The sequence below is a fragment of the Rousettus aegyptiacus genome, unplaced genomic scaffold, assembly GCF_014176215.1.
Source record: "Rousettus aegyptiacus isolate mRouAeg1 unplaced genomic scaffold, mRouAeg1.p scaffold_m13_p_4, whole genome shotgun sequence".
NCBI classification, from domain to species: domain Eukaryota; kingdom Metazoa; phylum Chordata; class Mammalia; order Chiroptera; family Pteropodidae; genus Rousettus; species Rousettus aegyptiacus.
In genome coordinates, this window is record NW_023416307.1 from 92,373,680 (window position 1) to 92,508,337 (window position 134,658).

At 35.0% G+C, this 134,658-nt stretch overlaps 1 protein-coding gene across 4 annotated transcripts; it reads right to left on the reverse strand.

The window, feature by feature from the left end:
• Positions 1-32,411: 32,411 nt before the first annotated feature.
• On the reverse strand, positions 32,412-97,103 carry GK5 (glycerol kinase 5). Of its 4 annotated transcripts, XM_036219141.1 has the most exons (17): positions 96,509-96,809; positions 86,428-86,521; positions 84,207-84,282; positions 82,099-82,228; positions 69,301-69,394; positions 66,293-66,424; positions 61,624-61,699; positions 61,004-61,065; positions 60,847-60,920; positions 60,578-60,638; positions 59,187-59,313; positions 57,888-57,992; positions 48,367-48,461; positions 43,576-43,679; positions 42,795-42,854; positions 35,646-35,779; positions 32,412-32,836 (listed from the first exon to the last, which is right to left on the reverse strand). In XM_036219141.1, the coding sequence occupies exons 4-17, from the start codon at positions 82,125-82,127 to the stop codon at positions 32,688-32,690; spliced, it is 1,302 nt and encodes a 433-aa protein (XP_036075034.1). In that variant the 5' UTR covers positions 82,128-82,228; positions 84,207-84,282; positions 86,428-86,521; positions 96,509-96,809; the 3' UTR covers positions 32,412-32,687. The 4 variants fall into 4 exon arrangements, with proteins under 4 accessions (XP_036075034.1, XP_015985063.1, XP_015985065.1 ...); XM_016129577.2 differs by lacking the exons at positions 82,099-82,228; positions 96,509-96,809 and adding an exon at positions 96,850-97,103; XM_016129579.2 differs by lacking the exons at positions 82,099-82,228; positions 96,509-96,809 and adding an exon at positions 96,850-96,941 and having other exon boundaries at positions 86,428-86,517.
• Positions 97,104-134,658: the final 37,555 nt, after the last annotated feature.

A 134,658-nucleotide genomic window follows, 5' to 3' on the forward strand; every position in this document is an offset into this window, starting at 1 on the left:
GGTTTCCTTCTTCCATTACATTTCTCTTCTGGCAACTGGAGTGAGCGCATTGACCTTGGCAGTCTTCACTAGTTCACGGACCATTTGTTGATAGTATGTATCATATGATTATGCATGTGTGAGTATTGTAGAATCACACAATGTGAATCTTTCCATGATTAGAATATTAAAGGGAATCTTAACTGTGTTACCTTTCTCCTGACAGTGCCCAAGTTACAGTATTATGAATGATAGTCACCATGTTATACATTAGCTTCTCAGGTTTTAGTCATCTTACAGCCAAAAATTTATAACCTTTTACCATATTTTGCCTATTTCTCTCACTCTCCAACTTCTGGTAACCACCATTCCACTGTTTCCAGAAGTTTGTCTATTATAGGTTTTACATATAGGTGATGTCATGCAGTATTTGTCTTTTCCAGTCTAGCTTATCTCATGTAGCTTAATTCCCTCAAGATTCATACATGTTGTTGAAAATGCAAGATTTTCTTCTTTTCTATGGCTGAATAATATTTCATTGTGTATGGAATACATACTACACACATACTACATACATACATACATACATACATACATACATACATCTTTTTTATTCATTTGTCTGTTGATGGACACTTAGGTTGTTTCCATATCTTGCCTGTCATAAATAATGCTGCAATGAACATGAGAGTGCAGATATCTCTTAGAGATCCTGTCTTCATTTTCTTTGGGTATATACCCAAAAGCGGATTTGCTATATCATATGGTAGTTGGTAACTTTTCAAAATGAATGCTCAGATTTCTATTAATATTTTTTAGTCCATGTATGTTTATTTTTCTCTAACCTTCCCAAATAGTCTGTCATTCCTCTTTCACAATGTGACCTCTATAATTATGACCTATTTCAGAATTTTATTCTATGTTACTTTTCCCTGTGATTTATGTCATTATATTTAGAATTTTAAGTCACTCTGTTAGCATATTGTTTTCTACAATATATAAAATGAGATATTGGTGCATGGTACATTGGATAAGCTATGTACCATCTCAGCATCCACCACTCCTAAAAGCCTTTTTTGAGGAAGTTCTTCCTAGTTTATCCTGCTATGGGAAAGAATTTATATTCAATCACCCAGATGTCCAGTGGTGTGCAATTCAGGCGGTGAGTATAGTGATGCATACACGTAAAAGAAAACTAAGAGAATTTATTTTTACGCTGTTTTTATAAAATGTTCATATCTCCTGAATGTTGTCTAATAAAAAAATAAAATAGGTACAGAAAGAGCTATCTACTTTTCTTTATAACACTTCCATACAAATTTAAAACATATATGTGAGTTGCGTTTCTTACTGATACAGTTGTATGTGATCTGCAATGTTTGGAGACATCTGGATGATTAGTACCATAATTTCCATTGTTTCTCCTGGCACTCTGTGGGAGCAATATAAATAGGTGCTTATGAATGCATCAAATTATGTCACTGTTTGGTTAATACTTTGAGAAAGGAGATTACTTTTCTGCTTATAATGAGGAAGGTCTTCCCTAGATAAAGTAGATTTTTCTAATGGTTTTGAAGCAATAATCTATATAAACCATGATATTTTGAATGTATAATAAATTCTGGCATCTGCACACATCTGTCTTTAATACTTATCTTTGCAGGAACGCAGTGCCCTAAATAACACTGAAAACAATGTAATCTGCCCTTGATTTACAGATGATTAAAACATTCTACTTGACCAGTTTATAATATTTGTTAGGTTCAATTTTTAAAAATTAAATTAACTGAATTAAAGCAAAGTCTGTATTTCATAGAAATAACATGAAAAAAGTCAATTTTAGAATTTTTACTTAAAATGATCTCATTATTTTAAATGTTTTTGTTTAAATGTTATATATCTATTTAATGTTATTTTTATAACTTTCTATATATTTTGTAATTTACATGAAATAGATGTACAGAATAGCTATACATTATTTCTAATTACACAGAGGGCATAGAATACCTTCAGGACTGTGTCCTGATATGTGTGGCTCATAAAGCTTGGAGATAGTTGGATCTTTGATTAATATTTTTATGTGTTTCTCCTGAACATATCAATAGCGCAATTCCAAATATGTTGACTGTGTAAATGGAGAAAATTGTGTCTCTTTATTTGAGTAATACTTTGAGAAGGGATTAGCTTTTTCAGTCCTACTGTGGAATTTTCATTTAGAACCGCCTTTCAGATTGAGGGTGGACACCTGTTTTCAAACAATACCTTAAAAAGAAATGACCCAAAATCTATGTTAATCGTGGTTAAATTTACTACCATGATTCTGCATGCTTAAGAATGGAGAAAAATGATTGATAGTAGTCTCCGTTCCCTTAGACTAGGTTTTATTGGTTTTATTTTACTAAAAATAGGTAAAATGTGTAATTGTCTTGGGGGAGTTAGAAAAAAGACCTAGAATTCTATCAGAGTCTTGTGGATAGACAATGTTAAAAGAGTTAACTCTTGTACTCATTTGTCCACTCTTTTAGGACAGCACTGTATAATTCTTAAGAGAACTGCATTAACTCTCCCAAGTTATATGTATATGGACCCATATTGTAATAAAATTTATAGCTGACATTTCTATAGACACCATTATTTTCCAAGCACTCTTCTTTATTTGGTACATTTACTTAAATTTTCACAATCTTAATATCTCTAGGGTATACAGAATAAAACTATGTTTGACAGATGAAATAACTGGAATCACGTGTTAAGCGACTGCTCAAGGTCACATTTTTAGTAAAGGACAAATAATAGAGGTACATTCAAGTTGTCTTACTTCAGAGTCCATATTGATCAACATTTGGTCTGTTATGTATTAAGGATATTCAGACTGGAAAGAAATAAACCAGAAAAAGAAAAGATAGCACTGAGATAATATAACTGTGTGCATGGCTATCCATCAATACTCTTTAATTTTGGGAAGGTCTTATTTCCATTTTTATGCAATTCTCCTCATTCAATTCTTCTCTCTCAAATTCAACAATTCTTACCCAGCATTTTATCAGGATGCTGCAGATACAAAATCAAATAAGACAAAGTTCCTGCCTTTGAAAATCTTAGAAATAAGATAAAATGAAGAAATATCCCTCATAAAATGTAGATATATTTATTGTAGAAGAAAACTCAGGTACTCTAAGAGCCTAGTGATGATATACATAATTGGCCATAATTAGATACTGGTGGAATAAGGAGAGAGTGGAGATGGTTTCTGGGGGGATATAAAGGTGAACTTAAATATTGAAGGGGGAAAAGTATGTATCAAAATTAATCCACGTATTTTGATGGTAACAATAGTGTTGGTTGAGATGGATGAAGGTGGTAATATTGTTGATAAAGGCAATTTTTCTTGCTTGTCTCCTCAAATATTTACTATATCCTTCTTTCCCCCATAAGGATGACTACAAATAGCAAACTATAACATTTTATTATCAAAAGAAATACATTTTTGTCAGAAGCTGGAATTAGGACCTCAGCCAACATGATCACTTCCATATCCTAATATTTCTTCTCAAGCACAGGCCCAGGCCCACTGACCTAACCTTTGGTCACTTGGCCCTAATCCATGTAGTGATCCTACTAACCATGGGTTTCATAACTATAGACATTTTTGAGTCTTGAGATTTTTTGGAATGATGTCAAGTGTAAATCAGTTTTCTACATGTACAGGTTGATAAGAGACCTCTCCATTTATACCACCTGCCTACTGAATGTCCTCCAGGCCATCACCCTCAGCCTCATAAAAATTTGTTTTGCAAAGTTCAAAAACAAATCCTCAACTCAAAACCTGTATTCCTTTCTTTTCCTATGGGTCTTCAATATGTTAATTAGTGGTTGCTTGTTAATCTCCACTGTGACCTGGACCCATCTTCTAGTTGTTACTGAATCCTTCTCACTTTTACCCATGAATCGTTTCCTTCAATACTTATTTTCTACACTGACGACCTTCTGGAATGTCTCTCTTATAGGGCTCATGGCCCTCTCAAGTGGATACTTCATTATTCTCTTGTCCAGGCATAATACCTTGTCCAGGCAGACTCAATATCTTCACAGCACCAATCTTTCTCCAAAAACTTTACCCGAAAGGAGAGGCCACTAAGACCATTTTGTTCTTCATAAGTTTCTTTGTGGCCACTTATTTTTTTAGATTACATTATCTCCTCCTTAAAAATGTTGTGGAACAATGACCCAGGTTGTGTGCCCAGATGCTTGTGAGCAGTAGCTATGCCTCTATGAGTCCTTTGGAGCTAATCAGAAATGAAAAATGAATAATCAAGGTTTTAAAATGCATGTGGGGGAGGGACAGTAAATGTTTAATTATTCAGTAATAGATCATTTCTCTTAAAATAAATCAATGCCCTAGCTTCAAAATGTTTAACCATGAAGTACAGAATATTCGTGTTAATTGAAATATATGAAGTTAAACCTATTTACTTTTTTTTACTATTTACTTTTTTTCTGTTAAACCTATTTACTTTCATACATAGGACTGGTGAGTACACAAAGAAAAATTTTGAGATAACACAATGGTTGAATTTTTTAATCAGACTTTTAAAATGAGTGGTAGGAAGCTTATCAATGATTGTTTGGAAAGGGAAAGGGGCCAGAAAAAATAAAAGGAGATATAAAGAGACACAAAACAACTTTCAGATTGAGTGTCATTACGTCATGTGAGTTATGTGTTAAAATGTATGAATTTGTATGCTTTAAGTTGTATATTTTTTGTATAGCAGTTATACATCAAGAAATCTCTAAAAAAGAACTAAAAAAAGAGAAGTACAACCTAAATACACAATTTGAACACCTTACTAATTAGAGTAATATGTATGTTTGTATATCTGTATGTGTGCACAGAAAATGTGCAACTTTATATAAGGGAATGTTTACTACTTGACTATGTAAAAGCCAGAGAAAATCTACATATTCCATAAATGTCTTACACTCTTTTATCCAGGTGTATTTTTTAATTTTATTAAATTTTTGGAGTGACTTTGGTTAATAAAATTATATAGATGTCAAGCATACAATTTAACAACATGTCATATGTATATTGCACTGTGTGTTCCCCACCCAAAATTAAAATTACTTTCCATCACCATATATTTGACTTCTTTTACCCTTATTTACCTCCCAATTCCCCCACCCCCTACCCCCATCTCTCTGGTAACCACTAAACTGTTGTCCACGAGTCTCTGTTTTTTTCTTTTGTTTGTTTATTGCTTTCAGTTTTAGATCCTACAAATGAGTAAAATTATACAGTTCTCAAATTTTTCTGTCTGACTTATTTTGCTTAACATCTCAAAATCCATCTATGTAGTATTTCATCTTTTCTTATGGCTGAGTAATATTCCATTGTGTATATGGCAGTATTTCATCTTTTCTTATGGCTGAGTAATATTCCATTGTGTATATGTACCACAATTTCTTTATCCAATCATCTATTGAAGGGCACTTCAATTTACATGTCTTGACCACTATAAATAATGCTGCAATAAAATTTTGAGGGTAGGTACCCAGAAGAGGGATTGCTGAGTCATATGGCAACTCTGTTACCAATTTTTTGAGGAACATCATACTGTTTTCCATAGTGGCCGTATTAATTTACATTCCCACGGGCAGTGTATGAGGGTTCCTTTATCCCCACAACTTCTCTAACACTTGCTATTACTTGTCCTATTTATGACAGCCATTCTAATAGGTGTGAAATGGTATCTCATTGTGGTTTTGACTTGCATTTCCTTAATAGCTAATGAAGTTGAGTATCTTTTCATACGTTTATTATTATCCATTTATATGTCTTCTTGGGAGAAGTGTTTGAACAGTGCCTGTCTGTTCCCTGCCCATTTTTTAATTAGATTGTTGTATCTCTATTGCTGAGTTATATAAATTCTTTGCATGTATTGAATATTAGCCCCTCATCAGAAGTGTTGTTTGCAAATATTTTTTCTCCCATTCAGTTGGTTCCTTCTTTGTTTTGTTGATGGTTTCTTTTGCTGTGTAGAAGACTTTTAGTTTGATACAGTAGCATTCATTTATTTTTGCTTTTAGCACCCTTACTTTTGAAGTCAAGTTCATGAAATCCTCTTTAAATCCAAGGTCCATGAGTTTAGTAGCTATGTTTTTTTCTTATGCAATTTATTATTTCAGGTCTTATTTATTTATTCCTAGGTATTCTATTCTTTTTGTTGCAATTGCAAAACGAATTTTTAAAATTTCTTTTTCTGAAAATTCATTATAAGAGTATAGGAATGCTATAGATTTTTGTACATTGATTTTGTACCCTGAAACTTTACTGTATTTGTTTATTGTTTCTGTTTTTTAGTGGAGTCTTTACGTTTTCTACATAGAGAATCATGTTATATGCAAAAAGTGAGAATTTGACTTCTTTAGTCCCAATCTGCTTGCTTTTTATTTCTTTCTCTTGCATGATTGCTCTAACTGGGACATCCAATAATATATTGAATAATAGTGATAGCACACAGTCTTGTCTTGTATTGTATTCGATTTGCTAGTATTTTGTGTAGGATTTTTGCATCCATCTTCATCAGAGATATTTGTCTATCATTTCCTTTTTTTGTGTGTTGTCTTAACCAGGTTTTAGTATAAGGGTAATGTTGGTCTCATAAAATGAGTTAGGAGTATTGATTTGTCTTAATTTTAAGGAAAAGTTGAGAACAGGTATTAAATAATTTTTGAATGTTTGGTAGAATTCACTAGTAAAGCCATCTGGTCCTAGATTTTTACTTTGGGGGAGGTTTTTGATGATTGTTTCAATTTCCTTACTGTTGATCAGTTTATTTAGATTTTCCAGTTCTTCATAATTCAGTCTAGGAAAATTGTATATTCCTAAGAACTTATCCGTTTCTTCTAAGTTATTAAATTTAGTGGCATATAATCTTTCATAGTATCCTTGTAATCATATTTGTATTTTGATGGTATCTGTCATAACTTCTCTGTTCTCATTTCTGATTCTGTTTATTTGTGTGCTTTCTCTTTTTTCCTTAGTAAATCTAGCCTGAGGTTTGTCAATTTTATTGATCTTTTTAAAGATTCAGCTCTTTGCTGCATTAATTTTTTCTGTTGTCTTTTTGTTTTAAATTTCATTTAATTTTGCTCTAATTTTTATTATTTCCTTCCTTCTGCTGACTTGTTCTCCATTTCCTAGTTTTTTAAAGATGTAGTATTAGGTTACTTATTTGGGATCTTTCTTGTTTCTTGACATAAGTCTGTAATATGAACTTTCCTTTCATTAGCACTCTTGTTGTATACCATAAGTTTTGATATGTTGCATTTTCACTCTCATTTGTTTGTTTCTCTTAATTTCTCCTTATTTCCTCTTTGAGCTACTTGTTCTTTAGCAGCATATTGTTTAATCTCCATTTATTTGTGATTTTTCCCACCTTCTTGTTGTAGCTCATGTCCAGTTTCCAAGAATTATGGTCTGAGAATATGTTCAGTATGGTTTCAATCTTAAATTTGTTGCAATTAGTTTGTGTACCAACATATGGCCTATCCTTGAGAATGTTCCATGTGCACTAGAGAAGGTATAATCTGATGTTTTGGGATGAAAAGCTCTGTAAGTGTTGATTGTATCCAACATTTGGTCTAATGTGTCATTTAAGTATGGTATTTCCTTATTGATTTTTTGTTTGTATGATATATTTATAGCTGACAGTGGGGTGTTTAGGTCCCCTACTATAATTGTAGGTTTTTTTTTGTCAGTTTCTCCCTTAATTTCTAATAGTAGTTGCTTACATATTTTAGTGCTCTGTTTAGGAGCATATATATTGATAAGTGTTATGTCTTCCTGATGTATTGTCCTCTTTATCATAATGAAGTGTCCATTGTTGTCTCTTACTACATTTTTTATCTTGAAGACTATTTAATCAGATGAGTACAGCTACATCCACTTCTTCTCTGGATGATATTTACTTGGAGTATCAACAATAAAGATATACTATTTTTGAGTCTATTTTTGTTCTTGCAGCTGAGATGTGTCTCCTGAAGGCAGCATATGGCTGGGTTTTGTTTTTTAATCCAATCTGCTACGCTTTGCCTTTTTATTGGTAAATTCAGTCCATTTACATTTAGGGTAATTACTGAAATATTAGGTTTTCTTATAGTCATTTTATGTTGTTTTCTGGTAGCTTGGTTTCTCCATTGTTTCTTTGTCCTATGTTTCTATCTGTTATTTTAATTTGGTGGCGTTTTAAGATTTTTTTCCCTTTGTTCCTCCTTGTTTTATGTTATGTGTCTCGTTTTTGGATTTGTTTTGTGTGGTCACCATTAAGTTTATGTAAAAGAAAGTTTCATATATACAGTAGTCTTTTTGTTCTGCTTGCAGATTCAGAACTTTACTCCCTCCCCTTTTCTGTTTTTGTTGTATAAAGTTATCTTTATTTATTCTGAGTTCATTTCTTGGTTACTGTTGTCTTCTCTTTAAAAAAATTTTTTTTTAACCTTTAGCCATTATGTGATATTTAAGTTTATAATAAATTATTCTTAATAAGGGTCACACCTTCCTGTTTCTGTCAGTTAGTCATCTTACTTATAGTTTTGTAATTTTTTTTTTTTTTGTCCTTTTGTTTCAGGTAGAATGACCACCTTCAGTATTTCCTGTAGTGCAGGCTTTGTGCTAGAAAATTCTCCTAGGCTTCTGCATGTCTGAAAAGGTCTTTCTTTCTCTTTCATATCTAAAGGAGAACTTTCCTGGATATATTATTCTTGGCTGGTAATTTTACTTTCAATAGTTTAAATATTTGATTCTACTCCCTCCTAGCCCGTAAAGTTTCTGCTTAAAAGACCAATGATAATCAAATGTGATTTTCTTTATAGGTTATCATCTTCTTTTCCCTGGATGCCTTGAGAATTACTTGTTATTAATTTTTGAAAGTTCTTGGATTGAGATAATTAAGTGTTGTGCTTGCCTTTTGGATTCAAGGATCTAGTTATTTTCCTAGATTTGGGAAATTCTCATTGACTATTTGTTTAAATAGGTGCTCTGTTCCCTTCTCCCTCTCTTCTCCTTCTAGTATATTTATCATTATTATGTTGCTTCTTTTGATGGTGTCAGATAGTTCTTGAAGAATTCTTTCACTTTTTTCACTCTCAATTCTCTCACTTCTTCCATCTGCACCATTTCCAGATTTCTGTCTTTGCTATCACCAATTCTTTCCTCCATTTAGTCAACAATTTTTCCTAAACTTACTGTTTCATTCTTCATCTTTTTTGTTGTGTGTGTGTGTACATATATATGTACACATGTGTGTGTGTGTGTGTGTGTGTGTGTGTGTGTGTGTGTGTATATATATATATATATAAAATTTAGAGTTTCAATCTCCTAGGTAAAGTACTCCTGTTGTTTGTTAATTTTGTCTGATTTCATTGAACTGGCAATCAGAATTTTCTTGAATTTCATTGTTTCTTTCAGAACTGCAATCTTGATTTCTCTGTCATTTAAATCATATATTTTCATATATTTAAGTTTATTTTCTGGAGATTTTTCATTTATTTTGAGTTACTTTGTCACCTTGGTTGGTCATTGTATTTGATAGATTGTTTCTCCACCTAGCATTAATGATAATGTACTTTGCTTTTTTAAAAAAAAAAAAAATTATTATTTAGAGTGATCTCTTTTAGGCAGTTGATAAGAAGACGCTTTTCTTTTGTTTTCTTGTAGGTGGAGCACAAGCTTCCTGAGCTGCCCAGGCCTTCTAGATCTTTACTTTGTGACAAAAAGAAAAAAAAATGCCCTTTATTTCCTGGGGAGATGTGTGTCTCCTCTGTGACTGGGTTGCCTCAGTCCCAGGACTTCACCTCCATGCAAGAATGTGAAGAGTGATGGGGATCCAAGTTTACGAAGAACCCCTGATGTCCTCATACTGATCCAACAGTCAGATGTAGTGCTGTGCTGCTTTCCCCTGAATTAGCCTGGATGGGCAGCGGTGGGGTGGTTGGGATTGCCCAGCAGTATTTCTGTAACTGTTTTTCTTCAAGTATTTCTGGCTGCCACACTTTAGCTGCCTTGCCTCCATATCTCTGCTCTTGTCATTGGGACCAGTTGCAGTGTGTGTCTCAGTTCCTGAGGTACTTACTGCTGCAGTTTTTCCAGGGACCCGCTGCCAGCTCTGGAAGAGTGAGGGGAGGTAGCCAGGCTCCATGATTCAGCATTCTGCCTGGCAATGGCGGTTGTTAAAATAAAGATGTTGCCCCTCTGTATTCTATCTCTGCTCTTTCTCTGCCCTTTTCACTGGGTTCTGCCATAGAATATGCTGATCACTCAGGCAGGAACACTCTGGCTACAAAGAGTGCAAACTGCCATCTAAATCTCCCTCTCCCCTGCATCCTGAAGGGAGCTCCATGATTTTTCCCCAGCAATGGTCTCAACTCCTCTCCCTGTCTTCCTTCTTTGCTTACCTGATTCACCTACCTTCAGATGCTCTGATATGGAGATCTCTCAGATGTGTTTGTGTGCTAGCTTGGGTGTTTTCTTTTTTATTGTAGCTATTCATCTTGTTTTAATTTCAAGGAAAAGGTCAAAGGGATCTCTTATGCCACCATGCTTCTCAGAATAATAAATGTTGACAAAATATAGTTTATCGCAAAAATGCAAGATAGATTTAATTCAAAAATCAATATGCTATCTCTACAAAAGAGAATTAAAAAATAACAGGATTATTTGAATGGATGAAGGAAAATATTAGACAAAAGCAAAACCCATTCATAATCTTGTTGAAGTCACCTCTCAGGAAATGAGGAATAGAACAAAATTTCCTCAAACCAATCTAGGGAATAGATGTAGGCAGAATTATGGCCCCCAAAGATCTCCAGGTCTAAATCCCTGGAACCTGTGAATATGTTAGATTATAGGGAAAAGAAAAATTAAGGTAGCAGGTGGAATTAAAGTTTACAATCAGCTGGTATTGAGATATATTATAACATCTGGATAGGCCAAATATAATTATAAGGGTCCATATAAGTGGAAGAGGGGATTGAGAGATACCAGAGTGAAAAGAATTCAGCCTGATGTTCCTGGTTTTAAAGATATAGGAAAAAATGCAACAAACCAATAAGTGTAAGATGCTGGAAAAGGCAAGGAAATGGATTCTCCATTAAAGCCTCCCAAAAGAATGTAGCTCACCTTGTAACTTAATTTTAGTCCATTGAGACTTGTTTTGGAATTTGATTCTCAAAATTGTTAGATAATAATTTTGAGTTGTTTTTAAACCACTATGTTTGGCAGTTTGTTATGGTAGCAATAGAAAATAATGCAGGTATCTACAAAAAAAAAAAAATTAAGCTGACTTCAAAATAAATGTTGAAAGGCAAAATTGTTCCAAAGAATGGTAAAAAGGCAAGGATTTCTATTTTCACTTCTTTCAGCATTGTTCTGAAAGTGCTAACTGATGTCATAACACAACAAAAATAAATAAGAGGTATTATGTTGAAAAGGAAGAAGCAAAATTGTCTCTATTTGCAGATAAGAATTCACATAGAAAATTCCAAAGAATCATCTAAGCAATTACTCAAATTAAGAAATGAAGCAAGTTTAAAATATAAAAGGTTGTATTTATTGTATTCTTGTATTATAGCACCAGATTTAGAAAAGAAATTTTTAAATATTTTACTTATAGTAGCACCAAAACTGTTACTAGGAAGAAATCTAATAAAAGACATTTAAGACATCTACATTCAAAAATGGCAAACCATTGTTGAGAGAAATTAAAGAGCAAATTAAATTAAAATACATATTATTTTATGGACTGAAAGACATATAATTCAAATGGCAATTCTCTAAATATTAAGTTATAGATCCTAATCAAAGTCCCAAAAAGCCTTTTGTGGAATCTGACAAACTGATTATAAAATATACATGGAAAAGCAAAGAACCTAGGGTTATCAAAGTCATTGATTTTTAAAATGAAGAACCAGGTTAAATGACTTATCTTACCTGATTTTCAGGCTTACTCCAATGCTACAGTAATCAAGATAGTTATCAAAAATATATATGCATTAATGAAAAAGAAATAGACACATGTAAATGTGACATTTGACAAAAGAAAATTCATAGAGAAAGTAAAATATTGCTATGTGGTGATGATTTAATTTGATATTAGTATAGAAAAAGAAAAAGTATTGTCTCATACCTGGCCAGGAGTCCCAGAACCCCAGGCCATGGTACCAGTACTGGTCCATGGCCTGTAAGGAACCAAGCCCACAGCAGGAGGTGAATGGCAGGTGAGCAAGCCAAGCCTAATCTGTATTTGCAGTTGCTCCCAGTGTTAGCATCACCACCTCAGCTCTACCTCAGATCATCAGGCATTAGATTCTCAGAGGAGCACCAGTCCCTGGTGCCAGGAAGGTCGGGGACAGCTGCCTTACACCACACAAACATTAATGTGAAATGGATCATAGTCTTAAAATAAAAACTGAAACTATATGATGCCTATAAGAAAATATAGAAAAAAAATCTTTGAGACCTAGGGGCAGGCAAAGGTATCATACATGAGCATATACACATTAAACTTTTAAAAATGATAATTTGTAATCAATATCATAATAACTCAAAACTTTTGCTCTTCTGAGATACTAACAGAAAAAATCAGTCACAAAATGTATAAACTATTTGCAACATATTAGACAAATAATTTCCATCCAGAATATATATATAAATAACCATATGACTTGATACAAGAAGGCAAAAAGAAGAAAAACAAGAGAAATAACAGATATATAAAAGTTAGTTAGAAAAGTTGTTAAAACAAGTTAACAACTAACGGCTGCAAAAAGAATGGAAGACAGATAAAATGAGGAAAGGGAAGTAGCTAACTTCACAAGTTTCCACATGATAACATTCAAAATTATAGTAACAAAAATTACATGACATGCAAAGAAACAAGAAGGTATGAGCCCTATACAGGAATAGAAAAAAAAAAAAATCAATCGACTATCCTTCAGGAAGCCCAGACCTAAGAGTTAATAGATAAAGACTTTAAATCAGTCATTTCAAATATGCTGAAAGAGCTAAAGGAAATCATGCTACAAAATTGTCACAGGGAAGTACAGCATAGGGAATATAGACAATAATATTGTAATATCTATGTATTACGTAAGGTGGATACTTGACTAATCAGGGGATCACTTCATAAATTATATAAATGTTTAACCTCTATGCTGTACATCTGAAACTAGTATAATATAATATTGAATATCGACATAATTAAAAAAAATAAAGCAAAGCATGAGGGAGTTCTGGTCAAGATGGCAGAGTAGGTAAATGTTGTGCTAGCCTCCTCTCACAACCACATCAAAACTACCACTAACCTATAGAACGACAATCATTAAGACTCACATGAAATCTAGCTGAACAGAAATCTTATAGGATCTAGAAAAGAAGTCACATCGAGTCTGGTAGGAAGGGTGGAGGCGTCTATGGACTGGCCCCACACTCACATGTGGCAATTGAGAATCAAGAGGGATATTGCAGCAGAAATTCTCCCTTAAGCAGCGAGTGATGAGGGATCCCAGCCCTATGCCAGGCTGCCCAGATCAGAATTCCAGAGCTGGGAAGAGAAGTCCCCATAGCTTCTGGCTGTTAAAAGCAGCAGAGATTATGACTGAGTGAGAAGAAGGGCTTCTGGAGAATCAGGCAGTCTTCTTAAAGAGTCTGCACATGAACTCACTCACCATGGACTCATTTTCTTTGAGCTCCAACATTGAAGTAGAAGTGCAAGAGGAAACAGGGACATACAGGGAGGTACTAGGTTGTCTGGTTTCAAGGCAAGGGCTTGAGGGACAACTCTCTCCCAGAGAGAAATGCTGGCAGAAGCATTATTACTTTGTTGAGCTCTCTCCAATCCATTGTGTAGATGCAGGTGGGTGCCATATCTGAGTCTCCATCAACCTGGCTGAGACTGTTCACTCCACCTTGGTGATTCCTTGAGATCCCACCCCATCCAACTTTCAGTCTCACCCAAGCCACTTCCAATGGCATTTCCATACAAACAGCTCGTCTTGGCTTATGCTGTGGATATTCCTAAAATCTCTTGAAGGTTCATAAACCCCAAACAAGCAACATTTAGCCTCAGTGTGCCAATTCTTACATTTCCAAGCCCAGAACTAATAGCAGCTGGCCTCAGTTTGCAGTTTAGTCCCCAAGTCCCACACAAATGACAACCATCTACAGATCACTTTGTAGCTCATACCAAGTAGCCTTAACAGGGCACAGGCAGTAGCTGACCTTGGTCTACAACAGAGCCCTTCCAAGAGGCTCCAGAACAAACACACTCTTGTGTGGCTTCAGACCACACAAGAGCACCACCCAACACACTTGAAGGGAAGATTCAGTAGGCACCAGAGTCCCACTAAAGCCAATCCTGCTTTACAGCCCCCATACATAAGCTTCTCCACTGTAGTCACCAGCTAGCCCTCACAACCAATCAGATGAGGGTCAATCCCTCTCATTGATGTACCAACAGCAATCAAAGCTCAACTATACGGGGGGAACACATAATCTACAGAGGGGACACACCTGGAGCATCTGCTCAGGTGACCAGGGAGACTGTGTCACAGAACCCTACTATGTAAGGCCACTCTTTTAAGACCAGGAGACACAGTAGCTTAACCTATTATGTAGAAACAAACAAATGGAGGCAAGTAAAATGAAGAGACAAAGAAGCATGTCCCAAATGAAAAATCAGAACAAAACTCCAAAAAAAAAAAAAAAAAGAACTAAACAAAAAGGAGAAGCAATCTAACAGGTACAGAACTCACAACACTGGTTGTAATAATAGTCATTGATCTCAGTGAGAACTCAACAAATAGATAGAAAATATAAAATGGAGATAGAAAACATAAAAAAAGAACTAGTCAAAAATGAAGAATACAGTGACTGAGATGAAGAATGCATTAGAGAAAATCAACAGTAGATTAGATGAAGCAGAGGCTCAAATCAGTGATTTAAAAGATAAGATAGCAGAAAACACCCAATCAGAACAGCAAAAATAAAAAAGTTTTAAAAATAAGGGTAGTTTAAGGAACTCCTGGGTCAATATCAAGCATACCAACATTTGTATCATAGGGGTACCAGAAGGAGAAGAGAGAGAGCAAGAAATTGGAAACCTATTTGCAGAAATAGTGACTAAAAACTTCTGTAACCTGGTGAAGGAAATAGACATATAAGGCCAGGAAGAGTAGAATCTCAGTCAAGATGAACCCAAAGAGGCTCACACCAAGACACATCATAATTAAAATGGCGAAGGTTAAAGACAAAGAGAGAATCTTAAAAGCAGAAAGAGAAAAGCAATTGGTTATCTACAAAGGAGTTTCCATAAGACTGTCAGCTGATTTCTCAACAGAAACTTTGCAGACCAGAAGGGATTGGCATGAAAAATATTCAAAATGATGAAAAGCAAGGGTCTATAACCAGGATTACTCTACCCAGCTAAACTATTATTTAGAATCGAAAGAGAGATAAAGAGCTTCTCAGACAAGAAAATGCTAAAGAAAATGCTACTGAACTAGTATTACAAGAAATGCTAGAGAAACTTAAGATGAAAAACTAAAAAATACGAATAATAAAATGGCAATAACTACATATCTAGAAATAATTACTTTAAATACAAATGGATTCAAAAAGATATTTGCACACTGATGTTCATAGCAGCATTATTCACAGTGGCCAGGACATGGAAACAACCAAAGTGTCCTACAATAGATGACTGGCTAAAGAAGCTGTGGCACATATATACAATGGAATATTACTCAGCCATAAGAAGAATTGAAATACTGCCATTTGCAACAACCTGGATGGACCTCAAGTAATCATGCTAAGCGAAGTAAGCCAGACAGAAAAAGTTGAAAATCACATGATATCACTTATAGGTGGGATATGAACCTAAAAGTAACAAATGGACAAGACAAACAAACAGAGACTCATGGACATGGACTATAAACTAGTGGTTATCAAAAGGTAGGAGGTGGGGAAATGGGGGAGATAGATGAGGTAAAAGGGGTCAAATACATGGTGACAGAAAGAAATCTAACTATGGGAGTTAAACACGAAGTATAAATATATATGCCTTACTATTAAAGTGTATAGCTGAAACTTATTGGATTTTGTTAAGCAATGTCACCATTAAATAAATAAATAAATAAATAAATAAATAAATAAATAAACAAACAAACAAACAAACAATAAATAAATTGAATTGATTAGAAATAAATATAAATAGATTAAATGTCTCAATCAAGACATGGGTGGCCGAATGGACAGAGAAACAAAACTCACATATGCTGCCTACAGAAGAAGACTTACTTCAGATCAAAAGACACATAAACATTAAAGTATAGGGGTGGAAAAAGCTATTTCATGATAATGGAAACTGATGTAGCAACACTTATACCAAACAAAATAGACTTCAAAACAAAGACTATAACAAGAGATGAAGAAGGATCCAGTAATCTACTTCTGGAAATTATCCAAAGAAACCCAAAACACTACTTTGATGGGACACGTGTATCAATATATTCACTACAGCATTATTTACAATAGCTAAGTTATAGAGGCATCCTGGGTGCCCATCAATGAATGAGTGGATAAAGAAGAGGTGGTACATATGTACAATGAAATATTTCTCAGCCATAAAAAATAATGAAATCTTGCTACCTGCAACTACATGATGGATCTAGAGTATACTGTGCTACATGAAATAAGTGGGACAGAGAAAGACAAATACCATATATTTCACATGTATGTGGAATCTGGAGAACAAGTAAAACAAAAAAGACAGAAACAAGCTCATAGAGAGCATTTTGATGGTTGCCTAATTAGGAGATAGAGGATGTGTGAATGAGAAAGGAGATTAAGCTCAAATTGGTAGTTACAAAATATTGATGGTGATGTAGAGGATAGCATTGGGAATATGGTCTGTAGTATTGCAATAACTAGGTAGAAAATGATGTCAGATGGGTTCTGAATTTATCAGGGTGATCACTTCATAATTTATATAAATGTCTAATTACCGTGTTGTACACATGAAACTAATATAATATTATTGTATGTCAACTATAATTGAGAAAAATTAAAAAATACTATTGGCAAAAATTGTAATTTTCTTCATACAATTAAACATTTTAAATTCCTCCATATACTTTCCAAGTTATTATAGAAAGAAATATTCAAATTATATATATTACACATTTTCTTGTAGTTTGCAATACGTTTTCAACATTCTGAAAATACTAATATACAAAAGCAAAAAAATAAAAGCAGGAGAACAATGTCTCACCAATAGAGAACATCAATAAAGAATTAGAAATTATAAAATTGAATATTAGCTCTTTATCAGTGGTATTGTTTGCAAATATTTTTGTCTATTTGGTTGGTTGTCTTTTTGTTTTGTTAATGGTTTCTTTTGCTGTGCAGAAGCTTTTTCATTTGATGTAGTCCCATTTATTTATTTTTGCTTTTACTTCCCTTGCTTTGAGGTCAAATTCATAAAAATCTCTTAGAGACCAAGGTCCAATGGTTACTGCCTATGTTTTCCTCTATGGATTTTATTTCAGGTCTTATAGTTAAGTCTTTAATCCATTTTGTATTTCTTTTTGTGTATGGTGTCAGAGAGCAGTCTAATTTCATTTTTTGCATATGGCTTTTCAGTTTCCCCCGAACCATTTATTGAAGAAGATCTCTGTGTCTGTTTTTCTACCAATACCATACTCTTTTAATTACTGTAGCTTTGTTGTATAATTTGAAGTCAGGGAGTGTGATATCTCCAGCTTTGTTCTTTTTTTCTCAGGATCGCTTCGGCTATTCGGGGTCTTTTGTGGTTCCATAGAAATTTGAGGATTTATTGTTCTATTTCTGTAAGAAATGCTCTTAGAATTTTGATAGAAATTGCAGTAAATCCATATATTGGTTTAGGTAATATGGCCATTTTAACAATGTTAAATCTTCCAATTCGTGAATATGTAATATCTTTTTGAATTTCTTTGTGTCTTCTTCAATTTCTTTCAACCATGTCTTATAGTTTTCAGTAATAGGTTCTTCACTATTGTTAGATTTTTCCTAGGTATCTTATCATTTTTGTTGTAATTGTAAATGGAATTATTTTCTTCTTTTTCTGATATTTAATTGATAGCATATAGGAACAATGGATTTTTGTATATTGATATTGTCTTGAAATATTACTATATTTGTTTATTGTTTTTTATAGTCTGTTGGTGGAGTCTTTAGGGTTTCTATACATATAATGATGTCATCTGCAAACCATGATAGTTTTACTTTCTCATTCCCAATTTGAATGTCTTTTATTTCATTCATTCTTTTACCTGATTCCTCTGGCTAGAATTTCCAATACTCTTTAAAACAGTGGTGAGAGTAGGTAAATATATAAGTGTTATCTCTTCTTGATTAATTGTCCTCTTTAACATTATAAAACGTCTATTTTTTTCTCGTTACTTTTTTATCTTGAAATTCTTTTGTCTGATGTAAGTACTGCTCCACCCACATTTCTCAATGCCATTTTCTTGGAATATCATTTTCCATCTTGTCACTTTCTTTCTTGTCAGAGCTAATATGAGACTCCTGAAGGCAACATATAGTTGAGTCTTGTCTTTCATTTTTTAATTTATTTATTTTTAATTAATTTATTTATTTTATGGTGACATTGGTTAACAAAATCCAAGAAGTTTCAGCTGTAAACTTTAATAGTAAGGCATATATATATATTAACACTGTGTGTTCACCTCCCATAGTTAGATTTCTTTCTGTCACCACATATTTGAGCTATTTTACCCCATCTATCCCCCTACTGCTTTCCCTTCCCCTCCGTAACCACTAATCTATTGTCCATGTCCATGAGTCTCTGTTTGATTGTCTTGTTCCTTTGTTGCTTTTAGATTTATATCCAACATATAAGTGATATAACGTGATTTTCAGCTTTTTCTGTCTGTCTTATTTCGCTTAGCATGATTATCTCAAGGTCCATCAATGTCACAAATGGCAGGATTTCATCTCTTCTTATGGCTGAGTAATATTCCATTGTATATATGTAGCACAGCTTCTTTAGCCAGTCATCTATCATAGGACACTTTGGTTGCTTCCATGTCCTGGGCACCATGAATAATGCTATGAACATTGGTGTGCAAATATTTTTTCAGAGATGAGTTTTCAAGTCCTTGGGATAAATACCCAGTAGAGGGATTGCTGGATCATATGGTAGATCAATTCTAAGTTTTTTGAGGAACCTCCATACTGTTTTCCATAGTGGCTGTACCAATTTGCAGTCCCACCAGCAATGTATGAGGGTTCCTTTTTCTCTGCACCCTCTCCAAAATTTATTACTTGTCCTGTTGATTATAGCTATTTTAACAGGTGTGAGATGGTATCTCATTGTGGTTTTGATTTGCATTTCCCTAATACCTAGCAATGTTGAGCATCTTTTCGTATATTTGTTGGTCATTTGTATGTCCTCTAGGGAGAGGTGTCTGTTCAGGTCCTCTGCCCATTTTTTGATTGGATTGTTTGTTTTTTTTTTGTTATTGAGTTGTATTATGAGTTCTTTGTATATTTAGGATATTAGGCCCTTATCAGAGGCATTGCTTGCTAATATATTTTCCCATTTGGATGGCTGTCCCTTTACTTTGATGTCAGTTTCTTTGCTGAGCAGAAGCTTTTTAGCTTGATATAGTCCCATTCATTTATTTTAGCTTTTACTTCCCTTGCTTTTGAGATCAAATTCATAAAATCCTCCTTAAGTCCAAGGACCTTGAATTTCGGCCCTATGTTTTCTTCTATGTGTTTTATTGTTTCAGGTCTTATATTCAAGTCCTTAATCCATTTTGAGTTAATTTTGGTGTGTGGCGACAGACAACAGTCTAGTTTCATTCTTTTGCAGGTGGCTTTACAGTTTTACTGGCACCAGTTTTTGAAAAGGCTCTCTGTTCTCCACTGTATGTTTTTGGCTTCTTTGTAGAAAATTATTTGCCCATATATATATGGGTTTACTTCTGGACTCTCAATTCTGTTCCACTGGTTCATGTGTCTGTTTTGCTGCCAATACCATCCTGTTTTGATTACTGTCGCTTTGCAGTGTAATTTGAAATCAGAGTCGGGCAAAATGATGCCTCAAGCCTCATTCTTTTTCCTCAGGATAACTTTGACAATTTGGAGTCTTTTCTGCTTCCATACAAATCTGATGATTTTTGTTCTATTTTTTAAAAAAATGCCATTGGGATTTTGATGGGGATTGCATTTGATCTGTATAATGCTTTACGTAATAAGGTCATTTTAACTATGTTAATTCTTCCAAACCAAGAACACAGAGTATCTTTCCATTTCTTTGTATCGTCTTCAATTTCTTTTAATAGGGTCTTGTAGTTTTCATTATATAGGTCCTTCACATGGATCGTTAGATTTATCTATAGGTATTTTATTCTTTTTGTTGCAATTGCAAAAGGAATTATTTTTTTCCACTTTTTCCCCTGATGCTTCATTATTAGAGTATAGGAACACTATGGATTTTTAAACATTGATTTTGTATCCAGAAACTTTACTGTATTTGTTTATTGTTTCTAGTAGTGTTCTTGTGGAGTCTTTAGGGTTTTCTATACAGAGAATCATGTCATTCGCAAATAGTGACAGTTTGACTTCTTCATTTACTATTTGGATGCCTTTATATCTTTCTCTTGCCTGATTGCACTCACTAGGACATCCAATGTTATATTGAATAACAGTGGTGATAGTAGACCACCTTGCCTTGTTCCTGATCTTAAAGGGAAAGTTTTTAGTTTTTCACCATTAAGTACAATGTTGGCTGAGGGTTTGTCATATATGGCCTTTATTATGTTAAGTTACTTTCCTCCTACACTGATTTTGTTAAGTATTTTTATCATAAATGAATGCTGTATCTTTCAAAGGCCTTTTCTGCATCTATTGATATGATCATATAATTCTTATTTTTTAATTTGTTTATGTGGTATACACCACTTGATTGTGGTGTATAATCTTTTTAACATATTGCTGTATTCTATTTGCTAGTATCTTATTGAGGATTTTTGCATCTGTGTTCATGAGAGATATTGGTCTTTAGTTTTCTTTGTGCGTGTTATCTTTACCAGGTTTTGGTATCAGGGTAATATTGGCCATAAAATATCTTGGGAAGTATTGCTTCCTCTTTGATTTTTTTTGGAATAGTTTGAGGAAAATAGGTACTAAATCTTTGAATGTTTGGTAGAATTCACTGGCGAAATCTCTGGTCCCAGGCTTTTACTTCTGGGTAGGTTTTTTTTTTTATGATTATTTCAATTTCCATACTGCTGATCAATCCCCTAGAGGGAACATATTATTGAGTTTTGTTTTCTGATCCAATCTGCAACTCTGTACCTTTTTATTGGTGAATTCAGTCCATTTATATTTAAGGTGATTATTGAAACATGATGTCTTCTTATAGCCATTTATCTTTTGCTTTCTGGTAGACCAGTGTTTTCATTGCTTCCTTGTCCTTGTGTTTCTGTTTTCTTTATTTTGGTTAGCTTTTGTGGGTTTTCCCTCTAGTAATTCTTGTTTTAGGTTATATACTTCAGTTTTGAAACTTTGGCATGTAGTTACCATTACGAATAGGTAAAGGATATATATATATATATATACAGTCATCCATTTTCTTCTGCATGTACTTTATCTCCATATCCCTTTGTGAATTTTGATCTTTGAATCCTCCCCTTTTCAGTCATTGTTGTCTCAATTTATCCCTATGTATGCTGAATGTTCATTACTATCTTGCTATAGCAAGCCTCTTCTTATTGTTTAAGCTTATAATGCCCTGTTCTTAGAAAGGGTTGCACTCCTCTGCCTCTTATTTGCCTGATAATCACCTTACTTCTAACTAGTTTCTTTTTTTTTTTTTTTCATTTTGTTTTAAGTGAGCTGACCCCCTTCAGTATTTCCTGTAATGCAGGCCTCATAGTGGAGAATTACCTCAATTTTTGTATGTATGGAAAGGTCTTTATTTCTCCTTCATATCTAAAGGAGAGCTTAGCTGGAAACATTATTCTTGGCTGGTAGTTCCTTTCATTTAATAGTTTGAATATTTGATTCCACTCTTTTCCGCTTGTAACATTTGTGCTTATAACGTTTGAGCTAAGAAGTCTGAAGATAATCTAACAGACTTTCATTTATAGGTTACTATTTTCTTTTCTCTGCTGCCCTGAGAATTCTGTCATTGTCATTGATTTTTGATCATTTTCATACAATGTGACTTGGAGAAGGCCTTTTGGGTTGAGATAATTGGGTGTTCTGTTGACTTCTTGAATTCCAAGTTCCAGCTCATTCCTTAGATTTGGTAAATTCTCATCAACTATTTGTCTGAAAATCCTTTCTAATCCCTGCTCCTTTTCCTTGCCTTCGATAATGCCCATTATCTTATGTTTTCTTTCCTGATGGTACTAGCTAGTTCTTGTATTTCTCTTTCATTGTTTTTCATTCTTCGGTTTCTCTCTTTTTCCTTCTGATTTATTTCTAGATTTCTGTCTTCAGTGTCACTAATCCTTTCCTCCATTTGGTCGACTCTATTTCCCAAGCTTGCTTCTTCATTTTTTCAACTCTTGCAGTGTGTTAATTTTTCTCCAGAATTTCTATTCGGTCCTTTTTGAGGGGTTCAATTTCCTTGCTAAAGAGCTCATTCTGCTCAGTAAATTCTAGTTGTTTTTTCATTTACTGTAATTGTTGATATGAATTGTTTTGGATCTCATTGAGTTTTTTCAGAAGTACCATCTTGAATTCTCTGTCATTTAAGTTGCATATTTCTATGCCCGTAAGCTTATTTTCTGGAGATTTTTCTCTTTCTTTCTGAGATGTCTGTCACCTTGGTTGTTAATGGTGTTTAATGGACTACTTCTCCACCTGGGCATTAATGGAAGAGTATTCTGCTGTTTTTCCAGAAATATTTATTATATAAAGGCCTCTCTTTAGCCTGTTGCAAAGAAAGCACCTTTCTTTTGGTTGCCAGTAGGTGGCATCTAAGCCTCTTGGATCCCTATTTCATATGAAGCCTTAATAATGCCTTTTTCTCCCCTTTCTTATAGATCTTTAATCACACTCACTACCCTTAGTGTCAGTCCCTGTTCATGTTAGCGACGGTTTTGGTAGCGTTTGCTTAGATTCCTCTGGGTTCCACGGTATTTGGTCTCGGAGGATATGAGGGGAGGGGCTCTCTGGGTTGGTGGTTGGGGGCTGCAGCTCAGTCTCACATTTTGCAACTACTGCTGGTAATAATCAACTTCGTGTCTCTGCAATCCCCACTTCTCTGCCATCCTCACTACTCTGCTTTCTGCTCTGATGCCTAGGCTGCGTGGAGCTCACTGCTCTCCCAAGCAAGACTGTTCAGGGAACCTGCCACACTTTCTCCCCTCCTCCTCCTCCTACAGGGAGTTTTGGAGGCTGTGAGAGGAAGCTTCTTTGTTTCTCCCAGTCCACCGCAGGACATCTAGAGTTCTGACCTGTTGTAGTTCTTATGCACAGATTCCATACTCAGACATGCTGTTGTGCAATTTGGGTGTTTTTTTGTCGTTGTTGAGTTTTAGACGTTTAGCTTATTATTTTCTCGAGGGAAGAGGTCTGGGGACATCTCTCACTCCACCATGTTTCTGACGCCACTACAGGTCTTATTTTTTAATTCATCCTCTGCCTTTTGGTTGGTAAATTCAATCCATTTATTTTTAGGATGATTCTTGGTATTGAGAACAAATTATGACCATTTTTTCTTTTGTTTTCTGGTCACTCTGTATCTCCAATGTTTCTTTGCTTTTGTTTTTCTGTGTGCTACCTTAGTTTTGTAGTTTTCTATGATTTTTTTTTTTTTTGCATTTCCTCTTTTTTTGTTTTTCAGTTTTGGAACTTTATATTGTGATTACCTTCAGGTTTGTATGAAATGTCTCAATAGTCCTTTTTCTTCTGATTACATTTTTTCTTTCATTTGTGCAAGTTCAGCCCTTTACCTTCTCCCCTTTTATTTTTTCATCATCAAAAATTATCCCTCTTTATGCTGTGCATTGTTTCCAAATTAGTGAAATTTTAGTCTTTTTTAAATGCTTCCCCCTTTTAACCATTATATTAAAATTAAGTGTTTAATACCCTATGCTGAAATAGGGTTGCAATTTCCTGCTTCTTTCTTTTTCTCATCATACTCAAACTTTTGTATACTTTCATGTTTGTTTCAGGTACAAGAGCTCCTTTCAACATTTTTAGTAATTCCAGTTTTTGGTGGTAAATTTCTGCCACTTTTGTTTGTCTGAACAAGCCTTTATTTCTTCTTTATATCCAATGTATAATGTTGCTGGATGTATTATTCTTGACTGGTGCCTTCACTCTTTCAATATTTTGAATATTTCATTCCACTCTCTCCTGGCTGGTAAGGTCTCTGGTGAAAAAAAAAAAAAAATCTGATGATAACGTAATGAGGTTCCTTTTGTAGGTTACAGTCTTTTTTTCCAAACTTTTTGACATTAATTTTTGACGGTTTTAGTACAATGTATCTTGGAGAAGATATTTTTGCTTTTAGATGATTTGGTGTTCTGTTAGTATCTCGAATTTGAGAGTTCATCTCTTTCCATAGCTTTTGAAGTTCTCAATAATTATTTGTTGAATAGGCTCTCTGTTGCCTTCTTCCTCTCCTCTCCTTCTGTTATACCCATTATTCTTATATTGCTCTTTCTAATAGAGTCAGATAGTTATTGTAGAGGTCTTTCTTCCTTTTTTATAACTTTTATTTCTCTCTTCTGACCCGAGTCATTTTTAGATTTCTATTTTTTAGTTCATTAATTCTTTCATCTGGTCTGTGCTGTATCCAATGCTCTCTAATGCAGTCTTCATCTCATTTATCGAGTGTTCATAATCAAAATTTCCATTCGGTTTTATTTTATAGTTTCAATCTCTTTGGTAAAGTATTGCTTTCAGTCATTGACTTTATTCCCGAGCTCACCATACTGTCTGAGTTTTCTTGGATCTCATTGATTTTTTAAATAACTGTGCCTGAATTTCCTGTCATTTATATCACAGTCTTTCGTGTTTTTGAGTTTGGTTTCTGGAGACTTTTTATTTCCTTTCTGAGCTACCTTATTACCTTGGCACTTGATAGATTCTCTTTCTGGTCATTTGAGGTAGCAAACTCCTCTTTATTAGGTATTGCTTTGCTCTTAACAATTCAGCAGGTTGATAATTAGTGGTGCCACAGTGCAAGTTTTTGTTTTCTGGTATCTTAACTACCGGCATCTCTGGGATCTTGGTAGGGACAGTGTCACTTCTGTTATGGAAAATGCCCATATTCCCTGAAGAGGTGGGTGTCCCTTCCATGTCTGAGTTGTCCCCATCTCAAGGTACTACCTTCGTGATGGAATGTGGCAGGTGATGAGGCTCCAGGCCAGTGAGTTCCCTGTGTGGCCTCCTTATAACCAGAGGCTGCCAGCCATACTCTGCTGTCTGCGACATCTCTACTGTCTCTACTAGGTTCCACCGCAATGGGTGGGGAGGTAGAGGGAGAAGGGGGTAAGCAGGTTCATGAGTCTGTGGCTTTGTCTTCTTGCTAGTAATGGTGCTATCCTCTGCTGTCACCCTGATGTGCCATGTCTCCACCCAGGTTAGCTGTAATTGGTACTGGCTACTCAGGTTGCAATGTTGCTTCTACCCCTCTAGCCTTCCAGTCCATCACATGAGGGCTGCAGTTCAATTCCTTCCCCACTACCTCTTTAGCTGGGGCTGCAGTGGGCCCTGGACTGTGTTTGTGACCCTTCACCCTGTCCTGCCTCCTTTTCCCATTTCAATACGCCCACCTACAGATGTCCTGATGTGTGAATATCTCAGATGTTTGTGTGTTGAGCAGGTAATCTTTTGTTAAATTATAGTTGTCCGACTTGTTATAAGTTTAAGGGGTGATACCAATGGGATCTTCTCATTTCACTATGATGCTGATGTCACTCCAGGTTTAGGCTTATTGTTAGTGGTAACGTTAGGGTAAGTTTTAGTATTAAGTTTATAGTTAGAGCTCAGTTTAAGGTTTTGGTTAGGGTGTAGGGTTAAGGTTAAGTTTCAGATAAGTGTTGGTATAAGGGTTAGGGATGTGTTCAGGTTTACCGTTAGGTTTAGGGTCAAGTTTGTAGTTGGGCATAGTGTTAGTGGTATTAGAGTCAGTGTAGTTTGAATGTTAGGTCTAGGTTTTGTGTTAGAATTAGGATTTAGGGTTATGCTTTGGTGTTAATTTTAAAGTTAGGGCTAGTGTTAGGGTTAATGTTACAATTAGAGTTTAGGTTTAGGGTTTGGTTAGTGTTAGTAATAGAGTTCAAGTTAGCATTAGGGTTTGATTTAAAATTAGGATTAGCATTTAGCATTAAGGTTAGAATTTAGTTAGTATTAGGCTTAGAATTAGGGTTATGGTTAGGGTTTAGGGTAGGATAGATTATGGCCACTGTTAAGATTACAGTTGGTGTTAGAGATACGTTTAGGATTAAGGATAAAGTTAGGTTTCATTTAATTTCAGAATTTTTTTTATAGTTAGGTTGGGGTTATGGTTAGATTTAAATTTAGAGCGAGGTTTAGGGGTTGACTTAGGTTTAAGTTTAGAGTTATGTTTAGAAATATGGTTTAGGATTTAATGTTAATGTTATGGTTAGAGTTACAGTTGAGTTTAAGGTTAGGGTTGGGGTTAGGTTTATGGGTGTCACTGGTGTTTAGAGAAAGGTTTAGGGTTAGGGCCAGGTTCATGGTTAAGTTTAGGTTTAGGGGTTATAATTAGTGGTAGGGTTAGGCTTTCTGTTATGTTTAGGTTTAGGGTAAAGGTAAAGATAAGGTTTAGGGCTAGGTTTGTTTATAGTTTCTGTTAAAGTTAGTTATGATTTGGGTTAAAATTAATTGTTTAGAGATATTTTAGGGTTTAGGGTTAGGGTTAGTGTTAACTTTTGTGTTAAGAATGGTACAAGGGTTAGGGTAACAAGGTTTAGGGTTTGAGTTTAGTTTTATGGTTACAGTGATGAATAGGTTTTGGTTTAATTTGGGGGTTAGGTTTAGGATTATGGTTATGTTTAGGATTAGTGTTATGTTTAGGTTTAGGGTAAAGGTGAGAGTTACATGTATGTTTTGGTTTACCATTAGGTTTAGAGTTAGGGTTAGGAATAGAGTTAAATTTAGTTTAAGTTTCAGATTATAGTTAAGGTTAGGGTTAGGGTTAAGATTAGGTTTAAATTTGGATTTTGGTTAAGATTAGTGTTAAGATTTATTTTAGGTTTTGACATTTTAGTTTTTTTAGTTTATTTTAGTTTTGGTATTAGGGTTAGTTGTAGGGTTAACATTAAGGATATGTTTAGGGTTACATTTAGAGTTAAATTTAAGGTTAGGGTTATGTTTAGTTTTAGGGTTAGGATTATTGTTAGGGTTAAGATTAGGGTTAGATATAAAATTAAGGTTAGGGTTAGGTTCGGGGTTATAGGTGAGTTTTAGAATTAATTTTTAGGGTTAAGGTAAGAGTTAAGATTAATATTAGATTTATTGTTAGTTTTATGCTTAGCGTTGGAGTTAGGGTTACTGTTAGTTGTAGGGTAGGTGATAATGTTAGTATTTAGTTTAGGATAAGAGTTGGGGGGCAGATAGGTTTAGGTTAGGTTAGGGTTAGGGATTGTGTAGGATTAGAGTTATCTTTAGGGTTGTGGTTAAATTTTAGGTTAAGTTTAGGGCTAGGTAAAGGTTAGGGTTAGGTTCGTGGTTAAAGTTAGGTTTAAGTTTAGGGTTTGACTTGGGGTTTGAGGTAAGGCTATGGTTAGGATTTGGGTTAAGATTGGGGTTAGAATTAGGGTTACATTTAATGTTAGGGATAGAGGTAGGTTTAGATTTATGTAAGGATTAGGGTTAGAGTTAGGGATGCTTTTGGTTTAGGGTTAGAATTAGGTTTAGGTTTGTTTTAAGATCAGGGTAAAGGTTACAGTTAGGCTTAGGGTTAAAGTTAAGGGTAAGGTTCAGATTTAGGGTTAGGGTTTGGTGTTAGGATTAGTGTTGGCATTAAAGTTATGTTTTGGACTGTTAGGGTTAGAGTTAGGTTTGTGGTTAGGGTTTTAGGATTAGGGTCAGGCTTAGTATTAGGGTTAGGTTTGGGTTTAGCGTTAGAGCTAGAATTTGGCTTAAGTTCAGGGTTAGATTTAGGGTTAGGTTAAATAATTAGTTAGGTTTAGGTTTAAGGTTAAAGTTATGGTTAGGATTTAGGGTTAGAGGTTTGTGTTAGGGGCATTGTTAAATAGGTTAATGTTATGTTTAGAATTTTATGGTTAGGGTTAGTTTTAAGATTAGGTTTAGAATCAGAAATTGGGTTAGGGTTAGGGTTAGCTTTAAATTTAAGTTTAGGGTTATAGTTTGGGTTAAGTTTAGGTCAGTTAGGGTAAGGGTTAGGGTTAGGTGTAGGGCTATGTTAAATTTAAAGTTACAGATAGGTTTGAGGTTTGGGTTAATGTTAGGTTTAGGGTAATATTTGGGGTTAGGTTCAGGGTTAGGATTAATTTTAGGGTTATATTTACATGTCAAATATTGGTGAGGATGTGAAGAAATGATAACTCATACATTGCTGGTGGGAAAGTAAAGTTTTATAGCTGTTCTAGAAAAGTTTGGCAGTTTCTTATCATGATATGGCGAAATTAAATTGGAATCTTCATATGTCTATTTCCTAAATAATATAGGTATCTGTACAAATGCAACCATTTTATTTTAATAAGCCAAATTTATAGTAAAGGGGAAAGAGAAGAAATAAAACAATTTCAGAAATTCTTATTCTGTAGTTTCCTGCCTCTATTGTTCCCACTCCCAAGATCATTCCTTCATTCCTCTAGGTTCAAGGTCCCCATGGGAATATGGTGACAATATAGCCAGTGACTAATAATAAATGCTGGTGCCAAAATATATATGGCCCTGAGGCTTCAAAACCTTTAAAAACCAATGTGATTCTGGACTACCTATTTGATGGCTTTGGGTTTACCCATATTAACTGATTTGAACCAGATGACCTGGTTTTGTAATGAAAGATGATTCTAAAACCAGATAGGTCTAGGGTGTATTTCGGACTTTTAATTCTAATTCAGAAACATGATATAAATTTCTCAAAGGGATTCAGAATCCTTTGGGGGTAGATTCAGGCTTTCTAGGCTATCTCTGGGGTGACTCTAGAATCACTTAAAGTTGAAGAGCCCCAGGGTCCAGCTATGTCCCCTCTCAAAGAATTTTAAAATTCTTACCAAACTCCTGGGTTGGATTACTTTTAATTAAAGACGTATCCCCAGTATAAGTCCCATGCAGAATGGGCTATTTCTTAAGTTTCTTTCCTCTAACGTCAGAGTGTCTGACTTTCTGAAGATTCAATCTTTTAGTTATCTGCATTTAAATACAAAAACCCTGTGAATAGAAAGACTTCAATTTTACCTGAGAACGTTCATATAACTATGTCTATTTATGGGTGTGTATCTCTACACAAACACACATGTAAATATATAAACATATGAAGAATTTTAAAATAAAGTTTTAAGATTCTAGCTCTCATAATTAAAGTGGTCCTATTTAATCCAGAAAAAATATAAGCTGCTCCCTATCAACAAGGGTAAAATGAATGAAAAAAAAGTTGTAGCTGTAAACGTAATGTAAAAATTCATCCCACAAATTTAGCAGCGTTCCTGATCGCTACTTGTTAGCGACCAATAGCATCCCCTGAGTTGTGATGGTCAAAAATGTCTCCAGACATTGCCACATGTCGCCTGGGGACAAAATCACCACATCCCCACCCAGTTGAGAACCACTGATATAGACTGTTAGAAGAAAATTGAAAACTCAATGAATGTGGAGTGTCTATCATACTCGTTTTCTTTCTGCCTCATTTTACCTTAGGAAATAGTTATCAAAAGAGGTGGTAGTAAATAAAAATAAATAGGGTTTCTACTTTCCTGGTTAATGAGGGGGAAAAAAAATCTCATTATAATTGTCTTCTGCTGTTTTTAGCTACCTATTCTCACCACCATGCCTGTGTCCTCTGTGAATTATTTGTGCCAAAATGTCAATAAAGGCGAAGTCGAGAATCATGTCATGGTTGATCTAAAAAAAAAAAAAACAGTAAGTCTATATAAGTCTATAGTGTAACAGCAATTGGTACCACTTTAAGAAGGACTGTATCCTTGATAAGATAGCTACAGACTACCTCAACATATCTGATAGATCCATAATGGGAAAATAAAACATGATGAGGAATATTAGTACAGAATATTTTTTAATTTCAAATATTACCATACAAATGAAAAATGAATTTGAAAGATGGATGAGACAATTTTTTTGCTTAACTGATTTTGATCATCAACTATTTCTACAACCACAAAAGCAAATGTGGTCACATTTTTGATTTTAGGTCAAATCTGACAAAAGATTTACTAAACTGTACCACTAAAAGCAGCCTCAAATATTAAAATAATGAAAGAAAAAATTAGCCACTACTTTTTGAGGGGATGCTCAATTCCAAAAAGAGATATTCAGAGTTATTATCCCACATTATCTAAAAGATCTAAAATCTTTTATTTTATGGTTTTATGATGAGGAAGAAAAACATGGAAAAGTGATGAAGTGACAAACTTTTAGGTATTAATAATATTACAATTCAATATGTCTTAATATAAAAAGACAGAATTATTTCCTATAAAGGCAAACCACTGAGAAGTAGACTGTAGGAAACAGTAAAACAACAAAGCAGCTTTCATACAATTTTGGTAAAAAAAGCCTTTCATTGGCCACTAAACTTTGTAAAAAGGATATTAAAAAAACACTAACACAAAGAATGAAAAGAAGAATAAAGCATTATCTACATAATGGGATCTGACTTATTACAGTAAACAAATCACTTCAAACAAAAATATTTCCAAATCTTAATTCATGAAATTAATGTATATATGGTGCCAAGCGGGTACTATACTTTTCAGGGGGATTACTTCGTAAATTATGTAAGTGTCTAACTACAATAATGTACACCTGAAACTAATATAATATTGAACATCAACTATAATTGAAAAATTTCAAAAATAATGGAGTTAATGATACCATATATTTTCTATAATGACTCCATCAAAAAATTAATCATTTTAAGAAGACAAAGTTCAACAAAATGGAATCGGTACAAATGCAATTTGATCCCTAATTCTATCAAATCTGCTTCTGAAACAGACATAAATTGACAACAAAATTCTCTATAACAGTCACTTCTTTAATTACATTATTATTTAATAGCTAGCTCTATAATAGTAGGAATTTATGTGATAAAACCTGACCAAGAGCTGAAGTGAATTCATTATTGCAGCAAATTTAAAGGGAACCTAGCCTAAATATAAGGAGGGGCAAATAACATGAGAACAGGTTGGAGGTGGTCAATTGCTTTAAGGCAATTTCATACCTGGCCTGAAGCTACTCACCCTCTACGTTGTTTCCATCAAGAAAGTATGAGAATGTGGACTGTCTGTGCTCCTCTCAGTAGCGGGTCTCTGGCTCAATGGCTGTAGGGCATTCATTAGCATTAATACCCTCCCCTCATCTCTGTCAGCTATCTCTCACAGAGATGAATAGCTTGGACAAAAATTAAAAAGATACCCAGAAAAGTAAAATACCCCAATGAAGGCAATTCTTAAATCACTGGTAAATTAGGACACATTCTTCAGATTAACCTCTGTCAATTAGGCACTTAATAAAAACAAATGACATTTATGCAAGTATCTCAACTACTAAGAAAGATAAGAACAGGAGAAGAAAGGCAAGATTTATATTTACTACCTATATTTTATAAAAAATGGGGTGTTATACTTTAGCCAGAAGTTGTTGAATGAAATGGAAAGGAAATTTCCATTTTTGAGAAGGAAATTTCTGTATCTGAGAAGGAAAATATAGTACTTTCTTATTCCTTTTTAGTTTCAATAACCTTTTTAGTTTCATTAACTAAGGGTTATTTTACTGTTTTTCAATACATAAATAATGCTCAGATTTGGATTAAATAAGGAAAATTAAGGTAGTGTCTTTAAGCCCAATAAAGGAAAGAACTGACTAACAAACCTATCTGAGAGGGACGTCGAGCTAATATTTGGATACAACATTGAACAACTGTGGCTTTCAATACAAAATATTAATGTTTCAAAATTCCACATTTCCTCAGTTAATCTTTCCTTTTAGCTATATGTATTTCAAATAGACCACTTACTTTTAAATAATTAAAGAAATACTTTTCACATAATTTTGGAACAAAACGTGAATGGTGCTTGACCCAGAACTATTGATTTGGATAGTACACAATTATGTTCATATGTATCATTGACCCGGTATATAAAAAAAGGAAGACGCATAACTGTCAAAATATAGTTGCAAATGGGTAATGTCCTTTGTAATTTGATATAAAACAGAAGATACAAGTTTTGAGGTACTGCTGCCTTACAATGTTACTAAAGTTTGAGTTTAAAAAATGAAAGTTTTAAAATTTTGCTTGTTTCAAAAAAGAAATGCTTTTTCTCTCAGGTTGCAAACTTCATTTTAAATCTTCTTTTAGTCATCATCGTAGTGGTACCCCTGAGCTTTGTCTCATCTGCGTAGCACATCAACCAGCCATCTGTGGTTTCAGCCATTCTGTTTAGTGTTATGTCTTGTTATACCAATTCATGGAGCGTTTCACTGCTTTGACCCAGTTTTCCATACTGATTTCATATTCTTGCCATTTCTTCTGTGGCTTGAAAACCATTTCACTTTGCCTCAGTTTCTTTAGTTCCTCTTTGTCAGCCCAAAACCCTATAGATGAAAACATTATTCTCAAATTTTAAAGTAAATGAGTTCATACAGTTTACCCACAAATCTATATGAAATGGTACAAAGGTAAACAAGTATTATTATAAAACACAACCCCAAATATTTTGTTGCTTTGAATTTTGTTAGATTGACTATCCATAAGAATAAATACACCAGAATTTTAAAATCTTTTGGTTTCTAACTATCCATTTGATTTTGTTGTGGCAGGGTACAAAATCATTTCTAGAACAACCATACTCTGTCATCATTTAATTTCATGACTTGCTATTAAGGAAAAAAAAAGAATAGTATATTTTCGTGTAATTAAAAATATAAAGAAAGATTTTTGTCATGTATCTTCAGCTAAGAGGCAACTCCTTAGGGTATGCATAAAATTCAAAGTTGGAAATTAGTGTTATAAATAGTTTCTTTTTCAAAGTATTACATTTCATATAAGTTACTTAAATTCATACAAGTTACTTATAATAGAGGAAATACTGGAGTTCTGGAATATATTGTTCCTTATAAAGAGGATCATGTTAAAGGGGGTCAAATATATGGTGACAGAAGGTAATTTAACTTTGGGTAGTGAGCACACAATGTAATATACATATGATGTATTACTGAACTGTATACTTGAGGCCTATATGATTTAACCAATGTCACCTCCAATAAATTTAAATTAAATTAAATTAAAATTAAAAAAAGATATGATTTATAATAATATTAAACACATTAATAACTATTATCATAAGTAGTCTGAAATAACAGCGGTGTCTTGTCAATAAACCTGGTACGTCTCACCTACTCTGAAGTACTAACAGTTGACAAGCCTTCGTAAAGTACATTTTCTCTTATGAATAAAGCTGAAACATAACATTCTTTCTTCTATAATTTCCTGTCAGGTCATATTCTTTCTATTTACACAGTCACATTTTAGACTCTATATTTAAAGATATTAACTAGTTTACAAAGGCTAAAAACAATTTTATGTAGTATACTACAGTTAGATAAATCTAGTCATAAAAATAAATATGTTCTTAAAATCCTTATTTCTAGAATTTATTTATAATAGAGCATATATATTTTTAAAAGTCATTTTATTAAATATGTATTGATTAGACCCAGTTTCTGAGGAATTATGAAAGTACAGAGAATGTGCATAGCCTTCAGGCCTCAAATTTCTGAAGGAGAAGCAATCTAACCAGAAATCGCAGTTTTTCTGAGTAGGAAAAATTGTTTCCCTTAAGTTAGTGAAGTGTCTTTGCATTGAAAAAGTTTGAAATTAATATAGATATAATGATGTAGATAAAACTCAAGCCACTATGCTATATGTATGAATAATCTGCATGCACTTGTTATTTAGAGCATTTTAAATGTTCAAGAGAATCTGACATATGGGGTTTTATGAGATAAAAAGTGTAGAAGAATTTGATTATCCTTATAAATAATAATAGAATTTTTTGCGAATTTGATTTACTATAATTATAAGCATAATTTATCTATCAGCTTGCAAGAGTTGTTTATGTGCTGGAGAAGGATTTCCTTGTTACAGGTTTAAGTTTGCTCAGTTAGGCATGTGAAATTATTTCTACAAATCAACTATATTAAATTTTTAAGGGTTGAAATATACAAAAAAATTTAAATTTGTAAATGAGAATGATTATTTAAGGAAAGTTATTGTCTTCAATTAGAATTAATCAAACATTTAGCAATGAACAAAAGAAAGTGACTTAATTTCACTCAAATTTAACAGATTTTTAGTAGAATAAAGTTGAACAACAAAGAGTTCATATTTTTTTGGATTGTAACTCTGGTACGCTAAGTATTAACGTAAAATGTTTAACTGTAAAATATCCTGTTTTGCATAAACACTCTTCCCTTCACTATAGGAACACATTAAAATACTCCCAAGGCATCACCCAGCTTCCTCCAAAGCCCCCTAATTGGGCTCCACACTTCTATTCTTTACCCCTCCCAATTAATCCTTTCACTAAGTACCAAAATGATCTGTTCAAATGCAGATTTGTCCAAGTCTGCGCCTCCCCATCCCCCACGCTGAAAATTCTTCAGTGGCTCTCTAGTGCCTGGACAATCAAGTGCAAGCTCCTCTTTATGAGGAATCAACCACAACTGGACCTCTTGCTCTCATCATATCAGCGCGTATGGCAATGGGCCAATCAATATCTTTGCAGGAGCTCCTTTCTTTGTTGGACAACTCACCTTTTACCCTCTCCTCACCTGGCTGTCTGCTAACCCCTTCAAAACTGAGCTTTATGGTGCCTCCTCTGGGAAACCTACACCATTTGCTTAAGACTATCACTGTTTGCTGGGGTTTTCACACCAAATTTAATAATCTGTTGACTTGTCTGACTGCTTCTGAGATTCCATTAGCAGGGATTGTCTTTTAAACTTTTTATTCCCAGCAGTGACTGTCATATAGCAAGGTACTCAGGAAATGTTTAATAAATAAAAGAAAGGAGTTATTTCTATTGCCAAAGACAAACCTATCTACTCAGAAAGTTTACCCAGAGACCCTGCCTTCCTAAAAACCAAAGCAGTTGAGAACTAACTGCCCCCACCTCATACTTCTGATTGAAGAAGTGAAGTAAGGATGGAAGAGGTGCAATAAGACTCACCTACAAAGGAGAACACAGGAATAATTTGTGAGTAATGTGCATTTACGTATGGAGCTTAATGGACAGCAAGGTTTTCCAAACCCTCTCTATACTTTTGCATTTTGGAAGGAGAAATGCTATCTGTAAGAAGTAGTTTGCAAGATAGCTCTCATTTTTATAAAATCGACACATACCAACAGCAAGACCAGCTAGAGAAGCTGCACCTAGGCAGGACATATCAAGGTGGACAGGTCTGTCTATATTCTCATTAATCAGGTCTGAAGTCATCTGCATGATGAAACTGTTCTTACAGACTCCTCCATCTGCTCTGTAGGGAGAAAGATATTTGCAATAACTGTAACAAAAGCATAAAAACATTACCGATTCTTTTTAAAAAGACCACATATTTTATTTAGATCCTTGATTTTATTTTTTAAGTTTAACTATTTAATTCCAAAATTACATCACTTAGCATTGACCTGAAGATAGAGGACCTTACTAGGTAATCTTGAAACATTTTTCCTTATTCCTGTCCAGTTTCCTCACCTGCCATGTTTGTCCTGGGACTAGTTCAAAATAGGCCAAGTAAACTAAGCCAACATAAAAATTCATTTGGACGTTGTAGCCAAGAAAATTTAAAACTTATATGTCAAAAAGATAGCCACATTACCAAAAAAAAAAGAGATTTTAAAGACTTTTTATAATATACACACGGGTGTTAAAGTTCTCCCAAATTGGAGGTGGCACCAATCAAATCAGCACTGGAGCTGAGACCTGAATGACAAGGAGTCAGCCACATGGTTATTGCTTGACAGAGCATTTTAGACAGAGGGAGCACCCAGCCCTGAAGATGGAAGGAGAAAAGGAAAAGCTCTTTGGAAACATGGCAGAGTGAGAGACGTCCCCAGATCCCTCCCCTTGAAACAACAATAAGCTGAACATCTAAAATTCAATGAAAAACACTCAAACTGTACACCAGCATGTCTGAGTGTGTGATCTGCACGTAAGAGCTACCATGGGACAGAACCCTGGGTGTCAGGCAGTGGACCAGGAGTAATAAAGAAGCTGTCTCTCCCAGCCGCTAGAGATCCCTGCGGGAGGAGGGGAGGGGAGAAGGAGCAGCGAGTTTCCTGAACAGTCCTGCCTGGGAAAGCTGCAGAGCCTAGTCATCAGGGAAGAAAGCAGAGAAGTGAGACAGGACTGCAGAGAAACAGTTGATTTTTGCTGGTCGTAGTTGCAAAACCAAGGCTGAGCTGCAGCCCCTAATCTCCTATTAGTCCCATACTCTCCAAGCCCAATCACCACGGAACCCCAGGAGATTCTGAGCAAACAATGCTGAGATTGTCGCTGACACTGACGGGAACTGAAACTGAGGGTAGCGACAGTGATTAAATATCTACAAGGAAATTCAAAAAGTGTTATTAAGACTTTATATAAAGCAGGGATCCAAGAGGCTTAGAAGATACCTACTGAAAACCAAAAGAAAAGTGCCTTCTTTGTAGCAGGCTAAAGAGAGACCTTTATATAATAAATTTTCTTTCTGGAGAAACAATAAAATACATTTCCATTAATGCCCAGGTGGAGAAATAGTCCAGTAAACACGATGAACAATCAAGGTGGCAAGGCATCTCAGAAAGAGAGAGAGAAATCTCCAGAAAATAAGCTTACAGACATAGATATATGTGACTTAAACGACAGAGAATTCAGGATGGTACTTTTAAAAAATCTCAATGAGATCCAAAACAACTCAAATCAACAATTTCAGAAATTGAAAAAATGACTAGATGAACAGAGCGAGGAGATTGAAACTCCCCAAAAAGAACCAAATAGAACTTCTAGAGATGAAGAACACACTGCTAAAGCTGAAAAATGAAATAGCAAGCTTGGGAAATAGAGTTTACCAAATGGAGGATAGGATCAGTAACATCAAAGACAAAAATCTAGAAATAAATCAGAAGGAAGAAGAGAGAAACAGAAGAATGAAAAATAATGAAAGAGAAATACAAGAACTAGCTAGTACCATCAGGAAAGATAACATAAGATAATGGGCATTGTCGAAGGTGAGGAAAAGGAACAGGAATTAGAAAGCATTTTCGGACAAATAGTTGACAAGAATTTCCCAAAGCTAAGGAAAGAGCTGGAGCCTGGAATTCAAGAAGTCAACAGAACACCCAATTATCTCAACCCAAAAGGCCTTCACCAAGACACACTGTATCAAAATTATCAAAAATCAATGACAAAGACAGAATTCTCAAGGCAGCCAGAAAGAAAAAAATGGTAAACCATTAGATTATCCTTGGACTTCTCAGTGTAAACCTTATAAGCCAGAAAGGAATGGAATCAAACATTTAAACTATTAAGTGAAAGGAACTACCAGCCTAGAATAATGTATCCAACTAAACTCTCCTTTAGATATGAAGGAGAAATTAAGATTTTTTCCAGACATATAAAAATTGAGATAATTCTCTACTACGAGGCCTGTACTACAGGAAATACTAATAGTGGTCAGCTCACCTAAGACAAAATAACAACAACAACAAAAATACATAATTAGGAGTGAGGTGATAATCAGGAAAATAGAAGCAGAGGAGTATAACCCTTACTAAGAACAGGGGATTATAAGCTTGAACAATAAAAAGAGAACTGCTATAGCAAGATAGTAATGAGCAATCAGCACGCATAGGAACAAATTGAGATAACAGTGACTGAAAAGGAGAGGATTCAAAGATCCAAATTCACATGAAGATGAAGATAAGGCATGCGTAGAAGAAAATAGACAATTGTATATATGTAACTATCTTTTACATATTCATAAGGTAACCAAATGCCAAAGATTCAGAACAGTTGTATATAACACAAAACAAGAAGGACCAGAGGGAAAACTCACAAAAGCCAACCAAAATAAAGAAAACAGAAGCACAAGGACAAGGAAGCAACTGAAATACCGAGCTACCAGAAAGTAAAATGTAAAATTGTTATAGGAAAACCTCATATTTCAATAATCACCCTAAACGTAAACAGATTGAACTCACCAAGAAAAAGGTACAGAGTTGCAGATTGGATCAAAAAACAAAACCCAACCATATGTGCCTCCAGGAGACACATCTCAGCTCCAAAGACAAATGCCGACTCAAAGTGAAAGGGTGGGAAATGATATTTCAAGCAAATGGCATTCAGAGAAATGTGAGAGTAACGGTACTAATATCAGACAAAATAAACTTCAAAATAAAAAAAGTAAAGAAAGATATTGAGGAACACTTCATAATGATAAAGGGAATCATACACCAAGAACACTTAACACTTATTAATATCTACGCTCCCAATCCGGGAGCCTCGAGACATGTAAAGCAATTACTAACAGAACTAAAGGGAAAAACCGACCAAAACACTATCGCAGTACAGGACCTAAATACTCCACTGTTGGTTATGGACATATCATCCAAACAGAAAATGAATAAGGAAATAACATCCTTAAAAGACAGATTAGACCAATTGGACATAATAGACACTTACAGAGCCTTCCATCCCAAAACAGTTGCTTATACATTCTTCTCTGGTGCACACGAAAAATTTTCAAGGATTGACCACATACTGGGGCACAGAGATAGCCTCAACAAATATAAGAGAGTTGAAATCATACCAACCATATTCTCTAATCATAATGATTTGAAACTAGAGATCAACTTCAAAAAGAAATCAGGAAAAGCCACAAATACATGGAGATTAAACAACATGCTACTGAAGAATAACTGTGTCAGAGAAGAAATAAAAAGAGAAATCAAGAGATACACAGAAATGAATGATAGTGATAGTACAACGTATCAAAACTTTTGGGGAATGGCAAAAGCAGTCATAAGAGGAAAGTTCATATTTTCAAAAGCAAGAATAAGCCCAAATAAACAACCTAATGTTTCATCTTAAAAAACTAGAAAAGGAAGAACAAATGAGGTCTAAAGTTAGCACAAGTAAAGAAATTGTCATAATTAGAGCAGAAATAAATGAAATTGAAAACAAACAAAAAAAATAGGAAAAAGAAATTAAACAAAGAACTGGTTCTTTGAGAAGGTTAATAAAATTGACAAACCTCTGGTGAGACTCACTAAAAAGAAAAAAAATGAAAGGACACAAACAATCAGAGATGAAAGAGGGGAAATTACGGCTAATATTGAAGAAATACAAAAGATCATGTAAGAATACTATAAAAAAGTATATAACACCAAATTTAATAACCTAGAAGAAATGGACCAGTACTTGGAAAAATACAACCTTTCTAGACCGAATCAAGAAGATCTGGAAAATCTAAATAGACTAATCAGCAGTATGGAAATTGAAAATAATCATCAAAAATCTACCAAAAAGTAAAAGTCCAGTATCAGATGGCTTCACCAGTGAATTCTACCAAACAGTCAAAGAAGATTTAATACCTATTCTCCTGAAACTCCTCCAAAAAAATCAAAGAGAAGGCAACAATTCCCAAACCATTTTATGAGGCCAATATTACTCTGATACCAAAACCTGGTAAAGTTAACACAAAAAAAACTACAGACCAATATCTTTCATGAACACAGATGCAAAAATCCTTAATAAGATACTAGTGAACTGAATACAGCAACATATTAAAAAGATTATACACCACGATCAAGTGGGCTTCATCCAGAGGCACAGGGATGGTTCATCATATGCAAACCAATTAATGTGCTACACCACACAAACAAATTAAAAAATAAGAACAATATGATTATATCAATAAATGCAGTAAAAGCCTTCGACAAGAAACAGCATCTATTTATGATTAAAACACTTAACAAAATTAGTATAGAAGGAAACTACCTTACCACAATAAAGGCCATATATGACAATCCTCAGCCAACATTATACTTAATAGTTGAAAAACTAAAACCTTCCCTCTAAGATCAGGAACACTATTTGAAGTATACTTCGAAGGGTACCACTATTACCACTGTTATTCAATATATATTGGAAGTGCTAGCAATTGCAAGGACAAAGAGAAAGATATAAAAGGCATCCAAATAGGAAATGAAGATGTCAAACTGTCACTATTTGCAGATGATATGATTCTCTATACAGAAAACCCTAAAGACTCTACAGGGACACTACTAAAAACAATAGGCAAATATAGTAAAGTTTATGGAAACAAAATTAATGTTCAGAAATCCATAGCTTTCCTGTTCTCTAATAATGAAATGTCAGAAAAAGAAGTAGAAAAAATAATTCCTTTTGCAACTGCAACAAAAAGAATAAAATACCGGGGAATAAATTTAAGGAAACAAGTGAAGCACCTATATAATGAAAAGTACAAGAACCTATTAAAAGAAATCAAAAAAGTTACAAAGAAATGGAAAGATATCCTGTGTTCTTGGATTAGAAGAATCAACACTGTTAAAATGACCTTATTACCTTAAGCATTATACAGATCAAATGCAATCCCCATCAAAATCACAATGGCATTTTTTAAAGAAATAGAACAAAAAAAAATCATCAGATTTGTATGGAAGCAGAAAAGACTCTGAATTGCCAAAGCCAACCTGAGAAAAAAGAATGAGACTGGAGGCATCACTCTGCCTGACTTCAAATTATACTAAAAAGTGACAGTAATCAAAACAGCATGATATTGGCAGCAAAACAGACACATGGACCAGTGAAACAGAATCAAGAGTCCAGAAGTAAACCTATATTTAGATGGGAAAATAATTTTTGACAAAAAAGCCAAAAACATACAGTGAAGAAAGAAAGCCTCTTCAATAATTGGTGCTGGGAAAACTGGAAAGCCACCTGGAAAAGAATGACACTAGGCTGCTGTCTACACCACACACCAAAATTAACTCAAAATGGATTAAGGACCTGAATATAAGACCTAAAACAACAGAAAGCATTAGAAGAAAACATAGGAACTAAATTCAAGAACCTTGGATTTAAAGAGAATTTTATGAATTTGACTTCAAAAGCAAGGGTAGTAAAAGCTAAAATAAATGAATGGAACTACATCAAACTAAAAAGCTTCTACTCGGCAAAAGAAATTGTCAACAAGGCAAAGAGAGAACCATCTGAATGGGAAAATATATTTTCAAGCAATGCTTCTGATAAGGGCCTAATATCCAAAATATACAAAGAACTCATACAACTCAATAACAACAACATAAAAACAAAGAAAATAATCAAAAAATGGGCAGAGGACCTAAAGACACTTCTCCCTAGAGGACATACAAATGGCCAACAAATATATGAAAAGATGCTCAACATCACTAGCTACTAGGGAAATGCAAATCAAAACCACAATGAGATACCATCTCACACCTGTTAGAATAGCTATCATCAACAGGACAAGTAATAACAAATGCTGGAAAAGATGCGAAGAAAAAGGAACCCTCATACACTGCTGGTGGGACTGTAAATTGGTACAGCCACTATGGAAACAGTATGGAGGTTCCTCAAAAAACGAAGTATTGATCTACCATATGATCCAACAATTCCTCTACTGGGTATTTATCCCAAAGACTTGAAAACCCATATCCAAAAAGATGTTCAAAGCAGCATTATTCACGGTGGCCAGGACATGGAAGCAACCAAAGCGTCCTATGATAGATGACTGGCTAAAGAATCTATGGTACGTATATACAATGGAATATTACTCAGCCATAAGAGATGAAATCCTACCATTTGCAACAACATTGATGGACCTCGAGATAATCATGCTAAATGAAATAAACCAGACTGAAAAAGTTGAAAATCACATGATATCACTTATATGTGGGACATAAACTTAAAAGCAACAATGAGCAGGACAAACAGAGACTCATGGACATGGGCTATAGGCTAGTGATTACCAGACGACTATAGACTAGTGATTATTAGTGGGGTGGGAGAGAAGGGGCGAGGTAGATGAAGTAAAGGAGGTTTAATATAGGGTTTAGGGGGAGGGTGAAGTGGGTAAAGGGGGTCAAATCAAATATATGATAGCTGAGGGAAACTTGACTTTGGGTGGTATACACACAATAGAATATACAGATATCAAATGATAATGTACACTTCAAAGTGTACTTCAAATGCAAGAATGAACAAATAAACTTGGCTTTGGTTTTTCAAAAAAAAAAAAAGTTCTCCCAATTTCCCTTCTTAATAAATCTTAATAAATCCCTTCTTCGTAAATCTGAAATCGGCTTTCCTTTCCTCTCCATATTCCTATGATCAAGAATTTTGTTTCAAAGAAGGTAGGTTTAAATTATTTTTGAAATCCTGAATAACCATAATGATGAAAATACTAATAACCACTACCATTTACTTTCAATTTCTAATTAAATCTATTAGAAACACAGTTTACATACCGGATTTTTGTTACAGGTATATGGATCTCCTTCTGCATCACCTCATATAACTGTTTGTTTCTAGTTTAAAAAACAAGGCAACTATTTAGAAGAAATTAAAATCATAGTCATTCTCTATTTTTTCAATCTAGAAAAATAAAAATTGTGATTTTACATAATATTTATAAAATATGCTAAAAAAGTATTAAAGAAACAATAGTATGCTAACTGGAAGTTGATAACATGCTCAAATAAAGAAGAGGCTCAAGGTCTTGTACTTTTCACCTTGATATGAAATAGCACAATTTTTACTTTAGACCTAATTATATATAACCATTCCTATGAATAAAAATATAAAGCATCCATTTAATAGATAGCTATTAAGATGACAAACCATATATAACACCTAATCGAATTAATCAAATATCAAAATAATCATTTTATAATCACAGAAAATATTTTAAACATTGAAATGTTCCATATTCATGATAGCCACATTCTTAATTTTAATAAGATACAGGAATAAAGACACAAAAACCTTTAAAAATCCAAATTTTGAATCTTTAATTCTTAAGAAATTAGATATTTTAAAAGAATCGTTCTATTTTCAGATATCAAATCTAAGTGGTACTGGTGCTATTTAATATGAAAAAAAATGAAACACCACAGAAATTAGCAATAAGGACAGATTATGTCATATAGAGTTTGAATCAAACTACAGGTAAAAACACTCAGTTAAAATTGAGAAATTTCCAGTTTAGCAAAAGGAAATGGCAATATTATAAAGGGCAGTTTTTGGCACCTGAAAGCTATTGATTCCAGTATTGCTCGTACAAGATGGTATTTACTAGTGGAAGGCTTCAAACCCATAAAAGAGGCACAGGCACAAGGGTCATTTACTGGAGCCTAAAGAAAGAGATCATAAGAATGTGTTAGTATTGTTCTAAATTATATCTATAAACTTGAACATACTATAGAATAAAAATACGACCATGTTAGAAAAAAGGTGCCTCTTAAAGTCGTTTCAAAATAACTGATAGCACCCAAATTATGTTAAATATTACAAAAACTTTTTAACAGGACTTAAGCAGGGTTGAGTCACTGATATTGGACTTAGCTGGATCTTCCGTTTGAACTCATACCAAGGAACGGGACTGAAGCACAAGGTAACAAATTATTAAAGGCCTAGCTTTACAAATGAGGAAAATGAAAAGCAATACTAGTATTCCTCTCTTTCTCCAACTATAAAGTTTTTACATTAAAGTTGTTTACTATATAGAGTGGCTTTTTAAGGATATAAATTAGACATGGGATAAAGAACGATAATACAAATAATGTGTTTTGCAGTGTCATAACTTATACCCAATATGTTGTCAGACATTCAAGCTAAATTCTTTTATTTCTTAGCTTAATAGTCTTATCGCCTAATATAAGAAATGACCCAAACAAAGAGTCAAAGTCTTGAGCTAGAAAGGATGCACTCATCAGATGAGATTTGTATTAATCTTCATATCCCCAGAAATGCAAGACAACCTGGGACACAAAGATGAGAAACAAATACTCCCACCAGAGCTTCAGTCTCATGGGGAATCAGACAGAACAGTTCCAAAACACCTACATAAGGCTGTGACAGAGGACCATGTTAGTGCTGTTATGAAATGCACCTTCTAGCTTCAGGGACTAGACAGATCTGGTGTCTTCACTTGGAAAACTTTCTACTACTCCTTCTCCTAGTTAATCCAACCCCTTTCCAAATCTTAGCTCAGCTTCCTCTGGGAAAAATTCTGACCCCAGAAACAAGATCAGGTCCCCCATTCTATGTTTTTATGGAACACTAACTTCCCATTATACCATGCACCACAGTTTATAATCATATATTTGTGCGACTGTTTGTTGAAACTCTATTAAGCAATCAATACGCATTTACTGAATCAATGAATAAACGATTCTTTTCCTAATTACTTAACTGAGGAAAGTCTACATTATATCTTACCTCTATTATAACTATAATTTTTCTCCTATTCTAAATTTATCTTGACAATTTTCAAATTCATTAACATCTTTTGGTGATTCACTAAGCAAAAGCTGGTTTACACTATAAAATATAGTTCAGATTCTGCCAGTTCATTTAGTCTCTAGTATGCTATGGGTTTGTTTGTTTGTTTGGCATAAAGATTAATTCTTCCAATATATCACATAAAATCCTGGTATGAATAGCCTGAAAACACTTTTATGCAAATGGCTATGAACATAATATACTATTAATAATAAGTGAATTTAAGAGGTCCTAAATTCCATAGAGACCTAAAATCTCTTGATAGGTTACAATTAGTTTGTCCAAGTGAATCTCTCTTTGGGATGATATGGTAAACACTGGAAAGGTTCTTTTCAGGGCCTGGTGATACCCTGCCAGGGTAGACAGCTTCTAGCCATACCTCCCATCTATCACTGCCAATCCCATAGAATGAGCCTCCCAACTAGGAATAGGACTCAGCAAAGTCCTGTTTGGCAGCCTGAGCAAAACTAGCAACTCCTGACCAAGGCACAGACTATCTGCCCAGTAGGCCTTTGTCATCACTGGAATCTCAGCTTAATTTGCTGGGACTCAAAGGACGATTAATGGTTGTCCTTGTCAACCTAGACCCTAATAGCACATTCCTCTAGCACCTACTGTGTATATCTGTTACCATAATATTTTACGCTCTACCATGAAATAGTATGGCAGAGTGATTATAACCTGGACTCTGGAGTCAGAACACCTGAATCCTAAAATCAGCTCTGCTGCTCACTAGCTATGTAAGACTGGGCAGATTATTTAACAGCTCTAAATCTCAAGTTTCCCCATCTTCAGAATGGGACAATAAGAGTGTCTTTTGTTGAGTTACTAAGGAGTAAATGAGATAATACATGTAAAGAATTTAGGGCAGTACCTAACACATCATAAGAATTCACAGGTTTGCTACCACTACAATTTTTATTTTACTATTATTTCTTATTAAAATCCTTCCCATGCTACTTATTTTCTTCATAACTCTTCCACTGTGACTTCTGAATGCTTACTTATATTGTAAATAAATTCCCCTAACCCTTAATCAATTCTGAGAAGTTGCTTCCATCTATTCCGTGGTTGCTATAAGAAGCCTGGCACTGCTCTGGGCAAATGGCTTCAGCTGTGTTTATTCAGTGGAGGTTCCTTAGGGTTCCATGCGACAGGGACCAGAAGGACACTGTACTAATCGCCTGTGATGACTACAGGCTACTATGCATCTACTGTTAGCAAACACTTCCCTTCCTCCATGTTTGAGGTATTTTAATACCTCAAAGTTCCTCCAATGCCCATTTCGCAGCAGATTCCCTTGAGAAACTGAGGCTATTAAAAGCCTTTAATATCCTTCCCCCATTATCTAGGCTGTAACAATATTCTAAAACTAAAGACAGCATCACAGATACTTGTGTCTTCCTTCCCTCCATTCCCCTATCCCTCATTTTCTATAGTTGTTGACATAGGCGGCTTATAGGTGATCATTCCCCCACCCACCCCATTTTCCAAACAGTTTAGTATCAACACACTATTGTTGTTTGAATTAACATTCATTTTCCAGTTAAGAGTTTCATTTCATATTAGGAAATATTTGGTCTGCAGGCCCCCATCACCCCTCCCAATCCCAACATATTGCCTGGTTGTGATCATGGCAGGTCAGGGACATACTGTAATCAACATGTAATTTAAAACCACATCTGTGATGGGTTTCTCTAATCTTTTGGGCTTTAGTATTACTTTGATTTTTTATTATATATTTTATATCATTTTTACAGGTGTACGAATTGGTGAAGATGAAGAAGTAAAACAGAGTTGTCGAGATATAGTCACTACTAAGTCCACCAGCATTTTTCGAAATGGGAAGACTACATAGTAACCTAACTAAATCCCATCTTTGCTAATAACTATTCATCTAACCTTCCTTCTTAAACCTCAATCAGACAAATATTCTTTACTCCCTGTCCTATCATGGATAGTTGTTTCACATCATTCTGAAGAAAATACAATGCTATCTCTATATGTAATTTATAAACTTCATGATACAGTCTATAGAAGGAAATTATTACAGGTATTAAAATAATGCTCATTTTAAAAACCTAGTTTGGAAATTTGGTATTTTTTGAGATTTAAAGCATCCTGATATAGTTATTTTTCACCAGCTTCTAAATTTTATTATTTATGCTTTCAAATTTTGCACTTTTTGTAAATGATTGCCAGAGTATGGATTGGACTAGAAGGAAGAGAAATCTTTATTTTTTGAAAGGAAAAATATTTAGAGGAGGATGGGTATAAGCTTTTTTTTTTTTCTTTTTCTTTTTGTTTCTTCTTCTTTTATTTTTAAATTACAGTTGACATTCAATATTACTTTATATTAGTTTCAAGTGTATACTACTGAGGTTAGACATTTATATAATTTACTAATGATTCCCCTGTTAAGTCTAGTACTCACCTGACACCATACATACTTATTTACATACAGTATTATTGAGTATATTCCCTATGCTGTACTTTACATCACTATTTTGGAACTACCAGTTTGTACTTCTTATTTTTCAATTCTTTTCTTATTTATTTAAGTTAGTTTCAAATATACAGTACATTGGTTGGTTATCTATATAGTTTGTAAAACAGTTCCTCCAATTGTTCTTTCCCTCCCCTGACCCTCCACCTAGCCAACGTATGAACGCTAACTGCATTCCCTGTGCCACGCTCCCCATCTCAGCGACCATCCAACAGCTACTGATTTATACTTCTTTAACCCTTCACTGCATTCCCCTAACCCCCCACCCCTCTGTTCTTCACCAAATTGTCCACTATATTTGTAAGTCTGTTTTTGATTAGTTTGTATTTTTTTTTGTTCCTTCGATTCTGCATATAAGTGAAATTATATGGTATGTCAAGCTTTCTTTAAAAAAACAGAAAATTTGTTTACAATAATATACCTGAACAGTTTTTTTACTAAAAGTTTTTGTAACAGTTTGTTAATATTAAAGGCAGTATCATAGATCTTTCCATTAAAAACAAAGTTAAATATTACAAAATCAAGTCTTTTACTGGGTTCATTTTTTGATTAGGCAAAGTTACCAATAACCCATCACAATAAGAAATTCTGATTTTTTTAAAAGGTTAATGTAATTATAGATAAATAACTGCAAAACGTGTGTGTGTGTGGTACGTGCATACACTCCTTACCATTATTTTTCAAATTCTCAATGGCACGCTTCGCCTAAGTACTAATATATTTCCCCCACTGGAAAATGGCTATTTTGGGCCATGACGAAGTAATCCTTCATCTTATGTAAAGTTCTATGATAAATCTGCCAACTTTTAGTTTCCACTGGAATAGAGTTCTAAGCAGAAGTCAGCTGAATTTGTTCTACTCTCTCATGGAATTCATACTATGTCAAAGCAGTTTCTCAGCCCTAAAATGTACATTTCACCTTAATTCTGTTCTGTGCCCAAATTTTCAGGTTGGGAGTGTCAGATACATAATTTTGGGTGTGTATGTGAGTAGAGAATTGTTTAATCGCCATTAATTTTTTAAAAATATACCTGCAATCCATTAAAAGATGGAACGAAATAAACTCCTTCAGAATCTTTCAAACTTTTGGCCATTTTTTCAGTCTCATCGGCATCTGTGAAAAGATCTGCAAACAAAAACAAACAAACAAACAACAACAAAAAAAACCTAAAACAAAACGAAGGGGTTGGGGAGGGACAAACAAAGTTATGTTATATGACTAGTATTTATCTGCATCAACATTTATTATAAACATAATATGAAAGGTCACTCACTTAAAAGAGTTAACACAAAGGCCACTCTGCTTTAGTACTATTTGGGTTGTTACACTGTGTAGGTTTATGAGTCCATGGAAGGTGCAAGAGAGACAGAAGGCCCTCTTAGGCTTAGTATGCAGCAGGCCTTTAACCTTTAAAGATATTTGGGGCGCTTTAAAAAATCAATTTTGTGTATTTTTTGGCATTAGAAAAATATATTCCCCTAAAGATAACACCCATTCCAGTTTTCTGATGAAAAGGTCAACTACCTATAATAACCAAGAAAATCAACTGAAAAACTACTCCATCTAATAAGGTTCAATAAGGGGCAGTAACAAAGATATATTAAAAGTCAATCTTTAAAAAACAAACACACAAAAAGATCTAATTTATTTAGTATACTTTTTTTTTTTTTACTTAAGTATATAATACACATACAGGAAAAGACACAAATCCGAAGTGTATTAGCTGGATGAATTTTCACAGTATGACTATACCTAGATAACCAACACCCAGATTAAGATACAAATGTCTTTGTTCAGCATCACGCTTCATTACGCATGTGAGAGTCATCCATTTTGTTACAAATAGTTGTACTTAATTCATTCTCACCCCTGTATAGTATTACATTGTGTGACTATATACAATTTATTAAACTATTCTACAGCAGATATGCATATGGGTAGTTTCCAGTTTTGGGCTAATATAAAAAGGCTACTTTAAAAACTTGTGTACTTTCTTTTTGGTGAGCATATGTATACATTTATATTTGATATATACCAAAGGATGAAATTGCTAGTCCCAGGATCTTCACATTTAGGATTAGTTTTAGCAGATACTGCCAAATAGTTTTCCAAAATTTTAAGGCTTCTATCAGCAGTAGAAGTTACCCCATATTCTTGCCCATAATTGATACTATGCTTTTCATTTTAGCTATTTTGGTAGTATTGCATGATGGTTTCTTTGGTTGCAATCCTTTTCATTGGCCATTTGTTTGTGAAGTGACTCCTGAATGAGCATGTGAGACTGACGGCAGAGATCAGATGAAAAAGCTTAGGAATAGGTCATAATAAATACTGCTGGATTTAGGCAGCCTTAATTAAATTGGTTTTATTTTATCATATGTTTTGTTATTCTTATAATAAAGAACTGATTAAAGAAAAAAAACTCAAGTTGATGATCATTCGTTAAGTATAATTTTTATTCATAAAGACAGTTATCACATCCATAAGTCACATTCATTTGGTAAAAATATCCAGATAACATATCAAAATGTCTCTAGCACTTCAAAAACTGACATTAAAAAGAAAACAATGGTTTTAAAATCTATACTTATTAAAAATCATTTCCAAATTTCTAAATTTTAAAATCAGAATCTGGAAAATATACTAGATGGCTGGTTTGAGGAACATTTTTGGTAGAAGATGAAGAAATGGGGGGAAAAATCTAGTTCATTCACTTTCTTAATTGGTTGTTACATTCTTGCCTGAAGATTCTCTAAATAATCTTCCACTTAAGTTGTTCTCAGATGACCTTATTGATGAAAAGCCCTTTGGAGTAAGTAGACTTCACTCTGCCTCTCCCATTGAATACAACTCAGAATCCTGGGTGGAATGCTTGGATAAGCTGAGGACTCAGAAGAATAAGCTAGCAGACTGACAGAGGAACTCTAAGTATCACCAAAGTGATGGAGAGTTTCCTGTTTTTTGTTTGTTTGTTTAATTTCCTCTGATACCTTCTTGCCTAGACTCAGGGACAGCCTGCAACTGCAAACTTAGGTTTATACACTGGGTGCAAAGAAGAAGGGTTTCTGAAGAAACGCCTGTTTCTGGCCTGAGGAATAGGAGTCAAAGGTCTCTACAGAACAGTGAGTAGGGAAATTGCCCTATTTTATGTTTTTTAAATTTCTTTCATTCTGCCTTAACAAGAGAGGAAGAGGGAGAGCATGGGAGGGTGGGGAGAGAGAGAGAACAGGAACAGAACCTCAGAGATCTGTGGGACAATAGGAAGATGCCTAATATTTCTGTCACTTAAATTCCTGAAGGAGAGGACAAAGAACGCACTGCAGGAAAAATATTTGAGGAAAAAAATGTCTGTGAATGAAAGCTATAAATCTATAGATTCAAGAAGCTCAGCAAATTCCAAAATGGATAAACACAAAGTAATTCATGCTCAGACACATCATAATAAAACTGAAAGCTAAAAAGTAAGTAAAAAAAAAGTCTTGAAAGCAGATAGATTACATCTTGGGGAACAAACATTCTAATGACTAGTTATTTCTCATCAAAAACTAGGAAGATCCAAACATCTTTTAAGTACTAAAAGAAAAGAATACTGGTGTTCCTGAACAACCCAAAAGTCTATATCCAGCAAAAATATCCTTCAGGTATAAAGAAATTCTCCAATGAAGGAGAATGCAGATAATTCCTTGCCAACAGACATTCTATAACAGAAATGCTAAAAGATATCGATATGGAAAAAAACCCACCCATAACCTAAACCTCACACTTTATATAAAAATTAACTCAAAATGGGTTATAAATCTAAATGTAAATATAAACTCTAAACTTATATGTAAACAAGGGAGAAAATTTGTGTGGCTTTGGTGTGGCAAACAGTTCTCAAAGCACAATCCATAAAACAAAAAGTTGATAAATTAAACTTCATCAATTTAAAAGCTTTTGTTCTTCAAAGGACACTGTTCAGGAAATGAAAAGATAAGCTATAATCTAGGAGAAATATCTGCAAACCACTAATTCCAAAAAAGACCTATATTCAGAATCAAAAAAGAACTCTCAAACTCAATAGTAACAACCCAATTAAAAAAAAAAAACACACGATTTTAAAAAATACTTCACCAAAGAAGGTATACAGATGGCAAACAAACACATGAAAAAATGTTTGACATCATTAGCCATTAGGAAAATGCAATTAAAAATACAATGAGATAACATTATACACCTATTAAAATGGCTAAAATCAAACAACGACGATGACAACAACGGTTTGCTAAATGACAACAACAACAATAACAACAACAAAACCCTAACAGTACGAAGTATTGAAGTAACATGAACACACATATTGCTGGTGGGAATTTAAGTACAGTTTGGAAGTTTGTTTTTTTTTATATACACAGATAAATCTATATTTATTTGTATGTGTGTTTATATTAGCCAGCAATCTCACTCCTACGAATATGCCCCAGAAAAATTAAATCTTATGCTCACATAAAAACCTGTACATTAAATGTTTATAGTACCTTTATTCATAATCACCAAAAACTAGAAATAATAGCTCACATGTCCATCAGAAGAACGAATGAACAAACTGATTTACATATATAGTAGAAAATCACTGAGCAGTAAAAGAATAAACTATTGATAAATACAAAACCATGGATGAATCTCAAAGGCATTATGCTGAGCAAAAAAAACCTATCTTAACAGATCATATACTCTATGATTATACTTACTGTATATGACATTATGGAAAAGGTAAAAGTATAGGGATGGAGACAAGATTTGTTGCTGCCAGAGATTAGAGTGAGCCAGGGATTGAAAATAAAGAAGTGACAAAGGTAATTAGGGAAGATGATGAAAGTATTTAGTACAACAATCACAATCCTAATTGAGATGATGTTTACTCAGTCTATGTAGGTCTTAAAGCTAGAACTATACATCAAAAAAGTGAACCAAACACAACCACAGATGTATACTTCATCAATGCTCATTGAATACTTTAAAAAGTTGAATTTAGCACTTGCAGTCAAGATGGCAGAGTAGGTAAACACTGTGCTTGCCTCATCCCATGACCACCTCAGAATTACAGCTAAACTGCAGAACAACCACTATTGAGAATCAACTGAAGTCTAGCTGAAGAGAAGTCCTGTAACTAAGGATAAAAAGAATAAGCCACATAGACACAGTAGGAGAGGCAGAGATGTAGAATGGGCTAGTCCTACTCCCAGGCTGTAACAAGAGACACGAAGGACCTAGTAATTTCACTTCTGGGTATTTATCCTAAGAAACCCAAAACACTAATTTGAAAAGACATATGCATCTATATCTTCATTGAAGCATTATTTACAATAGCCAAGACATGGAAGCAACCTAAGTGTCCATCAGTAAATGAATAAAGAAAAAGTGGTACATATATACAATGAAACACTACTCACCCATAAAAAAGAATGTAATCTTGCCATCTGCAACAACATAGATGGACCTAGAAGGTGTTTTGCTGAGTGAAATAAGTCAGACATAGGAAGACAAATACCATATGATTTTACTTACATATGGAATCTAAAAAACAATATAAACAAAATAGAAACAAACTTATAGATACAGAGAACATTTTGATGGTTGCCAGAAGGGAAGGAGTTTGGGGGTATGAGTGAAGGGGTGGAAGGAGGTACAACTTGATAGGTACAGAACAATCATGGGAATGTAAAATATAGGATAGTGAATATAATCAATAATGTTGTAATAACTATGTATAGTGTCAGATGGGCACTAGATTTATCAGAGTGATCACTCTGTAAGTTATATAAGTGTAATAATCACTAGGCTATACACCTCAAACTAGTATAATATTGTATGTCAACTATAATTGAAAATTAAAAAATAATTTTTAATAAAAGATAAAAAAATATTATCTTTAACTATAACATGTTGGATGCTTGTATCTGAGGTTTTTTAATATTAAATTGCTTATAATACATTTTTATATTAATTTAGTCTTATTTTCTGACATTGTAATTGTTTTTGACCATGTAGAATAAAACAATGCTGAGTTAATAAAAAAAACATAAAAAAGTAAATTTAATTATGTGTAAATTAAACCTCAATAAAATTGATTTAAAATATTTTTTCTCAAATAGAGGAAAAACTCAACTTCACTCATAGTAAGAGAAATGCCATTTAAAAACAGAGATGTAATTTCTAACCCATCTAAGTTGCCAAAAATTTAAAAGCTTAATAATACATAAGACTTGTACTTCTACCCCCAACTTCTGCAGTTCACCTAAGCAGATAATTTGCTTATGGGAAAGACATCATGAGAAAAAAGGCTATGAAGAAATTGTCTTATACACTTTTGGGGTAAATGCAAAAGAAAACCATAACTACAGTGGAGAATTTCGGAACATCTAACAAAACCACAATGCATTAATCCTCTGACACAGCAATCTCATTTCTGGGAATGTATTCTTAAGACACACCTCCAGAAACATAAAAACGCATATGTACAAGGTAATTCATTGCAGCATTGTTTGTATTTTCAAAATATTGGAAACTACTCAAATGCCCAAATATAGGCTATAGGCTGGCTAACCTGTATATATACACATAATGGGGTACTATGCAGCTGTGAAGAAGAAGAAAAAAAACTGTTATTTGGTAATGGAAAGAAATTTAACTTTGGGTAGTGAACACACAATGCAATATACAAATGATGTATTATAAAATTATAAACTTAAAATCTACTTGATTTTATTAACCAATGTCACCCCAATGATTTTAATGAAAAAAAAAAAAACAACTTTAAATTGGCTGGTTTAAGAGTAGTTCAAATAAAACAAAACAAAGAGAAGTTTGGCCTGCTACCAGGAGAAAAACCAAATTTTTATTTGAAAAATACCTCATTTGTACACTTTCCTTTCTCCATGTTGGGATCTTTGTCCTATTTCCTTTTGGCTAGAGTATCTTTTCGGATAATTTCCTCAGAAAGTATATACTGCATGGCCAAGAAATGTCTCTTTTGTACTTAATGAGAATGATATCTTTGCCAGGTGCTGGAATATTGATTCATCATTCTTTTTTCTCTGGAATGTGTAGCTGTTGTTCCACTTTACAAATTTTATAACTAACTTCCATGTCAGTATGTTTTTTCTTTATAAATAAACTGTTCTTCCTATCTTGAAATTCAGGTCTGAGAAGTTTATTTTCAATTATCTTTAACTTTTACATTCATTTAATTCCATTTCCATAGTTACATTTTCATATTCTAGAAAAGAAACTATTATTTACAGATTTTTTCTCTGATCTTTTTCTATAACTTTTACCTTTTAGTTTTCTTTTCTTTTTTCTTTTTTTTCCTTTTAAATTCTAATCCCTACTTAGGTTTTCAGCAGTCAATTTTATGTTTTTTACGTTTTATATATTACGGTTTTTGTTCTTTGAAATTCTTATGTTTTTCAAACATTTCTTTGCAATATTTTCTTTTATTCCATTATGTTTCACTTCTGTTGGTGTTATTATAATCTTCTGTTTATTCCATTACACCTGTCTCTGTTGGAGCCGCCTGCTATACTTAATTGAACTTGGTCACCCTCTTTCCTGGTGCTATATGCTCTTAAATACTTTGTGTTCTCTTTCAGGTCAGGCTTATGGGGCTGGCAGACAGTCAAAGTTAATGGAGTGAACGCCCTTGGCTCTAGGGTTTCTCAAAGTATGAGAAAGATTAGGTCTCTCCTCTCTGTCAGTTAGACAAAACCCTCTTTTTAGAAAGAGATCACTAATCCTACAACTACTTGTATTTCCTGGTGCTTAACATGAGTGGTTTTTTTCCAAACGTTCATTTACTATATGTCTTTCCTGCTTGACGGTAACCTCCACAAGGGCAGGGAGTATCTGTCTTACTCTCTTGTGTCCTCCTAGCAGATACAGCTCCAGGCACACACTAAGCACTCAATTACTTGTTAACTTTGTTAACTTGAGTAAAAGCGTTTACTCAATTACTTGAGTAAAAGCTGGAAGACATACAAGTATTTATAAGACTCAGATAACAAAATAGAACAAAGAGTAAAAGGGAACAGAAATGGACCAAATTAAAAAGAAAAGAGATGATCGTGTAGGGACCCAAAATGTTGCAGTGAGACAGAACTGGCCTACGTGAAAAAGATTAAGAAAACAAATTTAAAAATCAAGATGAAACTGGTTTAAAACACTTGCGTGCCTGAGTCAGAGTTGTAAAACCCAGTAAAGATGTGGGAGGAAGCCACCATTCAGAGTGCAGCATGTCACATACAGAAGATATAAAGGCTCAGGTCACATATCTTCAAGGAAATGACAGGGTTACCAAGGCTCATTATACTGTATTCTTCCTGAATATAATGTTGTTATTGTTTTCAGTACACCTATTAAAGTAAATTCTCAGAATAGAAAGATATATATTCAAATAAATATAGACTTTTTATATAAATTTCAGACAGATATATACTAGTAATGTTTAGCTATACCAATCATCGAAATTTTAAATCAAATAATTAACCTCTGAATTATTTCTCCCTCCAGTTAGATCAACAGTTCAGTTTTCCTCCAGAGATGGGACTGGCCTTGAGGAGAGGCTTGTGCCTCTACTGAAAATCACATCACTTTTCTAGGCCTTTTAGCTGCATCTCCCAGGAAAGAGTTTTCGTCACTCGAGAATCACAATAGATGAGATTCAACCCAGCTGGATAGTTAAAAATGATTCTCACTGACATATGCACATAATGTCTTATGCAACTCAGGGATGATTTTTTCTTAATGATGAATATTACATTATTATTTTTCTTTGCATTTTCTAGGAAGGTATAAAATTAATGAAAGGTATAACTAAGCAAGAAGAAATATATCACCTATAGTTTCTATTTCTGATAATCTGGAGTTATCTAAAAATATATGTCCAAAAAAATTTTTCAAAAAGTACATTTAAGGAGAAGAGTCTTTTAAGTGATAAAACGTTTTGAAATAAACATTTTTTTGTTAATAACTAATCTTATGTTTATCATGCAGGTGAAGGCTTATAGACAAAGAGAGAAAAAGGAAGACGTGGATTGGTATTTTCCTCTTAGAGCATATGATTTCTGCCAACAGAACTATCTTTATTTTGAAAACATATCAGCTGAGTTCAAATCAGCAAGTAGAAAGCCAGAACCTACTCCATAATTTAATAGTATATAATATTTCATACTTTATACATAAAATATGGTCATATAATATATAGGCTGTTCATTACTCACAGTAGCCAAAAGAAGGAAACAACCCAAATGTCCAACTGAAGAATGAATAAATAAATTGTAGTTTATCCATATAATGAAATATTATTTAGCAATAAAAAGAAATGAAGTACTAACACATACAACATAGGCAAACCTTGAAAAGATTATGCTGAGTGAAAGAAGCCAGTTATAAAAAACTATATATTATATGATTCCAACCATATGATATGTCCAGAACAGGCAAATCCATAGAGACAGAAAGTAAATTGACTACTGGTAGCTTAGGGCTGGGGATGGAATAGGGAGTCACTACCAACGGATATGGGGGTTTCTTTCAGGGGAAACAAAAATGTTCTAAAATGACATTGTGGCAATGGTTGCACAACCCTGTGAAAACACTTAAAAAAGTGACTGCACATTTTAAATAGGTGAATTATATAGTATGTGGATTATATCTCAATAAAGCTATTTTATAAAAAAGCAAAAAATATTTACACAGGGAACTGTTTCATCCTGTCCTTAATACATAAGACAATATTCCATGTCAATAAAATATGCAATTGCACTGTTATTTGTGACTGTACAATGTTCTATTAAATGGATATACTGACATTTACTTACTTAATGCTTTATTATTAGATAGGAACTTATTTCCAACTTCTGTATTAAATACCCATGTATTTACACATTGTGCGTACCTAATTATTTTCTTAGGAAACAAGAAATATAACTATGGGCAAAGGGTATGCACTCTATAAAATGATACATATTGCCTGACTGTCCTCCAGAAAGGCCATACTAACAGCCAACCCAATAGAAAAGAGTAACATTTTTTCTCTACATTCCCACCATATCAAGCATATTGAACTAATTAATCTCTGACAATGACAGGTGACATAATTTTTTAAATGTGTATTTCTTTGATAACTGAATTTGAACATCATTTTAAGATAGTTATTGATTTATGAACTACCTATACTTCTGTCCTCTGTTCATTTTTTGTCATCTTTAGTTTTTCTGACATGTTACAAATTGTTCTCACCAATGTGTCTTTTAACCTTACTTATGGCATCTCTCTTCCTATGCATTCTAATATTTTATATACTTAAATCTATTATTCTTTATGGTATCCTTAACTCTTAGCCTTTACCATCCCAATATCATAAAAATAATATCCTATATTTTCTTCTAGCACATGTCACTTTATTTTATGTTTCATTTAAACAATCCATTCATTCCCTACTGATCTGCAGTCCTGTGGCATTCTTGAATTATTTAAGTCTGGCCTATGAGATCTGTATAAAAGGTGACTTACCTAATTGTTGAGCCCATTTTATGGCAGTACCAGTATCTCCTGCATTGCCTTCAGCTAAGCATACAACCTCTTGCCCAATCTTCCACCCAATTAATGGATAAAAGCCTTTAAAACAAACAACGTAAGTCATATAATAAACAGAAGATTCATTGCAGAGACATCTATAATAAAACGACTTGAGTAAATGAAAAAATAGCAAAGTGATTCTTAAGTAAGAATGCCTAGGGTCAAATCCCAGTATTCTTTCATTTATTAGCTGTGGTCTTACCAGTTTCTAACATCCTAGCCTCAGTTTCCTTGACTGTAAAATGGTCTACCTCAGAGAACTATTGTGAGAATAAACTGAGTTAACACATAAAAAGAACTTAGCATAGTGCCTGGCATCTAATATGAACATAAATATTAGTTTTTATTAGCTATAGGCATCTATGTCTCTAAAAACACAGAGACAATATTTTCATTGAGAAATAAAAGGCTATTATAACATTGGTTTACTTGAAAGCTTATCACCTGCATTTATCTGTGATTTCTAAACAAAGCTCTTAAATAAAAATGACCTACCACAGTAATAAACATTTTCCAGCTTCCATTTTCCCAGTTAGTGAGGATGGACAGTAATAAAAAGGTTTTCAAATCCACCTTAGAAGCCATGGTTGGGGAACAGAGGCCAGACTAAGAGCCCCCTGTCATCCTAGGTGTAATTAATTATACAATCTAGATATCTTGGTTTGTATGTCCCAGGATTTTCCCCATTAGAGAGAACAAATTCTTAGCAATTGTCATTACACACTAAATATGAATGGATCACTAGTTGAAACTATCACCTCAAAAAAATTCACAAAAGGAAGAATAATTTCTAACAAATGAAAGAAATTGTAGAGGCCTAGAAAGATGTTTTAACACATAATGTATTATAGGTACAGTTTTGGAAAGCTAACCAAAATATCCCAATCCTTCTAAATTTTTCTATAACATTTCTTATTTTTTACGATTTTAATTTAAAGATAAAAGGGAAATGGGATTAACTGTCTCTAAGAATGATAATAAAAAATGCAGTTAGCATTAATATGATGGCTAGGTGCAGGACCAGGGGAGGGAGGGAGCAATTGTGGGGCTCGTTTTATGAACCATATAGATGTCTAATTAATGTACTGTATATTTAAAACTAATTTAAATAAATAAATTTAAAAAATACGTTAGAGAATATCCCTTAATATAAAATGGGAAAATAGTATCATGAAATTTAAATATGCAAAAGGTGATATTTCATTAATAAAGAGATACATTCTAACTATTTACCTCCAACACTCTGTTGAGGGTTATTTCCAGTATTAATATCCAAAAATGTCCCTGTTCCCATTGTTAATTTCACATCTCCTGTCTGGAAGCAGCACTCTCCAAACATGGCTGATTGCTGGTCGGCGACCTGCCGAAAAGGTTCAAATATAAGACCTTTGGGCCCTTGGAAGTGGCCCATTTCACTGTAGCCCACTGTTCACTTAATATATTCTGATGGTTCAACATTTTCTTCTCTCTTTCCCTTTTACTTAAAAAAAAAATCTCAGGAGAGAACAGAAAGTAACAAATATAGAATAAAAGTCTCTCTAGGACTAATGTGCTTCAGGGATTTTTAGTGGGCTGCCTACTTCATGAGTTTTAAGTATCATGGATTAATCTTAGAAATAAAGGTCAGAATAAAAATTGTGCAGAAAAATACCCCAAGATTTTTTGTTTACATCTTACAAGTGGTTTCATTCAGTAGTAAAATAACTGACCTCACAAATTTCTCTTTTAATAGGAATGATAGGTGTAATTTAAAACCATACATCTCCCAATCACACATTTTTGTTAAAAGAAAAATTATAACATTTTGTTAATATAGTTAAATCTAGATAGACATACAACAATATCGTAAGGACCAAAACTTATCTGAAGAACACTTTCTCACTAATCTATAATTCTTCCAGCCATATCTTAATCTAAACCTGAGTCTACCTTTAGATTGAATAAGACTGATCCTCTCTAAATGACCAGAAATTTGTAACTTAGAAGTTAAATTCCCCTTCCCTTTCCTTCTTCTCCCACTTACGTGGCAACTGTCCATCTAGGGACAGATTGGTCTAGCTATACACACTGCTTATGCAGTTATAGGTAAATCACTGGGATTCTCCAAGTTCTCACTCTCTTATCTCATGAAAGAGAAAGAGTATAAGTAAGAAAGAACCTTTAAAAACCAGGAACAGCTGATTTTTCACTCTTCCTACAAGTAGATGCTGGCTAAGGATTTATAAAATGTAAATACAATTTTCTTCTTTAATTGCCCTATTATACTGTTTATGGTTACACGGTATTGAATCTAAACTAAGCACTGGCCCTATTATTATTTTTTAACTCATAGTATCAAATATAAGCAAACATACTAAGGATACAATATTTAAAATAAATTTAACACAGTTTTCTAAAAAACAAAGGTTATCAAGTGCTTCTGCGAAAGAATAGTTCAGCACTCCCCTTTCCAAAATGTAGAGAATACTTCTTATTATATCCAGGGTGCTTTAACTTAAAAAGAAAAAAGATACTTCAATTTTATTCTGCATGGATGTTTTGTGTCTCATATCTAACTCCAACTATTTATATACATTCATTTACTTTATACTATACAAGGAGAAACTCTCAAATTTTCTACTCACCAAGGCCATTATTGGTATAGGCACACCAAACAGCTCTTCATTCACTGATCCAAAATTGTAGCTTCAAATAAAATTGATTTACAAGTAAGTTATAGCTATAGAAATATTAATTATAAAATTCAGCAAATTTTTTTTTAGCAAAGGCCAAAATGTTATATAATGTATTTTCATAAAGGTATCTCAAACATGTAATAAAATGCTTTTCCCCACAGAACAAAATGAATTCAGAGACAATTTTGCTGGTTTCTATGTCCAATGTTCATTATTACCTTGTATCCTTCACGGGAGGCAGGATAGAGAGTGGTATTGAAAGCAGAGAGGTAATGAGCCCACTCCAACACATCTGAGCATAAAAATATGTCATCAGAATCCCAATCAAATTACCTAAATATTGATGATTCAAAAAGAAGGAAAAAAATACTTTACCTCATATGGGTCAAAAAGTCCAGTTGTACTGGCATTCGAAAAATCCGTGGCAAATTCAGAACCTAAATTTACATTGGAAATAATCTACTTATTATCAGGTAGTATAAATTAACACCTACCCCTAGTTTATAATGTAGACCTTTTTTTTGTCTGTGAATTCATTCCAAAATGTATATTCATTCCAAAATGCATAAAGTCTCCAAAGCAATTTCCCACTTAACCTTTATGAACTTTTATAATTTACTAAAGCACTTTCATACATACACACTGTTACGCCATAATCCTCATTTTAAAAATGAAAAAAGTGGTTCAGAGATGCAATGTGATCGCCTATAGTTATACCCGGTTGCAAAGTGGGAGGGAGATTTGGTATCGAACTCAAATTTTAGTAGTCTTAAATTAAGACGGTGCCTTAATCTTACATTTGAGGTTTCATCACAATCTAAAAATCACCCTCCTCTTCCAACAAATATGAAATTAATCTAACTTTATAGTAACTAGGGTACCAAAGGGCAATATGTCCAGGATTATGGAAAGAAACAAAAAAGTAACTTCTATGTAAGTCATTTCTATTAGTTAAACTTCAGTTACTTAAAATAGATCCATCAGATCATCTTTACCTTTTGTGAGTTTATGTAACAACCAAGTATCAAGAGTCCCAAAGCAGCAATTCTCTTCTTCAATTGCCTTTTGTACCTTGAAAACACAACACAAAACCAATTTAAAAGGCTAAATTATTAAGGGCAGGATTAAGTGCTAGCCAGTAAATACAGTATAATTCCATTTATGATCAAAATTAATGTACACATGGAAACAATTTATGAAATACACCCCTAAGCAATTACTATAGGGTATGAAATGTTTTAGTTGTAGGACAAGCATGTGTTATTTTTGTGATGAAAAACAAAGTATATACAGTTTTTAGTTTAGACATACAAATATGTCTAATATAAACAGCCTAAAACAGGTAGGCACATTATGGCCTGCAGGTCAAATCCAGCCCTTTGCTTCTTTCTGTACAGAAAGTTAAGAATAGTTTTAAAATGTTTTATGCCTTAAAAAGAACAAGAACAGGAATATTTTGTGACACATGAAAAGTATATGCAATTCAGATTTCAGTGTCTATAAATAAAATTTTAGTGGAACACAGCCATGCTCATTTGTTTATGTATTATCTATGGCTGCTTTCATGCTAATGGAATAGTTGTGATAGAAATCTTATGGCTTTTGAAGCCTAAAAACCTGGCATTTATAGAAAAAAATTTACCAATCCTTAGTGTAAAGCATGCCAAAGGAAATAAAAGATCAAAATCGCTTTAAACTAGCTAATATACTGAAATGCTTGTTAGGATATTATTAACATACTGGAAAGTAATTCTCCAAATCATACTTTATGACCTCTTATCTGTTCTTCAAGCCTAACATTTCCTGGCTTTGTCCAAACCAGCATCCTATGGGTATCTTTGTTATAGCCATTATTTCATAGCATCATTACTTCCCTACTAAGCCCTAAGATCCCGAAAGACATTCATATTTATAACACCCACACCTAAGGGGGTTCCTGGTATATAGCAGATGTTAAAAAATGCTTGGTAAATACATAACTGAGGTAAAAAAAAAAAAAAAAAAGATTAACAAATGAAGACATCTAAGGATGCATTATATTTTAACAGTAGAATCAATAAAATGAAAATGAATGGCATGAGTTCCAAAAAAAGAGGTTATTTGTACATTATTTATAAGAAGTATTTTAAAGATTCCATTCAAGTGTTGTACCACTTAAATATGGAGTGCTTAAAGTTATATTATTATTTTCAAACTCTTCTTAAATTTAGAAACTGTGACTCTAAAATTTGTTCCAGATTAGACAAAGATTAATTAATCTTGTACTTCAGTGAGTAGTGCAATGCCTGGCTGGTACTTTTTGTACTATTTGTTCATTCAAAAATATTTGAGAGCCAGGCCCTCTGATAAACAGTAGGCCCTTGTAAAGCTAGGAGGACACAGGGTAGCTAACAGGGCTTCCTAAAGTAGAAGGACCAAGTTCAATCCTCTTTGCATTGGGTTAAGACTCCAAGTGGCTCTATTTTAGGAGTAAGGGTAAACGAGAAGAACAGGCTCTCACGGGAACTACAACTCAGTTTTGAATCATCTCAATTGTTAAAGTGGATCAAGATTAATTCTGGAGCCTAGAAGAAGAGAAGAAACAAACACAAATCCTATCCAGAGCAAGACAGCATTTTAAAGCACTGACAATTTCTACACATGATTTTGCAACTACAATGTCTAGCTCAGATATACATACATACATACATAAATACATACATACATACATACCAGGTGCACCAAACTTGTCAAGTTGTATACATTAGACATACACAGCTTTTTGTATATTAATCACACCTCAATATATTGGTTTTAAAAAGTTAAAAACCAATTAAGTAACCAGGCATATGGGGAAATAAGAGAACATGAAAACAAAAAGAGAAACAGACAGTCCATGAAGGCTACAGATACTGGAATTAATAGTCCTGGCTTAAAATACCATGAAAATTATATGAAAAAATATTCTAGAAACTAAAAAATTAAAGTTAATAGATGAGTTTTGACAACACATTAGAAACAACTGAAGACAAAATAATAGAGTTGGAAGATAGGTTAGAAGAAAAAACCCAGAATAAATACATAGAGACAAAAGAATGGAACATATATAAAATATAGTGAAAGAAAAAAGATATTTAGTGAGAAGGTCTAATAAACATGTAATTAGATTTTCAGAAGAAAAGATGATAAGGAGAATGGAAGAGAAATCACATTTGAAGAAAATGAGAAATTTTCAAAATCAACAAAAGATATCAAGCAATGAATTCAAGATGCCCTACAAACCCCACATAGTGCCACACCTAGACAAGAGGTGCAGAAAATGTATTTGATAAATTCAGCACTCACTCATAATAAAAAGTCTTAGAAAACTAGGAAAAGTAGACAATTTCCTTAATTTGATAAAGACTATCTGAAGAAAACCTATAAATTCATACTAACTTGTGAAATGTTAAAAGCTTTTGTTCCAAGATAAGGAATGAGAAAAGGATGTTTTTTGTCATCCCTTCTAGTCAATATGGAGGTCTTTTTCAATGCAAAGAAAAGACGTAAAAGTAAAGTCATATTTCTACATCATATGTTATTAGGGAATTAATTACAAATTAAACCAGTGAGATACTACTTCAGAATGACTAAAATCCAAAACACTGACATCACATGTTAGCGAGGAGGTGGAGCAACAGGAACTCTCATTCATTGTCAGTAGGAATGCAAAATGGTACAGCTACTTTGGAAGATAGTCTAGCAATTTCTTACAAACCTAAAAATAATCTTACCATATGATCCAGCAATTGTATACCTAGTTATTTGCCCAAATGAGTTGAAAATTTATGTTCATATAAACAAAACCTGCACACAAATGTTTACAGCAGCTTTATCCATAATTGCCAAAAGTGGGGAGCAAAATATATCCTTCAATAGGTGACCTGATAAACAAACTGTGACACATTCAGACAATGAAATATTAATCGGTGATAAGAAGGAATGAGCTATTAAGCCACAAAAAGACACTGAGAAATCTTTAATGCATATTGCCAAGTGAAAGAAACCAATCTTAAAAGGGTATATACTATATGATTCCAACAATATGACATTCTGGAAAAGGCAAAAGTATAGAAACAGAAACACATCAGTTGTTACCAGAGGTTCAGAAGTGAGGAGATAGAGATGAATAAGTAAAACACAGAGAAATTTTAGGGCAGTGAAACTTTGTGTATGATATTGCAATGGTAGATACCTTACATTAATAACACTTAACAATAATGTGTCAATCTTGGTTCATCAGCTGGAACAAATGTACCACATTAATGCAAGAGAAATTGCTGGTAGATGGGACCTCTATGTACTTTCTGCTCAATGTTTCTGTAAACCTAAAAGTGCTCTAAAAATTAAAATCTACTAATTTTTAATAGACAAAAGATTTATTCTAGGAAACTTTCCATTTTATCTAAGTTATCTAATTTGTTGGTATACACTTGTTCATATTATTGCATAATTATGCTTTTTATTTCTGTGAGGCTGAAATTAATGTTCTCGCTCTCATTAATAATTTTAGTTATTTGGGTTATCTCTTTTTTTCTTTGTCAGTTAAACTAATCTTTTTATACCAACTTCTGATTTTGTTGATTTTTTCAACTGTTTTTCTATTCTCTATTTCATTAATTTTCACTCTAATTTATACTTTACTGCTTGCTTTGGGTTTAGCTTGCTCCTCTTTTTTCTAGTGTCTAGATTCTTTTTCTAGATTCTAGATTCTTTTTTAAATATGGTCTCCTTATGTAATATAATCTTTTCATAAATTTCCCTAAACACTGTTAGCTGCATCATATTTTGGTACGTTTAGTTTTCATTTTTATTCATCTCAAGGTATTTTCTACCTTGAGATTTCTTCTTTTACACATTGGCAATTTAAAATTACATTGTTTGATTTCCATATGTTTTTGAACTCTCCAAATTTCTTTCTGTTACTTCTAATTTCATTCTATTGTGAACAGAGAAATACTTTGTATGATTCAGTCTTTCTACATTCATCAAGGCTGGTATTATGGTGTAGCATATGGTTTATCTCAAAGAATGTTCCATGCGCATGTAAGAAGAATGTATTGTCCCAAACTAGAAGTAATTCAAATGTACATGGATAAATGGATAAACTATGGTAAAATCATACATTGAACATTTAAATAGTAATGAAAATATAAGGAAATTAATTTACACATAACATACATATATTTCATATATATAATATTAAGATGAGTTAAATACCAAAGAATAAACACTGTATGATTCCATTTATACAAAGTTCAAAAATATTCCAGCAAAACTACAGTGTTGAGGAATAAATATATAAATTGTCAAAGTAGAAAGAAAATGTGACATACAGTATCACAGTATCTTGTTCTTCATTCAAGTAATGTTACACAGATGTCTGTGTAACATTGAGTGGGACATTTTTGTTTTATTCACTTTTCTATATGTGCTATGACTCACAATTAAGGATTAAAAAAATGAACTGAGTAAAGAGTCACTGTCTTCTATCCCAATACCTTCAAAAAGTCAAATTACTATCCTTATTCCTCGAATCTTACCCATAGTTTCTACATGCGTGTGCACGCAAAAACGCAAGCATACACATGCACGTGCGCACACCACACACACACACAAACACACACACACACACATACTTCTTACCTCAACCAGATTCTGTAAAACCCAGGTCAATCTCAAGGAAACATGCTGGGTTGTGAAAGTGAACAAACTGGCAGCTAAAAATCGTTTACTTCTAGTGAAAAAGTGAAGCATTCGGCAGGAACTGTGTATTAGCTGTTTAAAAAAATATTTCAGGAAAACACATTTAACGGTGTTTGACTTTTCAATATCAATTCCATATACATGCAAATAAACCCAATCACAAACAAGTTATTTTACTACTTATTGAGTGTTCTCAGGACTTAAGAAAATCAAGTAGGCTTAAGTACTTATAAAAGAAAAGTCTTTTTAAAATAACTATTTTCTACCTCTTTATTTATTTTTAACTATAGAAGTGAAGGCAAAGAGTCAAGGGAGAAGGCTAGCTTTCTATTACAAATATATGTTTTAATCAAGTTAGTATTAACACAGAAGGAATCTTCCCTACACATTATGTACTTAAAATTTGGAATATATGATTTCAATATTGTCTATACTTACCTAATGATCAAAGAAGAAACATAAAACATAAACTTCAAATTTACTTCTTAATAAGCAAAATCTTTAATTAAAAAGACTTACACAGAAACTCAGCTTTGAGTTTTAAAGTTTGTAAGACATGCTAACACACACACACACACACACACACACACACACACACACACACACACACACACACACACACACACACACACCAGAAAACAAACAAGCAAGTCTTTTCCTGCTACCTACTACAAGGACTTAGGTGGACAATTCAACTTCTGAAACTGATGTTTTATAAAACATTCACTTATAGAGAATTTACCCACCTCTTGGATTGTTCTGTTGTTCCCCAACCCTCTTCCAAAAATAAATTTAAAGATTTTTTTAGTTTATTAAAAATAGTAACATTTACTTTTCTTTCACTTTTACCTAACACATTAATTAAGAAAATGCGTAGACTTAGTTCTCTTTACATTTCATTCTTATCCTTTTCTTTTGAACAATGAGCCTCATTCTAATTTTTAAAACTTTTTGGCGTGCGAACATTTAAAGTTCTACTCTTAGCAATTTCAGTTATGCAATACAGTGTTATCAACGACAGTCATCATGTTAAATGTTAGATCCTCAGACCTTATCCATCTTATAACTGAAAGTTTGTACCCTTTGAACTTCATTTCACCTGTTCAGTGCTCAAACTTCCCGTATTTCTTTATATTTTACATTATTTATTAAAATATAATACTTTTTAAAAGTATTTAAAGTGGCCACCCATAACCCTCCTTCCGAATTGTTATATGTTAATACCTCAAACTGAAATGGGTTCTTTTTCCCTAAGCACACTATACTTTTCTCTATAAAAGTTAGATTCAGGATCCTTCGGGGATCTTCTGTTAAAATGTACATACCTCAGGTGGTGGCAAGTTGGTTATACAAAAAGTTTTAATAGTTCTAATATGGGCACTTTTAGTCAACATATGAACAATTAACACTTTGGTTCACATATTCAACAAATATTTATTGGGTTCCTTCTATGTACCAAGGACTGTACTAGGCCTTGAAAAAAAGAGTAAAAACCACAGGCAGAATCCTTGCCTTCCTTAAATTTATAATCTAGTGGGAAGAGACAGACAAATAAGTGATCAAATCAACAAATGAGATCATTTAAGAAGACACTGATTGTAAAAGGAATTGCTACTTAATGTACCACCAAAAAAGAAAAAAGTCCTGCCAGTTAAATTATGACATAATGTTAAGGTATAATTAATGGTTCAAAATGCATCCTGATTTCAAAGATGTTAAAATAAGAAAAATGTATGTCTTATAACTAACTCATACATTGCTGGTGAAAATATATATGGTACAGCCATTCTAAAAAACAGTTTATAAGCCATGTAATTATCATATCACCCGACATTTGCATTCTTGGGGGCATGTATCATAGAGAAATAAAAATTTATATTCACATAAAATTGTGTACACAAATATTTATAACAGATTTATTTCCAATAGCCAAAAACTAGGGTTAGTACAGATATCCTCCATCAGGTAGTATAGTATATCCATACCCTTGAATACAACACTTCAGTAAAAGAAACTGCAACTGATACACATAACAACTTGGATTCTCCAGGGAATTATACTAGGATGATACACATAACAACTTGGATTCTCCAGGGAATTACACTAGGAATGCAAATCCCAAAAGGTTTTATACTGCATGATTCTATATACATAACATCTTTTAAATGAGAAAAATTTTGAATGGAGGACAGATTGTTGAAAGGAACTAGGAATGAGAGAGCGTGGAGAAGTGCACAGGAGAGAAGTGGGTGTGGTTATGTAAGAGAAACATGATGGATCCTGTAATGATGAAACTGTTCATTTTCTTGACTGTGGTTGTGGCATCATGATTTGAGATTTGGGGCTTCTGCTACAGAAGTGAATATTTTCATGGTAGTTTATTTTCAAAGGAACAAAAGTTTAAACATCTCACTGGCTAACTCATGAAATGTTTGATAAATTCACCTATTAAAAACTAAAATTATACATGAAGGTATGAAATTACACATTATAAATATTATATTTAAAATTGTACCATTCAGGATTCATGACCTTTCCTTACAATCACTCTCATCTCCCTTAATTACTGTGTCTTTCCTGTAAACAGCACCTCTCAGTATTCAGCCTCACAAGTTTTCAAAGCAAGGTGTATCTTTTCTGGGCATAGTTTATATTTTTTCCATTTCTCTAGGAATGGAAACATGAATTCTTACTAACATGTAAAGCTCTAATCCACCCCAAACCTCCTCAGGACTTTCTGAAGTGTAATTGTTAAATACTTCAGTCTACCATATATGCTTTGGGGTAATAATTATTAAATTTCACTGATGTGTAGAGCATTCATATGTGTATTTGTTTCTTAATGTTCAAAAACAGCATAGGTAGGTGATTATACAATTAAGTGTACAGTTAAGGGACATTTACAGGAAAAACAGGAATATCTAAATTGCAGAAAAGAAAAAGATTACCTTCATTATAAACGAACTATTCCAAGATTTTACAAGTTCAATAGCTCTTAGGTCTTGCCAACTAATGAAGTTGTGAAAATGATTTCCCGTTTTCCTAAGAAAGATGGAAACATTTTGAAACTCAATATAAGTCGAAGACTATATTATATGAAGATCTGCTATGACAGAAAACAAAATTAGAGGCAAAACTATAATTTTAACGTATAATTTAATTAGATGGGGCTTTCCAAATGACTTCCTTCTCTTTAATTTTATAAATCGAACACACTACAATTATCAGGTGACATAGGGTATAAAATTTTAGATCAGACTCTATCCAAAAGGATATTCTTTTTGAAGCACTACAATGTATAAGCCTTCCCCCAAAATTAAAACTAATGATAAGCCTTAATGACACGTTTATGTACTTTTTAAAGCAAGATAAAGAAGCTAATGCTTTTCCCTTCATTGTACTTATCTTGATACACACAATCATATAAAGCCTCTGTATGTACAGAAGAGCTGAAAAATTGCCCGAGCCTATTTCTACAACTCTCAACTTTAGGACAGGCTTAGTTAGCCATTGGCAACACATCACGCTTACCAAAAATGGTTCAATAAAAAGAAATTCAACAAACTCTGGGCCAATACTATAATAAAAGTACAGAACTACGAAATATAGTAAAAATCAATCATTTTTCCTATGAAGCTCCTGTGAATCAACCACTGGTATCTACTAATCTTCAACATTCAACTCAAGCTTGCTTTCTACACCCTCTCCATGTTCCCCACTTCGACAAGGTCCGTTCCTGAGACTATCACTTCCCACTCTTATTAAGCAGTCCGCACCTATGGTCACATCCTCAACTTTATTAACTGGGAACATTCTGCCACTGAAATTCTAAGATTCCAATATATCAGTCAACACATCTAGCTTTTACAGTCATGGGCCACTTAGCAACGGGAATGCATTCTGAGAAATGTGTCATTAGGCGATTTCATCATTGTGGAAAAATCAAAGAGTGCACTTACACAAATCTAGATGGTCTAGCTTATTACACATCTAGGCTACATGGTATAGCCTATTGCTCCTAGACTACAAGCCTGTACAGCATGTTATGTTGCAAAACAACATGAGATTTAATCAAGCAAGAGAGGGAAAAAATGATGCAGTCAAGAGACATACTAAACAGATATATGAGGCTATTGCAGGTTAATATGGCATACTGTTTTACAGCAAACTTTTTTTACAAGTGCAAAATGTATGCTTTAAAAAATAATAAACGTATAGTATAGTAAGTGCAGAAATCAGTTACATCATCATTTATTACCAAGTATTATCTACTGTACATACTTGTATGTACTGTACTTTTATCTGACTGACAACACAGGTTTGTTTACAGCAGCAAGCATCACCACAAACACATGAGTAATGCATTGTGCTAAGATGTTATGATGGCTACAGCATCACTAGGCAATAGGAATTTTTCAGCTCCATTATAATTTTATGGGACCACCACTGTACATACAGTCTGATGTTGACTAAAACATCATTATCTGGCACATGACTATATTTCAGTTCTCTCAAGCTTACTCTCTAAATATCTTCCCTCTGACACACTGTAACCTTTGATATCTCAAATACTCTCTTTTCTTCCTACCAGTCCTTTCTAGGCTTACTTACTTTCCAGGATCCCATGGCCAATCATTTTTATTAAGAACTTGCCTTTATACTTTCTCTACTTCTCTGTCTTTTTCCATAATTGTGATAAAATATACATAATATGAAAAGTTCCACTTTAACCACTTTCAAGTACACAATTCAATGGCAGTAAGTACATTTTGCAATGTTGTAGAACCAACACCATTATTTTCAAACACTGTGGTTGTTTCCACATTTTCGCTATTGTGAAAAATGGCTGTACAAGTATCTGTTTTCAATTCCTTTGGGTATATACTTAGGATTAGAATTGCTGAGTTATAGCATAATTCTATGTTTAGTTTTCCACAGCAGCTGTACCTTTTTATGTTTACACAACCAATATACGGGAGTTCCAATTTTTCCACATCCTCAATGACATTTATTTTCCATTTTTTAAAGTTATAGCCATCCTAGTGGATATGAAGTGATACCTCATTGTGGTTTTGATTTGCATTTCCCCAAAGACTAATCATATTGAGCATTTTTCATGTTTATAGACTGTATATTGTTCAAGTCCTTTGCCTATTTATGAATTGGGCTATTTGGACTTTTTTATAGAGTTGTAGGGATTTTTATATATGGTGAATATATGATTTGCAAATATTTTCTCCTGTTTTGTGAGTTTTCTTTTCATTTTTGTTTTTTGTTTTTCACCTTTATTAATGGGAATCACATCATTCACGTATAACATGAACAATGTTATTTCTTTTTCCCTTAGTTATACATTCGTCATTATCGTAAGTACAAAACAAATCCTATTATTTTAGTCCTCAACCTTAGATGAAATTACAAACCAAACGTACCAAGATACATAGCTTCCATATTACATGCCAGAATCAGGTTTCAGAAATCTAACTGCAGATCTGAATATCAATGAGTGTAAATTTTCTCAGACACATTTTTAAAATGGAAATTGCACATTATGTCAGAATTATTCCAACATAACTTTATTGCTTGTTATTATGGAAGGTGTGTGTCTTGGAATGTTTGGTTTGCAATTTCATCTAAGGTTGAGGACTAAACTTTGGGGCAAATTTTCCACTTTGAATAGTTCTAATAATTAAAATTAAAGAAAAATTAGTCATTATTAATAAATAAAAGTATCTTCATAGTATTCTTTAATGCACGAAAGTTTTTAATTTTGATGAAGTCCAAATTATCTAATTTTTCTTTTTCATGCCATGCTTTTGATGCCATTTAAGAAATCATTGCTAAATCCATGCTCACGTAAATTGTCCTCTATATTTCCTTCTAAAAGTTTAATAGTTTTATATTTTAAATTTAGTCTTTGATCCACTATTCAAAGTAATTTTTGTATATGGTGAAAGGTAAGGGTTCAACTTCATTTAGATATCCAGTTTTCTAAGCATCATTTTGTTGAAAAGACTATTCTTTCCTCAATTCCTGGTCTTGGCATCCTTATCAAAAATGAATTGACCATTGTATTAGTTCCCTTGGGCTGCTGTAACAAAGTACCACAAACTGAGTGGTTTAAAACAATAGAAATTTGTCTCACAGAGTTCTGGAGGCTAGAAGCCCACAAACAAGGTGTTGACAGGACCACACTCCCTATGAAACCTATAAAGGAACCCTTCCTTGCCTCCAGTCACTCTGGATTAGAACTCACCCTATTGAATTATGAGTTATTTTAACTAATTACATGTGCAATGACCCTATTTACAAAAGACATGTTTTGAGGTACTGCTGTTGTTTTTACTGTTCTAATTCCCCCAAACCGCACCTTTCCTACATTTGAGATTATTGAGTCAAAGGATAATTTTCCAGCTCCTCAACTGTGATGAAACCTGCAATATTTGATGTTGTCATAAATATTGCATATTTATTATTTAAATACTTCTAATGCCACACAGTTAAATGCCTTCTCAGCTCGAGTGTCCATACCAGATGATGCATGGGGGCATGTCTGGAGCACCAGTTTTACCTGATAAATATTTGGAGATATTAACTTTATATAAAAACAAACATGAATATATTATAGACTATGACAGCAATGCATGAGTGAAACACTTTTGCCATAATCTCACACACACTGATTTTCCTTTTTGTTAGTTTAATATATATAAAATTGCTCCTTGCTTTAATAACTTGTGAGGGTGAATACTGAGAGGTGCTGTTTACAGGAAAGACACAGTAATTAAAGGAGTTGAGAGTGGTTATAAGGAAAGGTCATGAATCCTGAATGGTACAATTTTAAATATAATATTTATAATGTGTAATTTCATACCTTCATGTATAATTTTAGTTTTTAATAGGTGAATTTATCAAACATTTCATGAGTTAGCCAGTGAGATGTTTAAACTTTTGTTCCTTTGAAAATTAATGTGCTAATTCTAGAAATCTGATTTTCCCACTCCTCAAAGATTGCTGATTTCTCAGTGTTGAGAGCTGGAGCTGTCCATTAGTGATTTCTCCAAACTATTTTTGCATAGTGTATGTTCCTTGTTGTATACTCACTGAAGTTTCTGAAACTTCTATTATCTCTGTGAACTGACCAAGATTTTCTTTGTGTAAAGGGGAAGGTTATTTTTCATTTTCAGTTGACATTCAATAATATATTAGTTTCAGGTATACAGCACAGTGATTAGACATTTATATAACTTAAGAAGTGATTCCCCCTGATCACTCTGTACTAACCTGGTACCATACATATTTATCATATTATTGATTATATTCTCTATGTTGTACTTCACATCTCTGTGACTATTTTGCAGCTGTCAATTTGTACTTAATTTCTCCACAACCAGGCCTCCAATCTCCCTCACATCTGGCAACCATCAATTTGTTCTCTGATTCTATAAGTCTGTTTCTGTTTTGATTTTTAGATTCCACATTTAAGTGAAATCATATAGTATTTGTTTTTGACTGACTTATTTCACTTAGCACAATATCCTATACGTCAGTCTATGTTATCACAAAGGGTAATATTTTATTCTTACAGTGGAGAAATGTTCCATTATATGCATACCACTTATTTTTTATCTAATCATCTATTTGATGGACACTAAGGTTGCTTCCATATATTGTAAATAATGCTTCAATGAACATAAGGTACACATATCTTTTTGAATTAGTGTTTTGGATTTCTTCAGATAAATACTCAGAAGTGAAATTGCTGAGTCTTAAGGTAGTTCTATTTTTAATTTGAGGAAACTGCATACTGTTTACAATAGTGGCTGCACCAATTTGCACAGTGAACATGGGTACCCTTTATTCCACATCCTCACCAACATTTGTTTGTTGATGTATTGACGACAGCCATTCTGACAGGTGTGAGGTGATATCTCATTGTGGTTTTAATTTGTGTTTCTCTGATGATTAGTGATATTGAGCATCTTTTCAAATGTTGTCTATTGGTCATTAGTACGTCCTCATTTAAGAAATATCGATTCAGGTTCTCTGACCATTTTTTAATCAGATTGTTTTTTTTTTTGGTGTTAAATTATATGCATTCTTTATAAATTTTAGATATTAAGCCTTTATCAGATGTGTCATTGGTGAATATCTTCTCCTATTCAGTAGACTGTCTTTCCATTTTGTTGATGATTTCCTTTGCTGTGCAAACTTTTTAGTTTAATGTGGTCCCATTTGTTAATTTTTCTCTTTTGTTTCCCTTGGTCCGAGGAGTCATGTTCAAAAAAATATATATTACTATAAGCAATGTCAGAGTTTACAGTCTGCATTTTCTTCTAGGAGTTTTATGGTTTGAGGTCTTACATTTAAATCTTTAATCTATTTCAGTTTATTGTTACTTATGGTGTAAGAAATGGTCTAGCTTCATTATTTTGATGTATCTGTCCATTTTCCAACACCATATACTGAAGAGGCTGTCTTTACCCCAGTATATATTCTTGCCTTGTTTGTCATAGATTAATTGACCACACATGTGTGGGTTTATTTTCTGGGCTCTCTATTCTGTTCCACTGATCTATGTATCTAAGTTTATGCTGTTTTAATTCCTACAGTTTTGTAGTAGAGTTTGAAATAAGGTAGTGTGATTCCTCCAACTTTGTTCTTCATTCTCAGTATTGCTTTAGATGTTCAGAGTCTTTTGTGGTTCCATATAAATGTTATGTTTATTCATGTGAGTTCTGTAAAACATGCCATTGGTGTTTTAATAGAGATTGTAATGACATTGTAGATTGCTTTGGGTAGTATGGCTATTTTAATGATGTTGATTCTTCCTATCCATTAGCAAGATATATGCTTCCATTCATTTGTATCTTCTTCAATTTCTTCAATATCATAATTTTCCAAGTACAGGTCTTTTACCTCCTTAGCTAAATTTATTCCTAGGTAGTTTTTTTATGCAATTGTAAATGGGATTGTTTTCTTAATTTTTCTTTGATAATTCATTATTAGTATATTAAAATGCAATCAATTTGCAAATAGTAATTTTGTATCCTACTACTTTACTGAATTAAATCTCAGGTCTAATGTTTTTGGTGGATGCTTTAGGGTTCTGTACATATAGTATCATGACATCTACAAATAATGAGTTTTACTTCTTTCCAATTTGAATGCCTTTTACTTCTTTTTCTGGTCTGATTGCTGTGGCAAAGATTTCCAATAATATTTTGAATAGAAGTGGCAAAGGGGACATCTTGTCTTGTTCCTGATCTTGAGAAAACACTTGTAGCTTTTCACCACTGAGTATGATGTTAGGTGTGGGTCTGTCATACATGGACTTTATTATATTGAGATATATTCCCTCTCTTCCCACTTTGCTGAGAATTTTATCAAAAATGGATGTTAGATTTGTGAAATATTTTTTCTGCATCTATTGAACTGATCATATGAATTTTATCTTCCATTTTGTTCACATGGCATATCACATTAATTGATTTGTGGATATTGAACCAATCTTACATTTTAGGAATAAATCCCACTCGAATATGGTATATGATCTTGTAATGTATTTCTGAATCCAGTTTGCTAATACTTTGTTGCGGATTTTTGCATCAATGTTTACCTGGAATACTGGTCTACAATCGTCTTTTTTTGTAATGTCTTTGTCTGGTTTTAGAGTCAGGAAATTATGGCCTCATAAAATGAGCTCAGGAGCCTTTCCTCCTCTTCAACTTTTTGTAATGGGTTGAGAAAGATTGGTACTAATTCTTCTCTGAATGTTTGGTAAAATTCACCTGTGAAGCCATCTGGTCCAGGATTTTTGTTTGTTGGTGGTTTTTTTTTTTTTTTTTTTTTTTTTTTTTTTTTTTTCACTGATTCAATTCTTATTAGTTTTCGGTCTGTTCATAATTTCTCTTTTTTCTTGATTCACTTTGGGCTTTTTGCTGTTCTTTTCATAGTTCCTTTAAGTGTAAGGTTAAATTGTTTATTTGAGGTTTTTCTTGTTTCTCGAGGTAGGCCTGTATTACTATGAATTTTCCTCTGAGAATTGTTTTTGCTCTGTCCCATAGATTTTGAGTCATTGTGTTTTCATTTTTATTTGTCTCATGGTATCCCTTTATTTCTTCCTTGATATCATTGTTAACCCATTCATTGCTCAGTAGCATGTTATTTAGCCTCTATGTGTTTGTGTATTTTTCAGTTTTCTTCTTGTAGTTGACTTCTAGCTTCATACCATTGTGACTGGAGAAGGCACTTGTTTTGTGACCTAACCTATGGCCTACCTTGGAAAATGTTTGATGTGCACTTGAGAAGAATGTCTATTCTGCTGCTTTGGGGTAAAACGTTCTAAAAATATCAATTAAATTCAACTGGTCTATGTTATTTAAGGCTGCTGTTTCTTTGTTGATTTTCTGCCTGGAAGATCTACTAATTGAAGTCAATAGGATGTTAAAGTCCCCTACTATGACTGTATTACTGTTTATCTCTCTCTTTATGTCCATGGATATTTGCTTTATATATTTCGGTGCTTCTCCATTGGCTGTGTAAATATTTATAGGGGTTATATCTTCTTGTTGCATTGATCTCTTCATCATTATACATCTTTCTTTGTCCTGTTATAGCCTTTGTTTTAAAGTAATATACATATTGCCACCCTAGTTTCTTTCTGTTTCCATTTGCATAAATATATTTTTTCCATTCCTTTACTTTTGGTCTGTGTGTGACTTTTGATCTGAAGTGGGTCTCTAATAGACTACATATGTATGTGTCTTTTTTCTTATCCATTCAGCCACCCTATATCTTTTGTTGGTGCATTTAGTCCATTTATATTTAAAGTAATCATTGATAGGTATATAGATATTGCCAATTTATTATTCACATTTATGATCTTTTCTTCTTCTTCTTCTTAAAGAAGTCTCTTTAAGATTTCTTGTAATACTGGTTCAGTGGTGATAAACTCCTTTACCTTCTTCTTGTCTGGGAAGCTCTTTATCTGTCCTTGGAGGATAAACGATAGCTTTGCTGGGTAGAGTAGTCTGTTATAGGTCTGTGCCTTTCATTACTTTGCCTACTTCATGCTAATCCTTTCTGGCCTGCAAAATTTTTGCTGAGACATCAGCTGACAGTCTTATGGGAGATCCCTTATAGGTAACTAACTAACTACTTTTCTCTTAGTGCTTTTAAGATTTTTTTCTGTCTTTAAACTAGCAGTTTAATTATGATGTCTTGGTGTGGGCCTCTTTGAACAAAGATTTTCTTAAATGCCTGGCTCCAAAAAAAAAAAAAAAAAAAAAAACGGAACAGTAGTAGCCCATTAAACCTTCCAACAGATGCTCTAGGAAGCCAATGAAGCTGAGAGGGCTGAGAGGGCCAGAACTTAGGTAAATATCTATGCTTGTCCTGCAGGGCACTGCCAAATCTACCAAAGCATATAAGCCAAAATTATGTAGGACAAGGTCCCAACTCCTGTCCTGGTACCAGCCACTTTTTCCAGTAATGTGGGCTGCTTTCCCTATACCTGCAGTAGGGCTAAGGGTTGGAGGATGGTGGCTGGTTTGCATATACCCTCTCTTAATTAAGAATAGTAGCCTCTATCTTCATCCAGCATTCCCCTAGTTGTTATAAGGACCAACCAGATTCTAGAGTTCTGAAACAGTTTATTGCAATTTCTCTTTCTAACTCAATGGTTGCTTTAGTGGAAGAACCAGCCAATCCTAAAGCTTTCTACTCCACTATTTTTCATGATGTCACTCTTTACACCTTGATCTTCAAGTTAATTATTTACCTTTCAACACCTAATACGGGACCAATCTAACCTTCTTTTCTCTCCGCTGTCAATGCCAGAAATATTGAGAGGGGTTAGAGAAAAGCCTTGTGAATTGGTACCAATCCATATCTATGGGATACAACCTTGTCCATGCTCTCAAAGTCACTTAAAATGATAATTCTTTCACTTGTCCTTCATTAGTTTCCTCTCTATTCCCCACAAATGACACATCCGAATTTTCACCAGATTTCTCAAGCCCTAGGCCACTGTTGGCATTCTATTTCTCTATTTCTCTAAAGAAATAACACAAGGAAAGACTTTCCTCGACCTCCCACTCCTACACCAGCTACACCTGCAGCCATTATGCAGCTCTGTTTTGGTTCAAAGGAAATGCTTTCCCTCTCCAAGTCTAAGGCTGGTATCTCTACCTGTACTCTCTACATCCATGCCTTCCTGTCTCTTTCATCACTTCATTTTATCAAATATTCCTTCAATCCCCTTTCTAAACACACTTGATCTCTGATCTTTGAAGCAGAACCAAAAAACATCTCTCTTGACCCAGGATGCTCCCCACCTAGCTAAGCCCCCTCAATGCTTCCTCATCGCCCCTCACTACCTCAACCAAATAAAATTCAAATGCAATTTAGATTCCCAATCATTCATGAAAATTACATTCACTATTGTCACCAATGTTCCCAGATTTCCAGGATCCTTGTCAATCTGAGTTGACTTTTCTGCAATACTGGCTCCAGACAATCACTTTCTCTGTCTTAAAACTGTCACTTTCTCAAGCTTTCATGACATCACTATACTGTTTCTCTTCCCACCTCTCTAAATTAAGTACATCCTTTGCAGATTTTTCTTCCTTTGACTGCCAGCTAAATTCTGATCTTTGCTAAGGATTGCATTCTTGGTCCCCTGTTTCTCTTTAAATAGCTGCTCTCTCTGAAAAATCTGACCCACACTCATGAATGTAGCCATCACAGAACCACTCACAAATCTTCATCTCTAGGACCACTCATTTAAATTCCATCCCTTCACAAATAGCTGTCTTCTTCATATCCCCTAAGATTGTCCCAGGTCATCTCCAGTGTAACACATCCATCCCAAAACTGCTGTTCTTCTTTCTCTAGTGTGCCGCACCTAAGTTCACAGTGTCCTTCACTTGTTTCAGTCAAAAACTTGGGAGTGGGGGTTCTTAACATCTCTGGAGCTTATGTTCTAATATGGAGTGGGAAAAATGAGTAAAGAAAAATATATTATTTTATATAATAATTATACTATGAAAAGGAATAGAGTAACTGAGAGTGAAGTGTCTTCAGATATAAAAACAGAGACCTGAAAAAACAATAGCCTTCGAAGAGACTTCCTATTCTGAGTCTTCCCTCAATCCACTGCCGACTCTTCTTCAAAAATTTTCTAAAATATAAATTTGATCACATTTCTCTCCTGCTGAACAGCTTTTGACAGTTTCCCACTGCTTTTAAGAGGTAAATTCCTTACTACAACAAATGGTTTTCCTGATCTGGGACCCTGCCTTCCTCTCCAGGTTCATCGCAATCACTCAATGATTTGAGTGCCTACTGTGTGTGAGGTACTGTTCTAGGAGTGAGGGGCTTAGTGTGAACAGGGCAGACAAAAATCCCAACATTCACAGAACTTATTTCTGCAGGAAAGAATATTTATTTATTTAGTTAGTTAATAAATATACAAAAAAATAAACAAATATATAATAAATAAATATGCAAAGAAATAAAATTTTTAAATAATGATAAATGATATCAAGAAAATAAAATGGCTAAGTGATGAGTAAATAAAATGATCAGGGAAGGTCTCTTAGAAACAATGATCTTTGAGGTGAGGTCTGAATGATGAGATCTCAAGTAAGAGAGCTTCAGGCAGAGGGAACAACAGGCATAAAGCTGCTCCTTCCAAACGTAGGAACCAGCAGAGAGTGTTCAAGAAACAGAGAGCAAGCCAGTGAGGCTGGAGCACAGGACAGGAGGAGTGTGGTCAGAGATGAGGTCAGAGTTAAGAAGGAATTAAACACTTAGGCATGGTGCCTTCCCTATTTCACCCCTTGATTTCCAAGGTGTATTTGATACTTCATATATACCATGTTCTTGCACCTCCTGCCTTTGCCAGTGATCTACTCTTCCCACTTAGGAAACTCCTATTCATCCTTCAAGACTTGGCTCAAATGCCTCCATGAAGCCTTACCTAACTCCCCCTTCTAGGCTTTTCAGTCTCCCCCTCTAGCTCCTTCACTACCAGGTGCAACACAGTTCTATAGGGCAGACATCTATCAGGCTGCACCCCAACTTATCTATATACACATACATCTATATTTACCACTGGACTGTGAGCCTCATGAGGGCACAATCTTTTCACTTTCAGGTTCTCACCACATAGCTCAGTACCAAGAGGTATTTGATAAATGAATAAATGTTGTTCAACCAACAGCGACTAACAAACTGTGTTTGATAGAAGTGAAATCTATTAATATATGATTCTTTGGAGCCATTCTACAATAGCAGCTACTTATACATTTAAATCTGATTCTAAACCACTGATTCAACAAATATTTATGTACCAATTTGTGCCAGGAGCTGGGGACACAACTGTGAACAGAGAGACATGTCATCTTTGCCCTTATTAATGTATTTTCTACCAGGGAAGTCAAACAAATAATCAATTACTCAACTGCTTACTTACAGCAAGAATAAGTCCTATAAAGGATAAAGACAGGGTGCGAGGAGCATATTTAACAGGGAGACCCTGCCTAGTCTGGGAGTCGGGAAAGACTTCTTTGAGAAGTAACAATGGAACTGAGCTCTGAAGGATGAATAGGAACAATCAAAGAGGGTTAACATTCTCCTCAAAATGTATATGTCAAACTGTCCAAGGCAAGATGAAGCATGATGTATTTAAGGCTAGGACAGCTGAAGAAAAAAGACAGGATCACGAGATGAAAGTAGCATCATTAATCACAATACAGTACATTAGGTTTATTTTATCTCTGTCAACAGTAAAATGAGAAATAGCGGGAAAACATGAAAGGCAATGCTGTAAATGAATTGCCTTAAACCTCTCTAAAATACTATTATTCTATGGCTCTTAAAATGTTTTGTGTCATAAGTAATTGGTAAGAACTATTAATACAAGTATCAAGTACTACAAAAATATATGTTTGGTGCTGTGGGAACACAATAATTTATGTACTCGTATTATAAGACTGTAAATTCCTTGAGGGCTGGTATTCTTATTCATCTTTATATTCAGTCCAGCAGCCAACACCCTCTAAGTCCTCAAACAGTTACTGAGTGAATGCTGGTTCGTGTGACTCATAGTTTACGTTACTAATTGGCACACACCCTGTTCTGAGGTTAGTTGGCAGAAGCCTCCCTGAGAGAAACAGAGACTGAAGAAACAAAATGTGTCATGATCTTTTTTGAGAACAAAAGGAATTTAAAATACCAAAATGGAGGAGATATCATTGAGAGTTATTTTGGAAGATAGGCTAAAAACACTGCATTAAATATAGTGAAGGAAAATTAACCTGAAGAATATAAAGAAAACTCAAGAACTGAAAAAAGTTAATAAAAAAACAAGTTTTCTGGCATCAGAATGCTGAGGCAGGGAAGAGGGTCGGGCAGTGCAGGGCAAGGAGGAAAAACAAAAAGAAATTTCCAAGTTGTAGATTTTCTGACAGTAGCTATAAGGAAAATAACATTCCCATGGCCACGACGACAGAAATGCACCATGGACACAGGAGAAGAAGAAAATGAGCTGGGAAAAGGAGGTGGTGGCTGGGACTAGAACAGACAATAGATTGTTCTACAAGGTCTAGTGTGTCTCTATTTTTCTCTCAAAAATGAGCAAGGAGTATTTCCTTCTGGCTCAGAAAGGTTCCCACTCCTATAATGTATCTTAGCTGTTTGGCATGAAAAATCTGCTAGCCTTATAGGCTACAATAGCTTACCAGGGTCCAGGGAGAAGAAAAGGCTCCATTATTTTATAGTAAAAGAAGTACAAAGCCTCCTGCGCTTCCCTTTTTTTTTTCTTTGAAAATATTCAGTATTTCAGTGCCTATGAGCAAAATTTCAAAACTCCTGAAAGAATAAAAACATTTCAAGAAAGGATAGCCAAAAAAAAAAAAAATCACAATTAATTATTTTAAAAAGAAATCTTATCCTCTACAACAGGAACACTAGAAAGGGAAGTGGACTATCTTGGAATCTGACTCTTCTATATCCTTTGAAAGTGAGAGATGGTTCTCCTGTCATATCAAAACATTGCTTCCTAATACTTTGATCTTTATGTCATGAATGACCTGATATCTGGGTTCTGATGAAAGCAATCTCATGGCCAATGACCTAATCTCCAAATCTAACCAATCATGATACTTCCAATCAGTTGTTTCCCTAAGAACACTCTCCTGCCTCTACTTCCAGACCATCTACTTCCCAGATTCACCTCAGTCTTGTTTTGCCAGGTTTTGCTCCCTGACAATTTTTAAATTTGGTGGGGGGCTCATTGTCTAAATCCTCAGTGTTCTTCTTTTCTAGCCATATAATCCCTACAAGAGAACACATCTACTTCTCCAGACTTTGCCTATGTCAACTGTTCTCAACTAGGAGTGATTCTACCCCCTGCACCATGGGGCATTTAGCAAGGTCTGGAGACATTTTTGGTTGTCAAAACTAGGGGATTGAGACGCTACTGGTACCTAGTGGATAGAGGCCAGGATACTGCTAAACATCCTACAATGTCCAGGACAGCTCCCAACAACAGAGAATTACTTGGCCCAAAATGTTAACAGCATCACTGTTTAGAAACTCTAATCTACATAGATGATTTTTAATTCATTTATTCCTTCATCTGAAAAATGTATTACCTATTTAAGACTTGCTATGCCCAAGGCACTGGGTGGGGACTTGGGGGGGGGAGATTTTGGGGGAATACAGATGCAAGGATCAATCTGAGATGCATTACACCCTGAAAAAAAAGAACTTCTATCAGAAGAAAATGCCTCAGTCTAAACCAGACCAATATTCTAACCACATTCAAGATGCTATCTCCACATTCACCTGTCTCAAGCCAAACACTTTATCTTGTTCCTTTCTATCAACCTTCATCACCACCTAACTCTTATAGTCTCTATAATTTCTATCTTATCCTCCCAAACATAAAGCCAGAAAAACTAGTAAATTTAAACTTCTTCCTCTTTCCTAATACTGAATTAAAGGCAAAGTTCTTATGAAATCACTTTCATTATATTTCTTAAACTTATCCCTATCCCCTGCATTAACCACTATTCTTCCTCACTACTCCAAGTTCAAGATGCCCTTTGGAGTCCAGTGCTTTGTAATAGACACTTTAAAGTGTTTTTGTTACTGTTTTTAAAGTAAGAAACACACACTGAAGGCAAATGGAGTATTGGAAAGAGCATATGCTTCAAAGCAAAAAGATAATTTGGAATTTTGGCTCTATTTATTAACTGAGTGACCTTGAACAACTTATTTTTCTGAGTCTCAGTTTCTTTCTCTGTAAAAATATACATAATACTGAAATAACAGGCTTCCTTGTAAGGATAATGGAATCTGAAGTACTATTATAGGTATTCGCTATAAGGTAGCTATTAGGATAATATAATTGTATTAATCTACATATAGTTCTTATGCTATATGTACTTAAATGTTAAATTTGGAGTAGCCTGAAAATATATACCATAATTATATTGTGTTTCTGAAATTTGTTAGGTTGCCCTGAATCCTTTTAAGTATAAACTAATTTTTTAGGTCTTCAATCTAGTTTATTTGAAAAACTAACTCACATCAAAAGAAAGAAATGGAGAATTTTAGGAACAGCAATAGTTTTTTTATGGTTATTATTTTATATAAATCAAGCCCAGATGACATGCACAGAATATATGTTAATAAGCCAGAATGTAGGCCTACTTTCATCCCTCTTAACCAAGAAAAATTGTCCTTAATTCACAAATTTAGAACTCCCCAAACAGGTTTCATAGCAGCGTATTCACTGTTGTATGAACCCAGCAATAGAGTGCTTACCACACAATGCACTTACTTGTTCCATGTAATGAAAGTTGCTCTCTGTGTTGAAATGCCAAGGCCAACAATTTGATTCATCTCTATTCCTGCAGCTAAAGTTAAAGACAGATACAACATATGTTTAAAAGCAAGTGAAGTTTTTATCATAGTATGGAAAAGGAATCACTAAATATAATATTTATGAAAATCATCTGGGTTTAGCATTTTAATAACACAATTGGAACTAATAAAGAAAGCATTATTAAGATGATTTTGTAGCATTTTTTTTACTTAAAGGGAAAAAAGGTTATTTTCTAATAATAACAAAATGGTCTTTTTGCTTTGACTGTTAGAATAAACACTGCTTACAGTCAATCAGATTGTTATTTTCTTCCCGGTAATACTAAAAAATTAGATCTTAATTTAAGCAATGCCTAACCATAATAGAAGCTGATAGATGGTAATAAAGGAAAATCCCCAGGAAAAGTAGTATAATTATTGAAGCTCAGACTTTATTTTCCATACAAACAGAAGCTAGGATGCAAATAAAAATGTAGTTTTTTAAAAAAAAAATTCCAAATTTCTTAAAATATAGCAACTCAGGTGTTTTCTGTGATGTTCTTTATAAAAGCATTTTACCTTGCTAGGCAAATTAAGGACGACTTTAATTTGAGCACTGAGAAAAACAAATCATCCCCTACACTCTTCTCTTTTCAAAAATACTTAACCTGAATCTAATCATGAGGAAATAATCAGACAACCCCAAAATGCAGGACAGCCTACCAAATCTGTCTTTAATTTTGAAAACTGTCAATGTCACAAAGAACATGCTCTAGATTAAAGGAGACTACACTGACTGATTGCTAAGTGAAAGGTCTCATCTTTGGTTGGATTCTAGATTGAAAAAAAAAGTTATTAATGACTGAAATAATGGGGGCTATTAAAGACTAAGTATTAGAAAATTGTACCATATTAATGTTATTTTTCTATGTGATAATTGAATTGTGGTGAATAGAAGAATAGTCATTTTCTTTGGAAATAATGCTGAAATATTTAGGCATAACAGCTTATTAAATTATAACTAATCCTCAAATAGATCGACAAAAGAAGTTTGTAGAGAATGGTACAGCAAACATTGCACAACATGTCTGAATCTCAGAGAAAGGTATACAGGTGTCCTATGCACTATTCCTGAAAAAATTTTTCTAGACTTTTAAATATTTCAAACCAAAAAGGTGAGAAGAAGTAATTCAGCCAGAAAAATCAAGTAAAAGACCGTTTAGAATTTACGTTAACAATATTCTTAAAGGTTACAGTGAAAACGTTCTTAAAGAGCTATGACTTCAGACTACGGCTGCAGTCAGGAAAGCACTTTGCATCAAGAAAAAAAAATAAAACATAAACTTATTTTATAATAAAGGTTACTCTGGTGTAACTTCTGTCCATAGGAACTGTGTGTTTTAACTTTGTTAATAACCCTCTGACATTTTGTACCTAACAGGAAATCAAATAGGCACTAGCTATAACCTGGAATGAACAAGAAAGTTGAACCTTTATACTGAAAAATACTTAAAGCAGAGGACAGAGACACTGTTACCTTTCCTTGACATACTGGTTCACTGTAAACTGTACATGTCCCCTGAAAATTACTGAGAAACTGTTGTGAAAGAAAAAGAGCAAAACTGAATTTTTATTGTCAAGAGCCATCTAAAACGGAGCCAGAAAGCCTCTAGAAAGCTGAGCTAACCCACCCCCTCCGCATAAAACTGAACTTTTGAACTGGGCTAAACCAAACGATGACATCCTGACATATAGTTCCTGGAACTGGCTCTGTATCACTGAACATTATTAAAAAATAAATTTTTACCTAGTAATAGACATAAGCAACTCATCACATATCGCATAGTGTAAGTCTGCTTGCCAGTCCCAATCACAGTTCTTTCAAAGCAACTGGCATGACACCTTTGTAAGGCTCCCTCTTCCTGTCACAAACTCTGTCCCTTTCTCTCACGCTCAGAATACAGTTGGGGTTTCTAACCAAATCTATGTTTCCAAATTGTAATTCTTAAAAGACCCCCAAATAAAGTCTTTGTTTACTGTCTCATTCTTGGTCAAAATTGATTGACACTGTGACCTCAATGAAATGCTATATGTATAATTATATTTAGGAAACCCACAAAATTCTATAGATGCCTGAGGAAAACTCTTATTGCAAACAAAACATACTTTACTATTTTTATTTTTATAAATTCAATTACCTTTGACAGATTCTTTTATTACAGCAACAAACTGAAGCCAGAGAACATCAGGATCAATTTCAACCCAGCCAAACTGAGGATAAAGACTCTCTATCTATGGAAAAATATAAGATTTAGTAAAAACAACATTAGATCAAGTTAATAGCATCTAGATCTTAAAATTGCTGGTTAAAGTCATTAACAACATGATTTTATTTATTACTTAATTCATTTTTATTGTTAAAATGAAAAAATAACACACATATGAAATAAAAAAGGACAATATACTAATCAGTTTTCTTTACTTCATAAGTTTACAAAAGATTTTGGCTTTCTTTATTTTCCAAGTTTTCTACACTGAAGATGTGTTATTTTTGTAATAAGAAAAAAGTCAGATTTTTAATATACAAAAATTAACAAAGCACCAAGTTCTGTTTCAGACCACAGTGGAACAAGCACACTCCACTCTAACTCTCCCCCTTAATACAGATACAAAACCTGGAAAGAATACATGAAGCAGCTATTTGTGGATTCAGAAAAGTATATGGGGGCAGCCCATAGGTTAGAAGATAAGAATTCAAGTACCCCTGAACTGGTGGTAAGTTTCCCAGTTTTCTTCTGGTGTTACCTGGCCTGGGCTCAAGGCAGCCTGAAAACCAGAAGTGGATAACAGGATGAAGTGGAAACCCCAGGAGATGCTCTCTTCTTTTGGCTAACACTCAGAGGGAATGGGAGAAATTTCCCATTTTCTCTACCCCACCCCTTGCCTCCATATTTTTGTACCCAGTCTATCCCATAGTGGTGACTGCAGCAGTAAGCACAAGCACCTAAAATATAGAAGGAGGTAAAACTTCCTCTCCAGTCAGAGAACTGTGAATCTAAGAATTTAAGGTAAACTCCCATGGCTTTTTTCTCTCTGTGTGCTCTTGATGCCCACCCAGCCCCAGATATGGGCATTAGAAGTGCCCAATAGAATAGCATAATGAAAGCTCCAGATTTTGGCAAGACTCAAAAAGTATGAGGAAGATCTCAGAGAGGGAGGAGCTTGTGAAAGCTACTCCAGAAAGTTATATATGAATTTCTAGGCTCACCTCAGAGCTGAACATGTGTAAATGCAATCCTAAATAGCATAGCAAAGATGTAAAGAATAGATCTAAGGGATAGACCACTACCCAGGTCCTACACTGGCCACTGGGTGGCACATACACAGGATATATCCAAATAGTACTGCCAAGAATTTGAAAACAAAACTAACATTGAAACCAAAGTCCACAAAGGTTGATTAGAATGTGTAGCCTAAACCCAACTGCATTAATTGCCTGCTAAAAGAAAAATACCAACATAGGATTTACGCAAGACCCAGAGTCTTATACAAGAATATTCAAAGTGTCCAGGATATAATCTAAAATTAAAAATTACATGAAGAACCAGAAAAATCTCAATTCATGTGGAAAAAGATAATCAGTAGATACCAACTCCAAGGTGACACAAGTATCTGATAAAGGCTTTAAAGTGGCTATTATAACAGTGTATCAAGAAGTAAGGGTGAATTATTTTGAAACAAATGGAAAAACAGAAAGTCTCGGCAAAGAAACAGAAGATATGAAGAAAAACAAAATGAAGTTTTTAGAACTGAAAATACAATAATTAGGAGAATAAGAGAAATGGAGATGCTGGTCAAAAGGAACAAACTTTCAGTTATAAGATGAGTAAGTTTTGAAGACCTAATGTACAGCATGGTGATTATAATAGTTAATAATGTATTGTACACTTGAAATTTGCTAAGAGAGTGGTTCTGAAGTGTTCCCAATATGCACACACACAAATAGCAATCTTGTGAGGTGATGGGTATATTAATTAGCTTGACCGTAGTAATCATTTCACAATTTATATGTATACCAAACATCGCATTGTATATATTAAATATATACAACTTTTATTTGTTAATCATACTTCAATAAAGCTGGAAAAAATAAGTTAGAAAAATAAAAGTATAGATCAATAGAAATCTTCTAATATGAACAACAGAGAGAAATAAATGAAGAAAGCCTCAGGGGGGAAAGAGCAAAAGGTCTACTATTTATGTCATCAGAGTTCCAGAAGAAGAAAAGAGTTGCGTACAGAAAAAAATTACTTCACAGTAGTAATAGTGCTAAAAACTTCCCTAATTCAGTGGAAGATTTAAAATCTATATATTCCAGAAGCTTAGAAAACTCCTAACGAAATAAGTCCAAAACCTTACCCATCCAGATTCATAATTAAAATAATGAAAAACAAAGAAAATCATTTGAAAGCAGCCAGATACATTGCATATACACATTGCATGCTGTACATGTCTTCGAAACAATGATCTGAACGACTGTAGATTTTCATCAGAACCATGAAGGCCAGAAGTAAGTAGCTCAACATTTTTAAAGTACTAAAAGAACTGTCATCCACAATTCTATATCAAAGTTCCGGTAGGTTTTTTTTTGGAGATATAGGCATGATGAATTAAGATGCACTGTAAATGTATGGGGAGAAAAAGTAAAGTATATCATAAGTAACTTTTTCTTGATTATATGTTGAGATTATGATTTGGATATGTAGGGTTAGATAAAATATAGCATTAAAATTAAAAAAAAAAACCCACAAACGTCATGACTTGTTCTTTAAAAAGTATAACATTAGTTCTTTTATAAGATGGAAGAACCCAAAGTAGCTACCAAGTAACCAATGTCACGCCAATAAATTTAATAAAAAACAAACAGATAAAAAGGACCCAAGGCTTCAGTTTGAAATGATAGCTTGAACATAGGTATTTTATCTCCAGTTCCTCTCAAGACCCAATTAAAATCAACTAAAATAAAAACATTAAAAAAGTTGATGCACAAGGACAATGAGGAGAAAGCAAACAGGATCAAACCAGATTTTAACAAACATTTTTAATATCAACAGTGAGTGGGTGAGTGGTACATAGACAAGTGCATAGGAGAAAACTAATACCTTGCTCCCTGCTCAGATTATACAACATCTCTGCTCAACCTCTGACAGAGATTCTAGGGTAGAACCTGAAAATTAGAGGTACCTTCAGAGGCTGGGATGCTAGATGGGGCTGAACAAAGTGTTGGTTCTATCTTTATAAGCATCCCCAATTCCTCTCTCCAGCCAGATTACTGTCCTCCCTCCATCCCCCCCCCCCAAAAAAAAAAACTAGGTAGAAGGTTAGAGGTATACCCTCTGGGAGGTGGAAGTTGAACGAGAGAAGTTCTTCACTTGCAAATACCAGGTACAGCTGAGTGGAGTAAGACATATTACTTAAAATATATACACAGATAATCAACCAAAGATCACCATTTAAGGGAAATCCCTAACATGTAAGAAAAGGCCAAAATAAAGGGGGGAAAAAGGAACTCCAAAGAACCAGTGACAATGTGGGCAACATGAGGGTGACACAGGGTGTTATGAAAAAAGAACACAATGAACTTATTGGAAACATATAGATCTACCAAAATCTATTCCCCTTCTATCAAATATTTCTGTTCTTTCCATGCACGACTTTCATGACCACATACTATAATGGCTCAATGGCAATAAACACTTCCTAACCCCCAAAACTCAATGTGATGATCATTTCAAGTCTACAAAACTTCAGACTTGACGGTGGCACTCCAGGGTCACTTCCCCCAACTCTACCAACCCAGGCAGCTCGCCATTCCCAAATGTGTCACAACAGTGAAATCAAATCTGCTTCTCTACCAAAGGAAAACCACACCAACATTAAATCAAGGATATAATCAAATCTAAAAATAAAATTTGTTTTGTCGCTTAAAAACAAAAGACAACAACCAGAATTTTTAATACCCACGATTTAATAAACCAGATGCTAAGTAGCAACCTAGGTTAACAAGACCCACTTTCTCAAAGGACTCAAACTATTTGAAATAAGGACCAGTTGTTGTTTTTTAAATTACTAATTCATTGTGAAACAGTTTTAAAAACATAATTAAAATAGACATCTGGTCAAGATGGCAGAGTAAGTAAGCACTGTACTCACCTCTTCCCACAACCACACCAAAAATACAACTAAATTATAGAACCACCACCCTCAAGAAACACCTGAAGACTAGCTTAACAGAAGTCCTATAACTAAAAATATAAAAAAGAAGCTATGTCAAGACTGGTACAAGAGACAGAGACCTGAAAAGATCTGGTTCCACAACCATGAGGGCAGTTAAAAACCAGGAGGAACCCTCGGAGGAACAAGGGGCCCCAACCTCACACCAGGCTCCAAAGCCCATGTCAGGCTCCGGAGCCCAGAGCACCAGTGCAGGGAAGAGGAGTCCCCACAACACCTGACTGTGAAAACGAGGGGCAATTCCATTCATGTAAGACAGAGAGGATGCTCAGACATCCTCTTAAAGGGCCCAAGCACAGACACACTCATTCTCAAACAGTCGCCCTAAGCTCCAGTGAAGGGACAGCAGCTTAAAAGGCACCAGGGACATACTAGGGAGGACTAAATTGGTTTCAGGATGAGAGCTGGAGGAGTAGCTCCTTCCAGAACAGAAGTGCTGGTTGGCTACACTGTTCCTGTGTTGAACTCTCCTCCCCTCAACGTGGTCTGGCACGGGCAGGTGCCAAATCTGAGATCTTCATTAACCTGGCTAGCATCGTTCACCCTGCACTGTGATTCCATGAGACCCCACTCCACCCAGCTCGCTCAACCACCGTGACATCCTCCAGCAGCTCCTCCACAAAACAGCCTACTTCAGTTCATCCTGCGGATTTTCTCAAAATCTCTCAGAGATTCACAAACCTCAAATAAGCAACACTGAGCCCTTGGATGTTTTGTAACTCTTGCTAAGCAGACCCGAGCACAGCACAAGAGGTGAATGACCTCAACCTGCATTATAATTCCTTCCAGTGGCCCCAAGCCTGGCATAAACAATTTCCGTCTTTGCCTGGAATGTAGCTTCAACTATGTAGCCATGAAACTGGCACAAGTGGCAGCACAAGTGGTGACCAAGCACAAATCACTCTGCAGTGTCCATGAGGAGCCTGCAAGTTGAGCAAAAGCAGCAGCTGACCTTGGCCTATACCAGTGATCCATCCATATGGACTTAATAGATATTTTTAGAACATTTCAACCAAACAGCAGAATGTACATTCTTTTCAATTGCAATGGAACATTTTCTGGGGTAGACCACATGTTAGACTACAAAAAAGGTCTCAATAAATTTGAGAATATCGAAATCATATCGAGCATATTCTTCTATTACAATGGTATGAAACTAAAAATCAATCACAAGAAGAAAACTGAAAAACACTCAAATGTATGGAAGCTAAATAACATGCCACTAAACAATGAATGGGTTAACAATGAGACCAAGGAAGAAATCAAAAGATACTTTGAGACATATGAAAATAACAACACAACAACCCAAACTCTATGGAATACAGCAAAAGCAGTTCTAAGTAGGAACTGTATAGTAATATAGGCCTATCTTAAGAAACAAGAAAAATTTCAAATAAACATTCTAACCTTACATCTAAAGGAATTAGAAAAAGAACAAACACAGTCCAAAGGGAGTAGAAAGAAGGAAAAATTAAGATCACATTGGAAATAAATGAATAGAGTCCAAAAAATAGAAAAGACCAATGTAACTAGGAGCTAGTTCCATGAAAAAAAAAAAATTGATAAAAGTTTAACCAGATTCATTAAAAAAATAAGAGGACCCTAATAAGTAAAATCACAAATGACAGAGAAGTGACAACCAATACCACAGAAATACAAAGAATTATTTTTAAAAATACTACAATCATACACCAACAAATTGAACAATCTGGAGAAAATGGATAAATTCCTAGAAACATACAATCTTCCAACACTGAATCAAGAAGAAGCAAAATTTCAACATACCAATAACTACAAACAAAGTCGAATCAATAATTAGAAAACAAAATTATCAACAAACAAAAGTCCTGGACCAGATGACTTCACAGGAGAATTTTACCAAACATTTAAAGAAGAATTAATACCTAACTTTCTCAACCATTACAAAAAAGTGAAGAGGAGGGAGGGCTCCAGAGCTGATTGTATGTGGCCAGCATTACCCTGGCTCCAAAACCAGACAGACATTATTTTAAAAAAAAAAAAAATTATAAACCAATATCTCTGATGAACAGAGAAGCAAAAATCCTCAGCAAAATATTTGCAAACAAAATCCAAAAATACATTTAAAAAGATCATATACCATGATCAAGTGGGATTTACTCTCAGCTGCAAGGCTGGTTCCAAATCCACAAATCAATTAATGTGATACACCAAACAAAATGGAGAATAAAAATCCTATGATCATATTAACAGATGCAAAAGAAGCATTTCACAAATCCAGCATCTATTTATGATAAAAATTCTCAGCAAAGTGGGAATAGAGGGAACATACCTCAACAACATAAAGGCCACATATAACAAACCCACACCTAACATCACACTCAATGATGAAAAGCTAAAAATGTTTTCCTTAAGATCAAGAATAAAACAAAGATGTCTACTTTCACCTCTTCTATTCAACACAGTATTGGAAATCCTAGCCATAGCAATCAGACAAGAAAAAGAAGGAAAAGACATCCATATTGGAAAGAAGTAAAACTGTCTTTATTTGCAGATGACATGATACCATATAGCGAGAACCCTAAAGAGTCTACCAAAAAAAACTATTAGAACTGATAAATTAATTCAGTAAAGTAGCAGGACACAAAATTAATATTCAGAAATCAGTTCCATTTTTATACACTAGTAATGAACTATCAGAAAGAGAAATTAAGAAAAAAAAGTCCCATTAACAATTACATTAAAAAAAAAAAAATACCCAGAAATAAATTTAACCAAGGAGGTAAAGGACCTGTACTCAGAAAACTGAGACACTGAAGAAAGATACAAATAAATAGAAGCGTATATTGTGCTCAAGGACAGGAAGAATCAATATCGTTAAAATGTCCACATTACCTAAAGCAATCTATAGATTCAATGCAATCTCTATCAAAATACCAATAACATTTTTCACAAAACTAGAACAAGTAATCCTAAAATTTATATGGAACCACAAAAGAATTCAAACAGTCAAAGCAATCTTGAGAAAGAAGAACAAAGTTGGAGGTATCATGCTACCTGATATCGAACTATACTACAAAGCTATAGGAATCAAAACAGCATGGTACTGGCATAAAAACAGATACGTTTGTCAATGTAACTGAATAGAGAGCTCAGAAAATAAACCCATGCACGTACGTCAATTAATCCATGACAAAGGAGGCAAGAATATAAAATGGGGTAAAGACAGATTCCTCAATAAATGGTGTTGGGAAAACTAGACAGAAACATGAAAAATAATTAAACTAAACCACTTTCTTATAGCATATACAAGAATAAATTCAAAATGGATTAAACATTTAAATGTAAGACCTGAAACCACAGAACTCCTAGAAGAAAACATAGGCAGTACTTTCTGACATCACTCTTAGTAATAATTTTTTTTTTTGAATGAGTCTCCTCGGGCAAGAAAACAATAAATAAATAAATAAATAAATGGGACAACAGCAAACTAAAAAGGTTTTACGCAGCAAAGGAAAGCATCAATAAAATGGAAAGACAGCCTACAGAACGGGAAGAGAGATTTGCCAATGATACATACAAAAAGGGTTTAATATCTAAAATTTGTAAAATACTCACCCAACTTAACACCAAAAACAAACAAGCAAAAAAAAAAATCTGATTTAAAAATGGGTAAGAAGACCTGAATAGACATTTCTTCAGTGAGGACATACTGATGGCCAATAGACATGTGAAAAGGTGCTCAACATCACTAGTCATCAGAGAAATGCAAATCAAAACCACGATGTGATATGACTTCATACCCGTCAGAATGGCTATCATCAATAAATCAAGAAACAAGTGTTGGCGAGGATGTAGAGCAAAAGGAACCCTCATGTACTGTTGGTAGGATTACAAATTGGTGCATCCATTACAGAAAACGGTATGGAAGTTCTTAAAAAATTAAAAATAGAACTACCATATAACCCAGCAATCACACTTCTTGGCATTTATCTGAAAAAATCCAAAACACTAATTCGAAAAGATATATGCATCCCTATGTTCACTGCAGCATTATTTACAAAAGCCAAGGCATGGATGCAACCTAAGTGTCCATGTATAGATGATCAGATAAAGAAGAGATGGCACATACATACAATGGAATACTACTCGGCCATAAAAACAGATGAAATCTTACGATTTACAACATAGATGGACCTAAAGAGTATTATGCTACGTGAAATAAGTCAGAGAAAGACAAATACCATATGATTTCGCTGCTATGTGAACAAAACAAATGAACGAACAAAACAGAAACAAACTCATAGAGTGAACATACTGATGACTGCCCAATGGGAATGGGGTTGGGAGACTGCGTGAAAAAGGTGAAAGGATTAAGAAGGGCGAATTAGTGGTTACAAAATAGTCATGGGGATGTATAGTTTACAGCATAGGGCATATAATCAATAATGTCATAATAACTATGCATGGTGTCAGGTCAGTACTAGACTTATCATTATATAAATGTCTAACCATTAGCCATACATCTAAAACTAATAAAATATTGACTACTAACTGTAATTAAAATAATAAAAAAAAAACCCAGACCAAAAAAAATTGCATATAAAATAAAATTACATATAAAATAAAATCCCCAATGTTTTATTATTAAGGTCAATGAACAAAAATTACTTTGCCAAACTGCTGCACAAGTGTCTACATCTTATTTTCTTTATCCAACCCTAGCAGGCCAGGAACCACACTTTAAGCAGTGCTGTAAAATTCCTACTACAATTTGAGAGACATTGCTATAAACTTCTTAATCTAAGACAGTGCTTTTTCCTTTGATAGCAGGGACTTTTATTTTTTATTTATTCACTTATCTTTCCAGATACCTTCCCCACAGTTTAGAGTCTGAACAAACTATTCTAGTTTTCTGCTACTCACAGCAATACTGATTCATCTTTGAGATTCTTACCTCATTTCTTAAAAACTAATGATTTGCCTCAAATAATACAGCAACTATGAAACCTTGTATGTCCTAACAATGTCTCCCTTTGGTTCCATATACTTAAATTCTTTTTTTAAAAAATCGCTGCTTAAAACAAAAGTACTTTGTGTCTAGGATTATGAGGGAGACTATGCGAAAAGTATCATTATGTTGTGATACTCATAAAAAGACAAGGAGCATACAGTTGCTGAAGAACTGTGTCAACTTTCAGCTCTACTTTTTAGTTGACATGGGAATGTGGTGTGTGGGTGGGTGGCCAGTGTTTCTACACAGGTTGCTAGAGAAGGGACCAGGGAGCTGCTGTAGTTCCAGCCCACTGTCCTGGTCTCCAAACCAGAACAGAAACCCGTTGTTTCTTCAAAACAAATGCTCAAAGCAGTCATTTGGCTAGACCTGCTCCTGGGTAATTGCCGTGGTTGAAAAACAATTCTAAGAGGGTTGGAAGATGGCTGGGAATCCAAATAATGGGGAGTCTAGTGCTACGGAAATAGTTTAGATAACGAATGGTTCCTTTCCTGACACTGCTAACATAAAAAAGATGTTGATATTGGAAAGAAGAGCAAATAGGAACACCATAACTGATCAACATTATTTTGGGTATGTTGGAAATTGTGTAGAGATCTATACTTCATTACAATGAGAACAGCAGAATACCAGTCTGTTGGCTGCTTTACTAAGAACAAGAATGTACTAACAACAACTATAACTTGGTAGGTTTCTCAAACCAGAAAAAGATATTTATTAACTCTGAAAAATGAAAAGGAGAAAGGTAATGACAATACAGTCTTCAAAAGTTGTTCAATACCTCCCAGATCCATGGAAATCAGTTGCTCGCTCATGTGAGGAAGCAGCACTTTGAAAAGTAGTTAATATTGATGACAACTGAAGAAGGGACAATAAAGCTAAACTCTATTATGATCTGAAAAAATAAAATGTAAATGAAAACGAGGTTGGAGCTCTATCAGGGAAGTGCAAGAAAATCCAAGCAAGTCAAAAGGCACCCTTTGTCTGGATACCTGCAGCCTGCCCTTGCTCTGCGAGCCACCGCAGTCCCACCCAGACAAGGCCGGCGAAGCAAATCCTCAGGTAACAAGAATAACAGCAAACGGCCCGGGGCACAAATTGAGGCCCTCCTGCCCTCAGCCCAGACTGGAAGGGATCTCCGGTTTCAACCCTGCTCGGGGAGGGAATGAGAAAATATGGCCAGACTGGGCGCGCTCAGGACCGAGAGCCCGCAGGTGCTGCTGGTGGCCGCGTCCACGCCGGATGAGACGAACCCGCCCATTTGCCTTCCCCGACCCGCTCCCGGTGCAATGTGCGACCCTGACTCGCGGCCCCGACACCTGTCCCCAGTCACCTTCTGGGCGCTGGAGCCACGGATCCGCCCCGCGTGGTCATAGACGTGGCAGCGGATCATTGAGCTGCCCACGTCCAACCCCAACACAAAGCCTGCGCGCGGGGAGGCCGGCGAACACTGTTCCGGGCGCCCCGGCTCCGGGACGCTGGGAAGCCCGGACATCCTGACCCCTCGAGCCTCTCCGCCGCAGATGCCTAGCCAGCAGGCGCGTGATAAACACCAGGACCTCAGGGGCCAGCGCCTCCGGACCGCCCCCTCCCCGACATCCGGGAGGCGACTCCGCCCCAGCTGCGGGCCCCGCCCCGACGCCGTGACGTCACGGCTGCGCAGTGAACTTTTCGACGCTGGGGCTTCTTTGGGGCGACCCTGGGAAGCGCGTAGAGGTGTGCGTAAGAGTTGTGAAATTCCGGGGTCTAAGCACAGTGACACATCCTGATTCTCCAAAGGCCAACCGCTTTTTATGTTGACCAGGCCCTTATTTTAATTATCTTCCGTCTAAGCTCCCTGAGGCAATGCCTGCGTTTCTTCTAACCCGTTACGTTTTAAGAGTCGCTATTAAGAAAAATAAAATGTCCTGAAAAGAAATTCAAAATTCAGACGAAAGTATTTAATAAACAGAGTTCTCCGCCGCCCCTGCCCTTCCCCTCCCCAAACTTCTCTCCCCAGAAAACTTGGTAAACTTTGCACATGCGATACTCATCAATAAATACTTGCCAAACGAAATAAGTAACAATGAGTTAGACCTCTGCCCTCTGATGGGAAAGGAGGGACAAAGCCAGGGTGGCTGCTTTTACCATCAAGCTCCAACCCACTGGTTGCTTTTTCAGGAATCTGAAAGTTTCTCAAAAATCCTATACCTTTCACTTCTGCCTAAAGAGCATGGGCTCTTCCAGGCATGTTGTAAACATGAACAGGAAGGAATCCTGTGGAAATTCAGATTCCTGCAGCTCCATTTCACCAGGCTGGAGCCTAAGGGTCTTCCCATGGGGTGGTCCAGCTCCCAGGACCTGTAGGAAGTGGGGAGGTGTTACTGCTCCACTACCTCCACTACCGGTAGCACTACCAAAAAACAAACAAACAAACAAAAACAAAAAACAAAACAAAACAATGCCCGAAATACATTATCTTCTTTATCTAAAATTTTAAAAGTAATATTACTATGTACTTTTTGTAAAAGCGGTTAACAGTGCAGAGTGGTATATCAATTAAAAAGTAAAGGATATTTATTTTTAACCAAATCGTTAGTTTGACCAAATTGTGATGTTAACTAACTTGCTTTCAGCCAATTTTATTAAATTGGATCCTTTGGCTATATTACTTGAAGTTTGGAAAAGAATGTTTTTTTTCTCTTTATACAATGTTCCTGTCCAATAGTAATCATTTGTTCCAAATGGCCTTAGGATGGCCTTCACCTGTGGTGAATATTTTGGTAAATCATATGTATGTTAATCCCTGGTATTGTAATTTGACATAAATGACTAATGGATTGTGCACTGGTCAGAGTTCTCCAGAGAAACAAAACTAATAGGATAGAGAGAAGAGATTGAGATTTATTTTAAGAAATTGGCTCATGCTCGAGAAGACTGGCAAGTCCCAGGCTAGAAATTCAGGTAAGAGTTGATGTTACAGTCTTGAGTAGAATTCCACAGGGCAGCAAGGGGGAACTGGTTTCTATGTTGCAGTCTTAATAATTTTTATTTCTCTGGAAAACTCAATCTTTGCTCATGAAGCCTTCAACCGATTGGATGAGGCCCACCAACATTATGAAGAGTAATTTGCTTTACTCAATGTCTATTGGTTTAAGTGTTAATCATAACTAAAAAAAAATCCAATGATGACATATAGTGTTTGACCAAACAACTTGGCACTCACACAGTGTGTCCACTAGTCTAGCCAAGCTGACACATAAATCAACCATCAAAGGTCCCCTTTCACAAAAGAGAAAGCTATTTTGTATTCCCAGTTATTAATATTTGGCATATTTCTTAAAGTGATAGTCATTGGGCTTCTTGGACCCTGACACTTTCTTTGTAATCCTTTTTATAAATCATCAACCCCAAGAAAGAATATATCTGCCAAGAAGGATTCTTTATGGATGATTGGGCCCAAATTCATAAACAGAGTCTAGCAGCCATTGTTTACAAAGACCTCATACACATACTGTAAACAAACAAAACAAAACAAAAATGCAGACTGAGCTGCCATGCCTCCTGCACTGCATTCCTGCTACATAAGCCAACCCTTAATAAGGAAGTATCTGATATCGTATTTCAACTAATAAGACTGGGATCTTTTGTGTCTAATTGGAGCTGCTCAGCTATATTCTCAGTTTCTTCTTTACTGACCAATCAGAGCTGCTCCATAATGACCAATCAGAACAGTGCAATTTGGACCAATCAAACTGTGAATTTGGAGTCATCATTTGCATGAACTGAGAATAATCAGGAACAAAGATAGGGGTAAAACTTTTCTCTATATAAATGGCTCTTTCCTTTGTCTGGTGGCGCACCCTTGCCATTTTACCAGAGACTGCATTTCCCTTGTTTGGTTTGTAGAATGTTTATAGATGTTTCACGAGAATAAAGTTTCTCTCTTCACTGTACCCCAAACTGGGGACTGCTGGTGGCATTGCATAGTGGCAGTGACCTTTTGATGACAAGATGACAAATTAATTATCTTGAATATTATCAAAGAATCATAGGATGAGAAAACAAGGACCTTAGCAACCACTTAGTCTAGTATTTATTAATCAGTTTCCAATCTTGGACAACTCTGAGACCCTGATAAATGCTATCTTCCTGAGAAGATGCTTGTATGTACAAAATTTGGCATGTAATTACAGGTGTTGGGTGTGGGATAAATTAAACTTGAAGATCTCAGATTAAAACCCAGAGCTGATTTCCCTAACCTGGATAGACTAGTATCTACAAGAGGGCTGGGGGAACAAAGGGATAATGTGTTTCTTCCATGTTCATTGTTCTCTGTTAGCCTAGTCTCACCCTACTCTGCCCTTGGGGCTACAGAGCACAGGGCTCAGAAACTCCGATGTTCTCCATTGAGTGGGTCAGTCCATTGTTCTTGATTTGGAGGCCATCCCTGCATGGAGCTCCATCACTTGAGTGCCTTGGCCTTGATCTGGCTTGGCTGCTGTTTCTCCTCAGAGGTGGCCACTGAGGCTGTTCTCCTGGGCTCTTTCCCCAGCATTGCCACTCCTTCCACTTTCTCCTCATACAACAGCCCCAGGATTACAACTCATTTACCAACCTCACATACTCCAAAGAAATTTGGATGCAGCCCCTCAGTGCTGGATTAGAAAATACGTGAAGGCCACCGTTCCCTGTCATACTCTAAAGGGAAATGAATGGTGCTTCAAGGCTGAGCTTTGATGCCCTCCTGCCTCTAAGAAAAATAGCCACTAGCCCTCCAACCTAGAGTGATCAACTATCCTGCTTTGCCCAGAGGAATTTTTTGAGATGCAAGACTTTCAGTACTAAAACCAGGACAGTCCTCTTCGCTACTCAGAGACTCTTAGGGTCCATGGGCGATTTTCTTTGGGACTGGCTGTAACATGTTTAGATTCCAGCCACTTCTTTTAGATAGTGAGCTCCCAAAGGACAGAGATGGGGCCGTGGTCTTCTTTATTCCTCTAAGACATACAAAGTAACTGCTCAATGACTGGATGAACAAACAAATTAATATGTACAAGTCCCTATCAGAATCATCTTCTGCCTGACTTAGCCACAGACACAGAGAGCAGTCAGCCCTTCCTAATTCCTGCACTAATCTGGACATGATCTCATGACCACCAAGGCAGACCTTCCAATGTGTAAGGGAAGTATAGAGTTATATTGGCTGTAGTAAGTCTGGTATCTGGAATACCAGAACTGAGCCCTGGATACCCACATGCAGATCAAGCTACCTTCTTTCTCTTAACCCTTCTTTATGAACCCAGCCTAATTTGAATTGGCCTCCTGCTTCAGTTTCCTGATCTGTACCTCTACTCCTGACTGTGTCTGGACCCCTACCCTGAATACTACTGTGGGACAGAAGTGGACATACCATGAAGTTAATGAAACTTATGCTTTATGTCCCTCACTTGCATGGACCCCAGCCAAGACCCTGAGTAGTGCCCAAGCAAATTGTTCGAAGTGCTGTGCTTTATAGCATTTTCAAAAGTGAATTAATTTTGTATTTTCTTTTCTTAAAGTAGGCCCCCCAAATTGTACAAGCTTCAGGTCTCATAAAACCATAATCCTCCCCAGAGACCAGTCAAAATGGCGTAGAAGGTAGAAGATGTGCATGACAACTCTTGAGACCACACTAAAATTATAATGAAACTGCAGAGCAACCAGTGTGTGGAGTTGCCTGAAGTCTGGCTGAACAGAAGCCCTACAACTAGAAACAAAAATAATAGGTAACTTCAAACCAGTAGGAAGGGCGGAGACGAGAAATGGCTCAATCCCACAACTGCATGTGGTGATCGAGAATTGGGAGGGATATCTTGGCTACAGAGCCCCCTCCCCAACCTGAGGAGTGAGGGGCCCTGGCCCCACACTGGGCTCCCCAGCCTAAGGTTCTAGTGCAAGGAAGAGGAGTTCCCACAACTCTGGCTTTGAAAACCAGCAGAGGGTGCCACTGAATGAGATGGAGGGCTGTAGGAGTCGCAGACATTTCCCTTAAAGGGCCCACACCCAGACTTACTCGCTGGTGGACTCGCTTGCTCAGAGCTCCAGTGCTGAGGAAGCTGCTCAAGGGGCATCAGGGACATACAGAGAGGCACTGAGCTGTCAGGCTTCAGGGAAAGGGCTAGAGGGACAGCTTTCTCCTGGACAGAAGTGCTGGCAGTATCCATTGTCCCCTCTCTCATCCTGTTGATGCAGGCACCCCAGTATCTGAATCACCATCAACCTGGATGACATAGTTAACTCCACTCAGGTAATTCTCTGAGACTCTGCTTCTCCCAACTTGCAGGCCCACTCGAGCTGCTTCCAGTGGTTTATTCCATACAAATGGCCTGTCTTGACTCTTGCTGTGGACTTTCCAAAAAGCTCTCAAAGGTTCACAAAACCCAAAGAAGCAGTTTATGATCTCAGCATGCCCAGTAACTCTTGCTGAGCAGCCCCAAATCCTGCACTAGTGGCAGCTAGCCTCAGTTTCTTGCTTGGCCTCTCAAGGCATCTCTAAGCCCACACAGGTGACAGCAATCTGTAGATTGCTTGGTGACTCTTACCAGATAGCCCCAAAGGTGCACAGGCTGCAGGTGAACTTGGCATGCAGCTGGACCCTTCCCAGTACTATGCCACTAGACCCCACAGGACACCTTCTACATAAAGCCAATATACTAAGACTGGGAGACTTAGGAGCCCTGCCTAATACATAGAAACAGATGCAAGGAGGCAGCCAAAATGGAAAGACAAAAAGGCAAGTCCCACTTAGAAAAACAAAACAAAGCTCCAGAAAAAGAATTGAACAAATTGAAAACAAGCAATTTATCAGATACAGAGTTCAAAATTGGTGAAGAGTAGATGAATTCAGTGAGAACTTTAACAGATTGAAAACATAAAATTGGAGCTGGAAAACATAAAAGGGAACCAGTAAAAAAATATAAAATCTGAGATGAAGAGTACATTAGAGGGAATCAACAAAGTGGATGAAGCAGAGGGTTGAATCACGGATGTAATGGATGGGGTAGTGGAAGACACACAATCAGAACAACAACAAGAAAAAAGAATCCAAAAAAATTAAGATAGTTTAAGGAGCCTCTGGGACAGAATGAAATGTAACAACATTCGCATCATAGAAGTACCAGAAGGAGAAGAGAGAGAACAAGAAATTGAAAATAGATTTGAAGAAATAATGACAGAAAACTTTCCCAACCTGGTGAAGGAAATAGACATACAAATCCAAGAAGAGGAGAGAGTCCCAAACAAGATGAACCTAAAGAGGCCCACAGCAAGGCACCTCATAATTCAAGCATCAAAAGTTAAAGACAAAGAGAAAATCTTAAAAGCAGCAAGAGAAAAGCAGTTAGGAGGGAGCTCCCATAAGACTGTCATTTGATTTCTCAACAGAAACTTTGCAGGACAGAGGGCTTAACACAAAATATTCAAAGTGTTGAAAACCTAGGACCTACAACCAAGATTACTCTACCCAGTAAAGTTATCATTTAGAATTGAAGAACAGAAAAGGAAAAGCTAAAGGAGTTCATCATCGCAAGTCAGTATTATAGGAAATGTTGGAGGGACTTCTTAAAGAAGAAAAAAATATTCATAAAAATATGAATATAGGATGACAATAATTGGATACCTATCAACAAGTACTTCAAATGAAAAAAGAATTAAATGTTCCAATCAAAATATAGAGTGACTGAATGGATAAGAAAACAAGCCCCTTACATGGGCTGCCTATAAGAGACTCACTTCAGATTAAAAGAAACACAGACGTAAAGAGATGGAAAAAGATATTTCATGATGGACCTAGAGGGTATTGTGCAGAGTAGAGTAAATCAGATAAAGACATATGCCAAATGATTTCACATACATGTGGAATTTAAAGAGCAAAACAAACAATCACATACACAAAAAAAAGCCACCCAGAAACAAATTAATAGATACAGAGAATATTTTGAGGATTACCAGATTGGGAGGCCAGTTGAGGGTGTCTGTGAAAAAGGGGAAAGGAATTAAGAAGTACAAGTTGATAGTTACAAAATAGTCATGGAGATACAAAGTAAAGCATAAAGAATATAGTCAATAAAATTGTAATAACTACGCATGGTGTAATAGGGGCACTAAATTTATTGGAGTGATTACTTTGTGATTTATATAGATGTTTAACCACTATGCTGTATACCTGAAACTAATATAATATTATATACCAATTATAATTGACAAATAAAAAAATTATTTAAAAAAACAAACAAACATAATTCTCCTATCCTTGTGTGGTCCCCAGAAATTCCTTCTTTCTCAAGTCCTGGCACCCTCTTATGGTCCCCCCATGGGATGGTCCAGAATGCTGCCATCACCCAGGCAGAGTACCACGTTCCCCCAACTCATCAATCTGAACTCCCTGACCACATCGGCTGGGATCTAGTCAGTCCTCCCTACACAACTCTGAGTAGTTATGGTTTTAAGCGCTTGCTTCTCTCCTCGGGGCCAACTAAGACCCAGTGTTTGCCTATTCTTCACCAATGTCCCATGAGTTCTTTACCCGGACTTGCTGTTAAGTCCATTCACTCCCCAAAGCAGTTAAACCAGAAGTAATGAGAACCAAGAACTTTAAATTCTCAGGCCTAATGTCTATCAGGTTCCGAGAATAAAAAAAGGACTTTGGGTCAGACCAAAATCAAGGGGGAGAACTGGAAATTGAAAGGTAGAATAACTACCAAAAAATTCAGAATAGAGGAAGTTACTATATAACTCAAAGGAATAAAAACTTAGTTACGTGCTTCCTAGCAAATAAAGCATAAAGGGAAATATGAATTTTATATCTATCTGTCAGGAAGAAGAAAGTCATGCAACTGTTATGCCAATCATGGCAATCCTATCTGTATGTACAATCCTATATGTTCTCTAACTTAACTCTCTCTAGAACCCAGAGAAGGTTACTGTGTTGTCTGTCGCAGGAGGAAATAACAGATCCCTCAAGGTTGCATAGCTAGGACATGATGAAAGCAGGAGTCTCCCCTTATACAGTGGTTCTTCAGAGTGCCCGAAACAGAGATAAACAAGGAGAACTTATTCTGCCACCAAATTGCTCTGTACAACCCCCACAGCATGGTTGCCAGCTTGTGTGGAAGGCTTCTTCCAGTTTTAGCAAAGAGGGAACCAAATAGATACGTGGCCTGTTTAAACCTTGAGGTGGCCCTAGCAGATGTGGTGAGCTCTTCCTAGCTTAACTTCTGGACATCTTAGAAAGGGTTACTGTCTGACCTAAGGGAAACCAGAGTCATATCTGCCACACCTGTCCAGCTATCTGCCCATCTCCATACCCTTAAGAGGCATCCAGTGTCAAGAACATTAGTAGGCTTATTCCTCCATCTCTTAAATTCTCCCCTCCCATGTGTATTAAGTGACAGAGAATCTTTTCATTCACTCACTTATTTGTAAATGTGGGAGGGGAAGTAACCACGTAATGCACAGGTTTGTGAACCTGTCCTTTATATTTATAAACACCCAGAGGCTATAAAGTTCTAAAGAGAGGCCATTGCTTAAAAGGAGCGTTCTACTTCCCCTTATCATCTCAGTCATCCCATTTCACTCGTAGTCAGAAGCCTTTGATTCAACTAGGGATTTTATGTTATAAAACCTCAAATTAATGAGTTTTGTGAGTTAAGATTTAAACTACATTGGAGAATGTCTGAAAACATATTTTAATTCATAAATACAAATAAAACCTCATGGTTTTTTTTTTTTTTGAGGAAAAATTTAGAATTGTCATGTAAGGCAATTGAAAACCAAAGAATAATACTTCAGAAGAAAATTGGAAAATATCCATTACTACTGTTTTCAGTAACAAAGATTTCTATTTCAGTCTTTTGGCTAAAAATAAGTCAAAGTAAAGGAAGAAACTCCTCCCCACATATTGCCTAGCCTCTGTTGGCATTTTTTGCTTCCCAAATACCACAGGATTCTTATATTTTTATGTCATTTTTTGAGATGTACAGTTCTATGAATGTTGCCAAAGGTATCCAGCCATGTAATCATCACAATTATCAACATAGAAAATATATCCATCACCTCGAAAGTCACTTTTGACTACAGTACTCTAAATCCTTTACTATGAGCATAAGGTAATCCCTTCTGCATACATAACTCAGAATTCTTAAGTTTAACAGATTGATCTCAGTCATTTTAAGTGTTGCCCATTCTAAAAAGAAGTTGCACGCTTCATATTGATTTTAAAAGAGTTCAGTCCTTATGACGTGTGGGCAAAATGTGTAGACCTCAGGGTTTTCACTAAATGACATCCTTAGGTAGAGCAAAGCATAATAATTGACAATTCTTGGTTCATTTCTATGACTTGAGTAAATCCAAACTACTTGATATAGTTGCCAGCAATGAGGATGTCTGGTAGGCAAGTTTATGTCTTATCCTATCAAGGAATGAAAAGCCCTGCTATGAAATATAGTTATTTCAAGGTATTTCACAAATTGTAGCTCTAGAATATTATGCTTATATTTAGTGCTATAAAGCAGGCAAAACAAAATAAAATCTAATCATAACACAAAGAAAAGAAAGTAGAAATAAGGATCCACTAAACAAACACTAGATTTTAAATTAACTGAAAAAGAATTATAGTCAATTCTCGTTGGGAGTCGTTATGTCCTGTAAAGTTATTGCCAACGCTAAATTAACAAATATTGACCTATTTTTCCTAGAGGAAATACAGGGTTAAACTCTTGCAGCCTCTGGTCACATTTCCATCAACTGATAAGTACATAACTGTTTTCTGTGTGTTTCTGTTTATTTATTTTTTAATTAAGTTTATTGGGAACATTGGTTAATACAATTACATAATTTTCAGGTGTACATTATAAGTTGACATCTATATATTCTATTGTGTGTTTCACCCAAAGTCCAGTTTCCTTCAGCTATCATATATTTGACCCCCTTTACCCACTTCACCCTCCCCCTACCTCCCTATATATGTCTCCTTTTACCCCATCTACCTCCCTACTCCTCCCCAACCACCTACGGTCTGGTAACCATGAGTCTATAGTACATGTCCCTGAGTCTGTTTGTCCTGTTCATCTGTTGCTTTTAGGTTTATATCTCTCATATAAATGCTATCATGTGATTTTCAACTTTTTCTGTCTGCTTTATTTTGCTTTGCATGATTATCGCAAGGTCCATTCAGGTTGTCACAAAAGGCAATATTTCATCTCTTCTTATGGCTGGGAAATATTCCATTGTATATATGTACCACAGCTTCTTTAGCAAATCATCTATCATAGGACACTTTGGTTGCTTCCATATCCTGGTCACTGTGAATAATGCTGCTATGAACATTGGTGTGCAAATATTTTTTCAGATATGGGTTTTCAAGTCTTTGGGGTAAATGCCCAGTAGAGGGATTGCTGGATCATATGGTAGATCAATACTTAGCTTTTTGAAGAACTTCCATACTGTTTTTCATAGTGGCTATACCAATTTGCAGTCCCACCAGCAGTGTATGAGGTTTTTCTTTTCTCTACATTCTCTCCAACATTTATTACTTGTCCTGTTGATTATGGCTATTCTAACAGGTGTGAGATGGTATCTCATTGTGATTTTGATTTGCATTTCCCTAATAGCTAGCAAAGTTGAGCATCTTTTCATATATTTGTTGGCCATTTGTATGTCCCCTAGGGAGAAGTGTCTGTTCAGATCCTCTGCCCATTTTTTGATTGGATCAATTGTTTTTTATGTTGTTACTGAGTCGTATGAGTTCTTTGTATATTTTGGATATTAGGCCCTTATCAGAGGCATTGCTTGAAAATATATTTTCCCATTCTGATTGTTGTCTCTTTACCTTTTTGATGGTTTCTTTTGCTGAGCAGAAGCTTTTTAGTTTGATGTAGTCCCATTCATTTATTTTTGCTTTTACTTCCCTTGCCTTTGAGGTCAAAAGACTTTTTATTTTCTGATAGATATTTAATCACCCTTGCTACCACAGTTTCAATCCCTGTCAGTATTAGAAACAGTGTTGGTAGCACTTGCTCAGATTCCTCTGGAGCTCCACGGTGTTCAGTCTTGGAGAGTATGAGGGGAGGAGCCTTCTGTTTTGGGGGATGGGAGCTGCAGCTTAGCCTCAGTTTTGGAGCTGCAGTTGGTAAAAATCAGCTGTTGTTTCTCTGCCCACTGCTTCTCTGCTTTCTGCCCTGATGACTTGGCCCTGCTGCCAGCCAGCCATGGGGAGCTCATAACTTTCCCAGGTAGGGCTGTTCAGGGAAGTCGTCACTCGTTCTCCCCTCCCCCTTCTCCTACAGGGAGCTCTGGAGGCTGTGAAAGGTAGCTTCTTTATTTCTCCCAGTACACCACCTGCCTGTGGTAGCTTTTATGTGCAGATCCAATGCTCAGATGTGCTGTTGTGCAGTTTGGATGTTTTTGTTGAGTTTTAGTTGTTCAGCTTATTGTTTCAAAGGGAGAGATCTGAGAACATCTCTCACTCCACCATATTACCCTTCGTATTTCTGTTTAAAGATACCTTATTATATGTATATATAAATATGTTGATTATATAAATATGTATATATATGTTTTTATATATTTATATAGTCTATTCATTAACATTGAACTTATAGCCAGTGGCACTATAATTTATGCCTGAATGAATCTTATCTAATACATGTATTTTCTCTGTAGGGCACATCATAGTTTTCTTATGCTTAGGAACACTACAAAGCTTTCCTGTATAATCATCATATACAGTACTTGGGGGCTGTTTTAAACACAAAGTCACCAATAAAAAGAACAAACGTGAAAAACATGGCACTAAATTGGCAATAAAAAGGATATCTGTTTAGAGTATGGGAGTTAAAACAAGAAGGCAGAATGTCATTGTATTTGAGCTCCTGTGGGAATGTGCACAGTTCTCTGTGTCTTTGTCTCTCTCTCTTTTATCTCTTCGTGTTTAGATTTAGCAACATATTTATCAAGTTATCTGCTCAGCATTGATTTTCATATCTCATTCAAGTTCCATCTTTCTAGGTCTATTTCCTTTTTCTTACATTACATTATCAAGTAGTTCTTTCAGTGAGGGTCTTTGAGTAGTAAACTTTCCTAGTTTTTGAATATCTGAAAATATCTTTATTATAGTCTCACTTTCAAAAGGTTGTTAAGCTTAGTAGAGAATACTAGTTTGACAGCGATTTTCTTTCTTCACTTTGAAAATATTGTTCCATTGGCTTCTAGCTGTTGTTTACAATGAGAAGTCTATTACCAGTCTAGTTCTCATTCTTTTGTTGGTACTCTGTCTTTTCTCTCTGGTGGCTATTCAAATTCAATGTTCTGGTCTTTCTAGGTATGGTTTTATTTTAATTTAACTTACTCAGAACATCCTACTGTGATCCTTTAAACTGAGGACCTGGATCTTCAACTCTGGAAAATGTTCTTCTGTCTACATGTTGCCTTTTCTCATTGTCTATATTCTCTCCTTATGGAACTCCTATTAAATATTTGGTTTAAAAAATTATTTTGACACAATTTCATACTTATAGAAGTGTCAAGATAGCACAAAGAATTCCCATACACCCTCTGCCCAGATTTTCTAAACATAAACATTTTAGCACATTTAGTTTATAGTTTTCTATTTATCTATTTACCCATACTTTTTTCCGAATTATGTGAAAGTAAGTTGCAAGCATGATGCCCATTTGCTCCTAAATACTTGAGTCAGAATTTCCTAAAAACAAATATATTCTCCTGTATAATCATCATATACAGAATTATTAGCTAACCAAGTATCTTATTCAGATTTCTCAAATTGTCGCAGTAATGTCCCTTACAGAAAATCCTGGATCATATGTTGCATTCAGTTGTCATATTTTTGTGTCCCGTATTTGAGACCATTGCTTAATCTTTGCTTTTAGTGACATTGACATTTTTGAGGAGTACAGACCAGTTACTTTGTAAAATGTCCTTCATTTTGTATTTGTCTGATGTGTCCTCATGATTAGATTCAGGTTATGCATTTTGGCCAGAATAGCACAGAAGTAATGGTGTGCTCTTTTCATCAGGGCTGGGACTAGGGTAAGATAAAGGAGGTATCTGAGTGCACAGAATTTAAGGAGATATTCATTTTACCTTCATGAAAATATAGGATTAACTTTAGGTGCCTAGTTTGCTTCATCCTAGTCCCAGCCTTGCTCCTCAGTACATCATATTGGAAGGAATAGGGTATCTGTTAGTCACATGTAATGTCAATTGGTCATTTGGTTAAAGTGGTGTCAGCCAGATTTCTTCACTGTACAGTTACTATAATTCCTTTTATAATTAATAAGTGTTTTATAAGGAGACACTGGAAACTATGTAAATATCCTATTACTCTTCAAATTTTCACCCACTAATTTTAGGATCCATTGATGATTCTTGTCCTAATAAGTTATTAAAATTATTGCTAGATGGTAATTTTCTCTCATCCCATCATTTTTTTTTCTACATTTATTAGTTCTTTTTCTATGGTCAGAAAAATTTCCCTTATTCCCATTTGTTTATTTGTTTATATATGTAGACTCATAGATTCTTTTTGGGTTATAATTTATTTATCTTCACTATTTTGATGATCAAATTATCTAAGGCTTGGCTAGTGGGAGCCTCTTCAAACTGGCCTTTCTGTTCCTTCTGTTTACCCCTATAATTATATGCAGACTTCTGTACCTTCTGGCACAGCAAGATGTTCTAGGCCCATCTTGTACCTTACCCTACACCAGTTCTGGAATCAGCCATTTCTCTGAGAGGCTCTGGTTCCTGTAAATGAAGAAATTTAGAAACTAAATCTGTGTGCTAGGTATGCTAATTGCTAGTAGAGTATCACTGCTCTAAGTCCTATCATACTCACAAATATATCTATTTCTACATCTATATTTCTATCTATCTATCTATCTATCTATCTATCTATCTATCTATCTATCTATCATCTATCTGTCTATCTATCTATCTATCTATCTATCTATCTATCTATCTATCTATCTATTTATCTATCTATCTATCTAATCCATCATCTAATCTATCTTAAAAACCAGTTTATACCAGTACCTCTGATTTCATTCCTCCAGGTTTATTGATTTTCTTTTTTTAAATATGTAAAGCATTAGCATAGTTCAAAAAATAAAAACTACAGAAAAAGTTATATTGAAAGAGTGTTATTCCCCCTGTCTCACTCCTTCTACTCTTTCTGTAATATTCTCACTCACCCCTGCAGGTAATCCATCTCATTAATCTTTGGTTCATCCTTTCTCTATTTCTTTTTGCATTGCTAAGTGAAAAAATGTATCTTTTCTTACTTACCAATTAAATATGTTTTTTTTCATTTTTTCTTCTTCTCTCTTAAGATCTTTCATTTTTTAATATTTTCCATTTATTTATCAGTTTTTGACACATCATGGGTACCTTTCTAAACTATTTTCAAATCTAATTATTCTCTCTTGAGTTATATCTCTTTAATCTAACAATTAAGTTTTTAAATTGACCGGATTTTTATATATTCTAGAATTTCTAATTGTTTTTTGTTCATTATTATTATTATTCATTTTTTGGAGGTTGTCTTTAAATTTATTTTTCATTATAGTTAACATTCCAAGATTATATTACTTTCAGGTATACACATAATGATTAGACATTTATACATACCTTATGATGTGATAACCCCAATAAATTTATTCCCCATCAAACACCATAATAGTTATTAAAATATTATTGACTATTTTACCTAAACTGCACTTAACATCCCCATGGCTATTTTTATAACTGACAATTTGTAATTCTTAATCCCTACACCTTTTTCACCCACCCCCCAAACTCCTTCTCATCTGGAGACCATCAATTTGTTTTCTGTATTTATGAGTCTATTTCTACATTGTTTGTTTATTACTTTTTTAGACTCCACATATAAGTGAAATCATATGGCATTTACCTTTCTCTGTCTGACTTAGTCACTTGTCATAACACCATCTAGATCCATGTTGTCACAAATGGCAAGATTTCATTTTTTATGGCTGAATAATATTTCATTATATATATATGTACCACTTCTTTATTCATGTATCAGTAGATATTTAGATTGTTTTCATATCTTAGCTAATATAAATAATGCTTCAATAAACATAGGGTTGCATATATCTTTTCATGTTATTATTTTGGGTTTCTTCAGATAAATACTAAGAAATGTAATCGCTGAGTCATATGGCAGTTCTATTTTTAGTTTTTTGAGGAACCTTCAAATTGTTTTCCATAGTAGAGGCACCAATTTGCAATCTCACCAATATTGCATGAGAGTTCTCCTTTTTCCATATCCTCACCAACACTTGTTTATTGATTTATTAATGATAACCATTTTGACAGGTGTGAGGAGATGTCTCATTGTGGTTTTAATGTGCATTTCCCTGACAATTGGTGATGTTGAGCATCTTTTCATATGTCTATTAGTCATCTGTATGTCTGTGTTAAAGAAATGTCTGTTTAGGTCTTCTGTCCCATTTTTTAATCAGATTATATGGATTGTTTTGTTTTATTTTATTTTTGATTTTAAGTTTTATGAGTTCCGTATATTTTGGGGCTAAAACACTTTATCAGATGTATCATTGACAAATATCTTCTCCCATTCAGTAGCTTGTCTTTTCATTTTGTTAATGGTTTACTTCGCTGTGTAGAAATATTTTAGTTTCATGAGTTTTATTTGTTTATTCTTCCTTTTGTTTCCTTGTCCAAGAAGATGTATCCAAAAAAAATATTTCTAAGAGTGATGTCAGAGAGTTTTAAGGTTTCAGGTCATAAATTTAAGTCCTAAATCCATTTTGAGTTTATTCTTTTATATGATTTTAATCCGCATTTCCCTGACAATTGGTGATGTTGATAACTGGTGTAAGAAAGTGGTCTACTTTCATTATTTTTACATGTATCTGTCTAGTTTTTCCAACATCATTTATTGAGGAGATTCTCATTACACTATTGTATATTCTTTCCTCCTTTGCCATGGATTTAATTGACCATGTATGTGTGGGTTTATTTTCTGAGTTCTCTATTCTGTTACATTGATCTACAAATCTGCATTTGTGCCAATACCATTATGTTTTAATTCCTATACTTTGTAGTGTAGTTTGTTATCAGATAGCATGATACCTCCAACTTTGTTCTTTATTGCTTCTCCCAAGTTCATTGAGCATCCTTATAATCAATGTTTTAGTAGATTGCTTATCTCCACTTCATTTAGATCTTTTTCTGGAATTTTGTCCTGTTCTTTTATCTGGCACATTTTTTGGTCTCCTCAATTTGTCTTCCCTGTGTGTTTGTTTTTATGTTTTAGGTAGATCTGCTATATCTCCCAATCTTAAAAGTGTCTTTGCTTAGAAGGTGTCCTGTAGAATCCAGTGGCACAGTATTTCTTTTGTTTGTATAGCTAATTGTGTGGTGCTCTAGTGTGGTGTGAAGCTGGCCACTAAGTATATTGGGTCTGGAGCCTCTTGAGTGGATCACTGGTGCAGGCCAAGGTCAGCTACTGCTTGTGCCCAACTTGGGGCTTACTGGTGGGAGCTACAAAGTGATCTGTAATTGATCACCACTTGTGCTTTTCTTGGAGGTACTTGGGAGAGGCTACACTGGAATCTGAGGACAGGCTTGTAACCACTCAGTTGAAGCTATATTCCAGGCATAGACTGGCCACACTTATGCCAGGCGTGGGGCCACAAGATGAGAATTACAATGAAAATAGAGGTCATTCACCCTTTGTGCTGGGCTTGGGGCTGCTTAGCAAGGACTACAATGCATGCCAAAGCCCACTGTTGTTTGTTTAAGGTTTTTGGATCTTTGAGGGATTTGGGGGAAATCTGGAGCACGAACTGAAGCAGGCTGCTCCTACTGAGGAGCCACTGGAAGATGCCAGCGCAGATGAGCAAGCTGGGTGGAGTGCGGTTAAGGAAGTTGCCAGTGGGGTTAAGGAATCACTGGTTCAGAGCAAATGGTGTTAGTCAGGCTGATGGAGATCTCAGATTTGACACCTGCCTGTGCCAGACCACCTTCAACAAAGGGACCATTGCACCTGCTACTGCTTCTGTACCTGGAAAAATTTGCCCAGACCCCACTACCTCTCCAACCCTTACCCTGGTGCTAGTAAATTTAATTTCTCCTCATATGTCCTTGGCTGCTGTCCCTTAGATGAAGGATAGAGTGATGAAATTTATGAATAATTGAGTCTATCTTCAGTCCCTTTAAGAGCGATGCCTCAGTCTCTAGCAGCACTTTGTCTCTCAGGGATACGATCCCCATTGTTTTACAGCCAGATGTTATGGGGCTGAGCCCCCTTGCTCCTTAGAGTAGTGGATTTCTGCAGCTGAGTAATTTTTCCTGATTCTCATCTGCCACACAGTGGATGTGAGACCTGCCTGTTCCACATCTTCACTCCTCCTGCCAGTCTTGAAGTGGCTTGTTCTTTATACTCTTAGTTATAAGAATTTGATTCATCTAGTGTTCAGGTGGTTCTCAATGATGGTTTCTCTGTAATTTAGTTGTGATTTGGCTATGAGAGGAGACAAGCACAGATTTTACCTACTCCATTGTCTTAACAAGAAGTCATCATTATTATTACTATTAATTACACATTATTCTTGCCTTACAGTATCTTTCCTTACTTTGCTTTCCCTTGCTTTGACTATTTTAAACATAGTTGTTTTAAATACTCTCTCAGATTATTCTATTATCTCTATCACTTGTATTCAAAATGCCCCCAGTTGCTAAGTATGGTCCATCATCATCACAGTTGTACATTTTATCCTGTGGTTTTTCATCTTGTAAAATGCAAAATTATATTTGACAAGATTCTTTTCATGGAAGCATCCTTATAGAACAGTTTCAATTTTGCCTCTTCCAAAGCCTAAAAGATTTTACTGTTTTCAGATTCATTGCTATGTTAATTTCTCAGGTCGAGGTTCCCGCCGTATTGTGAATTCAGACCCTGTGCTTGTTGGTGGGTGGCATAGTGTCAAGCAGTCAAGGAGTTCCTAAGCAGCTGTGACTACTGTATCTGCTAGGTCAACTTGCCACACTTCCACATATTCTGCCATTAAGGAGACAAATCTAAATGCATTTAAGCACAGCAAACAGTTTTAGCTTCATGTGTACAGTAGTTCTTCTTTTCCTCAAGGCCCAAGTGGATACTATGCACACAGTAGTTTTGTGTCACAGCTAAGAAATTCAGACCATAGGAAACCCCCAATCTTTTAAAGGGGCTGCTGGTAAATGTGCCCAAACTTCATCCATGAGAACAACATTATCGTTATTGTTTTTATTAGGAAACAAAATTCCCTCTGATCTGAGGGAGATACTACCTCTTGTTTCCAAAGGTATCTGCTACAAATCATCCTGGGACAAAAACTGTCACAAGACATGTAGAAGTGTCATAAAGAATTGTCTCCTAACACAAAAGTCCTAGTTTCTTATAAGTGACTTTCTCCACCCATATAAGCAATTCACCACCCTAACTTTTAAGTACCTTGAGAGTTGCCTGTCTTGGTTTCAAGCATGGCATTATATTAAATATTTTTCATTGCTGTTGTTAAGCATTAACCAGCATTTCTATTTATTTGGCTGGGAGTAGAGATGGTGGTACACAGAGCTTCAATATCAACTCAGTCCTCCCTATTTACCAAATGTCATGAATTAGGGATTGATGTCTTTGCTTAGGCTATACCATCACTATTTGCCAATGCCTATTTAATATCACCAAGTTTGGACTTATGCCCTAAGTGTCTCACCTGAATCTAATAATGAAAACAACTGGACAAATCCAGACTGAATGACATTCTGCATAACAACTGGCCTAGAATCATCAAAGATATCAATGTCATGAAAAATAAAGGTGAGTGGGGAGGTTGAGGATTTAAATCAGATTAAGGGAAATTAAAGAGGTATGATATCTAAATTTAGTGTATGATCCTAATTGGATCCTAGATTGGAAAAAAAAAGAAAAGCAATTATAATATTGGGGAAATTTGAATATGACCTATTTATTAGCTATGGAATTGTACCCGGGATAAAATTCCTTACTGTAATAATCTGTGTTTTTGTAGGAAAGTGTCTTTTTTCTTAGGAAATATATGTTTAAGTATTTAGAGGTAAGGAATAAAAAAGAGGGAGAAAAAGACAAAGAGAGAAAGAGTACATGTGGCTAAAATGTCAAGTTGGTGAACTTGGATATAGTATGTGGAAGTTTATTATACCATCCTTACAAGTTTTCCATAGGTTTGGAAGTTTTTTAAATGAGTTAGAGAAGGAAATGCTCAAGACAGTGGCACGTTTTCCTGATAGACTGGCATACTCTCTTTGCTGTGCCTGATAGGGCCCTGTAGGCACTGCCGTCATGGTGTGTACTCAATTAACGTATGAACCCACTTTTTTCCCTGGATAGAGACCCTCCCCAGGGCAGGAACTCAGTCCATTTCATTTTTGAATTATCACCACCACACATATAGCAGGAGTGGAATAAATGTTTGTTGACTAGGCCAAGGAAGGAAGCAAAAAATCTCTGAGTTTAGCTAAACCCATTCACATTTTTGGAACTAGACAGCAAGCTCTCAGAGTTGACCTCCCACCATGAGCTGTTATCCAAGTTGATATGTTTATAATTCAACAGTTTGGGTTCATCGGAGAACCTAAATATGCCATTGTGAACTTCCTCTCCTAAGTTGATTACAAAAAAAAAAATGTTACATGAAACAAGTGTTTACTCTGCTTCCTGAGATCACATTAATCAGTATGAGAGGGGTCCATTTATGCTTGTCCTGTTTCTTATCTCTAAGGTAGTTCTTCTGATAAATTTTCTTTTACAACCAAGGTATCTCTTTTTCTAAAAAAGAAATTTTGGTATAGAGCCTTGTGACAGTCACTTTTTAGACTAAATAAATTTTATCTTTGTTTATATGTTTCTATTCACTTATTTAGCATTTGAAAAAAGGTTATTGGAGTGTTAGCTTTTTTTTTTCCCACTTAGAGAAGATGTATTTCCTTGCTGAGTTGAATGCAATTAGTATTTACTAAGAGTTAGTTTTTGTGTGTTCCTTGATTCTTGGGTGTTTACAATTTGGTATATATATGAAAAGTTAAATCCCTGTTGATTTTGTTGGCTATGATTTTCCTGGTTCTAATACAGTTTGTCTGATGTAAGGGAAAAAATACTTAGAATTATAGTATATAATTATGTTTTTGATTAACTTTTAACAGTATTAAAATTTAGTCTTTCTTACCATAGTTTGATAAAATTTGCTCACAATAAAAAATATTATTTTGGAAGATTAATAAAGTTTAATTGAGGAGACTCGTCACCCTCCATTATATTTAACATCTCCAGTTATAAAAACACTGTTTTGCCACCTGTTCTGAGAATAGGATTTCAATATTTGAAATTCAGCTTAATTTAATACTTTCTAATCAGGATATTCAATCCTTTTCTGAAAACTAGAATAGTATCATCTGAAAAGTTGATCCTTTTATGTAAACAATGCACACGTTTTAATGATTTTTTAAAAATCACATTGTGGTAAGCAAATATTAATCTATTATATTAAAATTACAAATATTGGAAATAAAAGGAAAATATTTGGAAAAAGAAGGTTGCTTTCTGGAGTTAAAGACCAACAAGTCCATTTAAGAATGGACAAACAATTTGAATAGATATCTCACAAAAGAAGATACATGATGGAACTAAGCACATGCAAAGGTGCTCAATGTCTTTAATAACTAGGGAAATGTGAATCCAAACCATGGTGAGAGACCACTTCATACCCACTAGGATAATCTTAATAAAAAAGAAGTGTTGGTGAATTTGCAGAGAAATGAGAAACTTCACCCATTGTGCTTGTGGAAATGTACTGGTGCAGCCTCTGTGGAAAACAGTTTGGCAATTACTCAGTAAGTTAAACTGTATCACCCAGCACTTCCAATTCTAGGTATAGACTGTAAAGACTAGGTATAGACTAGGTAAAGAATTAAAAACAGAAATGAAACTTGTACGTGAATGTTCATTGTGACAATATTTATAATAGCCAAAAGGTGGAAATAACCTAAATGGCCATTAAATGGATAAATAAATAAACAAAATGTGGTCTACCCATACAATGGAATATTATTAGCAGTAGTAAAGAATGAAGTACTGACACATGCTGCAGTGTGGATGAAACTTGAAAACACTGTATTAAGTGAAAGAGGCCTGACACAAAAGGTCTGCTGTAATATAATATTTCACAGGTGCTCTCCTGACCCAGTTTTGAAGTCATGGCCAAAATTCTCATTTTCTCTTTGTCCCTTTGCAGGCAGTTTCTAAGCCTCCACCACAACCACTTCCTTTTCAGGCTGGGACACTCCTAGCTTGTAATAAACACATTCCTAACTGCCAGAGGCCCCAAGACACCTGACAACCAGGGATACCCTTTTCTTCCTTGTACCTAACAGAATTATTCAAAACACCCAATTCTCAGGAAGCCCCACAAAACCTAGCTAATCCTACCCTGCTTGTCATACATATGCTGCCTCCTACTGCTTATTGTTACCCTGTCCCCAGGTCAACCCCCCTACATGACCCTGTGAGGCAAACTTCTTTGGTTTGAAGCTATAAGTAACAAAAAGTTCTGCTTTTTATCTATCCAGAGTGTCTTTGTGTTGTGTCCTGTCATCCAAAGAATCTATAATTGTAATTAATATCACAAAACAGCCACGTATTGTATTATTCCATTAATATTAAATATCCAGGATATGAAAATCCATAGAGACAAAAATCAGGTTTGTGGTTGCTGGGGGCTAGGAGGAAAGAGCGTGGAGACAAGTGGGGTTTCTGTTTGAGGTCATGAAAAAGTTCTGCAACTAGATAGTAGTAATGGTTGCACAACATCATGAATGTACTTAATACCATTGTATTGTACACTTTAAAATTGTAAAATGGTACATTTTGTTATATGTGTATTTTACCACGAAAAAAGAACAGGGCAAAAAATAAAATAAGGCAGAGTCTAAACAAAAAGAGTCTGCATGCACATGTTTTAAGATATCCCAATTTCCTCTGAGTGCAAAGAAAACAACTTCTCTGTGTGTGCCCTGTGTTTTCTAAAGATAGATTGATTTTAATGGAATTAAATACATTTATCAAAAAATACATAATACTCTACACATCAACAGAATGGCTAGCATTAAGGACTGACAAGGTGAATAGCCATGTGGAATAACCTGAATTCTTATAATGGTGTTGGTGGGAATGTAAGATGGTATAAGCACTTGAGAAATGTCTGACAGTTTCTCATGAAACTAAGTATATGCATATACTAAGACCCACCAATTCCAATCCTAGGTATTTACCCACGATAAATGAGAACAAATGTCCACAGAAAGATTTGCGCAACAACGTTCATAGCAGTTTTATTCCTAAGAGCTCCAAATAGGAAATAGCTCTGCTGTCCATCATTTGGAGAATAAACAAGCTATGTTCCTCTCACAATGGACCACTATTCAACAATAGAGACACACGACAGCGCAGACAAGTCCCAAAACATTGTACTGAGTAAAGAAATCTTGCGTAAGGAGTACATATTGTATTTTTCCATTGATATGAAGTTCTAGAACTGGCAAACTAATTTTTGATGAAAAAATTTCAGAATAAAGATTGCCTCTGGGTGGTTAAGAGTGGAGAGTTATTAGGAAAGGGAATGAAGGAATTTTCTGTGTGTGATGTTCATGTTCTGTGTCTTGGTAATTATTTAGGTAGCACATGTGTATATATTTTCTAGACCTCATGAAATGCTACACTTAAGATCTGCACATTTCACTATGTAAATTTTACCTCTAAAGAAGCAAAAAGAACCATAAAAATATTGAATTCTATTTAACGATATGCATGCTGAAGTATTTGGGGGAAGTATACTGACGTCTGAAACTTACCCACAAAAATAAGATGGATTATGAAATGGAAAGATGTGGATAAGAGGGATCAATATGTGATAAAATAAGAATAGTAATATGTTAATGGTAGAATTTAACCTTTAAAAAAATTAAAAATTTTTTAACCTTTTATGTGTGTCTGGAAATTTTTTATAATAAAATATAGGTGAAATTAATTAACTAAAAATAAAATACACATTATCAAATCCACCTTTATTGTTTGGAGTCTTAAAACTTGGCAAGGATATCAAACAGATATTTTTTAAAACAAGCCAAGTACTCCACATTTTGAGAACTGTTTTGCTTAAGTTAGTATCTCAGTGATCACCACGAGCAGCAACAAACCATTTGTCAGTTTTGACTGTGCTGACTTTTGTTAGCTGGGCCAAAATTTGGAAGCCAACGGCTTACAAGCTGCTTAGTATCAATTACTAAGTGTTAATAGCCAATGATAGTGTGAACAGACGAAACCCTCTAATTTGGTAGGATGAATTCTTTTTTGCCTGAGAGTAAATACTCTAATATATCAGTCTCAATTTCTCTTCCCAGTCAATATCTAACCATGGTCTCTTTTTTTCCTCCCTGGTGTATGGATCTAGGTAACATTTTCTTTTTAATTTTTACTTTTTAATTTGAGTTGAAATTCAGTATTATTTTATATTCATTTCAGGGATAGAGTATAATGGCTAAACATTTATATAATTTTTGAGATGATCCCCCCAATTAACCTAGTACCCACCTAGCACAATATAGTTATTACAATATTATTGACTATATTCCCTATGCTGTACCTCACATCCCCATGACTATTGTAACTACAAATTTGTACTTCTTAATTACTTCATCTTTTTCACCCAGTCCCCCAAACCCGCTCCTATCTGGCAATCACCAGTTGTTCTCTCCATCTGTAACTTTGTTTGCATTTTGTTTTTTTCATTTATTTTGTTCTCTAGATTCCACACATAAATGAAATCATATGGTATTTGCCTTTTTCTATCTGACTTATTTTATTTAGCATAATATCCTCTAGGTCCACCCATGTTGTTACAAAATGAGGAGGTTTCATTTTCTTATGGCTGGGTAATAGTCCATTCTATATATGCACCACTTCTTCTTTGTCCAGTCATCTATCGATGGGCACTTAGATTGGTTCCATACCTTGGTTATTGTAAATAGCTCTGCAGTGAACATATAGATGCATATGTCTTTTCAAATTAGTGTTTTGGTTTTCTTTGGCCTAATACCATGAAGTGCAATTGCTGGGTCATAAGGCAGTTCTATTTTTAATTTTTTGAGGAACCTCCAAACTGCTTTTCATATTGGCTCTACCAATGTGCAATCCCACCAACAGTGCATGAAAGTTCCATTTTCTCCACATCCTCACCAACACTTGTTTTTTTTTGATTTATTGATGATAGCCATTCTGACAGGTGTGAGATGATATCTCCCTGCGGTTTAATTTGCATTTCTCTGATGATTAGTGATGTCAAACATGTTTTTATATGTCTGTTAGCCATCTATATGTCTTCTTGGGAGAAATGCCTGTTCGGGTCCTCTGCCCATTTTTTAATTGGATTATTTGGGTTTTTTCGGTATTGAGTTGTATGAGTTCTTTATAAATTTTGGATATTAACCCTATATCAGATGTATCATTGGCAGATATCTTCTCCCATTCTGTAGGTTGTTTTTTCTTTTTGTTGATGGTTTCCTTTGCTGTGCAAAAACTTTTTAGTTTGGAGTGACCCGTTTGTTTATGTTTCCTTTTGTTTCCCTTGCTTGAGAAGATATATCAGAAAATATATTACTAAGAAAAATGTCAGAGAGTTTACTGCCTAAGTTTTCTCCTAGAGGTTTTATAGTTTCGGGTCTTACATTTAAGTCTTTAATCCATTTTGAGTTTATTCTTGTATATGGTGTAAGAAAGTAGTCTAGCTTCATTATTTTGCATGTATCTGTCTAGTTTCTCCAACATCATTTACTGAAGAGACTGTCTTTACTCCATTGTATGTTCTTGTCTACTTTGTCATAGATTAAATGACCATATAGGGATGAATTTATTTCTGGGCTCTCTATTTTGTTCCATTAATTTATGTGTCTGTTTTTATGCCAATACCATGCTGTTTTGATTCCCATAGCTTTGTAGTATAGTTTGATATCAGGTAGTGTGATACCTCTAATTTGTTCTTCCTCAAGATTGTTGTGGCTATGCGGGGTCTTTTATGATTCCATGTAAATTGTTGGATTATTTGTTCTACTTCTGTAAAAAAATACCATTGATATTTTGATAAGGATTGCATTGAATCTATAGATTTTGGAGGCAGTATGGACATTTTAATGTTGTTCATTCTTCCTATCCATGAGCACAGTATATGCCTCCATTTATTTGCATCTTCTTCAATGACTTACAGAATACTGGTCTTTTACTTCCTTGGTTAAATTTATTCTTAGATTATTTGTTTTTGATGCAATCATAAATGAGATTTTTAAACATTTCTCTTTCTGATTGTTCATTATTGCTGTATAAATGGCACATATGACAGTATTTCATCTTTTTCATGGCTGAGTAATATTCCACCGTGTGTGCATGTATGTGTGTGCATGTGTGCATATGTGTGTGTGTGTATATAAAGATACACACAACACACACACACACACACACACACATACACACATAACTCCTTTTTTTAATCCAATCATTTATCAGACTACACTTCAGCTGTACCATGTCTTGGCCACTGTGAATTTTTTGCCAAATGGAAAAAAATAAGTCAGAGTAGCAATATTTATACCAAACAAAATAGATTTAAAACAAAGGCCTATTATGCATGGCATAGCTTTTGTTTTAAAGTCTATTTTGTCTAATATAAGTATTGTTACCCCAACTTTTTTCATTTCCATTTGCATGAAATATTTTTTTCATCACTTTGCTTCCAGTCTGTATGTGCCTTTCGGTCTGAAGTGGGTCTCTTGTAGATAGCATATATATGGGTCCTATTTTCTTCTACATTCAGCTGCCCTGTGTCTTTTGATTGGAACGTTTAATCCATTTACATTTAAAGTAATTATTGGTAGGTTCATATTATTGCCATTTTATTATTCATAATTGTGTCCTTCCTTGTTGTTCTTAAAGAAGTCCCTCTAACATTATAATAATACTGGCTTAGTGGTAATTAATTCCTTTAGCTTTTTCCTGCCTGGGAAGCTCTTTATCTCACCTTCAGTTTTAATTGATAACCTTGCTGGGTAGAGTAGTCTTGTTTGTAGGTCCTTACTTTTCATCACTTTGAATAATTCATGCCAATTCCTTCAGGCCTGCAGAGTTTCTGTTGAGAAATCAGCTGATAGTCTTATGGGAGCTCTTTTGTAAGTAATTAGCTACTTTCCTCTTGCTGCTTTTTAAATTCTATCTTTAACCTTTGCATTTGAAATATGGTGTGTCTTGGTGCAGGCCTCTTTAGGTTCATCTTGTTTGGGCCTCTGCATTTTCTGGATTTATATTGTCTATTTCCTTCACCAGGTTAGGGAAGTTTTTCATCATTTTTTTTTCAAGTGGATTTTTAATCCCTTGCTTTTTCTCTTCTCCTTCTGGTATCTGTATGATGCAAATGTTGTTACACTTGATGTTATCTCAGAAGTCCCTTAAACTTTTATCGTTTTTTTATTATTCATTTTTGCTGTTTTGGTTGAGTGTTTTCTTTTGCCTAGTCTTTAAAATCACCAATTCAGTCCTCTGGTCCATTTAATCTACTGTTGATTCCTTCTAGTGTATTCTTCATTTCGGTTATTGTATTCTTTATTTCTGACTGGTTCTTCATTATGATTTATATATCCTTTTTATGCTTATTATCTCTTTGTTAAAGTTTTCACTGAGAGCATCTATTCTTCCTCTAAGTTCATTGAGCATCCTTACAACCATTGTTTTGAACTCAGTATCTGATAGGTTGCTCGCCTCCATTTCATTTAGTTTTTTTCTGGAGTTTTCTCCTGTTCTTTCATTTAGGACATGTTTCTTTGTTTTCTCATTTTGGCTACTTCTCTGTGTTCATTTCTGTGTTTTATGTAGGTTTGCTACATCTCCCAGTTTGGGCCAGAGAGCCTTATGTGGTAGATGCCTGGTATGACCCAGTGGCACAGTCTCCCTGATCACCTTCGCCAGATGCTCCAGTAGTGTCCCTTGTGTGGGTTGTGTATGCTCTCCTGTTGTAGTTAAGCTTTGATTGTTGTTGGCACATCAATGAGTGGGATCAACTTGAAGCCGACTGGCCATACTCACAAGTTATGAGCTACTATGTGGAGGCTGACTCCACAAAGTAGGATTTGCCCCAGCAAGCTTATCTGCCTGTTGAAACCACCCTTTGAGTAAGTTGACTAGCAAGCTCATAGAAAAAGAGAAGTGCAATCCTTACTAAGAATAGGGCATTATAAGCTTAAACAATAAGAAGATATTTGCTATAGCAAGATAATATGAATGTTTAATATGTATAGGGAAAATTGAGACAACAATTACTAAAAAGAGAAGGATTCAAAAATCCAGATCCACAAAGGAGAATGGAGATAAGGCATGCACAGAAGATAATATCGGTATATACTGTTACATATTCATGATGGTAACCACATGCCAAAGATTCAGAACTGAAGTATATAATGTAAAACAAGAAGGGCCACAAGAAAGATCCACAAAGCCCAACAAAAATAAAGCAAACAGAAACACAAGGACAAGGAAACAATGGAACCACCGAGCTACCAGAAAGCAAAACATAAAGTGGTTATAGGAAAAATCTCATATTTTAATAATCACCCTAAATATAAATGGACTGGACTCACCAATAAAAAGGCACAGAGTTGCAGATTGGGTCAAAAAAACAAAACCCAACCAGGAGACACATCTCAGTTCAAAGACAAATATAAACTCAAAGCGAAAGGGTGGAAAGTGATATTTCAAGCAAATGGCACTCAGAGAGTAGACTTCAAAATAAAATAGATAAGGAAACATACTGAGAGACACTTCAAAATGATAAAGGGAATCATGCACCAAGAAGACATAACACTTATTAATATCGATGCTCCCAATTAGAGAGCCCCGAAATATGTAAAATAATTACTAACAGAACTAAAAGGAGAAACAGACCAAAACACTGTGTAGTAGGGAACCTAAGTACTCCACTGTCAGATATGAACAGATCATCCAAACAGAAAATCAATAAGGAAATTACATCCTTAAATGATGCATTAGACCAACTGGACATAGCTGAAATATACAGAGCCTTCCATCCAAAAACAGCTGCTTATACATTCTTCTCTAGTGCACATGGAACATTCCCAAGGATTGACCACATACTGGGGCACAGAGATAGCCTCAACAAATATAAGAGAGTTGAAATCATACCAACCATATTCTCTGATCATAATGTTTTGAAGCTGCAGATCAAATGTAAAAAGAAATCAGGAAGAACCACAAATACATAGAGATTAAACAGCATGCTACTGAAGAGTAACTGGGTCAAAGAAGAAATAAAAAGAGAGATCAAGAGATATATAGAAATGAATGATAATGTTAGTACGACATATCAAAACTTTTGGGATACAGCAAAAGCAGTCTTAAGAGAAAAGTTCATATCATTACAGGTCTATCTCCAAAAACAAGAATGAGCCCAAATAAACAACCTAATGTTTCATCTTAGAAAATTAGAAAAGGAAGAACAAATGAAGCCTAAAGTCAGAAGAAGGAAAGAAATAATCAAAGTTAGAGCAGAAATAAATGAAGTTGAACGCAAACAAACAAACAAAAAAAACAATAGGAAAAATAAATGTAACAATGAGCTAGTTCTTTGAGAAGGTTAATAAAATTGACAACCTTTGGTTAGACTCACTAAAGAAAAAAGAGAAAGGACATAACTAAAATCAGGGATGAAGGAGGGGAAATTAAGACTGATATCGTGGAAATACAAAGGATCATACAAGAATACTATGAAAAAGTATGTAACACCAAAGTTAATAACCTAGAAGAAATGGAGCAGTACTTAGAAAAATATAACCTTCTTAAACTGAATAAAGAAGATCCGGAAATCAGCAGTATGGAAATTGAAAATAATCATTAAAAACCTACCAAAAAGTAAAGTTCCAGGACCAGATGGCTTCACCAGTGAATGCTACCAAACATTCAAAGATTTCATACCTATTCTCCTCAAACTCTTCCAAAAAATCGAAGAGGAGGAAATATTTCCCAACTCATTCTCTGAGGCCAATATTACTTTGATACCAAAACCTGGTAAAGATAACATAACAAAAAAAAAAAAAAGAGAGAGAGAGAGAGAAAAGAAAAGAAAAAAGAAAACCACAGACCAATATCTCTCATGAACACAGATGCAAAAATCCTAAATAACATACTAGCGAACCGAATACAACAACATATTCAAAAGATTATAGACCATGATCTAGTGGGCTTCATCCCAGGGGTACAGGGATGGTTCAACATACAGAAGTCGATTAATGTGATACATCACGTAAACAAATTAAAAAGTAAGAATCATATGATCATATCAATAGGTGCAGAAAAAGCCTTCGACAAGATACAGCATCCATTTATGATCAAGACACTTAACAATATGGGTATAGAAGGAAACTACCTTACCATAATAAAGGCCATCTATGACAAACTATCAGCCAACATTATACTTAATAGTGAAAAACTAAAAATGTTCCCTCTAAGATCAGGAACAAAGCAAGGCTGTCCACTATTGCCACTGTTATTCAATATAACATTGGAGGTCCTAGCAAGTGCAATCAGACAAAAGAAAGATATAAAGGTATCCAAATAGGAAACGAAGAAGTCAAACCGTCACTATTTGCAGATGACATGATTCTCTCTATATACAGAAAACCCTAGAGACTCCACAAGAACACTACTAGAAACAATAAGCAAATATAGTAAAGTCTCTGGATACAAAATCAACATTCAAAAATCCATAGCTTTCCTATACTTTAATAATGAAGTGACAGAAAAAGAAGTGGAAAAAATAACTCCTTTTGTAATTGCAACGAAAAGAATAAAATACTTAGGGATAAATCTAACAAAACATGTGAAATGAAAACTACAAGACACTATTAAAAGAAATCGAAGAAGATACAAAGAAATGGAAAGATATTCCGTGTTCTTGGTTTGGAAGAATCAACATAGTTAAAACGACCTTATTATATAAAGCATTATACAGATCAAACGCACTCCCCATCAAAATCCCATCAGCATTTTTTAAAGAAATAGAACACAAAATCATCATATTTGTATGGCAGCAGAAAATACTCCAAATTGCCAAAGCTGCCCTGAGAAAAAATAATGAGGCTAGGGGCATTGCACTGCCTAACTTCAACTTCAATTTACACTACGGAGCAACAGTAATCAAAATGGCGTGGTATTAGCAGCAAAACAGACACACGGACTAGTGGAACAGAATCAAGAGTCTAGAAGTAAACCCACATTTGTATGGGAAAATAATGGTGCTGGGAAAACTGGAAAGCCACCTGCAAAAGAATGAAACAAGACTGTTGTCTATCACTGCACACCAAAATACCTCAAAATGGATTAAGGACCAAAATATAAGACCTGAATCAATAAAATACATAGAAGAAAACATAGGAATGAAACTCAAGGACCTTAGATATAAAGAGGATTTTATAAATTTGACCTCAAGGGCAAGGGAAGTAAAAGCAAAAAAAATGAATGGGATTGCATCAAACTAAAAAGCTTCTGCTCAGCAAAAGAATCTGTCAACAAGGTAAAGAGACAACAATCAGAATGGGAAAATATATTTGCAAGCAATTCCTCCGATAAAGGCCTAATATTCAAAGTAGATAAAGAACTCATAATACTCAATAACAACAAAAAACAAATGATCCAATCAAAAAATGGGCAGAGGACCTGAACAGATACTTCTCCTCAGAGAACATACAAATGGCCAACAAATATATGAAAAGATGTTCAACTTTGCAGGCTATTAGAGAAATGCAAATCAAAACTATAGTGAGATACCATCTCACACCTGTTAGAATAGCTATAATCAACAGGACAAGTAATAAAACTGTTGGAGAGGATGTGGAGAAAAAGAAACCCTCATACACTACTGGTGGGACTGCAAATTGGTACAGCCACTATGGAAAACAGTATGGAGATTCCTCAGAAAACTAAGAATTGATCCATCATATGATCGATCTAGCAATCCCTGGGTATAAATACTGAGAATTCATCCCAAAGGCTTGAAAACTCATATCTAAAAAGTTATTTTCACACCAGTGTTCACAGCAGCATTATTCACGGTGGCCAGGACATGGAAGCAACCGAAGTGTCCTACAATAGATGATTGCCTAAAGAAGCTGTGGTGCATATATGCAATGGAATATTACTCAGCCATAAGAAGAAATGAAATACTGCCATTTGTGACAACCTCAATGGACCTCAAGATAATTATTCTAAGCAAAATAAGCCAGACAGAAAAAGTTGAAAATCACATGATGTCACTTATATGTGGGATATAAACCTAAAAGCAGTAAGTGCTCTGGGCAAACAAACAGAGATCATGGACATGAACTATAGACTGTGGTTACCATTGGGTAGGAGGAAATGGGAGGGGGCAGGTAGATGAAGAAAGAAATTAATTAAAATCATTTCTTCAATTAAAATAAATAAATAAATAAATAAAACCCCACAGTTTACCTGAAACTATATATCAATAACATGCTCTATATCTTCTGTTTATTCTTTAAGATTCCCTCTTCATTTTTTCCACCCTGCTCTGTATCTTGGGAAACTAATATGCATAGACTCCATCAAAGTGCTCCCTTGCCCTATGTTTACTTAATTGGGTTTGACCAATAGAAGGCACCAGCAGGATATTGGAAGGAAGAAAAAATGAGGTATCGTATTTGTTCCCAACTCTCTTTCTACTAGGTTGCCACAGGTTAGTTGCTTAGTCTAAAAAAGGCCATAGCTCCGGTTAGGCATCACTCCCTTTTCAGTAGTCTCTTCTGGTCAAATAATGGCATGTTCTTGCCTTCTCAGGCCTGGAGTGGTAATAGTTACTATGTTGTTATTAGTCTTTTAGTTTTCTTAAATCTGCCTACAACTTTAAAATGATTAGTCTTTTCATTAAACTCTCTTGAATTATGCCATCCATTTTCTGCTGGGCATACATTATAACTATTTTACTTTTCTGCAAAACTTTCCTATTTTCTTTAGTTAATATTTGATCTGATTTTCTATTTTCCTATAAACTTATTAATTTAACCCAATATCTATTATAGTTTTCTAAATTTCCTCTTAAGATCTTCAGAAATATCAGGAATAAGATTTTCTCAGTTTCATTTTCTTGAAGCTCTCTAACTTTTTCCAGGTTATACTGGTCAGCCTCTAGGCCTGATGTTCAGCTTTTGTATTGGAATCTTCCTTTGCTTTCACAGTGGAAATTGTCTTCTCTTGTGATTTGAAACTTCTCTTTCCATTTGATTTAAATCTTCATTCTTTGCTTACATCTTAATTCTCACTTTGTTAGTGAATATCCTCTAGTAGTTTCCTGAGAAAAGATTCTTAGAAGGTAAATTTTTTTATGCTAGAAAATGCTTTTATACTATCCTAACATTTTATTGGTACATCAGCTGGATATAGAATTTTATGTTAGAAATGATTTCTTCTCACTACTTTGAAGGCATTACTCCATTATTCTCGAGCTTCTGGTACTACCTGTGAGAAGTCTTAAGTCGTTATTGTTCTTAATCTGTGGGTTTTCCCCCCTTGGAAACATTCAAGAGCTTCTTCGTGCCAGTTATTTTAAAATGCCACAATGATGGATCTTTATTCATTGCTGGGTACTTGAGAAAAACTTCGGTCTGAGGAAATCTCAGAAAAAACCTGCAATCTGAGGGAATTGCCCAGGCTTGGAAGGATGGGGAAATGGGGAATTGCTAATCAATGAGCATAAAGTTTCAGTCAAGTAAGATGAATGAGTTCTAAAGATCCGTTGTACAGTATTGTACCTATAGTCAACAATACTGTGTTGTACACTTAAAAACTTGTAAAAAGGATACATTTCATGTTGTGTTCTTACCGCAATAAGATTTTTAAAATTTAAGCGCCTATCTCTCAATACTATGGTGAGAGTTAAATAAAAGAATGCTATGAAATACTTGGTCTGTATGGTATTTACTGCTGTTATTCTTATGCACTGGAGTGGTCTAAGACAGGAAGCAGGGAAAACTGAAAACCATCACAATGGGCCAAGTATGAGAAGAAGAGGACCTGTATGAAAGCAATTAACATAAGGATAGAGAAAAGAGGTTAATTATAATCGATGACAGGACTTGAGAACCAACTGCATGTCAGGTAGGGAAAGAAGGAATCAAAGATGACTCATGTGATTGTGACTTGTATTATTTGCTAGTGATAAGTGTAGAAATATTACATGGTGATGTTTCAGCAGAAAATTATGACTTCCTTCACTTATTCGCCCTAAGGAAGAATAATTGGGAACTCATTACCTAATAACCCCAGATATACTGGTTAAGTACTGTGCTGGTATTTTATTCATCTATTGAGGTGGGGGAAGTGGTTTCTGTGTGCTGAATTCAGGAAATATTCATCTCAAAATGGTGACAAATAGGTACCAGATGGTAACAAACAGACACACGGACCAGTGGAACAGAATCGAGAGTCCAGAAGTAAACCCACATTTAAAAAAGCAAAAAAGCAAAAAATGTACGGTGGAGAAAGGAGAGCCTTTTCAAGAAATGCTGCAATGTGTGCAGTTCCTGAGCTTCTTTTTACAGACACCACCATTTGTCTGATACTGCGAAACTGGGCTCTGCATCCTATCCTCAGTCAAGGCTCCTTATGAGGACTCTTTGATATCAGTTCGTAATGATTTTTCCTTTCCAGGGAGGAATAGATGAAATTAATGAGCTGTGACCAATGTCTATTGTTCTTAAGCAAGTGCTCGTGTATTCATCTCCCAGAAAAGGAAATATATTATTTTGCAGCAAACGAAGAGGGCAAAATTCCCTGCCAAAAGTCCCTCTTTGCCTGAAAATAATGCCAGCTTACTTTTTAATATTCTAATTAAAGAAGAGAGAAAGAAAATTATGTTTTAGAATCTTGAATGACGTAGGAGCATTGTGTAATAAATACACAGTCATCTCTATGTGAAGGGAATACAGTCTGTATGCTAGCTGAGTCCTGGTTTCTCTTCCCCCTCCTTTGGAGTTCTTCCCTGGAAGCCTGAATTTCCTGACAGTGCCCAGCACATAGTAGGCCCTGAACTAATAATTGTGGAACTAGATTGAAGTGTCTCCTTCAAGCAGTGTCACAGGTTCTCTTCTACACTGCCAGCCCTGCTGAATCTGCTCCTGGTCCCTGATGGCACTTCCTCCACTAATTTCTTGCCCTCTGCCAGAAAGTTCACCTCTTCTGGTACTATATCATGCCTTGCATTCTTCAAAGAACATTTCTTCCTCAGATATATGTGTGGAATGCTACATTGATCTGTCTGCTCTTACATGTCATAGGCCTAATAACCTGAGTCATAAGAGTGGGAACATAGTCCTGGAATAAATCTAACTGAAGAATCCCTGTAGACAAAACTATACCCAGAGTACTATATGCCCATTAAGTCTTGCTGCAAGTCATCAAAGCCAGTTTTGAGATAATGCCCTGTCTTTGAAAACATTGATTCATTCATTCACTCTTGGCCACATTCCATTTAAAAATGTCAGAAGTTGGTATCTAGAGATCTGTACTGTATTTTCAGCCCATCCAACTGTAAGTTTAGGCATAATAAGGATCTTGCCCACGAATTCCTTCATTTCAAATGAAATAAACATAGACTAATAGTGATAAATTTGGTCATTGCCATCCCAGTGCTACAAACGGCTGTTGCTCCCAAAGTTTGAGTTGGATAGAGAAAGACATTCATCCATTTGTCAAGCTATGCAACATTATGGCTTTTCTGACATTTTCTTCTTTGGAGTATTGGTAGAGGCCTTTTGGTGCTTCCCTCTAGAAAAGCGGGGACTCACAACAGTTTGCTTTGGCTTTGAGCAATACAAGTTATAGAGCTCTGCAACTGATGAAGTGGAGAAACACCTGCCTTGGCCGTTGCGAAGGATTGCTCCATCAGTTTGTGTCGCTGTTTTTTTTGCAGAATGTGGGGTTCTATCGTAATAAGGAGAGTACCAACTGCCATTCAAGATTTTGTGGTTGAGAATAGCTCTGACTCTATAAGTTGAGGCATTCTTGGTAAGAAATAGTTTATGCTCCTGATAATCCATGAATATGGTTGTAAAAGTCAATATTTATTTGACATTCCAGGAAATACTGTCGGGCTGAGAAAAACTTCTTGAAAAAAATTCATTTCTTAGACAATAGACTCAACAGGTCATATATGGGGTAATGTGGGAGGAAGATTCTCCTCAGGAAGGCTTGGAGCTCTTGTGCTATTTCTAGACCAAATACACCATGAATTGCAATATGCCAGAGAGGATCTCTGATAAAATATTAATGGATCAGCCTGAGAGGTGATCCTGAAAACTTTGATTGCACATTTGTTTAACTTGGATATCCAATATCTTGAATAACATAAGAGCTTCTAAGAGTTAGTGCAGCTGCATCATTTTACTTAGATTACTCAAACAGCTTTCTGTTTGTCTATGCTTTCCATTCTCTTTACAATGCCAGTTTTCATTTCGAAAGCAAATAACTGCCTTCTTAAAGTCATGCAATAGTTTCTATTAGAGCCTTTTGGGGATGTCTTCACACCTTGACCTTCTCGCTCTAAAGAACACCACTCCACACAAATAAGCCACAGCAGTCATACTTGGACATCTGACACAAACTTAACCCATCTGAAGCTGAGATGGAGAAAGGCTAGTTCTAGGTTGGTTGCTGCAACTGAAGCAATGCACAACTAGAATATGGAAAAGCAGGGGTGAGATTAGATTGGTAGATAGCCATTTCTTGCTGCAGGCTCCTTTGAAGCCCAGCTGTGTTTCTCTTCTTAGTAGATTCTAGGTGATTTTCCTATATCCATATGATAAATCTTCTACACTGCCCTCATTTTAATTTTTTCTTGAGCTAATTTAAGTGGGATTTTGTTATATCCAAAATAAAAAAAAAAAAGAGCTTTGAGTAAGACAGCCTTTTGGATGAAATTCAAACACTTTTGCATGGTTTGCAATGCTTTTTTTTTTTGTCATTTTATTAAATTTTTTTGGGTGACATTGATTAATAAGATTATGTAAGTTTCAAGTGTACTGTTCTGGAATGCATCATCTGCATATTGCATTGTGTGCTCACCACCCAGTTGTTTCCTTTCCTTACCATACATTGGACCCCCTTTACCCTCTTCAGCCTCTTCCCATCCTCCTTCCCTCTGGTAACCACCATACTGTCATCTGTGTCTATGGATTTTGTTTATTTTGTTTGTTCATTTGTTGCTTTCAGTTTTATACCCCACATATGAGTACAATCATATTGTTCTTGTCTTTTTCCGTCTGACTGCATGATTCTCTCAAGATCCATTTATGTTGTTGGAAGGGCAATATTTCATCTTTTCTTATGGCCCAGTAGTATTCCATTTTATATATGTACCACATCTTTATCCAATCATCCATTGAAGGACCTTCTGTTTCCATGTCTTCACCACTGTGAATAATGCTGCACTAAACATAGGGGTATGTGTATCTTTATAAATAAATGGTTTCACATTTTTCAGGTAGATAAATGTTCTTTATAATCTGGATCCTACTTTCACCTTAATTTTACCCCAACCTCTCTTAACCTGCACCATAAGCAATTCAGCTCTGCTGAATTGCCTTCCCACACTTGGGTCCTTTAATTCTCAGCTCCTCTAGAAAAGAGACCCCAATACCTTCTCAGCCTGTGAGGTACACCTTTCTTCTGGGCTTGTTATACTGGTACTAAGCCTAGTGGTTTACTTGTCCTTCCCCTACTAGACTTTACGGATGCTAAAATTAGGTCTTATTCATATTTGTTACTTCCATGTTTGTGCTAAGCCCATGAAAGAAACAAATAGGAAATGTAATGAATGAATATATTTATAATAAAACTATACAGTGTCAATGTAAAAACTAAACTATAGACACTAAACCTATACTATAGCAAAATAGTTAATAGTGTAGGATTTGGATAGAGCCAAACTACTGCATAGGTAAAACCTGCCTACATGATAGGTTTATGAGAATTAGAGGAGATAATCTATGTAAACCATTTAGAATATTGGCCTGGGACATTGAACACTTAATAAGAACTTAATAATCAGTAGATATACTTACTTATTGATCTTATATTTAGGAACTCAGTGTAGGAATTGTGACTCCATGAAGCATTGGAAAAATTCTGAATTCAACCATTTTCCAAGGTGAAGGAGTTTAACTGGGATTATTCTTTTTATGAGAGCTGTTTGCCAGCACATCATAGACAGTGAGCTCTGGTTACTGTTAGGGCAAAGCTGTTTTGCTGGCCTGCAGGCCTTCTTTTATATAAAAACTATAAGGACTGACTGCTGGCCCAGGATGTGTTCGTTGCTTAAGAGTCTGCCTTTAAGAAGTCAGCATTTCCTTATCAACCCATAGCTCAGTAGGGTCAGCGCCTCAAGGTGATCTGCCCTGCTGCCCATACTACAAATGAGTAAGCAAAGACCTGATCTATAGCCACAGACACCACAGACCACACAGCCCCATGGAGGGGAGACAGAGTGAACTGGAAGGTAACACCCCAAGGTTCTGTTTCTTAGAAGCCTGATTGTACTTCCTGGTCTGGATTCTCTGAGACTGTCCCATATTCTTACAACGATTTTACTTTTCTTAAACCAATTTGAGTAAATATGTTTTAGTTTTGATTGTCAAGCAAAAAAATTGGCACCAAGATTGGGGGAGCCAAATAATGCTATGGAGTTAGGGTGGAGAGGGGAGGTACTGAGGATCTCAGCATGTGGGGTTGGTAGTCTGGGGAATGATGTGAAAAAGCAGCTAGCTAAGACCCTACTGGTAATCCTAGACCACATGCCTCCTGCTGTATCAAGGTGGCTAAATACCATATCAGAATGTGACTCCTTGGGGTTTTGAGAAAAGTACAATAGTAGAGGCAGTCTCAGGTTTATGGGGCAGACAGAGCTGGAAGCAGACACAGCAGGAA

Excerpts from the sequence above, each read along its gene's own strand:
- GK5 (XM_016129577.2), bottom strand. The coding sequence starts at position 97,011 with ATGTCCGGGCTTCCCAGCGTCCCGGAGCCGGGGCGCCCGGAACAGTGT. Across the intron at positions 57,993-59,186 it reads CCCTCAACAGAGTGTTGGAG|GCTTTTATCCATTAATTGGG; the intron begins GTAAATAGTTAG and ends TTTGTTTTAAAG. Across the intron at positions 48,462-57,887 it reads AAAATGGGCTCAACAATTAG|ATCTTTTCACAGATGCCGAT; the intron begins GTAAGTCACCTT and ends TTTTGTTTGCAG.